The following is a 144,179-nucleotide window of genomic DNA, read 5'->3' on the forward strand; positions in this document are numbered from 1 at the left end:
CTTAAAGCTGCAGAACAGAGTACATAATGTAATGCCAACTTTGGGGAGGAAAAAAGTTTAGTTCTCTGCAGCTAGACTAATGTCTGGGAGGAAAAACACTGGTCAACCTTATGGGATGTCCACAGAGAAGAACTTACATTCTTTATGTTATTCACTTTGATATTATTTCATCTGTTTAAGACTTTACAACATATTTTCTTTAATATCGTTAAGTAGACCTCATCTCTCTAAAAGTCTACCACAGCTATGAAACTGTGGGATTTGTCTGTATCTGACCCTCTGCTCATCTCTGTGGACAAAACAGGGAATATGTAACCACTCCCCTCAAGAAGAGTAGAAGGGGGCGGAGTGCTTCAGGCAGCAGCCAACAGGAGCAGGAAGTGCTCCAAAGCAGAGAAGGGTGTGATGGGTTCAAGAAAGTGTGCGGGGCCCCTGCTTGGAGCACAGGGTGGCTCAGGGTGACCAGGACAAGACGATGTTCCCAAGTAGCATGGACCAGCTTGAATGGACCTTGACTCCCAGGCTGAGAAATTGTATCTTTATTTTTAAGGCAATTTGTGGGTGAGAAAGAGGGCCCCGAGGTTTTTTTGAAAAGGGACAAGAAAACAAAAGCCTTGTCTCTCTGTTCCCTGAGTCCTCGTTCTCATCCTATTTGTTACCAGAAAGGAGCCAATGCCCACAATTTCAGACTGGACTGGTCAGATGGCCAGGCATGAGAGAAGCCCATGGCGACACCCTTCTCTCCTGACAACCAAGTTCACAGTGTTGCGCCTTCGAATGTCCACCCTGAAACATAATGAATGTCTGTGTAGGGAGCATGGCATTGCCAAGGTGAAGACCGTCTACCTACATTTATCACTGCTATGTCAGCTTCATGGCACTCATCCGGCTGAGGAGGAAGTTGTCTCCTAACTTTGTCTCTTGAAGATTCTTTCTGTATTAAAGGACAACTTTCTTTCCCCTTGGAAGATCTTTGCTACTCTCCCCTGCTTGAAATACATGCCTTTGAAAGTTAAAGTCATGGGCCAGAATAAGTTATAAACCAAAGCAAAGCTTTGTAAATGTTAACACTTTGATTTCCTTAAAATGTCTGTCACTTGGAATGATTCCTAATATGGAAAAGATGTTTAATTTAGATTAAAAAAATAAATGCTGGCTAAATATAAAACTATATTATTCACATGCTTATACATAGCAAGTTATCCGGATAACAGGACACTGTCATGAATTGTTGAATCACTAAGCTCAGATAAAGTGCAGTTTACTTAAAAAGTACAGTTTTATGGACCGGCATCATTAGTTCTATGTGACTACCCCCCAGGTCATACAATAGAACATGAAATCATATTGTATGTACTCTTTTGCATCTGTCTTCTTAAACTCAACATTATTCCTGTGAAGTGACTCTATATTGTGGTGTGTAGTATTTTTCATAACTGTGTATTATTCCATTGTTTGACTATACTACAACTTATTAGCCATTTTGTGACCAATAGTTCTTTCAGATGTCATATATACAGGGAATTTCAAAGTAATGTATACACACTTTTAACATCTGATAGCTCAATTTTGAAAATGAAATGTATTTTAATAAACTCTGCCTTTACAATTATTGAAAGTGTGTGTATACATTTTTTGGGACACCCTATATATACATACATATACATATATATCTTATTAATTCTGTTTCTATGGCGATCCCTGACTACTATAATCATCTTATTAAATGTATTTCTATTATTTGATGTTTTTGAGGCTACAAAAGTAGTAGCTTTTACATTTTATTATCTAAATATTGTTAGTATGTAGAAATGCAAATGCATTTTATGTTGACCTTGTATTCAATGAGTTTGCTAAAATCACATACTGATTTCTAAGTATATCTGTAGATTATTTTGGATTTTCTACCTACACAATGATGTTTTTTGTGAAGAATGATTTTTTTCTTTTTTCCCAATTTATAAGACCCTCTATATTTTAATCTGGCCCTATCAAGCTGGCTAGGACATCCTGTATAGTGATGAATAACTTTGGTGGCTAGCAGAAATTTTTTACATTGCTTCTAGTCTCAGTGGGTATAGTTGAATATTTTACCTTTAAGTGTGAAGTTTGCTGTAGGGTTTTTTGTTTTTTTTTTTATCTCACTAAATACCCATAAGCAAATAATATTTGTTCCCTTCTCTTCCTAGATTACTAGGAAATTTTATTATGAATAAATTTTTTCAAAGACTTTGTCTCTGTTTATTGAGAATATCATATGTTTGTTTTCTTTGACATCATCTGTTCATTGATTATTTTTCACATTGTAGACCAAACTGGAATGTCTTACATAGATCTAAGTTGGATGGCATTTATTACCCATTTCATACCTGCCTGATTTGATTTGCCACTCTCTTGCTTAGGAGTGTATCGTCTGTGTTCAGAGATGAGATTGGCCTCTTTTTTTTTTTTTATAATACCCTTATCAGTTTTTGTATAAAGGTTATGCTAGCCTTATAAAATAACTTCCTATTATCTTGAAAAATTTTTTATATGGGAGGTATTGATGCTATTTTTTCCTTAAATATTTGGAAGAATTAACCCTGGAAGTCATCAGGACTTGGAATTCTCTTTGAGAGAAGGATTTTGATTATAGATTTAAGTCTATAATGGATATAAACCTTTCCAGGTTTCCTATTTCTTCTTTGTCTGGTGATAACTAATATTCTTCAAGGAGTTTAAACATTTCATCTAAATTATCATACCAAATTAGTCATAGTATACTGGTTAAATTCTAACATCTGTAAGATCGGTAGTGATATGCCCATTTTTATTCTTTGAAAAACTTTTCCCTCCATTTGACTTCAAAAATTCTACATTCTCTTGATTTTTATTCTCCCTCACCAGTCATTTTTATTGTCTGCTTCGCTGCTTTATTTTTATATCCTATACCTCTAGATGTTAAAGAGGGTCAGAACTCTTTCCCTGCATCTTTGTACTCACTCTCTTGGTTATCTATCCATTTCAGTACCTAAATACCATCTCTCTGCTGAATTGTACTTCCAGTTTATACCCTTTCTCTAAACCCCAGGTGTAGATACCCCAATACCTCAACATCTCCACTTAGGCCTCCAATAGGCATCTCAAACATAACATGTCCGAGCCAAAGCCTTGAAGTCAATATTGATTCTTTAGTTACATTTCACATCAAATTCCACATCAAATCCCACTGACTTACCTTTCAAAACACATCCAAAGTCCTCTGACTTTGAGCTACATCACTGTCATATGACTGACACATTGTCTCGGGTCATATTGCATTACTCTGTCCTGAAAACTGTCCAGTTGCTTCCTATTTCAGATAACCTTCCCTTTCCAAGGTCAGAAAGGATCTTAACCACTCCACTCCTATCATCTACTGTTATTCACCCACTTGCTTATTCCATTCTATGCCCCAAAGGCCTCTTTGCTGTTCTTCAAACCCCTGGGTATGCTCCTATTTTAGGCCTCTGTGTGTTTTTTCCTGTGTCTAGTATTCTCTTTTTCATATCTACATGGCTTCTTATCTCATCTTCTTTGCATCTTTGCTCAAATATTACCTCTACAATAAAGCCTTCCCTTTCTAAAGTTGAAGCCCTATTTAGGTTTCTTCATACCATCTGACCTTATATTTTTATTGCTTTGGTTATTGAAAACAATTACAACAATAACATAGTATCCAAATGATTTATGATATTAAAAAACTGATTGCCTCCTCCACTAGACTCGAAGTTCTGTTAGGGCAAAGACTTCATCTTGTTCAGTCCAATGCTTAGAACAGAATCTTAATAAAAAGAAGGTGCTTGATAAACATTTAAGGAAATGATAAATCCATGATGATGATCACACAGAAATGTTATCTTCTGAAACAAATTTTAAATTGAATTTTTATCGAAGAGGTAAAACCCTGAAAAACATAGATGGATATATATTCTGAATTCACGAAAGAATGTTTGCTATCTGGTTAGACATATAAATGAGTGAATAACCTATGTATATGCAAAGTAAAGAGGTATTCACACAAATTATATAAAAATTGTGAATCTAATGAAGCTTTCATAAATGCAATAAATTTCTGAAAACTCTTTCAACACTTTATATTTTATTAAAAATTAAAGAATTTAAAATCCTGGACAATGATCTATGGTCATAAGAAAACAATGACAATAAAAATATCATACCCAAATGATTTATGATATTATAAAAATGTACTCTTAATTGGAATAGCAATTACATCCTAGTTCAGAATAACAATATGGATATTTCCTCTTATGTTATATTTTAAAAATTGAGCATGTTTTTATATTATTTTTCAATTTACATGTTTTTATATTATTTTTCAATTCCTTCATTCCTTCTTTGGTTTTGGATAAATTAACAGACATTTTATTAATGTAGTCTCTAACCTTTATTTAAAAATTAGAGGCCTGGTGCACAAAAATATGCATGGGTGAGGTCCCTCGGCCTGTCCCAAGATCTAGGCCTATCGGAGGGCCAGTAAAGGGGAGGCTCAGAAGGTAGGCTGGCCAGCCACCAGATCGGGCCTATGTAGGGGACCGCTGGAGGATGGCCAGCTGGCCCCACCCCTGATTAGGGTGGGGGATGCCAATCAAGGGCAGGGCTGGCAGGGGGGAGGGGCCACGGGAGGTTGAGGGGAGCGGATCAGGGCCCAGATCAGGCCTGTTGGCTGCCACAGTACACATCATTGCAACTGGTCGTTCCAATCATTTCGCTGTTCCTGTTGCTGGGCTTTTATATATATATAGATTGACCTCAGGAGTAATTCAGTTTGCCTTTTTCAATTTTTAACAAAAATTTTAAGATGATTCATTTATCAATGATTATTATGAAAACACTGTCCTATCTTTTACCTAACCAGTTCAAGAAGCACCCTCCTTGGTATAAAAATTACTTACTAGCCTCTAAATCTCAATTAACCTGTAAGTAGAACATTATCTTTAATACAGATATGAAAACATGTGCAGAGAGCAGGTTTTTTAAAGTCAGGGACAGAGCCAAGTCTTTTTGTTATGTCTAAACTGGTACTTTATCTTCCAATTGAAAATATTTAGAAGATATGGATCAAGATCATTGTACTTGGCTCCATGTTTTACAGTACTTTTATCAATATATGTAAATAATAGAATTTTTCAATTGTTGCACAACTCCAAAGCCAAATAAAATAAAGCTACTATTAAACCTTTTCAGTGGTTCTCTATGAAAAAATAATTCCTTTTGTATACTCTAATTTTAGTGTAGGATGCATATCAATCCTTTTTAAGAAGTCTGGGCTGATTAGGGAAGGACTTGGATGGTTCTTGGAACCAATATAAAATAGCTTGAATGGCCCAGGTAGGTAGAAATGGCCCAGTTAGCAGTAATTATGGACCAGAGAGCACCTAACTCCAGACCGCTTACATGTCTAGAAATTCCTCACGTATGATAACTGCAGAATTAGGACTGATACTCTATCTTGGAAGTTTTTATAGATAATATTTAGGGATAGTTAGAAAATTCTTCATGTAGGTTACTAAGCATTGAGAATATTACCTAAATTATAGAGCTGTGGCAATCAGAAGAGCCATAGACACAGTGATCATTCTCTGTGATCATGTTGACTCCCTAACATGTTCCATGACTATAGAAATTAAAGTGGAGAATGTAAAGGAGAACGTACCAATTGGAGGCAAAGCTCTGGATAACACTAATCCAAGTGCCAACACTCTTCTTAATTTCCAGACATTTATAAGTGGGCAACGATCTCTCTTCTTAGAGCCAGAAATATGTCTGAAAATAACCCATTATACAATCATAGGAATAGATAGATAGATAGATAGATAGATAGATAGATAGATAGATACATAGATAGATAGGTAGATAGATAGATATAAACTTCATTTTGGATTAATAAAAATTAAACCATTAAAATATAATTCTGATAGAAAAGAAGAATTACACAAGTTGAGGTCTGAAAAGATCAAAACGAGTTTAAAAATTTAAATCATGATAAAGGAAAACAACGGGGCAGAGAGGAAAAGAGAAATGACCGCAGAGCCTTGCCTCCAACTGGTTAAGCCTCGTTTACATTCTCTATTCCACTTTCCACATGAAAGTCAGATAGGGATCTGCTCAGAAGAAAAATAAAGCAGAGCAAGAAGACAGAGAGCAGAGGGAGCTGCTGCTTTAGACAGAGGGATCGGGAAGGCTCCATGCCCCGAGGTGACATCTGAGGAAGCTCAGGTGGTGAGGAGAAGGGGAAGATGCTGCTCGAAGCCTTCTGTCCAAGGGAGGAACACTTCAGTTGTGAACAATAACGATGAAACCACATGCAATATATTTTAATTATGTTTATATTCATAATTAAAATCAATCACTTGATTTTAAAAACCAATAAACTGGGGATACTTCTGAAAAGACCACCTGAACTTGAACATGAAAACTAGTAAAGCAAAATAGGCTTGGGAGACGTCACCACTGACGTTCCTCAAAGAGGTTCAAGACGAAACTGCCTTTTAAAAGGGAATGAGAAAGTCAGCACACTGACCAGCACAGCCCCATCTTACACTGGCACATGGGACCCAAGATGCCTCTGCTATTTTCTGAAGAAGGAAATAATATCTGTTTGTGATTAGGATTTGGATGGAATTAATCATGGAATGAGACACAAAAAACATGTCAAGACACAAAGTTACAAAATGGCATATTACTATATATATTAAGTAGTTTATGAATTCGTACACTAATTATGCATGTGTGTATAGTTGATAAAAGGAAGGATTATAAACTGAGGTTCCTCTGAGCAAAGCCTAAAGGATCCATATTGATGAGCTTGACTTGTATTGTGTTTACAAGGCAAAGTGTTCACAATTAAGTTGTTTATCTGTGTGCGTTTCTCTCCGACAGTCCAATATCACAGACTGCCGGGCCAACAGACACATAAGGTAATACTTGTTCTTCTGTTTTTCCAGTGACAAGTGGTCGTGGAGGCTCTGGGTGGCCCAGCAAAGGCTGCAATTCTGGGGCAGCAACATCAAGATGCCACTTGGAATCTCTTTCTTAAAGTCAAAGCTGTCCTCTGAAAAGACTTGGGTGGATACTGCGAACCTGAAACACCAACCAAAAGTAATTCTCATTGACATGTTAAAATTCCAGCTCTCAAAAGCATTGTTTTGTATAGTCCATGCAGATGATATTTTTTAAAAAGAGAAAAGGCATTTAATGTCACTTTTACACACCAGGAAACAGCCACGTGAAAAGCTGCCATCTGGGGTGGAGAAGAAGGAGAGGAGCTCATCCCCACCGAGCCTCGTGCTGGCCATGTGTCCTTCCAGGCAGGTGGGGTGCAGGGACCGTCTCCCCAGAGGTGGGTCCCAAGGCCCAGGCAGTTGAATAGGGCGCTCTGTCAGCCCCATAGGGGTAGAAGCAAAGTCACCTGACTTCCCACTGTTGGGGACACCCCATCAGCTCCTCCTCTCTTTTTTTTCCAGCCACAAAAACAATATGTTGGTAAGTTATTAGCTCCAGATGCTTTTTGACTTGGAAGCAAAGGTAAAAAAGCGGCCACATGTTTGCTTGTCAGAGAAAAAGAAAATAAATTCTTAGAAATAGAGAAACATCTCTCTGATGCACCCTCATTTCCTTCAACAGAAATGAAAAAGAGAATCGGACCGTCAGTAATAATTGTTGTCACAGGTTTCTGAAAGGAGCCTACACTGACTTAGATTTGGTGAAAAATCAGGAGTGCGCAGTTAAAGCAGATTCAGAGCCCAGTTCCGTCTCCTAAGCTCACTCTTGTGTGCCCAACAAACTAGCTGATATCCCCACTTAGCATGCTGTAGTCAACGTCTCCAAAACACTTCATCAAAATTCCTTGAGTTCCCTCTTTCAGCATCTCCCACAGAACCATACGTATCAGCCTTCACTCCTTTCTCTCTCACATACCACAGGCTGTTCCTCCCAATTCGGTGGCTCATGCCTCCTCCAGGAAGGTTCTCTGCCCCTTTGCCCACCTGCATATCCAGCCAGGTGGTCCTGCTCGCCACTCCCACAGCCCTTTCCATCTCCCCACTAGCCTGAATGTTCCTTCAGGCACAGAACAAAATGTCCTTGGTGTTTGAATCTCTGCCTTTAGCACAGAACTTGGCACAGAGTGAGCAGTTAGTACATTGTAATTTATTACTAAACAAACGTGGGTGTCTCATTCTGCATGACCAACTATGATTCTGTTAAAAGCAATACTTGCTAATGTAGCGTGGCTGTCTCTTAAAGAAAGAACTATTGTCACTGACCATGACAGCGAGCAACGCTAGGGAATGTATAAGAAAAAAAAAAAAAAAAGCATATGAAATGCTGAAGGGTATTCTCTAAGAAGAGGAAGAAGAAGAAAAAGGTAAAGATAAAATTATGAACAACAAAGAGACAACAAATACATATCTATCAACAAGTGAATCTAAAAATCAAATGAATAAAAAACCTGATGAACAGAACAAACTGGTGACTGTAATAGAATCAGGGACATGGAAAGGGAGCAGACAGACAATTCTCCCGGGAAGGAGTGGTGGGGGTTGCGGGAAGAGATTAGACAAAGAGCTTACACCTATGGATGAGGTCAGTGGGGGGCGGGGAGGAAGGCCTGGAGTGGGTTGGGAACCGGGTGGAGGGGAGCTATGAGGGGAAAAAAGAGGAACATCTGTAATAACCTGAACAATAAAGATTTAAAAAAAAAGGCAATGGAAAGGTACAGCAGCCTGGAGGGATTAAGCATTGGAGAAAAATCTCAAAGGGCTAAAGAATCTTTGACATCACTCTGCTACAGAACTACACAAGGGTGATGCAACAAACCTGTGTTGTTCCAATGCTTCAATTTTGCTAAATTTATTTTTAATTATAATATATGAAGTGTTTCCCTGAAAATAGCAATTATCCTTTACATGTCAGATGATCTGTAATACAAATGGTCATAATTTGTATTATGAACATTTACAGCAAACAATGTCTTTCTGGCCTCTAGCTAGGTCCTTTCCATAAATTTTCCAAATAATTATTTTATCAGCCAGCCTGTTATAAAAGAAGAAACTGAGGCCCAGAGAGAGATTGAGACAACCCAAAGATTGCTCGGTTGGTAGGGGGCAGAGCCAGGATGGGAACCAAGCATTTGAGCCCAGCCGGCGTGGCTCAGTGGTTGAGCATAGACCTATGAACCAGGAGGTCACGGTCTGATTACTGGTCAGGACATAGTCCCAGGTTGAGGGCTCGATCCCCAGTGTGGGGCATGATCTATGATTCTCTCTCTCATCATCGATGTTTCTATCTCTATCCTTCTCCCTTACTCTCTGAAATCAATAAAAAGATTTCAAAAAAAGAAAAATAAACCTTGATTCCAGGGTGGCACACCTCATGACAATGCCATGTGGCCTCCCTGAATAAAAATGCTGGTCATAACTGAAGCACGTGTGTGCCACAGGACAAGCACTACTTGGTTCCCTTAGGAGCCAGTGTCCACGTATTTAGACTCCAGTAACATTCTTTTCCAAATGTCATCTTGCCTATGGTGATTTGACCAGGTGCTTTATTTTTCATTACCCTTGACTGTTGTTTGAATGATTTCACAAATTCGATATTATCCTCTCATACATATAAGCAGTAGCAATGGTGTGTTAGTGATCAGAGGCAGTTAAAGATGAAAAAGTATTTTGCAACAATAAAAGTTCATTTTGATCAGTCTTTTGCATTTGAAAAAAAATGTTGGTCATAGTTTGAAAATTAAAACATCATTGGCTTGAATTCAGATGAGAAACTTTATTTTTCGAAGAGCACACTTATCTGTAAAACTCTACATAAATAATTAGAGTGTACTAGCATGTATTAATTTTATTAAGCATCTTTATCATTAGATCTTCAAAGAGAATCTAAGATTAGGGGTTCATTGAGGAGAAAAGCATGAAGCTCCACAGCTGAAGGAGACACTAATTTCCCAGAGGACTCACAAGGCAGCCTTTCCCCGCCCCCCACCCCCCTTTTTATTTATTCATTTTTCTGAGGGTGAGATCTTAAGTTGATTAACAAGCATTTGGGCATTTTCCTCTACACCTACAGCTTGCCTTTGCAGTTTTGCTCTTTATAGAGATTTCTGAGGTCTGGTTGTAGACCACAAACCCTTGGTATTTCCTCTGACGGGGTCCACCACAGTCCTACCCAGGTAGCAATCTTCAACTTCTTTTCCAAAAAGTACCATTTCACACGTTACATCATTTTATTTATACATGCAGAGCACTGACCTGTCAGCAAACCTTGACCTGCCCAGGTGTGACCAGCAAACGCCATCAGAGTCAATGAACCTTTCCGAGGGGTGTCTGACTGTCAGAAGAAAAAGAAAACGAGGGATGAGCTTTATTGTTTCAGATACTTTTTTCCTTGTTTGACATTTAGTCAAAAGTATATATTTTTTACATTCAATATTATTTTGTATAGATTTCAGGTGTACAGCATAGTGGTTAGATAATCGTATACTTTACAAAGTATTTCCCTGGTATTTCCAGGACCCACCTGGCACCATCAACAGATGTTACAATATTATTGACTGTATTCCCTATGCAGTACTTACAACCCCGTGACTATTCTGTAACTACCCATCTGTACTTCCCCATCCCCCCTCCACTCTAGCAACCATCAGTCTGTTCTCTGTAGCTATGGGCCTGTTTCTATTTTGTTTATTTATTTGGTTCTTTAGATTCCACATATAAGTGAAATGATATGGTACTTGTCTATCTCTGACTGCCTTATTTCATGCTGTCACCAATGGTAAAATTTCATTCTTTTTTATGACTAATATTCCATTGAATGTATGTATGTGTATGTGGCACAAATTCTTTATCCACTTGTCTATGGATGGGCACTTGGGCTGGATAGTTTTTTAAATATGTTTTTATTGTTTTTAGAGAGACAGGAAGGGAGAGGGAGACAAACATTGATCAGCTGCCTCTTGCACATCCCTTACTGGGGATTGAGCCCAGTCATGTGCCCTGACTTGGAATTGAACCAGTGACCTTTTGGTACATGGGACAAGACTCAATCATCTGGGTCACACCGGCCAGGCATGGGTTGGATATTTTAAAAAACCAAAGTATAGTTAACACAATGCAGTATACAGATCATGCATATGGAAATGTACACTCGAAACCTGTATGATCCTATTAGCCAATGTCACCCAAACACTCTAATTAAAGCAAAAATAAAAACAAAGTATGGTTAACAGAGAACCTACCCGGAACGTATGGGTTGTGCTGGGCCTTGAAAACTATTCCACAGTCAGAGATCTTTCTCGAAGAGGTGATCGTTCTACACTATCGGGTCCTGCACTTAGAACACGGCTTTGTGCATGCCTTCCTCTGCACTAAATGAGAGATAATGTTATTGTTTAAATAAAATTCAAACCTTAAAAAAAATCTATACATGCTTCACTCCTTTAGTCATTCATTTATTCACTTATTTGAAAACTTATTTATACGTTGTTAAACATAAGATCTATTAAGCATAAATATAAAAATATCTTAATTGTAGAATTGTGTTATTTAGCCTAATAAAATATTAATGTCCTAATTGGCAAATATGGGTAAAAAACCTTTCTACATCAAATTCTTTGTACTAAACTATAATAAAAATGTAGTATTGCAGTTGTGAAGCATCGGAATTTTTTTACGGTGATATTTGCCTTCTTTTGTGATTTCACGCTCAGCCTCAATATTCTAAGATTAAATACTGAAGCGTTGCCACTCCGACCTCCTGGGCATGGGTCCATGGCTCTGCTCAGGGAGGCACAGGGAATGCAGGAGAAAACATTGCCTCGGCGTTTGTTCTCTCTCTAAGCCTTATGTTGCCACAACCAGGGTGCTTCTGTGTTCTGTAAAATAGACACAAGCTACCTGTATCATAGCAAAGCGTGTGCTCATTATGAAATATGGTTATGCCTGTGACCGGCAGCATAGCTTTCCCAGACCTTTTCCAACTGCAGGGCTGAGCTGATCTTGGCTGAAGAAGGGATTGCCTTTACATTGCAGTAAACATAGAAAGTCAGCAGGAAAAATGAGAGCAGATAAAAATGGCAGGGGTATGTGACTGAGCTCCTCATTTATGCCAGTCATTATTTAACATCTTTACATTCACTGAATCCATGTAACAATTTTTTGAGGTAGCAATTATTATTGCCCTTTGATAGATCACAAAATTGAGGCTCAGAGAGATTCATTTATACCAAATCACAGAGAGACTGGGTGGCAGGATTCCAACACAGATCTGCCTGTCTCCTCACCTCACCTTCATGCTATTGTCTGCACACCATCCTGACCATCTGATATTTCCTGGACACCCAAGCTCCCTCATTTAGGTTAAGCCATGTTTTTATTTCACAAAATAGTGAATGAACCCTCCCAGCCCCTGGAAATTCTCACAAACCATTAACTTTCAGGGAGCAGATTATGGGGACATTTTATGTTAATGATTTCACTGCAAAGTTCCAAGATTATAAGCTGTTTGTTGTTGTTTGTTTGTTAAATGGTGCACTTTAATATAATGCAATCTGTCTTACAGAGACAGGGCGAGATCCAGGACCTGCCACCTTCTGCTCGGCGGGCTCGGGGCCGATGGGGGGTAACCTGCTCCGTGCGGTGTGGACGGGTGGGGAGGACATGAGGTCCAGGCCAGTTTGCCTGTGAACACAACAACACGGAACTGAGCATCCGGGAGTCAAGACAGGACAGACCTTACACAGCTCCTGATGTGAGCTCTTCATCATAGTCGGCTTTCCAAGAGAGAGGAGCCGAGTTCAGGAAGACAAATGTGGGAGGAGCCTGGCACCAGCTAGCTCTGTCACCTTCTCCCTGCTCAGCAATCGCGGTCAGCCTGTGTTGACCCAGTGACCAGCTATTCTAGCCACAGGGCAGAACAGAGAGGTAATGGAACATCTAGTTCTGACCCTTATGGAAATTACAAGTTATTGAAAACACATAAACAATTAGAGTACAATGCAATGCAATTTATATGACAACATGTTATGGCACATGGTTCTGAATATAAGCACTGTAGAAATTTAGGGAATAGAGTGATCAATAAAAGAACAAAATTAAACCTCGCTGACAGGGCTCGGTGGTCGAGCATCGACCTATGAACCAGGAGGTTATGGTTCGATTTCCAGTCAGAGCATATGCCCAGGTTGTGGGCTGGATCCCCAGTGTGGGGCATGCAGGAGGCAGCCTATCAATGATTATCTCTGATCACTGATGTTTCTATCTCTCTCTCCCTTTCCCTTCCTCTCTGAAATCAATAAAATATATATATTTTAAAAGAATGAAATTAATTATAAATGTGCAGGGGCTAGATTCAGAAAACAACAAAACTTCATGAATAGTCATAAAAATGGGGAGGCAAAATATGTTTCTTAATGGGCAAACTAAATATCGTAAAAATGTCAGTTATTCCTACATCTTCAACAAATTTAAAGCTCTGAAATCCAATGTGAAGCTTTTAAAAAAATTTTACAAGATGGTATTGGAGAATAAATTTTCATAAAAAGTAAAAGACTAATGATGATAGGAGGCTTTCCATATCAGATATTGACAGTGAAAAATAAATTGCCTGGCTCATGCACAAGACTACAGATGGCTATTCTAGAAACAGATTACAATTCATTGATTCATGAATAATAAAGTTGTGAAAATTAAAATGAGACCCTTTTTGACCTATCAAGTTTTGAAAGACACATACTACCCCAAGTTTTGCAGCTAAAGGAAAAAGATAGTCTCATGTATTGTCAGTGAGCCTATCAATTGGTAGAACCATTCTGGGACGAACTTTGAAAAAACGTTCAAGGGCCTTAAAAATATCCACAACCTTTGACCTGGTGTCTTTAGCTCTAGGACTGTATCACCAGGAAGCAATTTGAAGACATCTTATTTAGATTTACATAAAATTACACAGCACATTACAATAATGAACATATAGACAAAAAACTCAATAATAAAGAAATAATAAATTACACATACCCACATGAATATAGTCATTAAAGTTATGATTTTGAAAATATATAATAATATGGAAAATATGAATAATGTTAAGAAAGTATGTAAAAAGTACTACATTCTACCATAGTAAGATAATGTTAGTATTAGAAAAAAAAGACAAACATTGGTTTTTGATGGGACAAAAATAATCTTACTCTTTTAATGTGTAAATCACAGATATAAAAAAGGTACATGAACTGCACAGTATATTTTTGGAATATTAAAATTCCATAGGTTTGGGACAGTTGGAAATAGAGTATAAAAGGGCCCTTGAGCATGGCAATATTGGAAAACACATGTCTACAGAAAGGGAGGGGCCTGAAATAATAGGGAATGTACAGTTGGAAGTGTCCAAACTCACTTCAATAGGAAATAGGAAAGGTTTTGATATTGGAGCTCAGGCAGACTGGGAGGAAGAGGAGCGAACCAGTCACGTGCTCTTGGCCCGGGCGTGGGTGAGGAATGGGTCCCAGGCAGCCACAGTGAGAACGCAGGAGGGAGAAGGGTCCTGAAAGAATGAACAGGTCAGACCCACCTAAAGCTGGGAATTCCAGCTCCAAACTGTACAAGACACACTGACCTGTGAAAAAGCTGGAAGTGGCACTGTGAACCCATCTTAAAAGAGCCCAATTACTGGCTAAGCACTGGCCAGTGCTTCCACCTTCCACCTTTATTTTTTAAAATATGTTTTTATTGTTCTTAGAGATAGAGGAAGGGAGAGAGAGAGAGAGCTAGAAACATCGATGCATCAACAACGATCTGCTGCCTCCTGCATGCCTCCCCACTGGGGATCGGCCTGAAACAAGAGCATGTGCCCTGACTGGGAATCAAACCTGTGACCTCTTGGTATATGGGTCGATGCTCAACCACTGAGTCACAGTGGCCAGGCGCAGGGGGACCTTTAATAACTCCCTCCCTTGCTGCAGAAAGCCTGTGGCATGAAGGTCCAGGTAGTGTCCCCAAAGCGAGACAACACAATGGGGGTGCCAATAAGTTATAAATACAGCTAAGAACTGCTGTAAATACAGCTGAAACAAAATTCATGCCAAATACTCAAATATTAAATATTCAATTCATGTCAATATTCAAATGCATAAACAACTTTGAAAAGTGTCCACATAAGTTTGACAGAGGATGCCTTCTCTAGAAAAATCCATGAGCCCTAAGTGACAAGGGCCTCTGTCCTCTGTGACTTTGGTTTACCGTGAGAGAAGCAGGACTTACAGTCTTGTTCCCCTAAGCACCTCCTCACTGTCCACATTGGGGGTTTTCATTCTCTGTGAGTCCGAAGTGAGAGAAGGCAGCCTCCTGTGTATCGGTGTTTTCTTTCCAGGAGTCTGTGGTCGGCAGGAGTCTGAGATTCGTCCCAGACGGTGGCGGGTCGCAGAAAGGGCACTAGCCCCCACACTCAGTGATTTGTCCTCTTGTTCATTCTTGGGGAAGGGAAATCAAGTTAATTACTGGGATGCAAACTCTGTGAGAATAGGGAACATTTGCCCATGACCAAACACCATCGAGAACAGTGCCTGGCTCCTAAAAATACTCCTATTTGTTGAAAGGATAAACAAATTATCATTTCCAATTCTGTTCCAATTTCAATGAAGAATCATCAATAGAGAGAAAAGATCTAAGTTTCTCATTGTTTATGATCAAACATTATAGCCCATAAGATTATGAATTCACTGCTGCATTCCCTATTTCATTTTCTTTTTTTAATATATTTTTATTGATTTCAGAGAGGAAGGGAGATGGAGAGAGCGAGAGAGAAACATCAATGATGAGAGAGAATCATTGATCAACTGCCTTATGCACGTTCCCTACTGGGGATCCAGCCCATAACCCAGGCATGTGCCCTGACCGGGAATCGAACCGTCACCTCCTGGTTCATAGGTCGATGCTCAACCACTGAACCATGCTGTCTGGGCCCCTTTTTCTTATCTGCCCCAACCTAACAGTAATCCTTCTGTGGTCAATGTATGAATAGCGTGTTCTTATCCTCACACACTGGCTGTGTCCTGCCCTGAGTGTGATTCCCATTCTCTCATGCCCTCCACAGACCGGGTGTTCACGTGTGCGCAGCACAGGGAGGAGGCTGGTGGTTATTTCTCATATGTACTGTGTCCTGTCGGCAAAATGGGTCGGTCTCTGCTGAAGCGGTTTTGCTTGAATTGTCATCACACCATTCAAATCACTATAAAAATTGTTGGAGAAGCGATGGATCTGAGAAAAGTAAAAACAATAAAAATTTAAAAGCATCCATAGCCATTGCCATCAGGAACGCCTGCTAGGAATCCACAGGAAGCAACGGCACACTCAGACTGGCTAATTGGAGGAAAAGTCAATAAAGGGACTAGAGCAGGGGTCCTCAAACTTTTTAAACAGGGGGCCAGTTCACTGTCCCTCAGACGGTTGGAGGGCCGGACTATAGTTTAAAAAAAAAACTATGAACAAATTCCTATGCACACTGCACATATCTTATTTTGAAGTTAAAAAAAACAAAATGGCAAAAACACCCCCATGTGGCCCGCGGGCCGTAGTTTGAGGACGCCTGGACTAGAGTTTATAAAGAGGTGGGGAGCGCAATTAACAAGGAACAGCTTAATTCCCCAAGGCTTAGCCCAGTGGGGACACATGCCCACACTTGGGCCTGGACAAGGGTTGCTGCCTGGAGAAAGGCCACCAACACACCGTGACCTGGCAGCCGGGAGAAAAGCAACACCACACCTCCTTCTTCTCTAACCTCTGAGCTCCCACCCGGACAGCTGCTGGGCAGGACAGCCAGGGAAGGCAGCCTCCAGGGCAGCCCAGGGGGAGGCAGGTACGGGGAGGACCAGGAGAAGCAGAGCAAACGTGTCCCAGCTCCTGACTGGTCAGCTTGCTCTGGACCTCTCCTCCCGTGCACTTCACAGCTCCCCGCTCTGCTTCCTGGGAGCAGCATGAGACCTGGAAAAATCCCAGCACCAGATCCAAAGGCTTAAATTAAAATCCCAGTTCTAACTGCTTCCTGGTTGGTGATCATGGGAAGATTACTGTGGAGTTTTAATTTCCTGATCTCCAAATTGGGAATAATGACAATTACTTCATAGAATTATTATGGGAGTGAAATTAGACAACATGAAAGCATGAATTAAGGGCTCAGTAATCAATTCTTTATTCCAGTTCTTTAGTATGTCCAACTAGGATTCAAAATAACATTTAGACCTAAAAGAACAGGGTATCTGAGACTAGAATTCTATTCCGGGTCAAGAATAGACATAGCAACCACAATACATTTTCCTCATGTTGGATAAATGTAAAAAGAAATGTTAGAGGAATAAATGGAGACCTGTTGCAATTACCACTAGAATGCTTTGACTATTTCAAAATAAGTTCTATTAGTAATTATTTGTACTTTTACCTGTGTTGTCCATGCATTTTCTTTCAGCATTTATTCAAAAAAGAACCTCAAAATAGATGTGGAAAACATTTTTTAAAACTATTAAAAACCACAAAATACCTGTAAATAACTGCTTAGATATCATCAGGCAAAATAAATAAACTTGAGAAATGGGGACATCTGTGGAATGTTCCTATTTCTCAAAGTTTATTTCTTCTGCCTGATGTTTAAAGGTTCCATGTTATTATCAACTGTTTGTTTCCATGTAATCCTCTCTGCATATTTTACTATGCAAAGTGAGAAATGATGTTGAACCTGTCAGAGCAGTTTCAAGAGACCAAAACTTACAACAACAAAAGCAAATAAGCCTTATTGTAAAGCCTGCACACTGGAGAAGAAAGCAGTCCTGTTAGATATTCCTGTTTTTAACCACTACTCACCGAACTGCACGCCCTGTTCAGGCCTGTGTCCTTTCAATCTCACAAAGGCATTCTGTAGCCTTGCTCCTATGCTTGGTGCATATTTTGCCTCTGCCTTGAGTACCTCCCCTTCCTTTTCAGCTTACCAAGTCTTGCTTATTGTTTAAGACTCAGTTAAGGTCTTACTCTACTTTAAGCATGTCAGACTCAAAAGCTAACACAGGCCAAATAAACAAGGTTTAAGTTTATGTGGGCTGCAAAAAAAACAAAAGCTTCAATTTTCATAGAAACGTAGACTTATTTTGATAAAGACATGCTGAATACAAAGGGCTGAAATAAATGAGTAATTGTTAACATAAAATAATAGAACATTTTAATAAAAATTAATATTTTTTCTTGAACATTAACTTACCATACACTAAATAACTGCACAAATTAATAAGTATAACACAAATAAACCTATTTTTCTTGTTCTCCGAAAGCGAAATATTTCCTGTTGCACACACCAAACAAGTCAGTACAAGACTAAAGACGTGGCAATTGGCTGCTAAAATGTTTGCTGCTAGTATCAGTAGAGAGAAATGGTGTGCCTGCGTGTAAGGAGTGTAAGGGAAATTAATGCAACACAATTATAGTAATCAGTCGTTAGTGAACGTTGTAGTTCATTATTAATAATTATGAATAACAGGATATTGTAAAAATTAAGTTATGAAATTTTTATTAAAACATTTCTTACATATCGTTATATTGGCTGGGCTGCAAAAATATTTGTTGTGGGCAGCATGGGCCCGCAGGCCACTAATTTGACATGCTTGCTCTACTTTGTGAAGGGTATGCTGTTTTTCCTTTGAACCCTACAACATTTATGAGTTAAAGGACATATAACTATTATAATATAATGAAATGTAATATAACATAATATGATATGATATAAGACATATAATTAGCATCTGTTTGCAATAATAAAACTAACACTTATTGAGTGCCTACTCTATCCCATACAATGTCTTGTCTCCTTTAATTCTCATAGGTCACATAGGTAATGAAACCAGTTTTGAAGGAAAGGGGCTGATTCAAGACACAAAGCTAACAAATCAGGATATCAGGCTCCAAACTTGTAGTCTATACCCAAAGCTCAACCTCTCATTCACTCTACTACCTACGCGATTGCCTCATCTTGTGTGTGGGCATGTGTGTGTGGCATGGCTGGACTCCCGCCAACTAATTATATTTAGCTTGAGACCAGGAACCCACTCAAACCCCTTTTCTCTGCTCCCCTCTACACAAGATGGGCTGTGCGAGACACAAAATCCCAACTCCTTAGTACTCCCAAAGGTCTCCCATGAATAAGCTTCACTTTCCACTAGGTCTTTGAGTAAGAACGCAATTCAACAAAAATTTACTAAGATCGTTAGTTGCTAGGTGCTGTGTTAGTGACTGTCATATATTTACATGATATTGCCCTCACCACAATCATGTAACTGTCGTCATTCTACAGATTAGGAACCTAAAGTTTAGAAAAGTTTAATCAACACGTCCAATATAATTCCCCCTATAGGTCTCTTGATTCCAAATGCTCTGGTCTTGCCACAATGCCTCGGTAGGTCCCAGTATCCCATCCTCTAACCCGAAGTCCAATCACTGTTCCCTAAACGTGCCCCATCTTACATTCCTCCGTGCCTTTGATGGGCCTGAAATGACCCATGCAGACTTCCTACTCCTTTATTCTCCTCAGGCACATTGCTTTTGCACATCATCCGCAGAATGTATTGCATCTGACTTGTTTTATGCTTTTTGATTTACTAGGTCAGGGACTATTCTTTCTTCATCTCCATATCTCTTCAAGACACCTATTACAGTTCACTTCACACCCACTCAATAAATGTTGGATGAACCCAGTGTATACTCGCTGACTGATCCTTTTATCACTTTGATGGGAGGAGATGAGAACATTTGTAACCTGCAAACTGGCTAAAAATATTGGGGCAAACATATTTTCTCTTCAAAAATATGGAAACAGTGCTACAGCTCAAAGCTGATGGAAAGTTTCAAATCTGCATGCCCCCACTCTATTAAAGAATATGGTGATTCTATTAAACTCCATGAAATAAGTATTTTAAAAATTAGTTTTATTAACAAACAGACCCGAATATCTTGATAATAAAGTTTAATAGAATACTAATCTTGACAAACTGAAGCCAAAGGTATAAAAACTGAAAAAAAGAGAGAGACTAGGGGGAAAGCAGACTAGGGGGCGGGGGGGGGGGGGGGCGGTGGAGGGTGGATTAAGATGAGAAACCAGGGAGATGCTTTGAGTTTCAAAACTTCTGGACTGGGGAACACTCATTAGATCAGTGTTAATATGGGAAATGAGTCCCTGCGGACATTTAGCCTCAGCGACTTTTAATTTTTCTTTCTGTTTTCTTCTTCCTGTGTCAACAGAAAATACAATATTATTAATAACTAGAGGCCCGGTGCATAAGATTCGTGCATGGAGGGGGGTTGTCCCTCAGCCCAGCCTGTACCCTCTCCAATCTGGGACCCCTCGAGGGATGTCTGACTGCCATGGGATCGGGCCTAAACGGGCAGTCGGACATCCCTCTCACAATTCAGGACTGCTGGCTCCCAACTGCTTGCCTACCTGCCTTCCTGATTGCCCCTAACCGCTTCTGCCTGCCAGCCTGATCACCCCCTAACCACTCCGCTGCCAGCCCCTTTGCCCCCAACTTCTCTCTTCTGCCGGCCTGGTCACCCCTAACTACCCTCTCCTGCAGGGTTGATCACCTCCAACTGCCTTCCCTTGCAGGCCTGGTCCTTCTCAACTGCCCTCCCTTGCAGGATGGGTGCCTCCCAACTGCCCTCTCCTGCTGGCCATCTTGTGGTGGCCATATTGTGTCCACATGGGGGCAGGATCTTTGACCACATGGGAGCAGCTATATTGTGTGTAGCAGTGATGATAAATCTGCATATTACTCTTTTATTAGATAGGATAGAGGCCTGGTGCAGGGGTGGGGCCAGCTGGTTTGCCCTGAAGGGTGTCCCTGATCAGAGTGGGGTTCCCTTGGGGCGTGGGGAGGCCTGAGCGAGGGGCCTGTGGTGGTTTGCAGGCCAGCCACGTCCCCTGGCAACCCAAGTGGAGGCCCTGGTATCTGGAATTTATTTTCCTTCTATAATTGAAACTTTGTAGCCTTAAGCGGGTGGGCCCGGCCAGGGTGTGCAGAAAGCTTTGCTTCCCCTGTTGCCGGGAGCAACCCTGGCCTGCTCTCTCAAGCTCCATTCTGCCGCCATTTCTGTTTGAATTTGTTTACCTTCTATAATTGAAACTTTGTAGCTTGAGTGGAGGCTTAGGCCTGGCAAGGGCAGGCGGAAAGCTTGGCTTCCTCTGTTACCTAGGAAACCTTGCTCTCTGTGGCTATAGCCATCTTGGTTGGGTTAATTTGCATACCTGCTCTGATCGGATGGTGGGCGTGCCTTGTGGGCGTGGCTTTGTGGGTGTGTTGGAGGTAGGGTCAATTTGCATATTTGTCTATTATTAGGTAGGATGTTATCTAATATAGGTACTTAAAATTCACTGCTTAAAGAAAGTATTTGTTCTTGAGTTACCATGAGTTTGCTACAATCTCGGACCTTACCATAGAGAGCAGAGACCCCATGGAGCAATTGGCTGACATGATACTTCTCCACACGTATATAATGAATGCCTATCATTTCAGTATTAGGCAGAAAAGTAGAGATTATATACTGAAGCAAGAAAAACTCTCGGAATTTTATAATACCAGAACTAAACCCTTTGGTTAGAAAAATAATAATATTTAAATTAGCATGATTATTACTCTATTGTACAAATTGATCACATATCACTGTCCACCAGTAACATTTCTATGACTAGAGGCCTGGTGCATGAAATTCTTGCACAGGGTTGGGGCGGGGGAGGAGGGAGAAGGCGGTCCCTCAGCCTGGCCTGCACTCTCTCATAACCCAGGATGCTGTGTATCTGTCCTTCAGTGAAATCTAAATTTGCAAAGTGGTGAAGTCGAGGCTCACACCTGAGACAGACATGAAAAAGTATAACTAAAATGCCATTAAAACTACCTTTTGTGCCCTAACCAGTTTGGCTCAGTGGATAGAGCGTCGGCCTGTGGACTCAAGGGTCCCAGGTTCGATTCCAGTCAATGGTATGTACCTTGGTTGTGGGCACATCCCCAGTAGAGGGTGTGCAGGAGGCAGCTGATCGATGCTTCTAACTCTCTCTCCTTCTCCCTTCCTCTCTGTAAGAAATCAATAAAATATATATATTTTTAAAAAGATTAAATTTCTCCTATTAAAAACAAAACAAAACAAAAAACTACCTTTTGGAAGCAGCTTGTAGGAACTTACTGCCTGATGCTGCTGAGTTGACGGGCATCCAGGGAGCATTTGTGACCTGCAAAGCGAGGCTCACTGCCCTGGAAGTGGCGGACCCCTTCATCGGTCGGCAGGATGACCTGTCTTCCTAATACTCTGCAAGGTTTAAAAAAAGAGAAAACCATTAATATTTTTATGGAAAAGGTAAAATGTTTTGCAACTTTAAAAGTTATATAAAATACTATTCTGAAGGAACGTGTATGAAACAATAAGGAACATACTGGTACATGGGAAGTATCCCGGCATCACTGAAAACCACAGGCTTTAAGGGACAGGCCAGACTGTCCTTGCCACTGGCAGACTTGAGGCCAAGTGCTCAGGCGTCTAGGCCACTGACTCCATTTGTTTGATTGTGTAGGCAGGACAGAATGATAACAGTCACCTAGAGATAAAGTCTATCAGATCCTTACATCTAGGGCACTGGTTTTCAACTGTTTTCCTCTCATAGCACACGTAAACTAATTACTAAAATTCTGTGGCACATCAAAAAATATATATATATTTTGCCACATGAATTTTTTAAAACATGTCATACCTGCCTGTTTAGCCAGGGACACTGACTTCTTTTCCCTTAGATTGTCAAATAAAAAAATGACAATAGCCAGTACAACAATAGCCATCACTTGTGAATGGTTCAAAATTACACTTATTTTTATTGTCATATCAGCAAAAAATATATGTTTGGTGTGCCACAGAATTTTAGTAATTAGTTTACGTGTGCCATGAGAGGGAAAAGTTTGAAAACACTGATGGCGGGTAATGCAAGCACACAGTTCTCTATAAATGTTAACTAAATCTACGTAATGAATAGAAATCTATAAATATGTAGACTTGGCTTATGTTCCTGGCAATTGTTTCTTCTTCTATCCTCCCCTCCTTCATTTTTTTATCTTAACTATGTGAGTTAACGGAGACAGGAGCAGCTCTGAGTTCCTGACACATTGGTAGGCTCCCCAGGCCTAGAAAAGTCAGCACCCACAAGTAATAGCTAAGGGACCTATTGCATTCTCTGAGGCGGGAGGCTTACAGAGGCCTAAAAAGAAAAAAGAAAAAACTACCTAGTCAAGAATTTTTTAAAGGTACCTGGTGGATGTCACCAGAAGATCTGCTGATATCTGCATGAATATTGTCACTGACCTCCCCAGGCACAATACAGAGGACCTACGGAGAACCTATATGGATTGCTCCCTACAAGGAACAGAGGACCTTTGGAGAACCTATATGGATTGCCCCCTACAAGGAACAGAGGACCTTCGGAGAACCTATATGGATTTCCCCCTACAGAGGACCTTCGGAGAACCTATATGGATTGCCCCCTCCAAGGAACACAGGACCTTCGGAGAACCTATATGGATTGCCCCCTACAAGGAACAGAGGACCTTCGGAGAACCTATATGGATTGCCCCCGAAGTAGTTTGGCTGAGTTATTGAAAGAAGAAAACACTTCCCTTTATATCCAATCTAGAGTCTCCATCTTGGATATAAAAACAACAAGTGATCCTTCCTACATAAGGAATCTTGGTGCAATGGTAAGGTTCATCTATCTAATCATTCAGCAAATAATTACTTTGTCCCTCCTCCACCCCCGAGCTGTGCCCTACTTTCAGTACTGAGGACACACACATGTTGCTCACATCCTAGTGAGCATGGAGGTAAAGGGTGGCCTACCATCTTGCATCTGTTCTGAGGATGAGCTAACTGTGCTTCTCGGACATTAAAGTGAACTTGAGTATAGGGATGTCTCAGTAGTTGCCCAGCCGCCATCCCAAAAGATGCCATATCTCAGTAAAGGGCACGTGTTCTGGATACACATTTTGACCAGGCAAGTGTTTCAGTCAAAATGTACTCATCGTGTTAAACAAGTCCGGAGTGGGCGGTTCCCAAACCCACTGTGGTGAATTACTATGAATGACCCCCTACCTCAGATGGATGGATCGTCTCGCCCACTCGCTGCACTCAGCCATGAGGTTCTGGGTCTGTGGGCTCACTTTCCCTTCGAATAACATCTCCTCGACCTCCCAGAATAGCTGCTGTACTTTCTGTGCACTGGCTTTGTCAAACTCCTAAAACAGAAATGCACATTTGGTTACAAGACTGAAAGTTGTAGACATAACGGCTTCATAATCCATGATGCTAACATGTTTAAAGCACCCATTATGACAAGATTGAAATAAGTGGATTTTGTGATCAGACACACCAGTGCTGCAATTTTCAGTCTTCTGATAAACTGCATCCCACTCTGACCCACAGTTTTGGTAACTATTAAGTAGAGATCATCTACTAAATGAGTTTTGAGACATATTTGAGATTTCACATAGATAAAGTGATAGGTATAGGTATACATAATGACATAGATCTTAATATAGATACTTACACACCACACACACACACACACACTAGTGGCCCGGTGCACAAAATCGTGCACATTAAAAGGGAATTAGAGGAAATATTTTAATATTGCTACTTGCCCTTTCTCTATAATAGAAGTGTCAGAGAAGAAAGAAAATTAGTAAAATGTATAAGAAAATCTCCCTCTTGTCAGAGTCTGGGGCACGCCACAGGACCCAGAGTCAAGTCCCTGCCCATCTGCACGCGCCTCAAAATTGCACGAGACCCAGACCTGGCTGGCTCCCCTGCCTCCAAGCCCCACAGGGTGAGGTGTTCAGCCTCAGGTTCCCTGTCAAGCCCCACCAGGCAGGGGGCACAGGCTCAGGTTCCCTGGCAGTTGGACATTCCTCTCACAATCCAGGACTGCTGGCTCCCAACTGCTCGCCAGCCTGCCTGCCTGATTGCCCCTAACCGCTTCTGCCTGCCAGCCTGATCACTCCTTAACCACTCCCCTGCCAGCCTGATTGATGCCTAACTGCTCCCCTGCGGGCCCGCTTTCCTCTAATTGCCCTCCCCTGCTGGCCTGGTCACCCCCAACTGCCCTCCCCTGCAGGCCTGGTTGCCCCTAACTGTCCTCCCCTGCAGGCCTGGTCCCCCCCAACTGCCCTCCCCTGCAGGCCTGCTCACCCCTAACTGCCCTCCGCTGCTGGCCTGGTCGCCCCCAACTGCCCTCCACTGCAGGCCTGGTCTCCCCCAACTGTCCTCCCCTGCAGGCCTGGTCCCTCCCAACTGCCCTCCCCTGCTGGCCAACTTGTGATGGCCATCTTCTGTCCACATGGGGGCGGCCATCTTGTGTGTTGGAGTGATGGTCAATTTGCATATTATCTCTTTAATATATATATATATATATATATATATATATATATATATATATATACACATACTAGAGGCCCAGTGCACAGATTCATGCACCAGTGGGGTCCCTCAGCCTGGCCTGCACCCTTCCCCAATCCAGGACCCCTCTGGAGATGTTGGACTGCTGGTTTTGGCCCGATCCTCACAGGGATCCCTGAGGGATGTAGTAGTGCATGAAGTGGCAGGCAGCCAGGGAGGAGCCCAAGCCTGGGGCGGGCACCACACCACTCCCACTCACCCTGGCTCCACTGCATCTGCCACCGCCTCTGCTCAGTAGCACTGACGCTGAGGCAGGAGAGGCTCGAGCCTCTGCAGCTCCGCTCACCAGCCTTGAGCCCAGCATCTGGCACCAGTCAGCTGAGCGTTGCTCCCACTGTGGGAGTGCACTGACCACCAGGGGGCAGCTCCTGCATTGAGCATCTGCCTTCTGGTGGTTAGTGCACATCATAGCAACCAGTTAAATGATCAACTGGTCAAACTGTCAACCGGTCACTTAGGGTTTTATATATATAGATGTATACACACACACACGTGTATAAATATGCAGACATATGTTTCTCATATGTTTGGGTGAGACTGCATCTAAGCACATCTGAAAAGTTCAAACTATTTCTTTCTCTGATGATACCACTGAAAAGAAAAATGGCTTTTATAGAAAGGGCCATTCAGATTCTTTCAATCAATGGAAAAAAAATCCTGAAGCATGATTATTAGGGTGAGGCCAGAGTATTAATTTTTCCTGCCGGACCTAAAGAGGTTCTTGGACTGTGGCTACAGTGAAATGTGGATAAGAAAACCTTTCAGCCTTTCTACGTGTTCTCGACGGTTGGGAGGCAACAGTCCTACAGCCCTCAGGTCAAGGAGAAGAATGTGAACATTACCAGAATTAGGAGAACCAACACTGAGCAGGCAGCCTCCAGAGCAAACGCCTGGTTATCTTTTCTTCCAGGGATGTGTGAACCTGAAATCTAATCCACAACTCAGGGCAACAAAATGCATATTCAGTCTGACATACCTGATCCAAATGGTATACTCAGGTTGATTTTCATAGAACGCTAGTCAATATTTTCTGTGTTACTTCTTCCCTCCAATTGATAATAAACTAGATTCCCAGGTTGCAAGGGAGTTGAATTCTCTTTTAAAATGCAAATAAGGAGAAACTCAATAATAACATATGCCTCTTAGGGGGGAATTGCCTGAGCAGGGCATGGAAGAGGGCTTACTTTCCATTTTGTCTCGATAGCATTTGGCTGCTTTTGCAAATATTCTCTATCAAAAAGTAAATAAAAGTGTTTAAAAGTAACTGTAGGTTCTGGAGTATTGTACATTCTATAAATGAAAGTCATAAGAGTCTCTCTGACGCTCAGAAGATAGAGCATCGGCCTGCAGACTGAAGGGTCCCAGGTTCAATTCTGGTCAAGGGCATGTATCTTGGTTACGGGCACATCTCCAGTAGGGGGCGTGCAGGAGGCAGCTGATCGATATTTCTCTCTCATCGATGTTTCTCTCTCTCTATCCCTCTCCCTTCTTCCCTGTAAAATCAATAATATATATATATATATATATATATATATATATATATATATATATATATAATTTTTTTTAAAGAGTCTCTCTGGATAATTACATGAAAATCCAGAATTTGGTCAGAGTGAAGCCATGACTCTCAGCCTTCTTCCCACCTGTACACTCATGAGCAGAGTGCGAGTGGGGGTGGCAGGGAGTGGGCGTGAGGTGGGGGCTGCTTATCAGAAGTGAGAGTCACACCTTTGAAGAGGTCCTGAGTGACTCAGAGCTGACTCCCGCCCAGCGTCCCCTCCTACACTTTGAAAATCGCAGCTGTCAGATGGTAGGAGGAAGAAGGGCAAGTGGAGAACTGCTCTTAAAGAGAGCAGAGAAAAACACAACGCAAGAAAGTGCAAGAGTTAGAACACCCAAGGGCGACAGTGGAGGCTCCCAGTCACAAGGGCTTCACCAAAGGCCGTGCCCGGGATGCTTAGGGGCACCTGAGGGGCGAAGGGGGCAGGAGGCTGTGCGATCGGCAGAGCACCCCACAGAGCTGCAGACTAAAAGCTTGCCTGGCTCCAAACCCCACTCCCCAAAATGACAAACATAAGGTCAAAGTTAACGGTTTCCACAAGAGTTAGAAGGTGAAAGGAAAACATCTGCTTAGAAATCCTCTAACCATGGCGATTTTTTAGTTTTTACTTCACCCAAATTTTCCTCTTGAGTTCCTACTGTCAGCGTCTGTCCTGAGCTTCCCGCCATAGATCTCATGTAAGAAATTAAATGTAACACCCCCAGAGGGAGGGGAAGGAAGTAGAAAAAAACGAAACTATTAATAGCTGAGGCTTTGAGTTATGGGAATATAAGTGATTTTTTGTTTTTCCTTATATGTTCTGTATTTTTAAGATTTTATGCGTGACACAGAAATGATTTTATATGTATGGCTATGTATGTGTATAATAGGTAATGCTTTTAAAATTGGTAAAAAGATATTTTTAAAAATAAGAAAGCAGCCCTAGCCGGTTTGGCTCATTGGATAGAGCATTGGCCTGCAGCCTTCACCCTGGGTTTGATTCCGGTCATGGGTACATGCCTGGGTTGCGAGTTTGATCCCCGGTGGGAGTGGGGGGGTGTGCAGGAGGCAGCCGATCAGTGATTCTCTCTCATCACTGATATTTCTATCTCTGTCTCCCTCTCCCTTCCTCTCTGAAATCAATAAAAATATATTTTTAAAAATAAGAAGAACGCAGCCCTGTCTGGTGTGGCTCAGTTGGTTGAGTGTCATCCTATGCACTGGTTCAATTCCCTATCAGGACACGTGCCCTAGTTGCAGGCTCCATCCCCGGTAGGGGGCGTGCAGGAGGTAGACAATCAATGATTCTCTCTTGTGGATGTTTCTCTCTCTCTCCCTCTCTTTTCCTCTTTCTCTCAAGTCAATAAAAACATGAAAGAGAGAGAGAGAGAGAAAGAGAGAGAGCCCTAGCCAGTTTTGCTCAGTGGATAGAGCATCGGCCTTTGGACTGAAGGGTCCCTGGGTTTGATTCCTGTCAAGGGCACATACCCGGGTTGCACCCCAGTAGGGGGTGTGCAGGAGGCAGCTAATCAAAGATTCTCTCTCATCATTGATATTTCTACCTCCCTCTCCCTTACTCTCTGAAATCAATAAAAATGTATATAAAAAATAATTTAAAAAATAAGAAAGCACCTCTTATTTATACACTAGAGGCCTGGTGCATGAAATTCGTGCACGGGGGGAGGGGTGTGTCCCTCAGCCCAGCCTGCACCCTCTCCAATCTGGGACCCCTTGAGGGATGTCCGACCGCCCATTTAGGCCCGATTCTACTGGGATCAGGCCTAAACAGGTGGTTGGACATCCCTCTCACAACCTGCAGGCCTGATCCCCCCCAACTGCCCTCCCCTGCAGGACTGGGTCCCCCCAACTGTCTTCCCCTGCAGGCCTTGTCCCCTGCTAACTGCCCTCCCCTGCAGGCCTGGCCCCCCAAAACTGCTCTCCCCTGTAGGCCTGCCCCCCCCCAACTGCCCTCCCCTGCAGGCCTGGTCCCCCCCCAAATGCCCTCCCCTGCAGGCCTGGTCCCCCCCCAACTGTCCTCCACTGCAGGCCTGGTCCCCCCTCCCCAACTAACCTCCACTGCAGTCCTGGTCCCCCCCAACTGCCCTCCCCTGCAGTCCTGGTCCCCCCCAACTGACCTCTCCTGCTGACCTGGTCTCCCCCAACTGCCCTCTGCAGGCCCAGTCACCCCTAACTGCCCTCCCTGATCGCCCACCACTGCCCTCCCCTGCAGGCCTGGTCTCCCCCAACTGCCCTCCCCTGCAGGCCTGGGTCCCCCCCAACTGCCCTTCTCTGCTGGCCTGGTCACCCCTAACTTCCCACAACTGCCCTCCCCTGCAGGCCAGCTTGTGGCAGCCATCTTGTGTCCACATGGGGGCAGCCATCTTTGACCACATGGGGGCGGCCATCTTATGTCCTGGTGTGATGGTCAATTTGCATATTACTCTTTTATTAGATAGGATTGTAATCATGCAATTATCCAAAGTATTCTGAGGCATACTTCATTTCTCCATGAGCAAATGGAGCTCCTTTTGGTAGATAAACCCGTGGTCGAGGTCGAACTCTGCGTCCCAGACCTGGGCCAAGAGCTGTGGGCTTCTGTGGGTGTGGGGCTTCCACTGGATGAAAACGGTGACACAGACTCACTGCAGGAACAAACGGAGGCAACATAAATATTTCCTGGGAAGAGGTTATGCTGGAAACTGGCTTTGCTTCTCTGAGCCACTTCCTCTTTCTTTCTTTAAATACATTGGCCAATTTCACAGCACACAGAATTTTAAAATACTGATGCAATGTAACATTTCACTAATTTTAGTTTTATCTGAAAATAAAACTGCTTGTTTTCTTTTAGAAATTCATGGCCAATCTTCGATTTTGTGTCCCATATTCATTATGGGCACATTTTAGTTTTGCAATCAGAAGTGTTTCATAGGTTAATTCTTACCAGGTATATTTATCAATGGCTTTCTGCACATTTCTTTGTAAAATGTGCTTTTTACAGGAAAATTGTGTTTCCCAGATCCTTCTGACAGTCCTCTCCTGAAAAATAAAATATTAAAAGTATTTCTAATGTAATAATATAATTTTATTCATTAAGACTTTTAAAATTTCCCTTTGTATAAAGTTGTTCGCTCCCTCCTGCCAGGTCCCCCTATATCCACACGTGCGCACACACATGCCACATAGCCATCCAATGTGAAAGAATCAACATTATATTTATTTTGTCAGATCAACAAAAAACTATTTTTGGTTGTGCAGCAGAATTTCAGTAACTAGTTTATGTATGCCATGAGATGAAAAAGGTTGAAAATTGATGCGCTTTATAGATAGATCAGGTTGATCTTGCTCACTGCTATTATTATTAGCAAATGCTACCCTATGAAAATGTTCTTGTTAACTTGCACCTCCCACAACATTTCTTAGTATGCATGTCTCTTTTTGTTTGTTTTTATTTCTTTAAACTTTTTAAATTACAGTTGACTTTCAGTATTATATTAGTTTCAGGTGTACAGCATAGTGGTTAGACATTTATATACCTTACGAAGTGATCCCCTGACATTTCAAGTACCCACCTGGCACCGTACATATTATTACAATACTAGAGGCCCGGTGCACAAAATTCGTGCATGGGGGGGGGGGAGAGATGTCCCTCAGCCCAGCCTGCACCCTCTCCAATCTGGGACCCCTCGAGGGATGTCCAACTGCCCATTTAGGCCTTATCCTACTGGGATCAGGCCTAAATGGGCAGTTGGACATCCCTCTCACAATCCAGGACTGCTGACTCCCAACTGCTCACCTGCCTGCCTTCCTGATTGCCCCTAACCACTTCTGCCTACCAGCCTGATCACCTCCTAACCACTCCCCTGCCAGCCTGATTGATGCCTAACTGCTCCCCTGCCAGCCTGATTACCCCTAACTGCCCTCCCCTGCAGGCCTGGTCACCCCTAATGCCTGCCCCTGCAGGCCTGGGTCCCCCACAACTGCCCTTCCCTGCCGGCTCGGTTGCCCCCAACTTCCCTTCTCTGCTGGCCTGGTCACCCCAAACTGCCCTCCCCTGCAGGCTTGATCGCCCCCAACTGCTCTCCCTTGCAGGCCTGGTCCCTCCCAACTGCCCTCCCTGCTGGCCTGATTGCCCACCACTGCCCTACCTTGCAGACCTGGTCCCTCCCAACTGCCCTCCCCTGCTGGCCATCTTGTGGTGGCAATCTTGTGTCCACATGGGGGCAGTCATCTTGTGTGTTGGAGTGATGGTCAATTTGCATATTATTCTTTTTTTAAAACAAAATTACTTTATTGATTAATGTATCACATATTTGTCATCAACCCCCCCCCATTCCCATCCCAAACCCCCCCACACGCATGCCCCCATCCCCCTGTTGTCCGTGATCACTGGTTAGGCTCATATACAAGCACACAAGTCCTTTGGTTGATCTATCTCCCTTGTCCCCACCCTCCCCTACCTTCCCTCTGAGGTCTGACAGTCTGATCAATGCTGTTCTTGTTCTTCAGTCTATGTTGTTCATCTTTTCCCCTAGATGAGTGAGCTCATGTGATACTAGGAATACACTTATAGGAACCGAAAATGAGACAAGCAATAATGGTTATGCTGAGAGGCAAATGAATCAGTCTATAGTGAGTTTCTTTCTGGGCCAACAGTTTTTTTTGAGTCCCGATTTCTATGTCCAACAGTTGTTTATGTGTACATAACAGCAATGATATTTCAGTTCTGGATGGTGGACAAATGGTGGTAATGCAGGTCCGACCCTCTCTGGTTTGTGCATATTATTCTTTTATTAGATAGGATTAGATAGGATAGAGGCCTGGTGCATGGGTGGGGGCCAGCTGGTTTGCCCTGAAGGGTGTCCCGGATCAGGGTGGGGGTTTCTTTGGGGCATGGGGCGGCCTGGGTGAGGGGCCTGTGGTGGTTTGCAGGCTGGCCATTACCCCCGGCGACCCAAGCGGAGGCCCTGGTATCTGGGATTTATTTATCTTCTATAATTGAAACTTTGTAGCCTTGAATGGAGCCAAGCCTCCTGCTCTGTGGCCACAGCCATTTTTGTTGGGATTTATTTATCTTCTATAATTGAAACTTTGTAGCCCTGAGAGGAGGCCAAGGCAGGTCAGGGCTGCAGGAACTTGGCTTCCTCCATCGCCAGGGGCAACTCAAGCCTCCTGCTCTCTCCAGTTCTGTGGCTGCCACCATTTTTGTTGGTATTTATTTATCTTCTACTAGAAGCCCGGTGCACGAAATTCGTGCACAGCGGGGGGTTGTCCCTCAGCCCAGCCTGTACCCTCTCCAATCTGAGACTCCTGGAGGGATGTCCGACTGCCCGTTTAGGCCCGATCCTCGTGGGATCGGGCCTAAACGGGCAGTCGGACATCCCTCTCACAATCCAGGACTGCTGGCTCCCAACTGCTTGCCTGCCTGCCTTTCTGATTGCCCCTAACCACTTCTGCCTGCCAGCCTGATCACCCCCTAACCACTCTGCTGCCAGCCTGGTTGATGCTTAACTGCTCCTCTGCCAGCCTGTTTGCCCCCAACTTTCCTCCTCTGCCAGCCTGGTCACTCCTAACTGCCCTCTCCTGCAGGGTTGATCACCTCCAACTGCCCTCCCTTGCAAGCCTGGTCCCTCTCAACTGCCCTCCCTTGCAGGCCTGGTCCCTCACAACTGCCCTTCCTTGCAGGCCGGGTGCCTCCCAACTGCCCTCTCCTGCTGGCCATCTTGTGGTGGCCATCTTGTGTCCACATGAGGGCAGGATTTTTGACCACATGGGGGCAGCTATATTGTGTGTTGCAGTGATGATCAATCTGTATATTACTCTTTTATTAGATAGGATAGAGGCCTGGTGCACGGGTGGGGGCCAACTGGTTTGCCCTGAAGGGTGTCCTGGATCAGGGTGGGGGTTCCCTTAGGGTGTGGGGCGGCCTAAGCGAGGGGCCTGTGGTGGTTTGCAGGCCGGCCACGCCCCCTGGCAACCCAAGGGGAGGCCCTGGTATCTGGAATTTATTTTCCTTCTACAATTGAAACTTTGTAGCCTGGAGCAGAGCCAAGCCTGGGGCTCCGGCAGCCATTTCTGTGGCAGTTAATTCACCTTCTACAATTGAAACTTTGTAGCCTTAAGCGGGTGAGCCGGGCCAGGGTGTGCGGAAAGCTTTGCTTCCCCTGTTGCCGCCAGCAACCCTGGCCTGCTCTCTCAAGCTTCATTCTGCTGCCATTTGTTTGAATTTGTTTACCTTCTACTATTGAAACTTTGTAGCTTGAGTGGAGGCTTAGGCCTGCAACGGCTATGGAATGCTTGGCTTCCTCTGTTACCTGGGAAACCTTGCTCTCTGTGGCTGTAGCCATCTTGGATTGGGGTTAATTTGTATACTCGCCCTGATTGGCTGGTGGGCGTGGCTTGGCTGGCGGGCGTGGCTTATGTATCGGAGTGATGGTTAATTTGCATATTACCATTTTATTAGAGAGGATAATTAAAACTTTGTAGCCTTGAGCGGAGGCCTGGGCCGGCCAGGGCAAACAGAAAGCTTGGCTTCCTCCATTGCCAGGGAAACCCAAGCCTGCTGCTCTCTCTGTGGCTGCAGCCATCTTGGTTGGGTTAATTTGCATAGTTGCTCCTGAATGGCTGGTGGGTGTGGCTTGTGGGTGTAGTGGAGGTATGGTCAATTTGCATATTACTCTTTTATTAGATAGGATTATTGACTATATTCCCTGTGCTGTACCTAACACCCATGAATTTGTACTTCTTAATCCCTTTACCTTCCTCACCCACCCCTCCAACCCACCTCCCATCTGGCAACCATCAGTTTGTTTCCTGCATCTGTGAGTCTGTTTCTCTTTTGTATGGTTACTTTGCTCTTTAGATTAAACATATAAGTGAAGTCATATGGTATTTGTCTTTTTCTCTCTGACTTATTTCACTTAGTATAATACCCTCTAGGGCCATCCATGTTTTTGTAAATGGTAAGATTTCTCCTTTTTATGGCCAAGTAATCTATATATATAAAAACCCAGCAACCGGAATGGCAGAATGACCAGAACGACTGGAACGAACAGTGGTTATGACACGCACTGCAGCAGCCAGCCAGCCTGATTTGAGCCCCAATCGGCACCTGCCCCATCCGCCCACACTGACCCAGCCCCCAATCAGCATCCAACACCCCAATTGGGGGCGAGGCCCCCCGGCCAACCGCCCATGGCCCCTCCTCACTGCCGGCCCAATGGGGCAGGCTGGCTGGACCCCACCCATGCACGAATTTGTGCATTGAGCCTCTAGTATTTTATATATATATATATATATATATATATATATATATATATACACACACACACACACACACACACACACTTAGTGGCCAGATTATTATGATCTCTGAACGCATAATAATCTGGCCAGTCAGTATATATATATATACACACACACACACACACACATTAGAGGCCCAGTGCATGAATTCGTGCATGGGTGGGGTCCGGCCAGCCTGGCCAGCAGGAGGGGACATGGGTGGTTGGCCGGCCTGCCTGCTGGTCGAACTCCTGGTTGAGGGGACAATTTGCATATTAGCCTTTTATTATATAGGATATATACTGAGTGGCCAGATTATTATGCATTCAGAGATCATAATAATCTGGCCACTCAGTGTATATTCCACACCATCTTTATCCACTCCTCTGTGGGTGGGCACTTATGTTGCTTAAGCTCTCTTTCAATACCTGTCTTTTTATTATGATGATCTTGACACTTTATTAGCTTTCTTTACCTGTAGCACCTAAACCAATGCCTGTCAGGTAAAGATGCCCTGTTTCTTGAAAAACAAATCAATAGGCAGAGATTCATTCAGTGCCTCTAAAGAGTATGTTTTTGCTCTCAGATTACTCTGAATGCTTAAATCAAAAGATTACACTGTGACCAGACTCAAAAATATTCTCCAAATTAAAGACATTTCTGGAACTATTTTAACTTTTATAAAGAAAGAAAATTCACAGTAGTTGATATCTCCAAAAAAATGGAGATTACAACAGAATGGAGTCCCTGCTGCACTCATTTAGCTTCTCCTGCTCCTACTTAGCATCTCCTCTCCTTTTGTGCAACTTGAAAACGCATACCCATTTGTTTTTGTTTCCAACTAACTAATTTCTTCTTCCAGAATATTCACCCTTTTTCTGAGGTCATGGGGTGAGGTGGGAGGAGTGGGAAGGAGGAAGTTCAAACTAAGAAAATTATTTACAAAATGGGAGAACTAGTTTCTCTCCTCACATTGCACCATGTCCTTGCCAAGAGGCACACTCCTGCTCACTTCAAAGTGAAGTGAGACCACGAGATCTCCAAGACAGGGGTGCTGGCCAGCTATGGGGGTGGGGGTGGGGATTACTAGAAAATGGATGCCTTAAAACGACTTTCAGACCATTTCTCCAGCTTTTTCTCCTCTGCTCTTCCCCACATCTTCAAAGTCTCTGGACTTCTGTGGGACTCCTTGAACTTCCAAGTTCAGTGTAATGGCTCAGACATTTGACCACAGAATTCAGGAGAATTCTGAAGAGGAAATTGAGCCCATCCACTCAATGACTGCCCAAGGTCACAAGGACGACAGGGGTGAAGCTGGTCTCTCCACGAACCACACGTTACTGACATTGTAAACTAAAAACAGAATCTGCAAACATTTACCTTTTGTTTTTCTTTTTATGTCTTGTTTTGCGTTATTGGTTTCTCTGTCTTCCAGTCATGCAGTATTGTACTGTTGTTTCATGCAATATACTGAACATCTTTAATTCCCTGTAAACTATCAACTCCTACATCAGCCCTACAGTCTAGGAAAATGTGCACAACTTACAGGATGCGTCCTACAAATACCTTAAAACTTGAACGTGGTGGAACATTTAAGCTTTTATTACATACCACGTAGACCTGTAACAGCTCTACCCTAGTTCCTTATATTTTAGAGATGAAAAACGTCAGCTTCGTGGGTACATTTAGGGCTGCTCATTTGCAGACAGGACCTACTTTGGGGTGTAAACCGAAGTGCAACAACGGAACCACAGTGTATTAGTTTGTCGATGTATCAAAGTTAAGGCTGAGTCCCAGTCTCCATGAGCCACTCCATTCTAGTTGTCAAGGAAATGACTGGATCATCTGCTTTTACTTTGAAGAAGCTGCCTCCCGATAGCCCACAAACCAGTGCCTGTAGACATTCAAGTATTCAACAGTCAGCGCAGCTTCAATGTTGTATTCCTGTTCAAAGGGGTTGTCTGAAATGAGCCCTGTATCTGCACGGGCTGAAATGCAGGGTGACTTTCTGGAAGGAACTGGCCTTCGCGAACCTGCCCCTCCCTGTAAAACACCCAGGCCGTCCTGACTTAACCCAGGAACCTGCTGGAAGTAACCTGGGCGGGGGATGGCAGGAGAAGTCAAATCAGGTCTCCTGGACGCTTCTGAGAGCCAGCGAGCGCCTTCCCCTGGGCGGCACGAGAATTTCAGGAAGGGATGCAAGGAAGCAGGAGAGATGGAGTCCAGCTTGGCAGGCAGAAGGGAAAATCACGCACATTGCACAAACACAGCACCCGGCAGAGTTCACCCCTGCCCGCCCCAGACCAGGACTCACCCAATCACGATCAGCCCCAGGCCTGCGCTCGCGTCTCCCGGCCCCGGCCCCGGCCCCGCGCCTCCAGGCCTGGGCGCCCCGGCGCGCCCACACCCCGCGCGGACCCCCTGCAGGCGGCGGGCCCCGCGCCCCCGCGCCCCCGGGACCTCGGCTCCCCGCCCGCCCAGCGCTGCGCCCCCCGCCCGGCTGACCCCGCACAGGCGGCCGAGTCGCGTCCGGGAACCGCGAGCCTCCAGCGGCGCGGCCACGGGTGCTCCGGGCCGGGGCGGCGCGGCCCACGGGCGAGGCGGCTCGCCGGGCGCGCAGGAGGCTCCCCCCGCCAGACCCGGAGGCCCCGCCGGGGCCGGATTCCCGTGCGGCGGGGCGACACCTCCGGCCCCTGCGCGCACCCTTTCCCTCCTCCTCCCCGGCCGCCGCGCCGGAGGTCGGGTTGGACCCGGCGGCGGGTCCCCAGCTCCCCCTCTTCCCAAACCTGGGCGGGCTCCCCGCCCCCATCCGCCGGCTCCCCGCCCTCCCCGCCTCCCCCTTTCCCAGGACCCTGACCTCCGGGAGAGCACGCGGTTCCCCTTCCCGCCGCCAGAGGCCAGATTCCACCTTCCGGGACCTGGGCTGTGGCTGAAGGTCGCTCAGCCTCTTGGCACCAGCTCCAGGGGCCACTCCTGGCCTCCAGGGAGCAGGGGGCTGGCCTTCCGCTCCCCTTGATGGGTGGGAAGGTCGGTCCAGACAAGTGTTTGCCATCCATCTATAAGTATATATCCCTCTCTACAAATCTGTAAGTAAGGATAAAGATGTGCTGTAGACCTGGGTATAGATGCATCTTACTGGTTCCAGTTCTCTGGAGAACCCTGACTAATACGTTGGAGAAACTGGAATGAAATATAGAGTTCAGTTAATAATAATGCATCACTGTTGGTTCATTAATTGTACCATAATAATACGAAATGTTGATAATAGGAAGCAACTTTTCTGTACATTTAAAACTATTCTAAAATTAAAAACTTCTATTTTAAAATGCTTTGAACTCCTCCATACATTTAAGTAGTTACGAGTAACTACTTTACAATAAGACCAATAAAACAATGTTGTGTTTATTCATTTTAATGTGAATAATATAATAAGCTTAGAAAATGCTAGTAAACTATGAAGTTCACAGCTTATGTGATATAGAGAAATATAGAATTAACTAGAAGCCCAGTGCACGAAATTCGTGCATGGCGGGGGGTAGTCCCTCAGCCCAGCCTGTACCCTCTCCAATCTGGGATTCCTGGAGGGATGTCCGACTGCCCGTTTAAACGGGCAGTCGGACATCCCTCTCACAATCTAGGACTGCTGGCTCCCAACTGCTTGCCTGCCTGCCTTCCTGTTTGCCCCTAACTGCTTCTGCCTGCCAGCCTGATCACCCCCTAACCACTCCGCTGCCAGCCTGGTTGATGCTTAACTGCTCCCCTGACAGCCTGTTTGCCCCCAACTTCCCTCCTCTGCCAGCCTGGTCACCCCTAACTGCCCTTTCCTGCAGGGTTGATCACCTCCAACTGCCCTCCCTTGCAAGCCTGGTCCCTCTCAACTGCCCTCCCTTGTAGGCCAGGTGCCTCCTAACTGCCCTCCCTTGCAGGCCGGGTGCCTCCCAACTGCCCTCTCCTGCTGGCCATCTTGTGTTGGCCATCTTGTGTCCACATGGGGGCAGGATCTTTGACCACATGGGGGCAGCTATATTGTGTGTTGCAGTGATGATCAATCTGCAGATTACTCTTTTATTAGATAGGTTAGAGGCCTGGTGCACGGGTGGGGGCCAGCTGGTTTGCCCTGAAGGGTGTCACAGATAAGGGTGGGGTTTCCCTTGGGGTGTGGGGCGGCCTGAGCGAGGGGCCTGTGGTGGTTTACAGGCCGGCCACTCCCCTGGCAACCCAAGGGGAGGCCCTGATATCTGGAATTTATTTTCCTTCTACAATTGAAACTTTGTAGCCTGGGGCGGAGCCAAGCCTGCTGCTCCCTCCGGGGTGGCAGCCATTTATGTGGCAGTTAATTCACCTTCTACAATTGAAACTTTGTAGCCTTAAGCGGGTGAGCCCGGCCAGGGTGTGCAGAAAGCTTTGCTTCCCCTGTTGCCGCTGGCAACCCTGGCCTGCTCTCTCAAGCTCCATTCTGCCGCCATTTGTTTGAATTTGTTTACCTTCTATAATTGAAACTTTGTAGCTTGAGTGGAGGCTTAGGCCTGCAACGGCTATGGAAAGCTTGGCTTGCTCTGTTACCTGGGAAACCTTACTCTCTGTGGCTGTAGCCATCTTGGATTGGGGTTAATTTGCATACTCGCCCTGATTGGCTGGTGGGCATGGCTTGGCAGGTGGGCATGGCTTATGTAGTGGAGTGATGGTTAATTTACATATTACCATTTTATTAGAGAGGATATGTGATTTAAAATAAAAAAATGAAAAAATATTACCTAGGTGGCAAAACTTATAAGGGCATTATTTTTAAATGATAACAAGAAATGTCAATAGTTATATCTTCTAAATAATAACATAAACTTGCTTTATATGAATTTTTTTTTTTTTAGGACAGCCTATGTAAAGCAACATACAACTACAGGGTGTTCCCAAAAATGTATACGCACACTTTGAATAATTATAAAAAGGAGTGTTTGTTAAAATACATTTCTTTTTCAAAATGTAATAGAACCAGCTGCTAAAGTGTGTGTACATTTTGGGGGACACCCTGTTTGTATTGGACTGGATTAACATTTTCTGCGATACTGCTACATCTCCACTAGATGTCAGACTTTCCCATCTTTTGTCACTAAAAGCCATGTCAGATGGATTTTAATGTGTTTTTGTTCCTATTTGCAAAATGTAGGATGTAGCGAAAATTCATTTCAGTGCAGATGTAGAATCCTGGTTAGATAGGAAATCACTTTTGCAGCGAGCAATATCTAGTGTGCTCAGCCAACAGAAAGTGCCCAGATGCTGACACGCATGAATGCTCTCACTCCTGCAGGCATACAGGGTCCCGGAACCACATACCTGACTTCTCAACTCACAACCGCCTGAAAGGTGGCTCCTTTTTTGTACAGGAAAGCAACATTAAGTAAGCTACCAAGGGCAAACACTTTTATTTAGAGCTGTCCAGTCTGACTTCAAAAGCGTACCCTTTTTAAGATTCATCTCAGATCTTATTTGCAGATTTCTGCTCTCAAATTCCTTTTTTCATAAGATGTTCTATGACCATCTATAGTCGATTTATCAAATATGTTTTGTAACAATATTCGATTTTTCTTTGGCTTGTTTTGACACCATGTGTGTTTTTCATGGGTGTCTTGCCTGTTAGCATTACAAATGAAAGTTAATTTTCTAAAGTAAAAATTTTCTGGATGTAATTTAATTACAGGATATTTTTCCTTACATGATATTCTTCTATTATCCCCCCTTTTTTATTTAAATATTAGGAGGCTTTTGAAAATTTTATAATGTAGTCTTGATAGCTTTTAAATTTTAATTTTTTGGACTAAAATATGACTGCTTTAGGTTCATTACATGTTACACAATTTTACCATGAGATGAACTACCAATAAAAATTTTAGTTAACACTTTAGGAACAGATTTTTGTCCAGTACCATTAATTTTTTCTAGAATATTCGCTTATTTCAATTAGCCAATTTAAATTAGCCTGAGAACTTGACTACTATTCTACTGTCAAATTTAATACTCTAACAACAATCTTATTTTACCCTGTGTATATTAGTGGAAAGGATTATTTGCCTTCTTGAGTAGGCCCTGAGCATTCCTGGTGCTAGGCTGGATTTAGATATCAAAAACCCACTTCCCCACACCATGGGTACAAGACAACTCAAACAATTCTTGTTGCAGTGAGAGGGCAGCTGCTGTCGGCCAAGTCTCTGTCTGTTACCTGGGTCCTGATTTGAGGGAAGTGAAGCAGCCATGGGGGCAGGAGACCTCCCTCAGAAGGGGTGAGGGTTCAGGCCCCTGCAAAGTTGGGGGGGTGAGGGTCTGTGCCCCACCTCTGTTGACCATGAGTACAAATTTTTAGAGTAGGTCTGTTACAGGAAATATACCACCAACTACCTTACAAGTAGATTTTACTTTTCATTACCATCTTAAACAATTTGTTAAAAAAACAAACTACTTGCCCTAACAGGTTTGGATCAGTGGATAAGAGTGTTGGCCTGTGGACTCAGGGCTCCAGGTTCGATTCTGGTCAAGGACATGTACCTTGGTTGTGGGCACATCCCCATTAGGGGGTGTGCAGGAGGCAGCTGATTGATGTTTCTCTCTCATCGATGTTTCTAACTCTCTCTCCCTCTCCCTTCCTCTCTGTAAAAAATCAATAAAAATATTTTTTTTAAAAACTACTTGGTTATACATATTGTGGATAATATACTGCCTGCATTTGATTCTTACATTTCCCACAGATTAACCATGTGAAATTAAACCAATTTTTTTCCTTTCTGATGCTCAACTTTTTCATATGTAGAATGAAATAACATTCCTACCTTGTATGTTTGGGGGATTCATGATAATGTCTACAGATGCATGCAGCATCTGGTACCTAGTAGATATGGAAAAGCCAGCTCTTATTTTAAACTAGAAGCCCGGTGCATGAAAATTAATGTACTGGAGTGGGGGGTCCCTCAGCCCAGCCTGCCCCCTCTCACAGTCCAGGAGCCCTCAGGGGCGGGAGGCAACCCAGTGATCAGGGGAAAGCGACGCTCCATCACACCTCTGCTGCTGCCACTGCTGGCAGCGCAAGCCTTGGCCAGCCCGGGTTACATGAGCCTCAGGAGGCCCTGGGCAGCTGGGCAGCTGACATCCGAGGCTTGCCTGAGCCTCAGGCCAGCCCTGGGCGGCTGGGGGGCTGATGGGACTGGAGGACTCTGGAGGCAGGCTTGCGGAGCGGCCGGACCCGCCTGGGGGCAGGCCTAGTTGTGCCATGCGCCTGCCGCCTCAGTAGGGCTGAGGGGACTGGGCACTGCCCTCCTGTGGCTGTGGGCACTGCCATATTTGAGAGCGTGGAAGCCAATTAGCATATTCCCTTCTTATTGGCTGTGGGCTCTGCCATCTTTGTGAGGGTGTGATGGTCAATTAGCATATTCCCTCTTTATTGTATAGTATGCTAAGGAGCTTAGATTTGGACAATAATACTATTTCAGCAATGCTCATGTCAGTCAGTGAAACATGATTACAAACATGTCAAATTTAGTAAGTAAAGTGAAAGTATGACTGAGATAGGCCTTTTCTTGAAACTATCACATTCTTTATAATATATTTCATATACTAAAGTTAAAGTTCCCTAGGAATTATCTTTATGCATTCATTTGTTAATGAACTTACTGTTTTTTAAGAGGAAAGGGCTAATTTTATTCAATGTAGACTCTTATTTCAATTGGATTATAAAGAATCTTGAATATATATGAATGGTTTTTAATATTTTACAGTTTGATATTAGGAATTTGCATTAAATGTTATATTTTAAAATAAATCTAGATTTTAATCTTCTATGCATCTATGACATTCTCTGAAATATAATTATTGATATTAAAAGCCAGATGTAAATTGTGAGCTTCCTACATGGTATTCTTCCTCATTACTGGCACTATAATAAATTTAAAATGACAATGACCCTAAGAAGATATATATGTATATATGTGTAGGAGGGAGACATTTTGTTTAGTTCAGCATTTAATAATATTCTAGTTATTAAACAACAGATAATGTTTAATAATATTCTAGTTATTAAACAACAATAATGTTTAATAATATTCTAGTTATTAAACAACAGCAGGGAAAGTCTTACTTGACTGGTTTCTTGTCATTTCCAAACACCATCAGCTTCTTTCCCAAGTTCACAACTGGATATTTAATAATTTCAAAGACTTTATTTCATTTCTGTGCTTTCTTAAATATGGTGTTTTCATTGGCCATTTCTACCTCTCAAGAATAAAGAGGCAACTTTTGAATTTTTTTCAAAACATATCTAATGAATAGTATGTATTCATGTATTTATTGACTAACAAATAGTATTTAATAAATCATTTCCTATCTAATATGTCTGTATTTCACCTAGTATTCATAGGACCATAAAATGCTCAGATAATTTTTTCTTACAAAGCAAAATTGTTGCCTATGGATTGTAAAATTATTCATATCCAAAGAGATTTGGCTGTTGTTAAGTGAAAAAAATATCTACGCAGCACTGGTGTGTGTATATGTGGTAGGGGGGAGTATTATCTGTATGTGGGGGATTCGTGTGGACTATTTTTAAATGTTAACTGGTATATTTTCTCCAGTGTTTTCATTAACCTTTGAACCTAACCACATTGAGTAATTCAAGCCTTTTTCTTTTCTTATTGTTTTAGAAAACAGAGAATGCAATAGTTTTTCCCCCCTTGATTTTTTAAAATATATTTATTGATTTCAGAGAGTAAGGGAGAAGGAGAGAGAGATAGAAACATCAATGATGAGAGAGAATCATTGATCGGCTACCTCCTGCACCACCCCCAATCTGATTTCGAAACTATGCTCTAAAAACTGGACTAATGTAAGTCAGCTATTACAATTTTAGAACGATCAAGGATTCAAATCCCATATCATAACACTGTAGCTATGAACCTGGCACATATCAAACAGTATGCATGTTAGCTATTACATGAGAGAAAATTCAAAATGTGTTCTTTAAATACCCAGCAGAACATACAACGATCACCTCAAATATAAATTTTGCAATCTTTATTTAAAATATATTTTATTGATTTTTTACAGAGAAGAAGGGAGAGGGATAGAGAGCTAAAAACATTGATGAGAGAGAAACATCGACCAGCTGCCTCCTGCACACCCCCCATTGGGGATTGCCCGCAACCAAGGTACATGCCCTTGACCGGAATCGACCCTGGGACCTTTCAGTCTGCAGGCTGACGCTCTACCCACTGAGCCAAACCAGTTTTGGCTAATTTTTGCAATCTGAGAGATAATAACAAAGTAAAGAAGATACTTTAAAGTTTAAAAAACTATTGCAAAAACGGGAAGAACAAATTTATTTTCCTGGGTTTGAGCAAATGCTAGACATGGTCAGCCAAGTCAAGTTTATCACTATTTTTAATGAAAGTGATGGTCACCTGACTGTCAGAGAAGGCATGATCATATGACAATTGTCTGCTGAGCTCACCACTCATCCCTATGGACCTACCACGGCCCAGCAGAAAGCATTACTGACTTGGGGAAAACTCCAAGGTGATGAAAACTATCATACGGGAATATTTTAAATGAAAAGAAAAAACTTATTTAACTGCTTCTTTTAGAACTGAGGTGAATGTCATGCAGTTTTGTAAAAATGTAATCATTTAAATTGTGAGTGGGTTAGAATCAGTCTTAATGCAAAAGTTCTCCAGGTAATTTATTTTTGGTGGAGGTGGGTGTGGATGTGTGTGGGAGGAGTCTGGGATGGTGGGGTTGTGGTAGGGGAGGGGTTCTTTGCTAGCTGATCTGACTCACTTCCTTCACCAGATCATAAGGCAGAAATCTCCATTCAGGAATGGGCCCTGGTGGTCTGCCTTTAGCCATTTCACTATTCTCTTGTAGGATTCAGATAGCTGAATACTTTTGCACCCATTTAACTGCTCATTAAAAAAATAAAATTCACCTGAATTCTAAAATGCACACTTGATAAGACGAGTGTTTTCATTCCTGCTCATGGTGATGAAAGAATGTGTGTGCCTGTGAGTGTGTGTGTGTGTGTGTGTGCGTGTGTGTGTGTGTGTGTGTGTGTGTGCGTGTGTTGAGGGAAATGTCCTCCAGTTCCCAGCTAAATGGTTGTCAGCTTTTGTGTGTGTGTGTGTGTGTGTGTGTGTGCGCGTGTGTTGAGGGAAATGTCCTCCAGTTCCCAGCAAAATGGTTGTCAGCTTTTGTGTGTGTGTGTGTGTGTGTGTGTGTGCGTGTGTGTGTGCGTGTGTTGAGGGAAATGTCCTCCAGTTCCCAGCTAAATGGTTGTCAGCTTTTGTGTGTGTGTGTGTGTGTGTGTGTGTGTGTGTGTGTGTGTTGAGGGAAATGTCCTCCAGTTTCCAGCTAAACGGTTGTCAGCTTTTCCCGGGAACCTGGGGGCACTTTGCAAAGCCCCAGGAGCTCTAAGGTAGACATCAGAGGTGTCCTGGGCATGGCAAGTGCCCTGGGTGCCCGATGATGTTATACATATGCAAATTAACCGGATGTTGCATGGGGAAAACCCATCCCACTTGGGATAAGAATTGGGGCTGACCCTTGAAAAGTAGGGAGGCATCATTTCTTCAAATGGTAGCTGCCCTGCACGCCTGCCATGTTCCGCATTAGAGGCAGGGACCTGAGCTCCTCTCAGAGTCTGGAGAAAACCAGGCTGTCAGACAACCCCCAAGGCTGAGTCAGAAGTGACACCAACTCCTCCCCTCCCCCTCCAAGCCCCCTTCATCTCCATCCGCCCTCTGGTGAGCAGCAGAGGGCTGTTTGGGGAGAGCTGAGCAAAAGCCTGACCAGCGGGTTTAAAAAGAACAGAAAGGCACGGAATTAGGACCCGGGAAACGGGCAGGGAGGCGGCCCAGGGGAGTTGGTGGAAGTCCTGGCCAACAGCACAGGGTTCTAAGCTCGCCCCGCAGCGGCTGCTGCAGGCAGAGGGGAGGGGTCTCCTGGAGGGACGCCCGGACCCTGCTGCCACTCACGCGTGTCCGGCCTCCTCCGAGTCGCTGTCCGAGGCCCACTCCTCGCCGATGCCCGGCAGGGTGGAGAAGAGGGTCCTGGGGCCCGGCCCGGGGGGCCTCCAAGCGCTGGGCTCTGGGTCTCCGGGGCCACGCTGGCGGGGGTTCCGTGGGCTCCAGGCTGAACTGCTGCCACCCACTGCGCCCCGGATGGATGGCAGCGCCGCCCAGACCCCGCCGGGGACGGGGGTCGACCGCGCCCCCGCCCCCAGGTGCTCCGGGGAGCTCTGGGCTCTGAGGTCACCGCCAGACGGGGCCCGGGGCAGGTCCTGGGGCAGGTCCCGGGGAAGGTCCCGGGGCAGGTCCCGGGGCGGGTCCCGGGGCAGGTCCTGGGGCGGGTCCCGGGGCGGGTCCTGGGGCGGGTCCCGGGGCGGGTCCCGGGGCGGGTCCCGGGGCGGGTCCCGGGGCGGGTCCCGGGGCAGGTCCCGGGGCGGGTCCCGGGGCAGGTCCCGGGGCGGGTCCCGGGGCGGGTCCTGGGGCAGGTCCCAGGGCTGGTCCTGCGGCGGGGACTGGACTTTGCTTGCTCTGGGGCTACTGGGCAGGGACAAGGGGGTCCCTACTGCTTCTGCCGCGCCGAGGCGGTGAGCAGAGGGTGGGGCGCGGCGGGCGCCCCCCGCGGGGTGCAGGGGGAGTCGGGCGCCAAGGCGGGGAGGAGGCGCAGGGTGGGGGCCGTGCTCAGCGCTGTGCCCGCCGGCCCCGCGCTGGCAGCGCCTTCCGATTTGCTGGAGTTCACAGCCGGGGAGGGCACCGCCGGGGACGCAGTCGAGGTCTTGAAGATTTTGGAAAAGAGAGACCCGAGGTCTAACACTGCGACCTTCATGGCCCAGACTTGGAAATGCTGTCCTCGCTGCTGCTGGAGCCTCAAGACCACGGGGAGCCGGGTTTCGGGGCGCCATCCACCCCTGCTCACAAGGATCCAGAGGAGGCGGCCCGGGCGGGGCGGGGATCCTGGGGTTCTGGTTTGTGGGGGTCCCCCCGGGGGCCTCTAGTGCGCTCCCCACTCAGAGGAGCGTCTCTGGGCGCTCAGCCCCGAAGCCCTGGAGACCCCCTTTCCGACGCCCAGATGGCTCGCGGGGCTGAGGCTGCGGGGGCAGCGGCACCCTCTGTCCCTCTCTGGCCCGGTGCCCTGAGACCCCCAGCGCCCAGGTGCGCTGCTGCCAGAACCCCCGGGGGCTGAGGGTGCGGATGGGGCCTCTGGTGGCAGAGTTATCCCATGGGCCTCCAGGACGCGCAGGCGGTTGCTAAGCTAAACAAAAACCCTCCTATCTCCCTGCTAATTGGGCCTGGAGTGCAGCTCCCACATCTCAGAGCTGTGTCCACAACAGGCACCCAGGCTCCCCTCCCCATCCCTGCCTTAAAGGAACACTGTCTAATTTCCCCATCACCCTTTGAGCTTCCCCCACTGGCCAGGCTCTGGGCTGAGGGCGAGGAACTTGAACAGAGGGAGATAACCCTGCTTCCAAAGGAGCTGGAACCATCTAGTCTGACAAGACCAACTGTGCCAGAGCAGGGTGGCCAGCTCTCAGGCAGCAGGGAAGGCTGGTAAACAAACAAACAAACAAACAAACAAACACCTGTTCTCAGGTGAGGGGACTTGAAACAGCAGTGCCCACTCCTCCCCCTTCAGGGCCAGGTTCAAAGTGTGCCACTAAAAATGTCACAGAGGTGCCTCCCCCAAGAACTTGGAAATAAGATGGGGCCTGACAGCTGAACTAGTAACATCCACATACAGTGTATGTGGTTAACACCCAACCGAGTGGACCAAGAGATTTAACAACTAAAATGTTTCAGAACTCGAACGATAATCAGATCAATCGATGCAAACTCCAAGGCAGATATGAGAGGTAAGAGTTTCTTATTAAGGGGAATACATTTCGTTTTGCTAAATCTGGGGAATTCTACGTGAAAGATAGAGTGTATGAGTGTGATGATCCACAGAAGTGTGGGGTCAGTTCAGAGCAAGATTACAAAATAAGATACTGACAGGGTTTATCCATTAATGTTCAGAAGATGTATTTTCTGATTTGGGGCAGGGAAAGGAAATGAATACAGTAACTGACACTCATGAGTATATACTTTAGTCTTGTGGCTAGTTACCAAACAGGACTCTGAGACATAGTTAATTTCCATCGGTAATGTCAAGTTTTGTATTTCCTTGTAGAGACCTAACCAGTCTTCACCTGTGATATCTACATGCTGTCAGGATCCCTTTTCTGAACCCAACCCCCACAAACAAGCATGTCCTGGGCACTTTTCTACTTCCAGGGTGCGCTCAGCACTGAGATGTGAGAGAAGGGATGCTCTCTTCCCACAGGAGGAATAGCAGCTTCCTAGCACACGAGGTGTCAGGTGAGGGCCCCAGCACACAAGCCCAGCAGATAGGGGCCGCCCAGTCAGCACTAATGGGGGAGAGAGCAGCATGTGCTGAAGAGAGGTGAGAGGCCAGGCTGGGCAGGCTGTCCAGGGCCTTGGATGTCGGAAGAGGGAAGAGCATACAGTTGTCAGCGTGCAACACACCAGCACACAGTGAAGAGTGAAAACGAAGGAAACATCTGAGAGCAGCGAGGGAAACGAGGCAGAAGTCTCAGGGTCAGAGCAGGGAAGCTGGGCTAACTTTGTCATGATGCAAGGACACCAGAACCATCCATGTTTCTCATATGTTCATTGTCCCTCTTCCGCAGCAAGTAACCAGGTAGCCATAGAGGGGTGTGAGGTCAGAACATTGGACTCTTTTCATAGAGTGCTCATTCAGGATTGCAAAAGCCGTGTCCTCAAGATTGTTTCTTTCATAAGGATCTTGCTTTTAGTTCATAGAGTAATTAAATCCTCAATACATTAGGTTACTCTCAATGCAAGTAGAATCGTTTCTAGAATATGCACTCTCAGTGTTTAAACTGCTAATTATCTGATCGGTTCTGGGCTCTTACAGCTGACCAGCCTCTCAGGAGGGAGCCCCATTAACCTGACTCATAAAACCCTAGGGGCTCTCTGTCTCACCCACAAATTGCCTTCAAAATAAAGATACAATTTCTCAGCCTGGGAGTCAAGGTGCATTCAAGCTGGTCCATGCTACTTGGGAACATCGTCTTGTCCTGGTCACCCTGAGCCACCCTGTGCTCCAAGCAGGCGCCCCGCACACTTTCTTGAACCCATCACACCCTTCTCTGCTTTGGAGCACTTCCTGCTCCTGTTGGCTGCTGCCTGAAGCACTCCGCCCTCCCCCTTCCCCACTTCTTGAGGGCAGTGGTTACATATTCCCTGTTTTGTCCACAGAGATGAGCAGAGGGTCAGATACAGACAAATCCCATAGTTTCATAGCTGTGGTAGACTTTTGGAGAGATGAGATCTACTTAACGATATTAAAGAAAATATATTGTAAAGTCTTAAACAGATGAAATAATATCAAAGTGAATAACATAAAGAATGTAAGTTCTTCTCCGTGGACATCCCATAAGGTTGACCAGTGTTTTTCCTCCCAAACATTAATCTAGCTGCAGAGAACTAAACTTTTTTCCTCCCCAAACATGGCATTACATTATGTACTCTGTTCTGCAGCTTTAAGGTTTATCTTTCATTTACTATTTCCTGAACCTTTTTCCATGTCAGTGCAGATAGATGACTTAAAAAAAAAAATCAGTTGGAGAAAAGCCTGAAGCATGCTTTTCTCTGCCCTGAAGAGGCCCTGCCGCCTGTACAGGAGCTGCAAGGAAAACGGAGGGGATTGAGCAAAGTAGGGATCCAGGGCGTTTCTCAACTTCTGTCATCTGCCTGGGCGCCTTCCCTGTCACTATGGACCTGCTCCTAGGAGAGGGCACTCCTAGCCCAGCGCCTTTGTAGGAAGGATCGCCTGCAGAAAAGAGAACCAGAGTCAGGATTGGGGTCCCGCTACCTGAAGAAGGAAATTCGTAGTCAGTGAACACAGCCATCGGGCAGGATTGGGGCACCCTTCTCACCATCATTCCCTTTTCCTTCCTCCCTTCCATAGGCTCAGTGGTTTGTCTTTGAGAGTTACTTCATAATGATTGTTCCTTTATCCAACCCCCGCTCTGCCAGCATCTCTTATCTTCCCTTCATCCTCTCCTAGCCGCCCTGATGTTCTCTTGGTCCAGAGGATAATTTGGAAACCATTGGGATCACAACAACATTATTCCGCCCTCCCGTGAACTGATGACGAATTTCACCTACTCCCTCAGGTTGGAATCCCAGGTCAAAGTAGGGAGCTGTCCTGGGTGAGGCTGATGCGCAGCCAGGATGCAACCCACCTCCGCTCCCAGCCAGTCCCTGGAAAGCACAAGACACTCCTGGTTGTGCAAGGAAGCATCAGGAGGCTAGGCGCCCAGCCAGGGAAAAACTAACCCCCAAACCGAACTTCAAACCCGGTGCCCCTTTACTTCCATTCTAAAACATACCGCCCCCTCCTTAAGGGAGATCAGCCCACCCCAGCCCCAGTGCGCCTCTCCATCCTGAAGTTGCCCTCAATTGCACCCCATTCTCCTGCCCACGCCACCCAAGTGCCTTCATTTCTGCTCAGCACACTCTGCCTTCAGCATCTGTGTTCCCGTGCGCACTACGTAGGCGTTTGTCTGCACAATGACAACCCGGGGGCGCTGTCCTCCCAGCCCGGGAGGCTCCAACCCGGTCCCCAGGGGGCAGGGCGGTCCCTGCGCGGGAAGTGCAGCTTTCTGGCTCCTGGGCTGGTGCCTACAGGTTGCCAGAGGAGGGAGAGGCGATTGGGCCTGGCGCCACCCCCTTCCCCGCCCTCCCCGCCCGCCGCGCCCGCCCCCGGGAATTGCGGGACTCCTCCCAGGGCCCCGCACTTGAACTGCAGGGGCTGGGCCACCCCCTGGCCCCAAGCTCCCTGCTCCAAGGTTCTGGGCCTCAGTCTCCGAGATGATGACCGTCTGGCTGGTGCCTGTCGGGCAGAAGCTGCTGCTCTGGGGCGCGCTCAGCGCCCTCACCCTGGCGGGCGCCACCCTCATCCTGAGCTTCCTGCAGATGATGGCGAGCTATGCGCATAACTGGCTGCAAATGAGGCCCATCCCCAGCATTTCGGGCGCCTACCCCTTGGTGGGACACTCACTGATCTTGGAGCAAGGAGGGACAGGTAAGGAACTGGGCGTCCAGGCCGCCGCATCCCCACAGGGGCTGTTGGGCCCCTTGCAGGGAACCCAGGCTGGGGAGCACCTCCTGAGCACCACCCGCTCACCCTCCTGGAGCACCGGACTGGAGATGCAGGCTGCTGGGTGAGGGGCGCCTCTGTCACCCCCTGGATAATGGGTTCCCAGCTCTCTCCAGTTTTCATTACATATGAGTGCAGTGTTTCTAAACGCCTGTCCTTCTGCCTTTTCTCTTCTCATTTCCCACTCCCTGGCTGCTGCTATCTTAAACCACTGCCTGTAGCCCTAGCCGGCTTGGCTCAGTGGATAGAGCTTTGGCCTGCAGACTGAAGGGTCTGGGGTTTGATTTTGGTCAAGGGCATGGGTTTCTGATTCCATCCCCAATGCGGGGCGTGCAGGAGGCAGCTGATCAATGGTTCTCTCTAATTATTGATGTTTCTGACTCTCTCCCTTCCTCTCTGAAATCAATAAAAATATATTTAATAAGAAAAACAACAACAAACAAAAAACGCTGCCTGTTTTCTTCTGTCTTTACTGTTAAAGTCCTAAAGGCAGACACAACTTATAACTTCTCTCTCTCTCTCTCTCTCTCTCTCTCTCTCTCTCTCTCTCTCTCTCTCTCTGCAAAATAAGGTACGAGAAATGCACTTGAGACCAGAGACTCTCCCTCCAGAAATCACAAGACTTCACCACAACTTTCATTCCTCCTTGGCCCTTCTGTGGAGGTTACATAACAACAATGAATTATGATACTTTTCATCAAGGCCTGCCCCAAAAGTCATACAGCAAGTTTCAGAAATCTTATTTGTAAAAGAGTGAATTGTTTTTGTTTTTTTTTATTGAAATCATCTTTTGAAGAGATAGCTTTACGTTATGTTATAAGGGTAGAGGGATCACTTTAAGTTAGAAAGCTCTTAAAAGTCCCTGATGTTTGCATCCCCCATGAGGGAGGGTGAGTTAGATCTTAGCACTTCATCTTCATGGCTGTATAAATTGAGATACCCAGAACTGAAAAGATTTGCCCCAAATGACATATTTTAAAATGAGCCCAGAACTAGAATCCAATCAGCCGTCAACTTAATTGAAGAAGTTTTATAGACTGAACATCAATTCCAAAGCTTAAAGGATTATTTCTTTTCCACTTTCCTTTCTCCAAATAAAAATAATGCTGTCATTTCAACTTCACAAGAATACATGAGGCCTCATGGGAGAGTGTTGCCAAAATGTAGAAAATGTTTCTGGCCAAAGAAATCCAAGTAAACCTTTAACCAACCAAACATCAATGTGACTGATGTTGCAAGTGATGCAGCAAATTTTGATATATGAAAACTACCTTTGTAAAAATCATCATGGCGAACACTAAAGGCAGAGCTAATCTTCCCTTCTACCCAAAGGCTTTATAATATTAAAAAATAATGGTTTAGAGATATAGGTCCCTCCTCCCCAACTGGAAACAATATACTTAAGAAATCTCATCATAGTCTTTTGGAGAATTTTTCTAAGAATTGAAATCTCTGGTGAATAAGATCCATTTCAAAACAAACTGTGAGTTACTGGATTATTTAAAGTAATTCTCCTTATAGTTACTTCCGGAGAGGAGAGAGTGATAACACATTATCTTTCTCACGGGGACTTTTTAATGCTTCAACAACTACAGGATCTGGGCAGGAGACCAACCGTTGGTCCCTTTCTGCTTCTAACCAAATTGCTTGACTTTTCAAGTTGTTTAAAACTCTTTAAGTTAGCGTGTGTTACCCTTTACCTGTAATCGTCACTATATTACAGTTACTTTGAGGATTAAATTTAATACATGCATTTTCTAGACCAGTGGTCGGCAAACCGCGGCTCGCAAGCCCCATGCGGCTCTTTGGCCCCTTGAGTGTTCCAACGCCACTTCTTCAAAATAGACTCGCCCAGGCCGAAAACCAACTTCTACGCATGGGCCACGAAGTTTCAATCTCACTGTACGTGCGCGCCCACACGTGGTATTTTGTGGAAGAGCCACACTCAAGGGGCCAAAGAGCCGCATGTGGCTTGCGAGCCATGGTTTGCCGACCACTGTTCCAGACCATTGTCCAGAACTTGGTTTGAGTCAATTTTTTCATTGTCAGTCATGCACTTATTTGAGGCCCTCCTTTGTGCCCAGCATCGAGCTCAGCAAATTTGGGCAGAGCACAACATTTAAAGGTGTATTCCCCATCCTCAATACCCTTGTGTCTTATACAAGAGGCTGTGCCTTTCATTGTGTGGCTACCCTCCGCATTCTGGCCTCAGAAGTCTCACCTGGAGAATTGCAACTGACTCCCAACTGGGCTGTTGAACTCTATCTTTTGCTTTTCCAGTCCTTTTTGTCAACACCTGTCTTCCCCAGCTGCTCCCTGCTATGGGGCCCACCGGAGGCCTTCAAACCATGGATTTTGATTTCCCTGTCTCCTCTGTCAGACCAGACCAAGGCAGTGGTTCTGGCCATGCTACATATGTTTTGACACTGTTGATGTGACCTAGCTCCTTTCACAGCAGTTTAAGCCAATGGTTAGACCGGAAGGCATTTTGAGTCGGCGTGATGTAATGGGGAAGATGGCACATTGTGTGTGTGGGTGCCTGGGGTACAAAGCCAGGCCTGCATTTACCAGCGCTGTGATATTGTGCAACTACTCAGCTGTGCACAACTTTCTCAGTTGTTCACTAACTTCTGTAATAGTGTTTCTCGTCTGACTGTGGTGAGGCATAAAAGACATAAGGCATCGGAAACCCTTAGCTCTGGTCTAATGTTTAATTACCTTCCACAGCAAATAAATATGACTGAATGAATGTTAGTCATTTTAGAAGATTCATTATTGGGTTTTGAGGTGCCCAAATGTGTAAACGCTTTAAACAATTATTACTGTTTATTCAGTGTCACGTGCAATGCACATCCCTGCACTTTAGTCTCTTTCCCACTGTACTTTGAGCAGCTTGCCCTGAAGCCCAGGGGTGGGGGGAGCTGAGGGATGGGAGAAGGAGCAGGGGTAGTTGAGTATGTGAACATGTATTGGCACAAAAAAGAGCTGGAAAGTCTAATAATTGCTTTTTTATTCCATGCCAATCTGCCCGTGGGGCCCAAATTCCCATTTAAAACAACCCGTCAGAACCTCAGGTGCCATCTGTATTAGTGGCCTCACAGTGCTGTGGGCATTAGTCCTGCTGCTGTCAAGGGGCATTCCCTTTGCCTAGAAAAGCCTGGGTACCACATGCCTCCCAGCCAGTCTGCTCTCCTTATCCCTCCCTCCCTGGATTTTGCCAGCAATCTCAGGAGAGGCCTCATTTCCCAACCTAATTAGAAAGCCAGTCCTCCCGTGACCTCATGTTGTTTGACTTGGACTCTGTCTAACCTTTGTCAGGTCTTTTCTCTGAGGGCTGGACCCTGTATCCCAAATCTTTTAGTCACTGTATTCGCCCACTCAACTCCCACTCCCGAGCCGCACTCGCCAATTTAATGTTTCCTGAGCTGACCCAGAGTTTTGTCATTGTTTGAGCTTTCTGAATGCTGGGCTGCATTCCCCAGATGGGACCTCAGGGATTTCAATACAGAAAGGGTTAACTCCCAAACTTTCCTCACTACTTCAGTGTTGTTGGGATTACTGGTCACCATTTCCCCACACCCAATATAAGGACCAGCCATAAAGCATGACCAGGGCCCCTAATACTGGCTGCATCCAACCCCAGTCTTTTTCCCACCCCAGAATCTTCCTGTAGCCTCGGAATACCAAGTTATCTAACCTGTGGTTTTAATACTCACCAGGAACTTTCAGATATTGCCTAGAAACTATAAAAGAAAATCCAATTTCTTTAGCCTTGCAACACTCCAAGCTCATCTATCAATGTTATCATCCTCATCCTGTGTTTTGGCTAAATCTATAGGCAATTTTCAGATCTCCCTGCCTCTGCTCTGCTATTTCTGCAGCTTGGTTTACCCTAACTTCCTTTTTCTTCCTATAAAAAGCCAACTCATTCTTTTATGCTCAAATGCCATCTCTTTCTTGGAATTTCTCCGGTCCTTTCAATGAAAATCGATAACTCCTTAGACTTTAACTTGTAATTTAGCACCCATTTCATTTGACCTGATACTGTGATTAGTACCACAGTGACCATCTCCTATGATTATAAATTCCTTGAGAGTAAGGATCTGGTCCTTTGGTGGTACATGTTCCTTGCCTGTGGAATGCATGTGTGAGCATGTTGTGTTTTCAAGAAGTAAGATACTTCCGTCATATTCATTCTTATATCTAGACATGTCATAGGAAACTGATTTGATTGATTACCAAATTTCCCTATCTAATCCCTACTTTTTCCTCAGTGCCTGTCAGTAATTCTTTTTAGCTTAATGATTCTTTCTTATATTCACTATGACATCTCTTCCACATTTTTGTCACATTCTCAAACCAAATTTTTTCCTATATCCAAGGAAATGTAGACATAGCCAATTATTTATATACTAGATGCCCAGTGTATGAAATCCTGCATGGGTAGGGTCTCTAGAGGCTGCTGACTGCCAGCCAGGGCCTTCTTTTGTTCTGCACCGCCCCCTGGTGGTCAGCACATGTCATAGCAAGCAATGGAAATAGCTGGTTGAACTCCCTAGGGGACACTTTGCATTGAGTGTATGTTTCTCTTCTACTAAGAAAATATTTTTTAATCTTCCTCCAGCTTACTTTTTATTCTTCAGCTTCAAAATAATAAAACTCCCCTTCTTTATAAGCTTTTATTTATTCAAATAATATTATAACTACAGGAAAGTTGTAAAAATAATATAGAGTTTGCATATGCCATATACCCAGCAAGCCTTCTCTGATGTGTTATTTTACACAATTAGTATCATTATCAAAACTAGAAAATTATTATTTGTCCAATGTACTTAATAATACTACAGCCCTTACTTGAATTTTGCAACACTTCCTATGTTCTTTTTCTGTTCCATGACTCAATTCAAAATCTCACCTGGCATATAGTAGTCGTGCTTCCTTGTGTTATGCTCTTCAATATTAATCTTTTCTAGTCTGTGATCATTTAGTCTTTCCATACACATCGAGACCTTGAGACATTTTCTGAGACAGGTATTGTGTAGAATCACTCTCAGTTTGGATTTGCCTGTTGCTTTTTCAGAGTTTCATTGAGGTTATGCATTTTTGGCAAGAACACCATATGTGATGTTGAAAGCTTTCCCTCTGAGATCAGGAAGACATGTTCACTCTCACCATTTTATTCAACATAGTATTATAGGTCACAGTCAGAACATTTAGGCAAGAAAAAGAATGCAGATGGCATGATTGTTCATATAGTTAACCCTAGATATTCCACCCCCCAAAAAAGTTACAATCCTATCTAATAAAAGAATAATATGCAGATTGACCATCACTCCAACACACAAGATGGCTGCCCCCATGTGGTCAAAGATCCTGCCCCCATGTGGACACAAGATGGCCACCATAAGATGGCCAGCAGGGGAGGGCAGTTGGTAGGGACCAGGCCTGCAAGGGAGGGCAGTTGTGGGCAATCAGGTCAGCAGGGGAGGGCAGTTGGGAGGGACCAGGCCTGTAAGGGATGGCAGTTGTGGGCGATTAGGACAGCAGGGGAGGGAAGTTGGGAGGGACCAGGCCTGCAAGGGAGGGAAGTTGGGGGAAATGGGGCCTGCAGGGAAGGGCAGTTGGGGGGGACCAGGCCTGCAAGGGAGGGCAGTTAGGGGTGACCAGGCCTGCAAGGGAGGGCAGTTAGGGGCAATCAGGCTGGCAGGGGAGCAGTTAGGCATCAATCAGGCTGGCAGGGAAGTGGTTAGGGGGTGATCAGGCTGGCAGGCAGAAGCGGTTAGGGGCAATCAGGAAGGCAGGCAGGTGAGCAGTTGGAAGCCAGCAGTCCTGGATTGTGAGAGGGATGTTCAACTGCCTGTTTAGGCCCGATCCTACTGGGTAGTCAGACATCCCTTGAGGGGTCCCAGATTGGAGAGGGTGCAGTATGGGCTGAGGGACAACCTCCCCCCCCCATTCACGAATTTCGTGCACCAGGCCTTTAGTTAATAAATAAATTTAGTAAAGTTGCAGGATAGAGGATCAATATATAAAACTCACTTGTATTTCTTTATGCAAACAATGGACTATCAGGAAGAGAAATTAGGAAACAGTTTTATTTACATTTGAATTAAAAGGAATAAAACACCTAGGAATAAATTTAACCAAGGAGGTGAAAGTTCTGTACACTGACAACTATAAGATATTGACTAGAGAAGTGATACAAACTAATTCTATCATTACTTATTCTGTTGCACTAATTGTTCTAGTTTGGAGTATTAGGAGCTTTTCAGGTTGGCTGCTTGGTGTTTCAACATGGCCCCATCATTTTTTGAGCACTTCCTTATTTTCTGGCACCATAATATATTCCACTCTTCTGGTATTTTTCTCTGCCTCAGCCCTAAAATCAATGACTTCTCCAAGGAGAATTGCTTCTTTCTTTTCTTTTCTTTTCTTTTCTTTTCTTTTCTTTTCTTTTCTTTTCTTTTCTTTTCTTTTCTTTTATTGTAGACAGTATTTAGAAATACTGAGAGCTGGTGCCTGTACTAGAAATGGGAGCCAACCTGGGAAGTTATATTACCAGAAATCTTATTTGAAATATCAGAGAAAACTTCACAGCAAAATCAAGATGACACTTGAAGAATAAGTATGTGTTATTAGACAAAAAGCAGTAGGAATAAGAGTTTCCTACAAAGGGAAGAAGTTCTGTAGAGGCCCTGAGACATTTGTGAAGTTGAAGGATTAGTAAAACAGAAGAGTTTTTTTAAATTATTTTTTTCTTGAGGTAACATTGGTTAATAACATTATCTAAATTTCAGGTGTGCAATAGTATAATTTGATGTTTGTATATTCTTCTGGGTGCTCACAACCAAAAGTTTAGTTTCCATCTATTACCATTTGTTTAACCCATTTACCTCCTTTGCCCTCTCTCCACTCTCCTTCTCCTCTGTAATCACTATTCTGTTGTCTGTATCCTTGAATTTGTTTTTATTTTGTTATATTTGTTCACTTGTTACTTTTTTGTTTTATATTTTATATATGAGTTAAATCAGACTGTTTTTGTCCTTGTCTGTCTGACTTATTTCACTTAGCATAATACCCTTAAGATCCATTCATGTTATCAAAATGACAATATTTTATCTTTATATATATATATAATATATATATATAAAGATAAAATATTGTCATTTTATATATATTGTCAATATATATAGTCATTTTATAAATATTGTCTAGATATGTATATATATATATATATATATATATATATATATATATATATATATTCTTTATTGATTTCAGAGTGGAAGAGAGGGGGAGAGAAAGAGAAACATCAGTGATAAGAGAGAATCATCAATTGGCTGCCTTCTGCATGCCCCTCTCTGGTAGTCGGGCATATGGCCAGACGGGGTCAACGCTCAACCACAGAGCCATACCAGCTGGCCATTATTATCACATCTTCTTTATCCATTCATCCATTGATGGATACCTAAGGTTGCTTCCATATGCTGGCTATTGTAAATAAAGCTGCAATTAACATTGTGATGCACATATCTTTTTGAATTAGTGTTTTCATGTTCTTCAGATAAATATCCAGAAGAAGAATTGCTGGATCATATAGTAGCTCTCATCTCAATTTGTTGAGGAACTTCAATACTGTTTTAGAGAGGGTGAAAGGGAAGCATCTATCTACCAGGGCTGGAGAGTTGGGACAGGTTTCCCTTTCTATAGAAGCATAGCCGAAGCAGGTCAGGAGAAACTGAACAACCTCAGTGTTCTTGGGGAAGGCATGTCATAAGGTCACCACAAACATCCACAGTGCTTGGCATTTCTCAGTTAACCAGGTTGTTGCACATATATCATTCATAATTAAATTAGCATCATAATTCATGCATTAATAATTTAGTAAGGACACCTGTGTGGTTTAGCTTCAAGATGTGAAAGATCTTGGAGCTATTGAGTGAGGTGCACAAAGTAAAAAGAGTAAAAAACACAAAAAAGACACAATAAGGAACTTATTTAAAATTAAATATTTTCTCCTAGAGTTTTTTCAGCAGGTGATTCATTACACTGAAGAAAACAGACATGTGCCAATGATAATAATCTGGCTTGGTACAGTACCAGTAATCATCATGTATAAAGCCGAAACTATAGAGGTGAGTCGATGGTGACTATGATCAATGTTCCACTGTATATTTGATAGTGTGAGAATCTTATCAGTATAAACAGCAAATATATGTCCTTATATTTAATTGAATTCAATGCAATGAGGATTCTATTACATATCTAAGGCTGTGAAGGTGCCATTTAATGCTTTCCAGATATAGTCTGAGTTCTCGGAAGAGTAGCAGCTTCTACATGTCTATACACATTTGGTATCAAGTAATATATTTGTCCTCCTTTTTTGGGAAGTCTTCAGTTGAACAGATTATTCTACAAGGGGGAGCTCATTTCATCTTCCAGGTACTGTTTTAAGATTGAAAAAATATAAGACTAATAAAATATATGTGTTTCCCTTAAGGTACTCAGAGTATCCATTATACTTTTATTACTTCAAATTAATTTTTAAAAAGAGAACACTAATCTGATATTGATGGGGAATATGTTGTTAATTCACGCTATTGAAATTACTCCTAAAAATTGTTGACCATTCTTTTCCTTATTATCATGACATTGGGGGTATTATCTGATGGTTTGATGACAGAGGATTTGGGTCAGGAAATAAAAATGGGATAAACAGACCTTAAAAAATAACAGCAGAATTTCCTAGGGTTGTTGGGCTTGGATACATCGTTCTTACTCATTGTGTAAAACTCTTAGAGTGTCTCTGGTACCACACTGCAGAATCTACTGGCCCAGAGGAGACAGCGAGAGGGCCACATGTGGGGTTTCAGCCATTGCTGGCCTAGTATAGTGGGCTTAGTACATGTGGATAGAGATCTTCCAAAGCAGGGAACTGCAGCAAGAAGCCTGAGAAGCATTTTGTGCATATGCTCATCTCTTCTGCTTTACTTTGGCTCCAGGCAACCTAACTATACCCATGGTTCCCAATGCTACTTATACCCTGGAGACATTCAAATGTGTACCTAGTGTAAGCCTTAATCCTGAGCTGCATACCTGCTTTCAGACTATGGCAACTCGAATGTCTCCAAATCAACATACCTGATCATGAACTTGTGATTTCCATCTCCCTAAATGTGGTCATCCTTTGATTCACCCACCTTCTCTTCCCTCACTCCTACCCTCAATAAACAACTCCACTTGGCTCCTAATTCAGGGCAGGGGTCAGGGAATTCTCTTGGACATTTTCCTTTCAGTCAACTCCAGCTAGTCTCCAAGACTGAGTGACAGTTGTATGCTGCAAACTCTAATTAAATTTCTTTGAGTCATAGTAATGAAAACGAACCACAAAGAAGTGATTGTTATGAAATGTTACTTTAGAAAGTAGTTGTGTTCTAGCCCAGTTTTCTTATGATTAAGCTGGCTTTCATATCTCTGTCTCTCATTTTCCTTTGCTCTCTTTCTAAGGTAATTTTAACTAGCTCAAAGCAAATTGACAAGTCTTATCTGTACACCTTCCTACAACCATGGCTTGGCCTAGGACTTCTTACAAGGTAAGTCAGTGTAAATCGGTAAAGTTGTCTTGTGTGTAACTAATGTCAGGCACTGACAGGAGGTAGTTTTCCTATAGCAAGAATGTGCTGTCGGGTAGTAGGGAGAAGCTGAAAAGGTTGGGTGATAATGGGCCTCTGAGAGACAGGAACCCAGGGTGTAGAGTAATCTCCAGCCATGGCATTGAATAATGATGATCACCAGTGTTCCAAGGAGGGTAAGAAAGTGCCAATGTATAAATGGAGTACAGCACAGGGGAGTTTTGAGCAGGGAAATCTTGAAAATCCAATGAAAAAGGCAGTCATCCTCAGAGAAGTAAGCGGAGCACAGTAACTTTAATCCAGCTGTCATCCAGCAACAGGACTTCGGTGGGGACTTTGAAGACTTCAAAGATGTTAGAAATCAAAGTAGACTCATGGAACTCCTTGATCTTCAGAGGGATAAGGTTGGAAAAAGGGAGGAAATTTCCAATTTTTGGAAACTCAGAACTTAGAAATCTAGAAAACTTCTTAAAATTTTCAATTTTGATGAGTGCTCTTTTAAATATTAGTAATATAGAAGGATATCTAAAATATGCCCATTCTGTAACTGTATATGAATCTCCCCTTGACATTCTGACCAAAGCATTTAGGAATCTGTAGATTAGGAAGAATTTGTTGTCTTGACTATGCTTTATTTCTTTTGGATGTTGCTTTTCTCTCCTTTGTAACCATGTCTTGTACTTCTAGTACTGGAAACAAATGGCGCTCCAGAAGAAAAATGTTAACACCCACTTTCCATTTTACCATTCTGGAAGAGTTCTTAGATGTCATGAATGAACAAGCCAACATATTGGTTAATAAGCTTGAAAAACATGTTGACGGAGAAAAATTTAACTGCTTTTTTTACATCACTCTTTGTGCCTTAGATATCATCTGTGGTAAGTCTCATTGATTTGTTTCTAGAGCTATGGTGTAACCATAAATGGCTCAAATAGAAAATAACACTTCACTGGGAAGCAAATGAAGGGGTTAGAAAGGACATTGGCTTCCATGGGGTGATTCTTCCGCTAAATTAGGCTCCTGAGAAGCAGTGCCCACTACTAGGGCTTTGAGCAGAGACAACCTGCCAGGAAGGTCAGAGGGAAGGAGGAGCAGGAACAGGGAGTAGGAGAAACAAAAGGTGCAAGACTGAAAGGGGAAAGGAACAATTCTAAAATATATAAGAATTTATGTCTTTTTTCAAGTGTTTGCCACTGGAAAATAAACACAAGGCATGTGCATGAATTGAATGGTTGCTTCTCACCCATATTTTGCAGAAACAGCTATGGGCAAGAATATTGATGCTCAGACTAATGATGATTCTGAGTATGTCCGTGCAGTTTATAGGTAAATGGAGCCCTTCTAATTATTTTTAAAATGGTTATTGATTCAAGCTTTAAAAATATTGCTAATAATTTTTGTCTGTGTTGTATCTTTTTCATTGTTTCACAATGAAATATTGCACTAAAAAGGAACCTAATCATTGAAGCATGTATTTTAACAGTAGATGATTTATTGTATAAATTATGGCACACCCAGACTATGGTATAATTTTACATGATTATTTTATGATATATTGAGAAATTACATTATGATGCTTAGTGATAAAATGGAGATAAAAACAATATTTTTAGCACCATAATCACTAGGTATAAAAATTATTCATTAAAAAAACTTGTAGCTATTATTCCAGAATGTTAGCTTTGATTATTGTTTTGTGTTATGCGCTCCTCTCTCTTGTTTTTTGAGTTGTTATTAATTCTCTCTTCCCATATTTTCTGCACTGAGTGTGTATCATTTTTTAATTGAAATAGTCATATTTACTTTGAAAAATTGCTGATATTATTCAACTATTAAAATGCAGGGCCAGGGTTTGATTTGAGGAATTCTGTCTTTATGTCCACTGCCCATTTCATTTTAACACATATTAGCATATATAATCTGCCATTCATTACACAAGATACTGACTAGTTTTATAGTGGTCCACAGAACAGAATAACAGGGAGACAAGCATCAAAACAAATAAGTACAAACTTATAAACTATAATAATTGCTTAAAAAGAAAAAATAAAGTTGATATTCGAGAAGAAAACAGCAATAGGGCCCACAGATTGAGTGACCAGGAAAGACCACTCTGCAGAATTGGCCTGGAAGCTGCTCTCAAAGGAGGAGATCATGTCTAGGTCTTTCTGCTCCATCACTGGAAATGTTGAGGGAGGGACTCGGGACAGGGATGTGACAGAGGGGCACTTTACTGCAGAAGAGGACAGCCAGAGGAGTGATCAAGCAAATGTGTGGACATTAAACAGGCAGATTTCATCCCACCCTGTGGTATAAGAGCTACAGGCAGCTCAGGGAGGTCCGGAACTCTTCCCGGAGAAATAGAAGGAGAGATCAGATGGCCATCTAGTGAGGATGTTTTGTAATGGATTCTTTATTCCTCTAAAGGACCCATTTAATTCTTAAGCTTCCTTGAATGTGTAATAGCCCATGCCTTCATTGTTGAGCATTGAGCATAGAGCTCTTAGTAGCCACTAAGACGAATTATCTTCGTTGCCACATATTACCCTCACTGAGACCAGGCACCATATATGTACTCAAGCAATGCCCATTTTGATATATCAGCTGATACATTTGCATCCTGTTTATAGGATGAGTGATTTGATACATCGAAGAATGAAGACGATTTGGTTCTGGCATGACGTTTTGTACCTTTTGTTTAAAGATGGATGGGACCACAAAAGGAACCTAAAGATCTTACATAATTTTACCACCAATGTAAGTCCTCATTTTATTTTATTGTGGTCAAACATACATAACATAAAATTTAACATAATAGCCATTTTAAGTGTACCATTCAGTGGCATTAGGCGCATTAACAATGTTGTGCAACCCCTACCACTATCACTTTCTAGAACTTTTATAAGTGCATGATTCCTATGTTTGTTAACATATCCAGTCATTAATGTTCCCTCCTTGAGGAGGTTAGTCTACTGGGGAGGTTGTCTATAAATAAATAATTACAAAATGTGATATGAGCTATGGTAGTTTATTAACAAACTGGCTGCTATCCTAAGAGAATAAAGAAACAGGAATCTGTGTTATAAGAATCTTCTGAAAATTGTTTGGATTAAGCAATGGTTTTCCAAGACAAAGGGCATTTATGGCAGTATCTTAAACTGGAAAAGATAAAAATTAACTAGATATTACTATTTAATTTGTAATGACAAGAAAATAGTAATGTTCTGGATATAGTCTGTCTTTGTGTTAAACGTAGGTTTATGAAAAGGAAAACTTTGATTGAAAACATGCATTATAAGTTATATGTACTGATAAAAGTAGCGAAGTAATTATATTTATCCTTTGCTGTAAATTTAGTTTTAAATATGATGACATTGCTTCCTGACAATGAGGTACTGCCTCCAACAAAGTATCAAGTGGCTAGAGTCCCTAGATGTTAGATGAATGAGATTTTGAAGTGAGCTGCCCTCAGTGGAGTATAGCATAATTGCCTGGCAAGAGGTGAATGGTGAACAGTTTGTATTTTATAGGTACAATTACACTTGTCTTCAAATTTCATGCATTAGTATCAGTATCTATAATGAATGAATTCCAAATTGGATGGATAATATCAAAAATTGCATACTGAGTGCCAGGCACCAGGGGTTCCACCAAGAGTCAAAGAGAGGACATGGTGCTTGTCTTAACGGAACTTGGGAACTGTTCATTCAAAGCAGAAGCAGGTTTGGACGATTGCCTGAAAGGAGGAGAAAGTTGAAATGTGTAACCAAATTAAGCTCAGGGGCTTTCATTCTTTTACTCATTCAACACATACCTGATGGACATTTCTAAAAGGCCAAGCAGTGTTCTAAAGGTTGGAAATATATGAATGAATAAAGACAAATTTGCTGCTACATTAAAGTTGGAGGAGAAAGTCACTAAATAACAAATACAATGCCAGGTGGGAAGTGAAATGGAAAAAAGGTAAAGCAGGCTGAGGAAGAGAGTGAGTGCCAGGGACTAGGGTAGCAGTGACCCTGACAGTGTGACTATGGACAGCGGAGATCTAAAACTAGGGAGGAAGCTAGTCATGCTGGCTTCTGAGGCAAGAGCATTCTAGGCAGAAGGAGCAGCAAGCATACAGGGTGATTCTTTTCTCCAATACAACACGTCATTAGAGTGATCTATAATTAGTCTGTTATATAATGATTGTGTTCTCTCCACCACCCCAACTTTTTCTCATGAGCTCTTTCAATTCACTGGGGCCCAATTCAGGAGACTACTATTCTATTCCCATGTTGGAAAGGCTGCAAAAATAGTCCTTGGAAGTGATGTATTACGCCCTAAAAATATTCACAGAAAGCTTTACTATATTTTCACAAAAACCTAAGTTCCTGTTGAGTGAGACAGAACAGGAAAGGCTTAGCCAAATATCAGTTAAAGAAGCTGGTATATTTTCACAGGAAAATGGATTATTAGGCCATATCAAATTCCACACAAAAGCATGTGATCGTTTAAATCATACAGGTCATCAATGAACGAGCCAATGAAATAAAGAGAGAAGAAGAACATAAAAGTGATGACAAGGGCACGACCCCCTCCAACAGAAAACGCAAGGCTTTTCTCGACCTGCTTTTAAATGTGGTGGATGATGAAGGGAACAAGCTAAGCCATGAGGCTATTCGAGAAGAAGTGGACACTTTCATGTTTGAGGTATTTTGCGTTGTCATGTTAGTCTCAGGTATCCTCATTAAACAAATTACAGTTCTTGTTACATAACAAGAAAATGTTTTGTTTTTAATCTTGGGAGTTAAAAATGCTAAGGATGAAGAAATAGCCAGCACTAATACTTTGAGTTGTGTATAAGCATTTAATAGTAAAATTAGAAATAGCAAGAATTATTTGTAGCCACCTTTTAAAATAGATTGGGATCCTTGGCATAAGAGATAATCTGTTCTCAATTTATTTTTAATTTAAAGAAATAATCAATTTATAGGATTTTTAAAAATTGTTTAAAGTATTACAAACAGTAGTACATGTGTCTCCTTCCCCCCCCCAATTGACCTTCCCCCAGCCTCCCCTACCCACCAGCACATGCCCTCACCCCTCTCCCAGTATCTTGTGTCCATTGGTTATGCTTATATGCATGCATACAAGTCCTTCGGTTGATCTCTTACCTCCCCTCCCCCAACCCTCCCTACCCTTTCCAATGTAGTAGTTTGACAGTCTGTTCGATGCTGCTCTACCTCTGTATCTATTTTTGTTCATCAGTTTATAATGTTCTTTATTATCCATAAATGAGTGAGATCATGTGGTATTTTTCTTTCACTGACTGGCTTATTTCACTTAGCATAATGCTCTCCAGTTCCATCTATGCTGTTGCAAATGGTAAGAATTCCTTATTTTGTACAGCAGCGTAGTATTCCATTGTGTAGATGTACCACAGTTTTTTAATCCACTCATCTGCTGATGGGCATTTAGGCTGTTTCCAAATCTTAGCTATGGTGAATTGTGCTGCTATGAACATAGGGGTGCATATATCCTTTCTGATTTGGTGTTCCTAGTTTCTTGAGATATATTCCTGGAAGTGGGATTACTGGGTCAAATAGGAGTTCCATTTTTAATATTTTGAGGAAATGCCATATTGTCTTCCATAGTGGCTGCACCAGTCTGCATTCCCACCAGCAGTGAATGAGGGTTCCTTTTTCTCTGCATCCTCTCCAGTACTTGTTGTTTGTTGATTTGTTGATGATAGCCATTCTGACAGGTGTGAGATGGTACTGCATTGTTGTTTTGATTTGCATCTCTCAGATGATTAGTGACTTTGAACATATTTTCATATGCCTCTTGGCTTTCTGAATGTCCTCTTTTGAAAAGTGTCTATTTAGGTCATTTGCCCATTTTTTGATTGGGTTGTTTATCTTCCTTTTGTTAAGTTGTATGAGTTCCCTGCAAATGTTGGAGATTAAACCCTTATTGGAGATAACACTGGCAAATATGTCCTCCCATGCAGTGGGCTTTCTTGTTGTTTTGGTGATTGTTTCCTTTGCTGTGCAGAAGCTTTTTATTTTGATGTAGTCCTATTTGTTTATTTTCTCCTTAGTTTTCATTGCCCCAGGAGTTGTATTGTTAAATATATTGCTACAACAAATGTCTTCTATTTTGCTGCCCATGACTTCTTCTAAGATTTTGATGGTTTCCCATCTTATGTTTAAATCCTTTATCCATTTTGAGTTTATTTTTGTGTATGGTATAAGTTGGTGGTCTAGTTTCATCTTTTTGCAAATATCTGTCCAGTTTTCCCAACACCATTTATTGAAGAGACTGTCTTGACTTCATTGTATGATCTTGCCTCCTTTGTCAAATATTTATTGAGCATAATGGCTTGTGTCGATTTCTGGATTCTCTGTTCTGTTCCACTGGTCTATATGTCTGTTCTTGTGTCAGTACCAGGCATTTTTGGGAACAATGGCTTTGTAGTATAGCTTGATATCTGGTATTGTGATCCCTCCAGCTTTGTTCTTCTTTCTCAAGATTCTGCAGCTATTCGGGGTCTTTTTTTTATTCCAGATGAATTTTTAGAGAATTAGTTCTAGATCTTTGAAGTATGCCATTGGTATTTTAATGGGAATTGCATTGAATTTATAGATTGCTTTGGGTAGTATGGACATTTTAATGATGTTGATTCTACCAATCCATGAACATGGTATATTCTTCCGTTTGTTCATGTCTTCCTCTATCTCTTTTTTCAGAGTTCTGAAATTTTCTGAGTACAGGTCCTTTATCTCCTTGGTTAAGTTTATTCCTAGGTGTTTTAATTTTTTTTGTTGCAATGGTAAATGGGATTGCTTTTTTAATTTCTCTTTCTGTGAGTTCATTATTGGTGTATAGAGAAGCCATAGACTTCTGGGTGTTAATTTTGTATTCTGCTACATTGACAAATTCATTTATTAAGTCTAGTAGTTTTTTGATGGAGTCTTTGGGGTTTTCTATGTACAATATCATGTCATCTGCAAATAAGGACAGTTTTACTTCTTTTCCAATTTGGGGGCCTTTTATTTCTTTTTCTTGTCTGATTGCAATGGCTAGTACTTCCAGTACTATGTCGAACAGTAGTGGTGAGAGTGGGCATCCCTGTCTTGATCTTGTTCTTAGTGGAAATGTTTCTTTTTTATTATTTTTATTTTTTATTTTTTTAAAATTACTTTATTGATTAAGGTATCACATATTTGTCCTAATCCCCCCCATTCCCATCCCAAACCCCTCCCCACGGATGCCCCCACCCCCCTGTTGTCTGTGATCACTGGTTAAGCTCATATGCAAGCACACAAGTCCTTTGGTTGATCTAGCTCCCTTATCCCCACCCTCCCCTACCTTCCCTCTGAGGTCTGACAGTCTGATCGATGCTGTTCTTGTTCATCAGTCTATGTTGTTCATCATTTCCCCTAGATGAGTGAGCTTATTGATACTAGAAATACACTTATAAGAATCGAAAATGAGACAAGAAATAATGGTTATGCTGAGAGGCAAATGAATCAGTCTATAGTGAGTTTCGTTCTGGGCCAACAGTTCTTTTGAGTCCCAATTTCTATGTCAAACAGTTCCTTATGTGTACATAACAGCAATGATATTTCAGTTCTGGATGGTGGACAAATGGTGGTAATGCAGGTCCGACCCTCTCTGGTTTGGTCCTGGGCAACCTGCAGTGACGCACAGCTGTTGACTGCTAGTATGGCAAGGCATCGTCAGCGTCTTCCATCTCTGGACTGTTTCTCTTCTGTCTTCATGGCTGGAGCACTCCTGTCAATTCCTCTCTGTTGCAGGAGTCCACATGGTCTCAGAGTTGTTTTCTGAAAATATACAAACATATTCTCGACCAAAAGTTAATAAAGGAATCTTTTCTATAAATTTGACTTGTGATCCTTTTTCATTTTTTGCCCAAACGATTTTTCTTTGGCTTGTTTTGACACCATGTGTGTTTTACATGGGTGTCTTGCTGTTAGCATTACAAATGAAAGTTAATTTTCTAAAGTAAAAATTTTCTAGATGTAATTTACTTACAGGATATTTTTCCTTACATGATATTCTTCTACTATCCCCCCTTTTTGGTTTAAATATTAGGAGGCTTTTAGAAATTTTATGCTGTAATTTTGATAGCTTTTAAATTTTAATTTTTTGCACTAAAATGTGACTGCTTTAGGTTCATTAGTTTTTGCCCATTGAGTATGATGTTGGCTGTGGGTTTCTCATATATAGCTTTTATTATGTTGAGGTATGATCCTTCTATTCCCACCTTGTTGAGGATTTTTAATCAAGAAAAGGTGTTGGATTTTGTCAAATGCTTTTTTTGCATCAATGGATATGATTATATGGTTTTTATCTCTCAATTTGTTTATATGGTATATTATATTTATTGATTTGTGGATATTGTACCATCCTTGCATTCCTGGAATAAATCCCTCGTGGTCATGGTGTATGATCTTTCTAATGTAATGCTGGATTCAATTTGCTAGAATTTTGTCGAGGATTTTAGCGTCTATGTTCATGAGGGATATTGGCCTGTAATTCTCTTTCTTTGTATTGTCTTTATCTGGTTTTGGGATTAGGGTAATGCTGGCTTCATAGAAAGAACTTGGAAGTGCTACTTCCTCTCGAATTTTTTGGAGTAGTCTGAGGAAGATAGGTTTTATTTCTTCTTTGAATGTTTTATAAAACTCCACTGTAAAGCCGTGTGGTCCAGCGCTTTTGTTTGTTGGAAGATTTTTTATTACTGCTTCAATTTCTTCCATAGTTATCAGCCTATTCAGATTTTTTGATTCTTCCTGGTTGAGTTTTGGAAGGTCATATTTTTTAAGGAATATGTGCATTTCTTCTAGGTTAACCAGTTTGTTGGAGTAGAGTTGCTCATAGTATTTTTTTTTTTTTTTAAGATTCTTCGTATTTCGGTGGGGTCTGTTGTTATTTCACCTCTTTTGTTTCGATTTTGTTTGGTTTGGTCCTCTCGCTTTGCTTCTTGGTGAGCCTGGCTAGAGGTTCATCAATCTTGTTTATCCTTTCAAAGAACCAGCTCTGGGTTTCATTGACTTTTGTATTTTTTTTTATTTTTGGTCTCTATGTCATTTATTTCTGCTCTGATCTTTATTTTTTCCTTCCTTCTGCTCACTCTGGACTTCTCTTGTTGCGCTCTTTCTAATTATTCAAATTGCAGAGTTAGATAGTTTATTATCAGGTTTTCTTGTTTGTTTGTTTGTTTTTTTAGGTAGGCCTGTAATGCTATGAACTTCCCTTTCAGTATTGCTTTCATTGTGTCCCAAATATTTTGGATTGTTGTGCTTTCATTGTCGTTTGTTTCCAGGATGTGTTTTATTTCTTCCTTGATCTCTTTGGTAACCCACTCATTGTTTAATTGTATGCTATTCAGCCTCCAAGTGTTTGACTTTTTGTGATTGTTTTACTGTAGTTGATTTCTAATTGTATGCCATTGTGATCTGAGAAGATGCTTGATATGCTTTCAATCCTCTTGAATTTGGAGAGACTCTGCCTGTGTCTCAACATGTGGTCTATCTTTGAAAATGTCCCGTGTGCTTGAGAAGAATGTATATTCTGTAGTTTTGGGGTGGAATGTTCTAAAGATGTCGATTAAGTCCATCTGATCTAGTGAGTCATTTAGGATTGATGTTTCTTTGCCAATTTTTTGCTTAGAGTATTTATCCAGTGATATTAATGGGGTATTATAGTCTCCTACTATGATTGTTTTGCTGTCAATCTCACCCCTGATATCTTCCAGAAGTTTTTTTTTTTAATGTATTTGGGTGCTCCTGCATTGGGTGCATAAATGTTTGTCAGAGTTAAATCCTCTTGTTGTATCAATACCTTTAGAGTTATAAAGTGGCCTTTCTTGTCCCTTGTTATGGTCTTCATTTTTAGGTCTATTTTGTCAGCTATAAGTATTGCTACCTCAGCTTTTTTTTCATTTCCATTTGCCTGATAGAAATTTTTCCATCCCTTCACTTTCAGTCTGTGTGAGTCCCTTGTTTTGAGGTGGGTCTCCTGTAGACAGTATATATATGGGTCATGTTTTCTTATCCATTCATTCACTCAATGTCTTGACTGGGGCATTTAATCCATTTATGTTTAATGTCATTATTGATAGGTACTTGTTTATAGCCATTTCTGTATTTTATGCCTGTGTTCCTTCCTCCCTTTCTATTTCTTCTTTTTACAGCATTCCTTTTAGCATTTCTTGCTTTGCTGGCTTGGTAGTGATAAACTCCCTTAGCCTTTTTTTGTCAGCAAAGCTCCTGATTTCCCCTTCAATTTTGATTGATAGTCTTGCTGGATAGAGTAGTCTTGGATTCAGTCCTTTGTTTTGCATCACTTTGTATACGTCTTTCCATTCCCTTCTAGCTTGATGTGTTTATGTTTAGAAATCATTTGATAATCTGATGGGGGAATCCTTTGTAGGTAACCTCTGTCTCTCTCTTTCAGCCTTTAAGATTCTCTCTTTTTCGTTAACATTTGCCATTGTAATTATGATGTGTCTTGGTGTGGGTCTTTTGGGATTCATCTTGCTTGGGACTCTCTGTACTTGTGTAACTTTTTTCTTCCCCATATCAGGGAAGTTTTCTCTCATTATTTCTTCAAATAGATTTTATAATCCTTGCTGTTCTTCTTGTCCTTCTCGCAGCCCTATTATACTTATGTTACTTTGTTTTGCATTGTTCCAAAGCTCCCCTAGGCTCTCCTCCTGCTTTTTAATTTTTTTTCTCCAGTTGCTGTTCAGATTGGGCTTGTTTCTGTACTGTATCTTCTAACTCACTAATTCGGTCCTCTGCTTCTTCTAATCTACTGTTGAAACCTTCCATGGTGTTTTTGATTGTAGCTATATCACTTTTGATTTCTTCCTGATTTTTGCATAGGTTGTTGATTTTCTCCTCCATCTGGTATATGAACTGTACAACCATTACTCTGAATTACTTTTCTGTCATGTTGCATGCTTCTGTTTCACATATTTCCTTTCTTTGCGATTCCTCTTTTTCTTTCCTCTGGGGATTGTTTCATTGTCTCCCCATTTAAGTTCTCTTTATGTAGTTGGGTCTTGAATGTTAGTTTCTTATTCATGGATGAAGTTTCGTCACAGATTGGCAATGTGACTCGCCCCCAGCTTCATTGTGCAAGCTGTTGTGGTTGTGATCCTGGTTCCAGCTCTTGTGGAAAGGGTTGCCTGAGCTCTCACTGGTATGTGCCCACTGTGAGTTACCAGAGTCCAATGGCTTGGGAGAAAGGGGTCTCGGGCCCTGAGGCTCAAGTACTGTGACTTTGGCTGGTGTTGTGTGACTCTTGCTGAGGTAGTGTCACTCCGTAACTCACTACAAGGGTCAGAGCCTGGGACAGTGGGGGGAGGCTGTCTTGTAGTCCGCATTTGAGACAGTGGGACTCTGGCCAAAGTGATTTCCCTCTCTGAATCATGAGGGGTTCAGGAGCCAGCAGCTGAGGTTGTGAGAATTTCAGAGTCTGTGGCTGAAACAATGTGACCTTGTCTGGGAAGGCGGGTCCTCAAAAACTCACCATGGTGTCCAGAGGTAGGCAGCTGAAAGGGGGAATGTCATGGAGCCTGCTGAGCGAGCCGTGCCCCTTGGTTGGAGAGGCACACACCCAGTGGCAGCTCACAGAGGGTCCCAGGAGCTATCTGCCTGGGCTGTGTGCTCATGGGGCCCACACACTGGAGCTGCACTAACGTGGTGTGCTGCTGACCTGGGGAGGGAGAAGTCCCAGTTTCTCCTTTGGGAGATGTGCGCCCTTGGTTAGATACACACACCCAAAGGTGGCTTACAGAGGCACCCAGGAGCTGTCTGCTGGGGCGGTGGGCTCAGGGGGCCCATGTACTGGAGCATCACTACCATGAGGACTGGATGCTGGCAGCCAGGGTCGTGCCTTGCGGTGGCTCAGAGAGGCACCTGAGAGCCACCTGCTGGGGCCGCAGACTCAGGGGACCTATGTGCTGAAACTATGTGATATAGATGTCTTTGGGCAGGCTGCCTGGAAGGGGGAAGTCCGGGTTTCTACTGCGGGGGCTGTGTGTCCTTGTTTGGATACCTGTGCACCCAGTGACATATGCCAGCTTTTGTCTGGAGTTCAGAGTCATTTCTGTAAAGAAATTGCAAGTGTGAGAAAATACAATCATGCCAACATCAGAGACTTCTCAACATATTTTTTTAAATTTCAGAAAAGTCCTCAACAATTCAACTGAGGACCTAAAATATGTGCTTCAGAGACTTCTGCCCAGGAGATGACATATTACAATGGTCACTTGTGTTGTTTAGGGTAAATGGACCAGTAAGAGTTATAATATTATTTTTTATTTTTCAAATACTTTTTTTTTTTTCTGGAGAACTTACCATTTTGCATGTGGAGTGTCCTGGTGAGGTAAGGACAGGAAGTGGAGGGCTGATGCCTAAAGACACTGAACGGACAGAGAATAAGGTCGTCCAGGTGTCACCCTCAGTATTAGAGCTGGAGTCTCCTCACCCCGCATCCTCCACGTTCCCTGAGGTGAAGAGTGTGGACTCTGCTTTGTCATCAGAAACGCCAAGGGCCCTATTCTTACCTCCACCTCCTATGAAGCTGTTGGGCTTGGGAAAGTCATTTAGCATCTTTTGGGGCTCAGTTTGTCATCTCTAAAACGTGAAATGCAGTATCAAGCATCCCATGGAGATTTTAAAAATATATATATTTTTATTGATTTTAGAGAAATATTTTTATTGAAGGGAGAGGGAGAGACAGAATCATCAATGATGAGATAGAATCACTGATTGGCTGCCTCCTGCATGCCCCCTACTGCGGATCGAGCCCACAACCCGAGCAATCATTGTGACCAGGAATGGAACCATGACCTCCTGTTTCATAGGTTGATGCTCAAGCACTGAGCCATTCCAGCCGGGCTCCCATGGGTTTTTTGTGAAGAATAATTGAGTTCATTTCTGCAAAATATTTGATATTTTCCCTTAAACTCAGCCAGGTTTAAATGGGGCTATTTATCAACTTCTTGATGTGGAAACTGCTACTCAGAATCATCCATGTGCTCCCTGGTGTCCCAGTAAAGCCGACCGTACAAATGGGGGACAGTGGAGAAGAGCAGATCTGGCCACTTGGCTCAGGAAAGTCATACTTTTTTTTCCTCAAAAACAGTTCAGCGCACGGAGTTCCCTTGAAATGCCTCCTGTTAGCCCAGCCCAGCCACTCTCACCAATGTCCCTGTACCAGAGGCGTCCCCTTTGAAGGGATTGTTTCATTGGTTTGTTCCCCACGGAGCTAAAATACTGTATAAAATTAACTTGTTCTGTCTGGGGTCACGTCACAGCTGTCAAATCCAGAGACAATTCAAAATAGAGCTAGCATCCCTAACCTTCTCAATAGAACTCTGCTTTCTAAGCTATTTTTTCCCTCTTACATTGTAGGGCCATGACACAACTGCAGCTGGAATAAACTGGGTGGTGTACCTATTGGGTTGCTATCCAGAAGTCCAGAAAAAAGTGGACAATGAACTGGACGAAGTGTTTGGTACGTATGGCCCCTTCACTGCTTACACGGAAGGTCCCAAGTCACTGAAGCAAATGGCATTCTTGCTCATTAAGAAAGTGCAGTCGGGCCTTTTCTAAAGACACTGTAATAAGCAGGAAGGCTGCCATATGGGACCCCTTCCAGGCCTAATGTCCTTTCCAAACCTCACCCATTTGTTTATGGGCGTTTGCTGATTGCTTGGCGTGTGACTGCACCGGGCAAGATGCTGGGGCTACACAGACAAATGTCACTGTCCTCAGGACCTCACTGCTTCATAGGTGAAGCAGTCACTGTGTACAAAGTGTCAAGTCATGGTTGTGTGCTTGGGCGATATGAGGAAGGAAGGGGCTAGTGGAGAGCAGAGAGGTGAGGTGAAGCTGGTTAGCGGGGTCCAGGAGAGCTGTTCCATATAGGACTGCTGTGGATTAAGCTGATGGGACATCAATTTCTTTTGCACAACCCGTAACCTGTAGGTAAGGAGTCCTAGGCTGATGCCAATAGGGATGTTGTGAGAATCCTGGGTTTGCTATTTTCTCTCTCTGTCATTTTCATGTTTGTGGGTTTTATTTTCTTGATCATTGTTCTGGGTCTCATGTTTATCTTTAAGGCAAGAAGAAAGGGGAGGAGGGATGAAGGATTATATTAGTCTCCTTTGACTGCTGTCACCGATTCTGCAAACTGGGTGGCTTAGCACAATAGAAATTTATTCTCTTACAGTTCTGGACACCAGAAGGCCCAGATCAGTATCTCTGAGCTAAATCAATGTGTTGGCAGGGCTGCACTTTTTGGAAGCCTGAGGGGAGAATCCATTCCTTCTGGTGACTGCCAACATACCTTGGCTTTTGGCCACATCATTCAAATCTCTGTCTCCATCTTCCCATCACTTTCTCTTCTGTGGGTGTGTGTCAAATCTCCCTCTGCTCTCTCTTATCATGACATTTGTCATGGCATTCATGGCCCACCTGGATAATCCACGATCATCTCTCCATTTTAAGATCCTTCATAAAATGTTCAAAAGCACCTTTTCCCAAATAAAGCAATATTTAAAGGTTCTAGGGATTAGGACTTGATATATTTGTGGGTCATGATCAGCCTACCACAAAGGAACTGTGCATTGTGCCATCAACTTAATTCTTTGTTTAATCAGATGTCATATGGCTTCCAATGGTTGGGTAAAGAAAGGTAAATGTTGGTTGGCCAATCTACAAAGTGGTATCTGATGGATTTTCCTAGTGCAAAGTGGGGAAGGAATAATAAAGGAAAAGAGGAGGAGGTGGAAGGCATTCTGGAAAGTGAGGCTCCTGTTGCACAATGGCAGAGTGGAAACTGTTGGAAGATAATAGTAAGCAATAAAGGACAGGTGGAATTCAGAACATTTGTTAGAACCCATTGAGAGGTGAAGTTGGAAAAGGAATTTCATGTCCAGATGGTGTGAGGACTGGATTTTCATATCAAGAGGGAAGACTGTATTTTGTGGAATGGAGACGATCTACACTCCTGGGCTCTGTTTCTGTCATCATTTCATTTTTCCCATTTCAAGTTGAATTTCTCTCAGATTGCCTCTGGTGTGGTGGGTAAATGGGGTGTTCTAGAAACCCGGGTTCTTTTGGAATGTGTTCCCACGTTTGTGATTTTTACAATTTCTAGCCCATTGCAGGTGTCACAAGTGCTTTGTGATCTCACGTAATTGACACCATTTTTATTAGAATTTTTATTCTGCTGCTTCTCATGCTTTTTGCTAATTGTGCCTCACTTCTCTTCTATCCCCAGTATTAGTTCTAAAACTTTTTTGATCAACTGGTCTTTGGATATTGAGATGTAAGTATTCATTCCTCTTTTTTTTTTTTTTTACTGAGGTTAAGTTCACATTTAGTTTCATTATAAGAAAGCAACTGGTACACTTTTATTGTTTAAAATTGAGCATTATCTTTTCTTTCCAGTGAAACAAACAAAAAAATTTAAATAATCAGGAACAAGATTACAATACAGAATGACAATTCCAAATAAGATTCTGCAGGTCTGCTCTTCTCTCATTGAGTTGCAGGGCCCAGGCCATTATTAGGAGAGAATTTTATTTTAAAAGTATCATCTTAAACTGCAAAGAAGTCCATTCAACATCACAACTAAACATACCAAAGGGGAAGCCTTGTTGTCAAAATTTCCACTTAACTAACCCAAGCATCTCATATCTACCCTTTGACCTTCTATAAACCCATTTTCTTTTTTTAGTTTAAAAAATGTTCCATACAAGAGAAAGTAGACAGGTGTATGTTGGTAAATGCTAACTGTCCACATTCACAGAGACAGTGTAATCTGTGTGCTCAATGTACAGAGAAAGGAGGGAAAAAGCTAGAATTCTGTGCAACGCTGGGCGGGCTGAGCCTCCAGCCTCCAGCCTCCAGCGGAGCAATGTAAGCAGGTTTTTCTTTCCCAGGGAGCACAGGGGCATTGATTCCATACAGTGTATGTTGAGTCAGGAAGGGATAAAAGTGAATTTGGACTTGTATGCATGCATATACGCCTAACCAATGGACACAGACACCAGAGGGGTAAGGGCATGCGTGGGGGTGTAGAGAGGCAATGGGGGGATTGGGACGCATATGTAATACCTTAATCAATAAAGAAAAAAAATCAATGGAAAAAAGAAAAATACTTTTAAAAGTAAAAAAAAAAAAGGTGAATTTGGAACAGAAAGCTTTAGAGATTCTTTCCCCATTGTATTCTGCTCAAGGTATTTCCCCCAAATAATTTGAGAACAAGGATGTAAGGGAGAGAAAAGACTTCAAGAGAAGAATTATTGAGCCTAAGAGTAAAACGAAACAAAAAACCCCCCAGACTTTAACTTGCTCCCCGTGACTGGAGGAATCTTTTAAAAAGAAGGTTGGAGTCCATCAGTGTTCCTTAGTCATCTTCTCCTTCATCCTCATCAGCTTCTTCATTGGTAACTTTCAATCTCCTCTGTCTCCCCCTCCATCATCACCTTCTTCTCTTCTCCTTTCCCTCTTCATCTTCCATATCAGAAAGCAAGTAGCAATGAATTGGATTTTTGCAAACACCACCTTGGATGATCTCTCCCACCTTATCTGCACCTGCATCAGAATGGCCATAAACCAGATTTTTGGTTCTCAGCCTCTTCCTGCTGGCTTTATCCTGCAGTGGATTTGAACATTTCATCAAATCCTTTCCAGATATTTCAGTGGACTTTGAAAACGCATCACGGCTTGCACTCAGATGAAATTCTTCGGGTGCAATTATTTTCCAAGGAAGGGGTTTCATCGAAATGAAAAGCCGTTCTGTGACCTGATTTATTACTTCAATTCTGTGCTTCAACTCTTGTTAAATAACACAGTGCTTTCCCATCCGTCTCCCCAAGCAGTGATGGTTGCAAATATTGTTACTTGGAAATTTGGGATTTGGGCCATCAAGTCCTACCTCTTCTGAAAAACAATGGTTGGCAGAATTGGTTATAGGTCGACCATCAGAATCTTCTCTCTGGCTTGTTCACTGAGTTGGTCTGTCTCATTTTTATCTTTCTCAATATGTTCGGTTGCTTCCTGCTGTGTTTTTTTGTTTTGTTTTGTTTTGTTTTTTCCTGTTGGCAGGTCCAAGAAGCCATTTGGATTTCTTCTTGAGGTGGGAATGGAGGGCATTTGGGGGCCAGACTATGGCAGACTCCAAGAATCTGACCCAGGAGAAGATACACTTCTGGAAGAGGCTCTGAGAATTCAAAATTAAATGTTTCATGCATTCACAATGTCACCTCTATCTAATTCCAACCCACTTCAGCAGCCAAAAGGAAACCCTGCAGCATTAATCAGCCATCCCCATGTTCTCTTCCTCCAGCCCCTGCAACGCCTCATTTACACTCTGTCTCTATGGATTTATCTACTCTGAGTACTTCCTCCAAATTTAATGATACATGTGACCTTTTGTATCTGTTTTTTTTTTTTAATTTATTTAGCATTATTGTCTCATGTTATTTTGATTATCTATACTAGTAAGAATTTTACTTTAGCTGTTGGTATTTAACATTCAGTGTATTGATGTTATAATATACTAGAGGCCCAGTGCACAAAATCGTTTGGGTAGGGTCCCTAGGCCTAGTCTCCTGTGGTCAGGGCCATCTTCTGTCCTTTTGCCAGTCCCCAGGCTGAACACTGCCTTTGCCACCAGGCTCTCAGGCCTTTGGGATCACCGCTGCCTCAGCTGCTGCCTCTGCTGGGGCTTTAGGCACTGATGAAAGCTGCGGGGTATGCCCACAACCTAACCGCTCCAGCATGAGTGGCCTCAAGTGGGCAGCATGTTCTATCAGCAGCTGGCCCAGCTCAGGTGAATGGAGGTAAAGTAGCCGGCACCTGCTTTCCCACAGGCCTGAGCCCCCGAGCAACCAGGAATGAGCTGGTGATCCCAACAGCCTGACAGCCAGCCCGGTCCTCCCACCACCCACCCCAATTCCCCCGTTCACCATCGCTGATCCATCGGAACGTGCAGACCAGGGGCTGGGACCTAGAGGTCAGCTATTCAGCCTCCTCACCAGTCCCCAGTCCCGCTCCGCCACTGCTCATGGGCTGGGAATGGGGAGGGACCAAAAGGTAGTTCATGCCACCTCATGGTGACCAGTCATTTGGTCATCCTGGTCATCATGGACACTGGTTTTTTTATATATATAGATTCTTTTTTGATGTCTTATTTGCTAAGCCCAAATAGTTCTTTCATTTATTTTATTTCATGTATTTCCTTTGATCAGGGAATTTTGATCACCCTGTTACCTTAGAAGACCTGAAGAAACTTAAATATCTGGAGTGTGTTATTAAGGAGACCCTTCGTATTTTTCCTTCTGTGCCTTTAATTGCCCGTGGTCTTAATGAAGATTGTGATGTTGGTGAGAATTCTTTCCTGAAAGTAGTGGGGAGAGTGGACTTTTCTGTGTGTGTCTTGCTCTGTTCTCATGACATATCAACTGCCTCATGACAGGGGGGTACAAAGTCGTGAAAGGCTCTCAAATAGTCATCATTCCCTACGCACTGCATAGAGACCCGAAGGTCTTCCCAGACCCTGAGGAGTTCAAGCCAGAGCGGTTCTTTCCCGAGAATTCGACCGGACGCCATCCATACGCCTATGTGCCCTTCTCTGCTGGACCCAGAAACTGTATAGGTTTGTATCCATCAGAATTGGTTTGACCTTTCAGGTGCACATGGCAGGGGGTTTCTCACAATAATGTCTTTGAGATGTAGTGTCTCAGATACAAGTCTGTTAAAAAACTAGTTGTTTTATTTTTTTCTCCACTTTACTATGACTGTCGTAAAGTATATCAGTTTTCTAGGGCTGCTGTAACAAAGCGCCACAGACTGGGTGGCTTAAATGACAGAATTTATTTTCTCACAATGCTGGAGGCCAGAAGTCCAAGATCAAGGTGTCTGGTTTCTTGTGAGGCTCTCTCCTTGGCTTATAGATAGATGTCTTCTCCTTGTGTCTTCATATAGTTTATTCCTGTGTGTGTGTGTGTGTGTGTGTGTGTTTCTAATTAATCCCCGCTCAAGGAAATGTTTTTATTGATTTTTAGAGAGAGAGGGAAACATTCATATGAGAGAAACATTGATTGGTTGCCTCCCATATGTGCCCCAACCAGGAATCTAACCCACAACCTAGGTATATGCCTGATGGAATTGAACTCACAACCTTATGGAGAATGTGATTACCTATCAACCAACTGAGCCACCCAGCCAGGGCTTGATCTCTTCTTTGTATAAATACACCAGTCAGGTTGGATTAAGGCCCATCCATAAGACCTCATTTTATTTTACTCACTTCTTTAAGGGCCCTATCCCCAAATGCAGTCACATTCTGAGGTACTGAGGGTTAAGAATTCAGCAGATGAATTTTGGGGAAATACCATTCAGCCCATAACATAAAGCATAACCAGTCTCATGGTAGAGTTTTAAAATGTAGATCTTTGGATTGAAGTAGAATATAGGTTATATGGTAGAAAGCTTATTTATAACAATTAGTTTATTTAACCTGTTTTTATTGCTTTCAAGAATTGCTTTTTTCAAATTCAAAACAGATAATGCTCAACATAGAACCAGCAGAAGTACGTAAACAAAATGAAAGCACACCACCATGCATTATAAACCCTTTTGGCTTTAGCAACTCTGGCATTTTATTGTTTACGTAAATGCTGGCCTTGTAACTCTATAGTAAACTACATGAAAGGCCCCGCAGGAGAGCATTCTAGAACAGTGGTTCTCATGGTCAATGAGTCAGGATTCATCTGGGTGCTGTGTGTGCTGGATTCCTTGTCCCCAGAGCTATTCAGATGCACTGGGTGGGAGCAGGGAAGGGCACTCAAGAATCTTTATTATTAGGAAGCATCCTCAGTGATACTGGTTCTCCCAGGGCCTACTGTGAAAATCTAGCATCACTTGCTTCTTCTAATAGAACCTGTTCTTTCTCCCATTTGAGATATATCTGTAATTAAAGTCATGTTATTTACATTAATTTGAAGGTCAAAGGTTTGCCATGATGGAAGAAAAGGTCGTTCTTTCATGCATCCTGAGGCACTTTTGGGTAGAATCCACCCAGAAAAGGGAAGAACTTGGTCTGGCAGGAGAGCTGATTCTTCGTCCTTCTAATGGCATCTGGATCAAGTTGAAGAGAAGAAACACAGATGCATCCTAACTATATTATTGGGCTGTGACTTAGTAGCGATAAGGTCTTTCTTTAAGAGAAATTTCGCATTTACAATGCGCAGATCATGAATTTAATAGTCTTAATCCCTACACCTAATTTTTTCTTATCCAAACTTACCTTGGGGTCAAGTCTTCCAAAGAGAGAGTTTTTATATTTTCATCATCACAATTATCTTACCTTTGCTCTTGATCCCAAAAGGCGAGTTAACTGATGTCTGTACCCAAATAAACATATACATTTCTCAACAGAGGGACCCATAGGCCAATTCAATTTCAAATGACAGACCCAAAGGATATAAGTTAATTGATGTTCCATAATTTTTATGGTATTCTTGTTGAACACAAATATACATGTATACATATACATTTAATTTGAAAGGGTAATTAAATACTCAGGCTTGAGCTTAGGTCTTAATTATATCTGTGGTATTAGTTATGAGAATAATTATGATGATGAAACTTTTCAGATTTTATCAAGGAGAGCAGATCATTTATAAGTTGACTCATAGGTTCTGTTCCTATTTCCCTTTTAACTGTGTTCTTATGGCCTTCATTTCATTTCATTCTACATAACATCACAATTACCTTTACACATCATATATTATCAGGAGAGATTCCTCTTGGTGATCTCCAGTCCTTTGTAATGCCTTTTGGAGCTAGAAGCACCTTAGACCTTATCAGGTTATACTCCTTTTCATTTGAAGGTGATAAGATCAATCAGGGGTAAATTTCTATCCAAAGTCATACCACCAGTGGGTGACAGAGCTGGAAATAGATAGAGGTCTAAACTCTAAATCTTTACTACAATATGCTATTGCTTTATGAAACTCTGGTCTGTAACTGTGTGTATCATTAGAACACAGATCTTCTAAAATTCTCCCATCATTAAGGAGAAGAGAAGTCGCACATGTATAGTAACCAGCACTTAGTTTAGGGTTAAACTTCTGAGAAATTCAATCCTTCATTACATACCTGTCAAGCTGGTAACTGACACAAATTCCCTGAATTTTAATTCCATGGACATTAGCTCTACTCCCTCACTCAGTGACTTTAAAAAACTCTTTTTAATAAATAATTTTAATGAGATTGTTTCTGTTTCTAAGTTGATTTTAGAGTGGGAGGAATTGGGAGAGAGAGAGAAACATCAATGTGATGTGAGAGAGGTACCTTGATCCATTGCTACCCATCATGTCCCGACTGGGGATCAAACTCACACCTAGGTATGTGCCCTGACTGGGAATCAAACTTGGGACCTTCTGGTGCATGGACAGAGATTGTTTCTTTAGTTTTCTCAAGGCAATAGCAGGTAGAAGTGACAAACTAAGAGAATGGAATATATATTCTTTAATGGATATCAAAGGAAGAGGTGACCCAACCAAAGTCATTGGGCAAGTATTATGGGCTCAGGTATTCAGGGCAGGGTCAATAGCTCTATGTATTTTACCATCCCAAAGACCCTCAGTGTAGATAAGTCAGTCCGTATGTTGCTGGGAAAAAGTCAAGGAAGTATATGATGCAGCTGAAAATGATACCCAAGATATGGTAAAGTTTGTTATCTAGAAAATAGATATATGTAGAAAATTCATCCCCAGATGATTTTGGATAATTGAAGTTTTATTCTTGGAAATTGATATTATTTCTCAATTTCATGCACTTACATTTAAACTTTGCCTTTAAAAAATGTAGTGACCCTACCCTAGACATGAAATTAAATTTAAATCAAAGCATTGTTTTGTGTTACCTTTTGCCTTAAAATCTTCATTTGGCCCCAGAATAATTTAGTACTCATATTTTAATTGGAAACTCACTTAAACTGTGTCAGTTAAACTGAGTTGGAATGGAGAAAGTATGTCATGGTCTGCAGTATCAACAGGAAGATGCTGACTTTTTTTTTAATAAGGTGATCAAATATCTGTGTCACTAATACCTATCATGCTCTGGCTTGAATGAGGTATCTTAAGAATAATCAACTACATTTTAGACATGGGTGCTATATTTTATTCTAAGAATTGATGTCAATTTGAAATATAAATAACTTTAGAAGATAAATTAGTGGGTGACTGCTTTATAATCTTATATAATAAAGAGGTAACATGCAAATTGACAATCACACCCTTGCATAAGATGGCCACCGCCATGTGGTCACAAGATGGCCTCCACAAGATGGCCAGCAGGGAAGGGCTGTTGTGGGCATTCAGGCCTGTAGGGGAGGGCAGGTAGGGGTGACCAGGCATGCAGGGGAAGACAGTTGGGGGACCAGGCCTGCAGGGGAGGGCAGTTGGGGGCTACTAGGCCTGAAGGGGAGTGTAGTTGAGGGGGACCAGGCCTGCTGCGGAGGGCAGTTGGGGGTGATTGGCTGGCAGAGGAGGGCAGTTGAGGGCAATTGGGCCAGCATGGGAGCAGTGAGGTGTCAATCAGGCTGGCAGGCTGACAAGCAGTTGGGAGCCAGCAGTCCTGGATTTTGAGAGGTACGTCTGACTGCCAGTTGGGATTGGGCCTAAACCGGCAGTCGGACATCCACCGAGGGGTCCCAGATTGGAGAGGGTGCAGGCTGGGCTGAGGGACACCCGCCCCTCCCAGTACATGGATTTTGTGCACGGGACCTCTAGTAAGTAATAAAAGAAATGCACCTTTGAGTTAATGTCCTCAGTGTCACTCAGCCTCCCTAACAAAATGATCCCTGTGCAGTTATCATAGACTGATCTTGAGTTTCCCTTGCCAGAGGCTAAAACCAATAGTAGCTAGCATATTAATGCAAAAAGACCCAGTGGAAGGCCAATGGACTTTGATATTCAACAGGGCTGAAAATCAGCATTATATTGCCCTGCTGTGGGCTCAATGGCTCAAGGCAATTCCCTAACCTGATCATTCTTTTACTGTTTACCAAATGTTACCTTTGAAATGCCTGTATGAATTGCTAAAGGGCAAATGTGTATTCAAGTAAAGAAAAAGCCTACAGGCCAGAAGTTAGTGTGCCTCTCCAAGAGAGAGGTTTCCACCTGACCCCCCCCCCCCCCCCCCCCCCCCCCCCCCCCCCCCGCTGCTGCCTTCTAAATTTATATTTCTTGTCTAGTATTTTCATTTGGGCTTCGGCCTTTCCTTCAGATCCTGAACCCCTCTGCAAAGGTTGCGGCATTCCCTGACTCTGAAAAATAAGTGGAAAGACCAACATATTTTGCTTAATAGAATGGAGAAAGTGAAATCTCTTAGGACTACCTGGGAATCAGCAAAACCCCAAGCATCCACTGGGTACCCAGGGATTTATCATCTAGAAATCTCTCCAGGTGATGGACTACTAAATTGATGGTCTGTTCCTTGCCACAGAAAACTGTGGAACATTAGTTTCTGGACCAACTACTGACCTGTTTCACAAATAAAGAGATTCTTGGACTATATCTAGAAAATTAAAATATATTTGTAGCATGATATGCGTGTGTGTGTGTGTGTGTGTGTGTTACAAGCCATTAGCAACCCTATGAAAGAGTGATGTTCACGATATCATGTTCTCAACTGCCCTGCTCTGCTCTTATAGACTCCTACCTACGGCTTCTTTTATGGACTCAATTCATCTCATATTTGATCTTCCTCTTTCCTGCTGCCTTTGATTTCCCCCAGCATTATTGTCTCTTCAAAATAACTCTGTCTGCTCATGATGTGCCTGGAGTAAGACAGCTTCAGTTTTGTCTTTTTTTTTTTACCTCCAGTGATGTTCAGGCTTAACTTGCTCTTGGATCCACTTGTTTGTCTTCCTGGTGGTCCAGGGTATCTGTAGAGCCTTCCTCCAACACCATACTTGAAAGAAGACAATCATGTCTAAACCCTATGACAATTTTTCTTTTGAAGAAAAGAAAATATTAGTATCAGGTTTCTATACAGAAATGTAATTTTTAGCACAGCTTTTATTCTTATGAAACATAAGCTGACTAGAGTACTATTGTACTCTACAGTAAATGTAGAGTACAATAAAACGAAATGGCTCTTTCTTGATTGATACCCGCAATCTAAAAGGCATCACAGGTTGCATATTTGAAATATGCTACTGCATTACAACCAGAAATTATTTTATTGGCCTTGTTATCCTCCATTTTTAATAAACAGAGTTCTGCAGTGCAGCAATATGCATTAAATATTTACTTAAGCATCAACTCCCTGAAAATCTAATTTTCTAACCAAACTGATGTAATGCAATTTTGAAAAATAGTTAGAAAACAAGGAGATTTAGTGGGAAAGTGGTTATATCTTTAAATATTTTAAAAAGTACAAAAAAGAATAAACTATTTTGTGTGGATGGAGTAGATAAATTTAGGATAGAAGGATAGAAGTTGCAAGGAGGTATATTTCAGTGTATATGGAGACTTTTTCTTAAAAATTAAAATAAGAAAGAATGTCCTGAGCAGAAATGGGCTCCTCAGAAACCAGTATGTTTTTTTGCAGTCACAGTATCCTGACAGAGAAGTCCAAACTCTATGCCACGAGTGCTAAACTGGATTTCCAACCTACTTTTTTAAAAAAATTCTCACCCAAGGATATTATTGATTTTAGAGATTGAGGGAAAGGGAGAAAGAGAGAGAGAGAAACATAGAAGTGAGAGAGAAACATCAATCATTTGCCACCTATATGTGCCCTGACCAGAGATTGAAATCACAACCCAGGTATGTTCCTGACTGGGATTTGAACCCACAACCTTTTGGTGTACAGGAGGGTGTTCCAGCCAACTGAGCCACCTAAGGAGGGTCAGATCACAAATCTTTTCAGCTTTGTAGGCCTTACTGTCTCTGTCACAACTATTTCACTGTAGTTGTAGGGTGAAAGCAAGCCTCCATAATCTATGACTGAATGGGCGTGGCTGTATGCCAATAAAACTATTTGCAAAAAGAAGCACTGGGCCAGATTTGGTCTGGGAATTATAGCTTGTCAGCCGTATTACATCTTATTTTCTGAATTAGGTTTGAGCAGGACCTAGACATCAGCCAGCTCCCTTCTGCACTTAAATTTCAGTGTTAGTAGATTCTTTGCTCCTGGCATAGGTACCATTTGCCAGAAGATCCTTTCAGGTTCAGCTATCCACACCCACCTGTTATTCAGTTGTGCAGCTAGGCAATTATAATGGAAAAGTCCCCTTAGATGAGGCTTAACCTCATCATTTGATCCCAAAGAATGGGGAATGTAACGAACATTTTTCAAAAAGGAAACCTAAGTACGAATTGTATGCCCCCAACAAACAGTTAATATACTCAATGGCTGGACACAGGAATGGCATGTTCATGGACCATGTTGACAGGACAAAACGCTGAAACTGTTGGCAGAAAGCTAAAGTCAATAGCAAAGGCAAGTGAACACGGCCTGCAGAGCTCGGCAGGGAGGCTGCAGACGGGTGGCCCTTTGTCACAGGCGGGAGACCCTCAGCCCAGAAGCTCGGAAGCAGCTGTGCCTTCAGGTAGAGAATTCTGTTATTCCCATTGCTTCCAAGTAAAGCAGGTTTTAAAAAATTAAATCTTGTTTTTATGTTATGAGGAAGCCACTAGTTTTTTTTTTTTTAATTGCCTGCCTATTTAGAAGGTGTTGGATAAACTGGTGTTCTCATATGTGGAAATATTTAAGTGTTAGCTATTTTAAACTCAAAAGAACATTGACTGATTTAAAAATTAATAAATGTGCTTGAATATTTTGAGAGCTTTACGTGGGGAGTCTGGAACGATATTATTGCCGTTATTTACAATAATTTTCTTTGTGCTCAGCTCAAGAGGATTCACAACTGTTTAGTTCCCTTCTTACCAATTCCCTTTCCATAATTATGAACAGCACAGGTGACCAATGAGCAGTGAACACAATTATTCCTCTGGATGTCTCAATTTGCATCTTGTGTCCAGTCCCAGGGCACAGAATGTGAAGAAAACCCGTGTTCTCTATATGGTAATTGTGTGCTTCCATTCACCGTCCACACGTTGAAAAGAAACTGTCCTTCACCTTAGATTCAGGCTCATGTTAACTAGACCTCACCCAGCAGAGTCACAGATGTGTCGCTTTCTCTTTTAGGATGGTTCCCTTCAGCCAAGCAGCTTATTTCATTTGCCTGTTTGCTACAGTCTCCTGTGGTGAGTGGATTACCTACAAGACGTCCAGTTTAGGGTGTGGGAGGGAAGTTAGGAAGGACCGGGCACCACTGGAAAAAGCTACTGAACATAGAGCTTTGGGGAAGGAGCCAGGCCCTAGTAAGTCAGGACAAGTCCTTTTAAGGCTCAGCATTTCCCAGGCACCTCAGGGCGAGGAGCCCAGGAGTGAGAGTGCCTCTGGGTATGTGTTGGCAGAAGCTTCTGTTTGGAAAGGACTCCCTGCAAAGCAGCTCTAAAATCATCAGCTGTCTATCAACATTAGTTAAAAATCAACTCTGTCTGAATATTCAAGAGGGCCAGGCATTTTAAAGTGCCTGCGTCAAATCTGAGTATCCTAACAGGTTCACAGTATATACTTTGATTCTTTTAGGCAACCTGGGAACCATTTCAAAATTGAAAGTTCCTGGTTTAAATTCAATTCAGTAAGCCATCCATTTCATTAGCTCTAGTTTCAACAAACCAGTGGTTTTGACCTTATTTCTTTCTTTCTCTCTCTCTCTCTCTCTCTCTCTCTCTCTCTCTCTCTCTCCATTCCATGATATTTTCAAGGGAATCAGGAGGATTCTGTTTCCCATGAATCCTGGTAGAGCGGTGTTTTGTCTGTGCCGCCCTTAGGGGTGGATTTGGAGTCTATGTTGACATAGGATGACGGCACCCCAGTGCTATTGTCTTATTTCTCAGATGTCTGGCTATGGCTAAGATAAATGCCTCTTGGGTGAAGGTTGTGTTTCTAAAGAGAAATAATTTCTTCAGGAAGAAGCTTATATTTTCTAAACCACAACTCCCCTCCATCTGTCCCCTCACTCTACATTGTTCTTAAGCGCCATAATCATCACCACGTACAAATCCACTGAGGATTAGAAGCCAGAGATGCCCTGGACCATGGCCACCACCATTTTCTCTTTTTGGAAAAAAAAAAAAAACATATTCATGCTAGGAAAATTGAAGGTGCAAGTAAGCAGAAAATTAGAAACTACATATTGCCTATAATCTCATCATTCAGAAATGGCTACTTTTAAAGGTCTTTTGTTTAATCTTTCATTTATTTTTCTACACGAGTCTACTTACACATTTAACACAGATGTTATTAATATAGATATTTTTGTTACCCACATTTCCTATTTATAGCTATCTTCTCATGTGAATTTGTATGTCATACTATTTGAAGCTTAGTATTCCCCCCTATTCATGTTACTTTTGTATGCAGATTTCTGCACACATATTCAATTATTTCGGTAGAATAACCTGTTAGAAATAAGATACCAGGTAGAAAGGTGTGGGGATTTGGAAGGTTTCATGCTCTACACTGTGACACTGACTTCCAGAAAGGCTCCTCCTACACGGACTTTCTCCCCGCCCATGGGAGGGATCATTTCCCCACTTAGGCTGACTCGGATATTCCTCAGTTGTTCCTCTCCTGGCACCTCTCACCTCTCTGGAGCAGTGGCCTAACTCATCGCCGGGAAACCGCTGCCTCCCAGTTTGAGCCCATGCGCTGGTGGCTGTGACCCAGGCAGGCCTGACCCAGTAGGTGCACACAGCCTGCTGCCTAGGTGACCTGCTCAGAGCCACCGCCTGGCAGCAACACTATTGTTTGCACTTCTAGAGAGAATACTGATTTTTTTTTCCCTTCAAACTGGACTTGAGCTATGGGAGCACACAGAGGCCTGAGCTCTGACACGGTCTTGCCATTACGTGGAGCAAAGGCGACACCAAAACAGAGTAATGGTCTTCAGACAAATGGTGTCCTAATAGGGTCAGCTGAGCCCCATGCCCAGGTCTGCCTGAGTCCAGATTCCCCGTGGACTCTGGGGTCTGAGCCGGTGCATTTCATTTGTACTCGGTTACTTTGAACGTTGAACTAGGCTTTTTGTTTGTTTGCTTTTTTATCATTTGCAACTAGAGTCAGTACCTCAACACAGGGAACTTAGATAATTTAAAATGTTTGCTACTCTGGTGAGTAAAATGGCATCTAGTTGGTTTAACTTGCCTGTAGTTATGATTTTTAACAATTTTTCATATACTTAATCAGTCGCTTGTTTTACTTTTGAAAATTACCTTCTCATATCCTTCACCCAATTTTTAAAAATCAGAGTGCTTTGATTTTGTAATCTCCTTATTGATTATGTAATTTTTTTAAAAAACAAAACCAAATAGCCCAAAGTCTACGGCACAGAGCCCAGTGTGATGTAACGTAACTTTATGTTATGAGACAATTTGTGTCACATTGTTTTACAGACACTCTAACATACAATACGGAAAGCATCTCATCAAGTTGTCATCATCATCATCATTGTCTTCACCAGCTTATGAGGATAGACAAGAACACTCACTAGCACTTTCTTTCTGGTTCTCTCCAAAGTTAGTGTATTGCTAGCTGCCTTACCCTGGGCCGAGTCACCTGGCAGTTGACAAGGGCTCAGGCCCAGAATGGGGGCTCTCAGGCTAACACCACTCATTGTTTGCACCCTTTCTGAGCATTGAGATGGGGAAGGTGGCAGCTTAGTAATTATGAACCAGCCAAAAACACCAGTCACCTAAGAAGCAGGCCACTCCTGTATTCTTGGCACTTGTATTCCCAGAAGCTCCCACCTAAAGAGTTCTCTGCTCTTCCTAAATATAAACCTTACCCAAAGGCAAGTCATTTTAGCCACACCTCTGAGAGGGAGAGAAGCAATTTTGTTAGGTTGGGTTGTCAGAATAGAGCCCAGGGCTAGAATGCTCAGAGGGGTTGGACAGTGCAGAGGAAATTTAAGCCTGAGTGTTAATGAAATGCATGTGTCTAAGCTGAAAGACAATACAAAAATAGACATGATTAACATTGAAGCGTGATTGTTGCCCTAAGCCATGGACAAGGTTGTTCAGGAATACCCTGTGGTTAACGGACAGTTGACCAACCAGAGGGAATGCACTACTGGAGTTGGAAAAGCTTATTAAGCAGACTTTGAAGTGGGTCTTTCAAGGTAAACCCAAGAATATAAGAATAAAGATAACAATAATAATATGTGGGATGCAGGTTTCTTTAGAACTAGGGACAATTCCAAACAGCAAATACCTCCAATTGTATTTTCAGCTTGGCATATACAGGCATTTGCTTTAATTATCTAAAAACAGAGCTTGGAGAAACTGAGCCAACACTGCCTTGCACTCATTCCTAAAGTAATAAATGCCCAATAGCGGATAATTTGCTTGATTAAACTGAGACGAGGAAGAACATTTAATGTTGGACAATAAAAGGGAACAAGATGGGAAGTCGGAAGGGCCGGATTTATGTCCCGGGACACACATTGGCCCTGTGGATCATGGATAACTCGGTACTGCCCTGGAACCCAGTTACTTAACTGCTTTCTTTCTTTTTTTTTTTTAATTAAGTTTTTTTTAATTAATAAATCTTTATTGTTCAGATTATTACAATTGTTCCTCTTTTTTCCCTCCATAGTTCCCCTCCACCAGGTTCCTACCCCACCCTCTGCCCTTAACCCCCCTCCCCCCCCGCTGTCCTCCTCCATAGTGTACACTTTTTGTTCAATCTTTTCCCGCACCCCCCACTCCCCTTTTCCCCGGAGAATTGTCAGTCCACTCCCTTTTTATGCCCCTGATTCTATTATATTCACCAGTTAATACTGTTCATCAGATTTTTTATTCCCTTAGTTTTTAGATTCATTTGTTGATAGTTACGTATTAGTTGCTCATAATTTTTATCTTTTTCTTCTTCTTCCTCTTCTTAAAGAATACCTTTCAGCATTTCATATAATACTGGTCTGGTGGTGATGAACTCCTTTAGCTTTTTCTTATCTGTGAAGCTCTTTATCTGACCTACAATTCTGAATGATAGATTTGCTGGGTAGAGTACTCTTGGTTGTAGGTTCTTGCTATTCATCACTTTGAATATTTCTTGCCATTTCCATCTGGCCTGCATGGTTTCTGTTGAGAAATCAGCTGACAATCGTATGGGTGCTCCCTTATAGGTAACTAACTGTTTTTCTCTTGCTGCTTTTAATACTCTCTCTTTGTCTTTTGCTCTTGGAATTTTAATTATGATGTGTCTTGGTGTGGTCCTCTTTGGGTTCCTTTTGTTTGAGGTTCTGTGTGCTTCCTGGACTTGCAAGTCTATTTCTTTCACCAGGTGGGGGAAGTTTTCTGTCACTATTTCTTCAAATAGGTTTTCAGTATCTTGCTCTCTCTCTTCTGGGACCCCCATAATTCTGATGTTGGTACGCTTGAAGTTGTCCCAGAGGCTTCTTACATTATCTTCAACTTTTTGGATTCTTTTTGCTTTTTGCTTTTCCAGAGGAGTGATTTTTGCTTCTTGGTATTCCAAATCTTTGACTTGTTTCTTGTAATCCTCTAGTCTGCTTTTAGGTCTCTGTATAATATTTTTTATTTCAGTCAGTGTCTGCTTAATTTCTGGTTGATCCCTTTTTATATCCTCGAGGTTCTTGTTTAATTTATCGGCCTTTTCTAGGAAATTCTTGAAAAACCTTATAACCGTGGTTTTGAACTCTATGTCCAGTCTTTTGGTTTTCTCCATTTCTTTCAATTGTGGCCTGCCTCTTTGTCTCCACATTTTAGATGCTTTCCTGAGTTGATGGAGTTGCTTTTGTGTTAGGTGTCCTAGCAGAGCCCAGTAGCTCAGCATCCCCAGTTCTCTGTGGTGGATCCTCTTGTTGCACCCTTTTGTGGGCTGTATGTGCAGTCTTATTGTAGTTAAGCCGTGCTTGTTGTTGGTATCACTGGGGGGAGTTGATCTCCAAGCCAGTTGGCTGTGAGGATCAGCAGTGTCTCCACTGTGAGAACTTCTGTGCTCAGCTTGGATGGGGCGGAGTCTCAGGGGGGCGCAGACAAACTTTGGTTTCCGTCCGCACCACCCTAAGAGGGCCGGTTTCTCCGTGCCCGAAACAATGGCTGCGCGCCTCTGAGAAAGGGCATCTTTCAAGCCTTGCCCGCTGCCAAACAGACCAGTTTCTCCCCGACCGAAGCTGGATTTCAATGCAGTCGGGAGGTTTTGTTTTTCTCCCAAATGAGAGCCACGCATCTGCTGCCCTCCCTCTCAGCGCGCTGCGAGCAAGCCTGCCGCGTATTCAGCCGCCCGCCCTTTCCGCGCTCACGGATCTCCGCACCTCCACAGCTCCTGAGGCTCAGCGTCCCCCTCTCTTTTTTCTCTAGTTGTAGGTTTTCCACTCTGCCAGCTTTCCGGTGGTTCTGGACGGTGTGCGCTCTGTTTTCCAGTTGTAGTTTCAAAATTGTTGTGGTAGGCAACAGTTAGGTGTTTACCTTATGCCGCCATCTTGGTTTCTCCTTAACTGCTTTCTTAAAAAAGAAAAAGTCAGATGCAACTGAGCAAGCCTGTCTCTAGCTACCCTTACAGAACTATTGTGAGAATCTAGGGGGATGTTTGTTAAGAAAGTGTTTTGAAAAGACCATACATCATTATTTTTAAGACATGATATTTTCATAGCATATCAGGCAACAGGGAGAGGCCAATCTAGGATTGAGTTTTCTTGGCAATAATCTATGTGCAAATTATTATTAGATTTAACAAAAATCCACCCCAGTGCTTTTTCATATAGAAGTACCCATAAAATGCCTTTGCATCATACCTTGTTCATCGAGGAATTAAGAAGGATCAGAACACAGATACATTTCTATTAAAAGCATTATTTGCATTTCTTCCAAATTAACGTGTGTTTTTTCAATGATAATATCACAGGATGCCTAACTCAACTACATACGAATGTCTTCTTCAGAGGCGGGGATGTGACCGCCATGTACACCCCGAGCGCCCATCACTGCCAGGTGATGTGTACCTTTCACCCCAGGTGTCTGCTATTCAGCTTTCTCCCTGCAAGCTTACCTAACAGCACCGACAAAAGGTAAAAGGTGATGTTTCCTGATTGGGGAAGCCAGTCATTTTTCAAAATGGAAGCAGGTGTGTGCAAAGTGGTGCAGCATCTCACAGGGGTATGCTCCTCAAATGGGGTTCAAGGAATCACCTAGAATGGATCTTCCATAAGTAATTTCTTAGGCTGATGCCCAGACCTACTGAACCAAAGGCGCTTTGGCCTGGAAATCTGCATTTTAAACAAGTGCTGTATTCACTTATAGTAGTAGAAGCTAGTCATTTTCTATCAAAGGTTTACAAGGAAAATGCTTGTGAATCGCAGGGTGAAGTGATTGTTTCAATAAAGGATTTAATAACAGGTGTATATTTCACCAGCACAAGGACTCATGGTCACAACTATCGATAGCACAGTCCTAAGAAAATAGAATGGAAAGCAAGAATTTTGTTGAGACTATAATTGAATAAGATCTAGAACTTGTGACCTTGGGAGGGGCCAGGTCTGAATGGTGCTTACAGTAGGACAGTTGGGTCATCTAGGGTACATATGGGGGGTGAATACATATTTTTAACTGGTAATTTGGAAAACTAAGAGCACTAAAAATATAGTTGGTAATTAAAAATGTTATTAGGTCATTAAGTTGCCTAAATATAGCCATAGTTTCGTTGCATTTTTCTTTAATTTTGATCAATGTCCAGAATGAATGTTTCTTCATCATTCCCATTTCCACATTTATAATTCTTTTTTAATCTTCACTTTATTTGAATTTAAAAATATAAGAATTAGACAATCATACTTTGATTCTACATGTTAAACTTGTACAGAAAACCCAGATTGAATGTGAGAGGCTATAACTTTTGAAATAAAAAGTTGAGCTAGGTTGTAGAATACTTCTGAATAATGAAATTACCATTAAGATTGACATTAAAGATGAAAAAAAGTCTTTCATCAGGTATAGACTAGAAGGAGTTAATAAGCAAGATAAACACCATATGTAGATTCAACTCTCATGACTGACATAATTTCTTTTTGTTGTTGTTGTTAATTCTTACACAAGGATATTTTTCCTTTGATTTTTTTAGAGAGACTGGAAGAGATAGAGAAAGACAGAGAGAAACATCGATGTGAGAGAAACACATCGATTGGTTGCCTCCTGTACATGCCCCGACCAGGGCCCGGGCCTGCAACCAAGGTATGTGCCCTTCACTGAATCAAACCCAGGACCCTTTGGTCCACAGGCCGACACTCTATCCACTGAGCCAAACTGGCTAGGGCTATAATTTCTTTTTTGTTTAATTGATTTCAGAGAGAGCAAGGGAGAGGGATAGAAACATTAATGATGAGAATCATTGATCAGCTCCTCCTGTCTGCTCCCTACTGGGGATCAAGCCTGTAAATGGGTTATGTGTCCTGACCTGAAATCCAACTGTGACCTCCTGAGCCACAGGCGAGGCGGAAATAATTTCTCAAGTAAATGAAAGCATATATAAAAATAATCACCAGATAGGATCATAATTCCCCCAAAGTTTAAGGAATTCCTTAGGAAATGTCATTAACTCTTTAATATGATTGACTTTCTTTACTTAAAAATGTGCATGTAAAGGAAAACAAGGCTGAAGTTAGGTATTACAAATACCATTAAATATTATTGTGTTGCCTCTAAGAACGTTCTTTCCAGCAAATGTCGGGGAAGCTGCCCTGTTTTTCCTATTGCTGGCTCTGTTTATTAGTGTACAAAAAATGCTAGAGATTTCCTCAATGTGTATTTATTCCTCTACTTCCTAAGTGACACTGCTTTTAAAAACAGGTTTGGTTGCTTCTTGAAAGACAGTGTTACAGGAGCTCTGCCAAGAGTGCCACAGCCAAGTGCAATTTCTGGACATTCCTTAAAGCAATGTGGTCATCGAATAAGTGGTAAGGTGTGGATTTCTCAGCTCAATTTGAATGAATAATGAGTCTCCCCTAAGAGTAGCTTCTGCTCCAAGTCTGTATTCCTGCAGGTATTTGGAAGGGAGCGCTGAGAAAGATGACAGAGCGGGGTAGTGCTCTGGTGTATCTTCTTGTCTTTAGTCTACACATGCTTAGTGAGCCTCTATTATTTACTAGAGGCCTGGTGCATGAAAATTCATGCACTTGGGGAGATCCTTCAGCCCCGCCTACACCCTCTCACAATCCGAGACCCCTCGGGTAGGGTCCGTAGGTCTGGCCTGAGCTCAGGGCCTATTGGAGCTTTCCTTGCCTGGGCTTGAGGCAGCTGGCCCCACCCCCACCGCTGCCACTGCTTGCCATCTGTGTAGCGCTGCCCCCCCCCTCCTCTGCCACCGGTGGCCTCCCTCTGCAGGCGACAGGCTGGGGGTGCAATGGCTTGGCTGGCCTGGACCTCCTTCTTTCTTTGCTGGGGGGCGGGGCCAGCCCTGCAAGGGGCCGTCTGCCTACCTGATTGCCCCTAACCTCTGGACTGCCTATCTGATCTCCCTTAACCACTGGCCTGTCTATCTGATCACCCCTAACCACTGGTCTGCCTACCTGGTCACCCCTAACCACTGGTATGCCTACCTGATCACCCCTAACCACTCTGCCTTCCTGCCTGATTGCCCCTAACCACTTGCTTGGGGGTAGGGCCAGCCCGGTGAGGGGCTGTCTGCCTACCTGATCTCCCCTAACCACTTGCCTGCTTACCTGATCATCCCTAACCGCTGGTCTACCTACCTGATCACCCCTAATCACTCTGCCTGTCTGCCTGCCTGCTTGCCTGATTGCCCCTAACTGCTTGCTTGGGGGTGGGACCAGCCCAGCAAGGGGCTGTCTGCCTACCTGATCTCCCCTAATCACTTGCTGACCTACCTGATCACCCCTAACCACTCTGCCTGCCTGCCTGATTGCCCCTAACTGCTTGCGTGGGGGCGGGACCAGCACTGACTTCCGGTTGGTCAGCCTCCGGTCGTTACTGGTCATTATGAGCCAGCATTTTTATATATTATGATGACCTTAGCACTACAGGGTAAGAGTTGCAGAAAGGAAGCGCACATCCAGACAGTGGTCTTCCCTTGACTCCAGAGAAGAATCTTAAAGAGAACACAGAGGGGGTCATCCCAGTGGTTCTTCCTGATTCTCACCCAGGGTGATTTTGTCATCTTTCCAGGGGGCATTTGACAATGTTTGGAGACTTTTTTCAGTTGTTACAACTTGGGGATGATGCTATGAGCATCCAGTGAGTAGGTATCAGAGATACTGCTAAACATTGCACAGGGCACAAGGAAGACCTCCAGCAAAGATACTCTACCACAAACATCAACAGTGCTGAGGTTAAGAAACCCCGCTAACCCCCCACCCTGAAGGGCTGGGTTCTGTAATTCTTGCTAAAAATAACACTGCTTAGAAGCAACGTGAGGACTAGGAGGCCAGGGAACTTTAATTCTGATGCTTATTGCTACTAATGTGTTGGGAAACAATCCCAACCCTATCCTCATAAATTTAAGGCAAATGACCTATAACTCTCACATGACTGATCAGAAAACAAAAAAGTACTGAAAAGATTCTCTTAATGGATAGGTTGGCAGAAACTAAAAATAATCATGTTGTGACTCTTCACCTTTGCTATTCTATGTTTCCTTTCTACAGTGAACCTCATAGTTCAAAATTTCAGATGTTTACAAACTTTCTTTTCTTTCCTCCCCCTTTAACACCACTCCCTCAGCACACAACATTTTGTGCCTGCAGTTTGTCAAGTAAGCAGCCCTTAGTTATAAACATGGTGGCCTGCCTCAGCCGATAGGAGGAGTACATTTTCTACTTTATAAGATCACATTTACATCTTAACATAATTTAGTGTAAATTATCCAAGTAAGCATTATTTTTAATTATGGTATCATAGTGACCTACCTCATAAATTTGGTTCTCTGTGAAAAGAATTATCTACCTTTTTTTAAAATATAAGATACATTTTAACTGGAAGGATGGGTAAGTGGAATTTAAGAAAACTTAAAAGGAAGAAGGGGAATGGTTTCACCATGCTTATAAAGAACTCTCCACATTGTACGATAATGATGTGACACATAGATGTCAATCACAGGGCTTACAGATGCAATTTGCAACCAGACAGGAGTAGTTGAAAACCAAGGGATAGGCAAAGAGATAAGAAGCTCCTTCACTCAATGCAAGAGGTCAAGGCTTTACTGAGGCAACCGCCTAGCACACAGTAGCAGGGCCTCACTGCTACTGCCTCATCTCCCACTGCTCATTGACCATTTCAGCAAAGTGTTACCTGTATTGCTGCACACACCTTGCAGATTTAGAAGCAAAGTAACCCCTTTCTATGCCAGTACTCTAACACATATTGGAATGTGTTTATTTCAAGCAGTTTGATCACTTAATGATGTAATAAAAATTCTAAATCCCCTAATGATTTAGGCAATTGCCAAAACCAGAATATCACCCTTCAAAACTACACCGCCCAAATTGATGTTCGGCTTCTAGAAGGGAAACTGAATTTGCTCTATGCATCTTATTTGTACAGCTTGCCACAGAGACATTTATGAAGGAATTGATATGAGAGGAGTCAACTTTAATATATCTAAGGTTGAAAGTGTTGAAGAATGCCAAAAAAGGTGCACCAATAACATTCATTGCAATTTTTTCACCTATGCCAGTCAAAAATTTCACAATGCGGAGTACCGGTGAGCAAAATTCAATGTTTGTTCTTTACCAGAGTGATTTTATGATTGAACTAGAGGCCCGGTGCATGAAATTCATCCACCTGGGGGGGCGGGGGGAGTGTCCCTCTGCCCAGCCTGTGCCCTGTTGTAGTCCAGGAGCCCTTGGGGGATGTCCAGCTTACGGCTTAGGCCTGCTTCTTGCCAGCCGTGAGCCCAGCTTCTAGCTGAGCGGTGCTCCCCTGTGGGAGCACACTGACCAGCAGGGGGCAGCTCCTGCATTGAGCGTCTGCCCCCTCCTGGTCAGTGCATGTCATAGTGACTGGTCGTTCCACCGTTCAGTCGATTTGTATATTAGCCTTTTATTATGTAGGATTGCATTCTTCTTAATCTTTTTTATTTTCCAACTGAAAACTAAACAGGGCTTTTAGATCTAAGCACTCTCCTTATATACTTACTTTTGGTATCATTTTCCCTGAAGAGAGTAATTTTCATTTGGTACAGATAGCTGTGCTTGTGGAATGAAGGTTCAGTAGAAAAATGTCTTATAGAATAAGGTTTCCCACCCCATTCTCACCTTAACTTTTCCTCTGCAGAGGAGGAGGATGTCTATTTCATTATCAGTCATTGTTTAGATTGTTTTATTTATTTTTCATGGACCATGGATCATTTCAACATGAAATGGATGGCTGTGTGGACCTTGCAGTGTAGGAAACAAAGTAACCTCCTTTCTTCACCTTCAGGAACAACTGCCTATTAAAGCACAGTCCAACTGGAACACCGACCAGTATAAAGGTGCTGGAAAACGTGGCATCTGGATTCTCTCTGAAGTCCTGTGCACTCTCAGAAATAGGTAATCCCATGGCTATTCTTTCACTACGTAATTGCAGTAGGCAGAATAAGAGCTCTCCAAGTGAGTTCACAACCTATGATTATGTGACCTGATAGGGCAAAAGGGGCTTTGTAGATGTGACTAATGTCAGGACTTTGACAGTGGAGATGATTCTGGATTATGTGGATGGGCCCAATGAAGTGACAAGGTCCCTTATAAAAGAGGGAGGCAGAATGATCAGTCAGACAGAGAGAGAGAGAGAGAGAGAGAGAGAGAGAGAGAGAGAGATTTGAAGATGGAGGGAGGGTCCATGAGCCAAGGAATGCAGGTGGCCCCTAGTAAGAAAAGGCTAGGGAAGCCCTGACAACATCCTGATTGTAGCTCAGTAAGACCCATTTCAGACTTCTCTCCGGAACTGTGAGAAAATAGATGTGTTGTTCTAAACCACTAAGCTGATGGTCATCTGTTACAGCAGCAATGGGAGGCTAGTGCAGTGATACGGCAAAGAAAGCTAGAGGGTCATTTCTTGGTGGTGTCCATTGTCTAGTCAAGTGACTCTGGCATAAGGAATCCCTGACATCCTGTCGTTTCAGACCTACAAGTGATTTCAGTTTGAATTATCCAGAAAATTGCCATGACATTTTACCTTATTTAGCTGATCAGGGCTAGAAAGATAAGTTGTTATTGAAATCAAATCACAGATAGACAATTCTACAAAGTATCAAGTGACAACTCTGTGCTAAGCCCTGTAATGGGTGCTGGGCTAGGACCCTTCCATGGGAGATGGGGAAGTCAGCAACAATGCATCTCTTTTCTTATTTGTTTCTTCTCTTCTCCCGAACCACCTTTCCCCCCTCCCCCAATGTGTACCAGATTTATTGGTTCAAATTGTACTGATTTTTAATTTTTAATAGGCAAATCTTTTCTGTTTCTTCAAGTGTGATATTTTAATATAGTATATATTTTTCATAGTTTTTAGAATTTGTTATATAATTTACATAATATAAATTTAACCCTGTTAAGATCTACGATTCAGTGATTTTCACTGTATTCACAAAATTGTTCGACAGTGACCACTATGCAGTCCCAGAACATTTTCATCATTCTCAAAGAAACACTGAATCCAATAGCAGTCATTCTCCATTCAGGGTGTGACTGGAAAATTGTATTCCCACTTCAAAAGAGGATAACCAGGAGGGTAAGATATCTAGAAGAGATGGGAAATTTAAAAAATGGCTAAAAGAGTAAGCTAAAGATATTTCACCTGAAAAAGAGCCAGGATGACTGTCTTAATTTTTTGTGTGTTTTGAAGATCTGCCATTGGGAAAGGGATTAGTTTAATTTGTGTGGTTTCCTAAGAGCAATCTAGGTAAATATTATCATGAAGAAAATAAGAAAAGTTTCTAATACTAAGAGTGGTTCAGAAAGAAATGGGCCTTTGTCATTAGGTAGTGAGCTCCTTATCAATGTAAATGTCTAAGTAAAACTTGGACAACTTGCTGGGGATATCATTGAAAGGATGTAGTTATAGGTTGGCATGGATGACCCATAAGTTCTCTCCCAGCTTCAAGAGTCTATTAAAGATTTCAATAGTTGAGGTCTAATTTCCCAGCCTGCCCCTTTGAAGATAATTATGTTATGGAATGTGCTCTCTCCTCATCTAACTTAGTGCATTTAAATTAATTTTTTTGTCTCTCCATAATTGCTATCATTGTTATTTAAATTCTGTAATTTTAATAGAATTTATGTGCTATCAAACTGAGTACAGTAATATAAACACAAAATGTAATTCAGAATAAGATTAAATAAGAATAATGAAAGTGGATTTTCTTCTGTTCTAATTTCATTGGGAACATGGCATTTTTGTTAGCTAACTGATATTTTTCTTTCTTTTTTTAAATATGTTTTTATTGATTTCGGAGAAGAAAGAAGACTGAGAGAGAGATAGAAACATTAATGATGAGAGACCATCGTTGACTGGCTGCCTCCTGCATGCCGCCTACTGGGGATTGAACCCACAACCTGGGCATGTGCCCTCATTGAGAATTGAACCTTGACCTCCTGTTTCATGAGTTGACACTCAACCACTAGGCCACACTGGCTGGGGCTTATACTTTTATTAATCTGTTTTTATTAAAATCTTTTGCACAATACTCAAGAAAATATAACACAAAACTTCATGTTCCTAAGGCCTGGAATTCAGAGTCAAGGTAATATAAAGAAAATATGAACCAATGCTGAGTAATCTATTGCCATATCTTTTGCATTGGTTAGAATAGAGCCAGGAGCATAGGTTGAGCTATTTTATTTCTCTGACATAGGAATCTGTCTTGTATGAGAGTTAGACCAATTTTCCCGTCTTCCAAATGGCAAACAAGGTTGGGGATATGTTGACATTTTTTTACTTAAGATGTTTAGTGCTGTGAATAGTCATAATTTCCTTAGTTGTGATGACCAAGTACATGTACATTTAGTGTTCCATCATTTCCTGAGTAGCACCTTCCCTCTGTGAGTTCACAGGCTGCCACATGAACATGTTCCAACATACAGCATTTTCGGATGTGGACGTTGCCAGAGTCATCACTCCAGATGCTTTTGTCTGTCGAACCATTTGCACCTATCACCCCAACTGCCTCTTCTTTACTTTCTATACCAATGCCTGGAATATAGAATCGCAAAGGTGAGTTGGAATGTGTAGTGTTTGCTGCTGTCTTGTCATCGCTTTTATTTTATACTTTGAGTTTTCTAAAAGTTTGGTTCATTTCTCTCAGCATGCTGTACACCCACCACTGAAGTAGGTACTTTTCTGCCATGTGCAAATTAGTTAGGAGATTAGCAGACTTCTGTACCCTCCTCCTCTTACTCTTCATACCATGGAGTCCAGGGACCAGCCAGGGAAAAGGAAGGATCCGATCTCTTTCTTACTGATCTTAATGTTTTGTATCAGCTAAATGTTTTGTATCACTCACCAGAAGCATATTCTTCAAGCACCTCATTCTAACTCCTCTGTTTCAGAAACCAGAGCCCTGCTTATCCTGGCCAAGGTTCTGGTTTGACCTGTTTATCCTCAGACAACCCACCCTTTTCTTTATATACAACTAGAGGCCCAGTGCATGAAATTCATGCATGGGGTGGGGAGGGTGGTCCCCTCAGCCAAGCCTGCACCCTCTCCAATCTGGGACCCCTCAGGGGATGTCCAACTGCCGGTTTAGGCCTGATCCTAAACCGGCAGTTGGACATCCCTCTCACAATCCAGGACCACTGGCTCCTAACTGCTCTCCTGCCTGCCTGCCTGATCGCCCCTAACTGCCCCCCCCTGCTGGCCTAGTCGCCCCACGCAGCCTATTTGGTCGTCCGTTTGGTTGCGATGGTCACTTAGACTTTTATAGAGAGAGAGATAGGCAGCTAAGAGAAGAATATCTAGGCCTGGCCGGTGTGGCTAAATTGGTTGCGCATTGTCCAGGGCACTGAATGATTGTGGATTCAATTCCCAGTCAGGGCACATGTCGAATTGTGGGCTCAATCCCCAGTTGGGGGCATGCAGGAGGCAGCTAATCGATGTTCTGCTCTCACATCAATGTTTCTCTTTTTTAAAAAATGAAAAAGTATCTAGTTTTATAATAGTGTCAGCAGCATAAATCCCCAGAATGTGTTCTTTGTTCTCTCTTTTTTTCAACCAGTCCTGTAGTCTGAATTAGTTTGAAGAGAATCTCTCAGAAGAATAAAATTGGCAGGGTGCTGTTTTTTTAATTGGGTCCGATTTATTTGCCTTTAATGCTGTTTCTTTCTTTCCCTTGCTTTTTTTTTTTTTTAAATAGAAATGTGTGTTTACTTAAGACTTCCAAAAGTGGGACACCAAGTTCCCCCACTCCTCAGGAAAACACCGTGTCTGGATATAGTCTTCTAACCTGCAAACGAACTTTGCCTGGTAATGTTTCAATCATCTTACATATAATGTGACTGATTTTATTATCTTCAAGTAACAGTGATGAAACAATCCTCAGTGTACCAGAAACTTGTATAAATGTGGCTTATTGCTTTTTGCATTTTATATCTTCTTATGTTTCTAATCACCACAGAGCCCTGCCATTCAAAAGTTTATGCAGGAGTTGATTTTGGAGGGGAAGAACTGAGCGTGTCCCTCGTTAAAGGAGCGAATGGTTGCCAGGAGACCTGTACGAAGATGGTGCGCTGTCAATTTTTCACGTACTCTTTCCTCCCAGAAGACTGTCAAGGAGACAAGTTAGTGAGAGTTCATTTTTTAATGATAGTCAGCAAGACAATTCCATGAAATGTCCCCGCCTGTGAGGGTTTACCCTTTGTTCTGACCATGTCATGTAGGTGTAAGTGTTCCTTGCGATTATCTTTGGATGGTTCTCCGACTAGAATCACATATGGGATGCAAGCAAGCTCTGGCTATTCTTTGAGGTTGTGTCGAAGTGGGGACAGCTCCGGTGAGTGCACCCCATTTTTCCATAGAGCTGTGAAGGGCCGTCTGCATTGTCTTCATAGCTTGCGGAGTCTTAATGGGATGGAATTCTGTATCTTTCTTTCTTGACTGAGGAGGACTCCCACTCACCTCTGATTCCAGCCATTAACTTCAACACTCTCTTTCCAGTTTGCACGACAAAACCCAGTGGACGCATCGTGGGAGGATCCAATTCCTCTTGGGGAGAGTGGCCCTGGCAGGTCAGCCTTCACGTGAAGTTGGCAGCCCAGAGCCACGTGTGTGGAGGGTCCATCATTGGAGACCGGTGGGTCCTCACTGCTGCCCATTGCTTTGATGGGTAAGTTTTGGCTTCTTGTATCCAGGGTCCTATCTTGCTTTTTTGTTTTGAGCAGTCTATACTTGCTTTCTCAATCATCATGTCAGTTTCGGAATGGAAGATTATTATTATTTAATAAAAGTATTTTAAAGCAGAGAAGATATTAGAAATGTTGAACAGCTAGTAGGATCTGAGCACTGACCAGTCTGAACCATGAGACCAAACTGAGGTGTTTGCAGTCTTATTCAAAGACGGTTTTTTCAGGCCTATGGATTCACAGGTATAATAAATAATATTAATAGTAAGTAGAAAAACAAAAATGCAATAGTTTGTTACCCTGTTTTAAGAAATATAATCCTAATATATAAAAACCCTGGGTCCTAATGACCAACTGGAAGTCAGTCCTGCAGGCATGGTGCTGTGCTGCAGGCATGGTGCCCCAGCACTGACTGCTGAGGGGGCTGCAAACCAGGGCCAGAGAGAGGCCTGAAGAGAGAAGCATGGACTGATCTGTTGCAGCTTTTGATCAGCACTTGCCTCTCTCGTTCTCTCCCAGTTTGGTCAGCAGCCATGCCTCCATTTCTCTCCAGGCCTCCACCGGGGCTGCTGATCAACCCCGCCTTTCTGATCAGGCCCCATTGATAGGCCCAGAGATGCTGATGGGCATAGACACTGACCAATCAGAACCAAATGTGGGTGCTGTGAAGAACCAATGGCTGCCTAGGAGGTGGAGCTTCTGACACTGACTGTCATAGACACCGACCAATCAGAACCAAATCAGGGTGCTATGGGGAGCCAATGGCTGCCTAGCAGGCAGAGCTTTTGATGCTGACTGGCATAGAAAATGACCAATCAGAACCAAATCTGGGTGCTTTGGGGAGTCAATGGCTGCCTAGGAAGTGGAGCTTTTGATGCTGACTGGCATAGAAACTGACCAATCAGAACCAAATTGGCCAGCGGAGGAGGGCAGTTGGGGGCGAGATCAGGCCAGCAAAGGAGGGCAGTTGGAGGCAACCAGGCCGGCAGGGGAGGGCATTTAGGGGCAATTAGGCAGGCAGGCAGAGGCAGTTAGGAGTGATCAGGCAGGCAGGCAGGTGAGCATTAGGAGCCAGCCGTCCCAGATTACGAGAGGGATGTCCAACTGCTGGTTTAGGTCCGATCCCAAAAACTGGCAGTCAGACATCCCTCAAGGGGTCCCCAATTGGAGAGGGTTCAGGCTGGGCTGAGGGAACCCCCCTCTGTGCACGAATTTTGTGCACCAGGCCTCTAGTCTGATATAATATTTTTATGTTACCAGGCAAATAGTAGACTTGACAGGATTTTAAAGTTTTAAAACACTTAGACTTTGTCATTAGAACAAGGCTTGACTCCCAGCTCTGCCACTTGGAAGAAGTCTGACTGACCTTGGGGATTTGTAATTCTTACCTTTTTTTTCTACCTATAAAATATGAATGACAATAGTATCTAATTCATAAGGTTACTGGAAGGGTTAAGTGACACACTTGAAATGCTTAGTACTATACCTAGAACGTAAAGTTACTCAAAACAAATATAAGCTCTGATTAAATAAGTGTACAAATGGACAAAGTATGTGAATGAGCAAAAGAGATAAGGGCCCATCAGCAGATGAGTGGATTAAAAAACTGTGGTACATCTACACAATGGAATATTACACTGCAGTAAAAAAGAATGAATTCTTACCATTTGCAACAGCATGGATGGAACTGGAGAGCATTATGCTAAGCGAACTAAGCCAGTCAGAGAAAGATAAATATCACATAATCTCACTCATTTGTGGAATATAATAAACAACATAAACTGATGAACAAAAACAGATCCAGAGACAGAGAAGCATCGATCAGAATGTCAAACCTCAGAGGGAAGGTAGGGGAGGGAGGGGGTAAGGGGGAGAGATCAACCAAAGGACTTGTATGCATGAATATAAGCCTAACCAATGGACACAGACACCAGGGGGGTGAGGGCATGAGTAGGCGGGGGGGGGGGGGCAATGGGGAGATAAGGACACATATGTAATACATTAATCAATAAAGAAATTAATAAAAGAGATACTAATAACCCTAAAATAAAAGGCTCTTGATATCTTTCAAAAAGTATTATTGTTTCCATACAATTCCACACCCCACCTCCCTTCCCCATCTAAAAATTACTGTGAGCCATGCTGGTGCTCAGTTAGTTGAACATTGTCCCATGCACCAATCCGTCATCAAATGATTCCTGGTCAGGGCACATGTGGGTTCGACCCGCAGTAGGGGGCATGCCGGAGGTAGCCAATCTTTCTTTTCTTTTCTTTCTTTCTTTCATATATTTTTATTGATTTCAGAGAGGAAGGGAGAGGTCAAGAGACAGAAACATCAATGATGAGACAGAATCATTGATCAGCTACCTCCTGCACGCCCCCTACTGGGGGTCAAGCCCACAGCCCTGGGCATGTGCCCTTGACTGGAATTGAACCTGGGACCCTTTGGTCCACAGGCCAACGCTCTATCCACTGAGCAAAACCAGCTAGGGCCGATTGATGTTTCTTATGGAAGTTTCTATCTCTTTCCCTCTTACTCTCTCTCTCTCTAAAATCAATAAAAACATATTTTAAAAATAAAAAATAAATAAAAGTTTCTGTGAACCAGGGTTCAGGATACTGCTGCTGAAATATAACAGGCAGAGGCAACGTTGAACAGAGCCAGGTTCCTCCAGTCCCACAGCAGCATGAATATCAGGTAGGGGTCTGCTCCCAGGGCGTTGCTAGGGGAAGGCTGCTGGTCTGGATGCAAAGACCCTGTACAGGAAAGTAGTTGTTCCCCTTTTTACTAAATAAACCCAATTTGGGACCAAGAATTTTCATCCTTTTTCCCCCCACTTTTATTGAGATATAATTGACAAGTAACACTGTGTAAATTTAAGGTGTACAATAGCATGATTTATATCTATAACTAACACATTATCACCTCACATAGTTATAATTTTTTGTGAGTGATGAGACCTTTTAAGATTTACTCTTAGCAACTTTCAAGTATATAATACAGTGCTGTTAACCAATACAGTATAGTCACCATGCTGTACATTACATTCCCAGACTTTATTCGTCCTATACCTGAAAGTTTGTACCCTTTGACCTACCCCCCTTCAACCCTCAGGCAACCCCAATCTGCTCTCTGTCTCTCTGAGTAAAGGATATTTAGATTCCACATATAAGTGAGATCACACCGTATTTGTCTTTCTCTGTATGATTTATTTCACTTAGAGTGATGCCCTCCAGTTTCATCCATGTTGTTGCAAATGGCAGGATGCCCTTCCTTTTTCAGGCTGAATAATTCCTTGTATACACCACATGTCCTTTATCCACTCACCTGTGGATGGACTCTTAGGTTGTTGCCATGTCTTGGCTGTTGAAAATAATGCTGCCATGAACACAGGTGCAGATGTCTCTGAGAGATGGTGATTTTGTTTCCTTCTGACATATACCCAGAAGAGGGATTGCTGGATTATACGGTTCCATTTTTATTTTCTAGTGGAACCTCAGAGTGTTTTTCCTAGTGGCTGCACCAGTTTACGTTAAGAATTTTCATTCTTGAAGGCTCAGTATTGTGTCTGTTTATAACAGCTAGAGTTTTGTGCATGTCTCAAAACTGTAATAAAAATTTTCCATATCTTTACACAAAATAAGACTGCTTTAAATAATAATTTTAGGTTTACTTTGTCTATGTTCAGATTTAAAGAGTTGATTTAAATGGCCATACTTCCCAAAATAAAAGAGGTAGATTTTGAGTGGCACTGAAGTCCCGCCTCACTTGCCCTCTCAGAGGGGCTGGTGAAACTCAGCCTGACGCCCCGCAGCTCTGAGTGTTGCCAAGCAGTTGCTTTCAGGACCATGAGCTGAGCAGGACTTTCCATGATAAACTCCGGGCGTGTCTCCCGACCAGCGTCTCCCAGAATGGGACGACAACACTGTTGTACTTGCACTTACGCCAACATGAAATCGTTACATAAATGTGGGTTTTCAGTGTTATTAACTAAATCTTCAGAGATCCAGGACTGCTGCGTGGGCTATGATAAATCGCCAGGAGGAGAGATTGGGTAAGTAAAACACATCACACATAGCATTCTCTTCTGAGTTTTTTGTTCTGTTTTGTTTTTGTTAAAGGGTAAAGGGAAAGAAAAAAGGCCAATATCCAATACCAGCCGTTCTAGTTTCAAACAGGTGTTTATTTTTTCTCCCCTAGGCTTATCTTTTCGGATATTTGGCGCATTTATGGAGGCATTTTAGATTTGAAAGAGATTACATACGAAACACCGTTCTCACAGATAAAGGAGATTATTGTTCACCAAAATTATAGCATCTCAGAAAATACTAATGATATTGCCTTGATAAAGCTCAAGGCTCCTTTGAATTATACTGGTACGTAGCGCACCCAAGCGGAAGTTGCCCAGCTGAATGGCACTGGTTCACGTTTTCACATCGATTTGAGTGAGAGGGAGGAATCTGCAGAGACTGTCTTCATTTTCTGGTTGGTGGAGTTGGGGAAAAGGTGAAGCTTGCCAGGGCAGATAGGACCTGTGGCCTGACATAAAAGTCTCCTCTATGTAGGAGCAAGAAATGTTCATTAGTTCCCACAGGTAGGGGTACCACTGCTCAGACATTATAGAAGTAATAGACATAGAAGTGTCTGCCTATGGCTTCCTTTGACGAGGGGAGAAGGATTAGCATTGCTGGGGCTGAGGCATATTGAGGCTATGGGGGCAAGTGGGAAATTAATAAATTTCCAGGTGTAATTTGAGCAGGGGAGAAACTGATGGAGGAGGCAGCTCTGGGAAGACAGTGCACGGTGGTGGGGGGTGCTGCCTTTCAGGTAGAAACAATGACCCCCCCCCCCCCCCCAGTTGCTGAAGGTGCACTGTGTCCATGAACAATTCTGTGACCTTGGGCAAGTTGCTTTTACTTCTTAACACCTCAGTTTTTCTCATTTACAAAATGGGCATGATGATTACCCCATGGTGTTGTTAGAATAATTAGTTCATAAGTTAAACCATTTAACTTGGTGCCTGAAACAGTGTTAGACACTCTATTACCATTAAACGTATCATATAGGGAATAAGAGACAGAAGTTCTAAATACTTTTGACTGTAAATTTGGGTTCTGAGGTTCCTACTTTAATACAGAAAATGTAATAAGGAAAATGCCATGTGAAAATGACCCTGATGGTGAGATATTGTCTTGAATCATTGACCTTAGAAATGGAGCAGGAGGAAAAAGCGTTATTCTTCTTAGTGCTACTCCATAGTAAGAGAATATGGGGAAAAGAGTGTACTTTTAAAGTATCTATAACGTTAACTAAACTCTAATTTAAAAATTACTTTTCAGAATTCCAAAAGCCAATATGCCTCCCTTCCAAAGATGATACAAATACAATTTATACCAACTGCTGGATAACGGGATGGGGGTACACAAAGGAAAGAGGTACAGTGTGACATTTTAAATGTTGTTCCTGAAGCAAGTCTCCTATGTTAAAGCACATGGCATGGATCAGTTCAATCGGCCTCTAAAATTATATCCAAACTCATGGTCTTTCCAATCTGTTGATTCTCAAGTATCTGTTCAGTGGCTCTTGAGAAGATGGATTTTTGCCTGGACCTAGAAGAATTAATAAGATAAACTTTTGAGCACCTTACTCTATAGTGAAGATCATTTGACTTCAAATCAAGGATTGGTCCCCCAAAGGGCTAACAATCGCACTGAGGCCCATTCTGTTAGTAGTGTTAATAACGTTCCTATCTCCCAATGACACTGTTTCCCCTTGATATTCATGACCAGGAATATAGGCAGGCACACCATCTCTCTGAATGGCAGGCTTTTAATCTATTTTTTTATGCATCTTTCCTGCAATCTTGATAAAGCCTATGGACCACTTCCAGAACAATGTTTTTAAATGCTTAAATAAAAACATAGGATTACAAAAGCAACCAATGAAATTGCAAGACAGTTCTCAAAAATACTTTTTAAAAGATATAACATAGTCATACATGTGTTTCTTTATTAATATACTAGAGGTCAGGTGCACCAAATTCGTGCACGGGGGGTGGGGAGGTCCCCTAGCCCAGCCTGCACCCTCTCCAATCCAGGACCCCTCAGGGGATGCCAGTGGGATTGGGCCTAAACTGGCAGTAGGACATCCTTCTCACAATCCGGGACCACTGACTCCTAACCCCTCACCTGCCTGCCTGCCTGGTCGCCCCTAACTGCTTTCCCCTGCCGGCCTGATTGCCCCTAACTGCTCTCCCCTGTTGGCCTGGTTGCCCCTAACCACCTATCCTTCGGCTCCACCACCGTGGCTTTGTCCAGAGGGACGTCCAATCTAATTAGCATATTACCCTTTTATTAATATAGATTAAATAGCAAGTTGTTCTAATAACTACCACAATTTGAAATTGTGATGAACACAAATGATCATTTCAGTTATCTGTCGCAAGTGCAAATCAATAGGAACATACTTGCGATTTGGAGTTATGGGAAAGTCATGGGTACCGCTAACACTCCTGAGATTGTTGCCTACTCTCATAATTGAAGGGAGTGTTAGACTTCAGTTGGAGGTTGGTGAAAAGAAGGATGTATTTTTCCTCTATCCAAGTTTATGGACAGTGTGAATTCTTTCTATGGGCCCTAGGTTAAGAACACCTGCTTATGAATACCTGGGGCATTTCAATTGCCCTTGAAAATTTCAGGAAACCAGTCATTCTTTCCTTCCAAAATGATGTTCCTGATAGACATAATAAGGAATAATATATACATCACTTTTTGCAAAAAGAGATAGCTTACCAAGCTCTCTCCATCTTTCCTGTTTCAGTTCTTTATCCAACTAATTCAAATTTTTCAAATTTTTGACTACTCCAGATAGGAAGATTTAAAAGTAACTTTAACTGGACACTGGTGGAAATTATTTGTAAATAAATTGTTCTTCATGGAAAATGCTGACTTGCTTTTACTTGAAGAGCAAAATGCTCCTCTATTGCCAGAAATTTAGTTTATATTTTTAGTTATATATTTTAAAATTATTTTTAATATATAAAACAAAAACTACAAGGTAAGAGCTTCAGTCTTTTGAATTATAGGCAAGAGGAGGGAATTTCTGAGAAACTTCTATTGAGAAGAAAGAATGGCAGAGAATATAGAAGCAAAGTCTCTGGTCAGTCTGGGGTCTGGGATTGTTCTAACACAGCATCAGAGGCCAATAAAAGGCACAGGCCCCCTTCTCTTTCTGTGTGAGTTTGTGTGTGTGTGTGTGTGTGTGTGTGTGTGTGTGTGTGTGTGGTGTAACTCTCCCTTCTCACCTTTAGCATGTATATCTAAAGGAATGGCCTTAATGCAAAGTTCATCATTCTGATTGATTTGCTTTAAGACTTCAGTCTTATTTTCACATTTATTGTATTTCCTCCTTCTGAAGTTATATATTGGTTACTTCATAGGTGAGATCCAAAATATCCTACAAAAGGCAAATATTCCTTTGGTACCAAATAACGAATGCCAGAAAAGATATAGAGATTACAAAATAACTGAACAGATGATCTGTGCTGGCTATAAAGAAGGGGGAAAAGATGCTTGTAAGGTAATACCTTCAGTTATAATAATCATGCAAACTTGAGCAAATCCATTTCAAAATATATTTTCTAATAGAACATTTCATTATAGTTTTTTAAAATCAGAGTTAAATGATCTTATAATTTCATACATAACCTCTAAAATTGAATATATATATATATATATATATATATATATATATATATATATATAGTCAATATATATAATTTATGTAACATATGTCACAATCTGTGCAGGGATATGCTATGTTTAAAGGAGGACAATTGTACATATAGTAATTCTACTAAAATGTAAGAATATTAAGCTTATTTTAAAAAATGTTTTTATTGCTTTCGGAAAGAGGGAGGGAGAGGGAGAGAGGGATAGAAACATCAATGATGAGAGAGAATCATTGGCTGAATATTAGGCTTATTTGACAGTGGAATGAAGATGTCAACACTTCTTCGTTGGACAATACATTATTGAATTACATAACTTTTACCACATTCAACAGCTAATGAGCCCTATGAGATGCCTGAAGATCTATAAGAAATCGGACGTGTGTGGTGTGTGTGGTGTGACTACAGAATGTTAAAGGCACATCTGTCATAACCTTCTCTCACTTTCTTTTTCTGCCCATGTGACACAGGGAGATTCAGGTGGCCCTTTAGTTTGTAAACACAACGGAATGTGGCATTTGGTGGGCATCACCAGTTGGGGTGAAGGCTGTGGCCGCAGGGAACAACCAGGTGTCTACACCAAAGTTGCTGAGTACGTGGACTGGATTTTAGAAAAAACACAGGAACGTGATGGACAGTCTCTGATGAAGTCACCGGCGTGAGGAAGCTCCTCAGAGGTGGGGAGGAGGCCAGTCTGAAGTGTAAGTTTTGCAACGTGGGTTTCATTCAAACACTGATCCTTGGGGCTCTGATCTGCAGAACCGTGAGAGTGGTATCTACCTCGCGTCCCTGCCATGGGGATAAAAAGAGACACGGCATACCACGGGGCTAAGGGTGATGTCTCACAGAGGCTGGCTTCCAGTATTTGCTAATCACACTAATACTAATCGCACAACGGAGATAACACTGAATGTCTCCACAAATGTTTGGTGTGAAATAAAATGGCGAAAGAGTGTGATTAAAGAGTGTTTTTCCTCGGATGTGAAACAGAACCAAAGAAAACAGTCAGATTCTAGCACAGTGCCTGGTGCCATTCTAATCTCCCTGCTTGTGTGTGTCTCAGCGATAACAATTCTCTGTGCATCACCCACGGGGTCGTTAACCCTACCACTGCCCGCCTTCCTGGGAGTGAAGAGTCAGTAAGCTTGGGGTTTCTGGGACAATGCAAGTAAGAAACCTGTGTAACATCCGTTTTTCTAAGAAAGAGGTGAGACATTTGAACTTGAGAGAATGTCGGTGCATTTCATTTTGACCTCTTGCTTTGGTGACCTTGGAGTGGCCACAGGCACCAGGTTGGCCGTGTTCGGGCCACCTGTGGGACTACAGGTGTCTGGTTGCAGCTCCTGCCCTGGGCTCATTGCACAGCCTTTGTGGAGGGCAAAGAATCTGCTTGGCTGCGGGTTCAGTGGACATCGAGACCCATGATGGCAATTTGGAAGTATTATCTATACATATAAAAAAGTAATATGCAAATTAGGTCAGGACACCGTAATAGTCACGACCAGCTCAGGAGGAGGGGCTGGGTGTGGCCCTGAGCCTGAGAGAACAACACACAGTGTGGCTGGAGCCTGAGCGAACAACACACAGCGGTGCCTATTCCGAGACTCCACGGTGCGGCTGGGAGCAGGTCCTCAGCAGGCACACACAGGGGGACATGCTCCAAGCCTCCATGGCCAGACTGCAGGGGGAGCAGGGGGAGCAGGCCTAAGCTATAAGTAAGACATCCCAGAGGGCTCCCAGACTGTGAGAAGGGTCATGCTGGGCTAAGGAACCCCCCCCCCCCTCACAGTGCACGGATTTTGTGCACCGGGCCTCTAGGTATAAAAACTCTCATAGAGCTCATGGTGGTAGCAAGTAGCCCTGGATTGAATTATGTAAATCTATGTAACATGCCCACCCATCGTGGCTCAGTGGTTGAGTGTCCACCTATGAACCAAGAGGTCACGGTTTGATTCCTGGTCAGGGCACATGCATGGGTTGGAAACTCAATCCCCAGTATGGGGGCATGCAAGAGGCAGCCAATCAATCATTCTCTCTCATCATTGATGTTTCTATCTCTCTCTCCCTCTCTCTTCATCTCTGAAATATATATAAATCTATGTAACACAAATTTCCAAGTTGCTTGTGATAACCATACTGATACCAGGTGTGCTACATTACACTGACGTACCTTCACACAGAAGTGACCATTGATAAAATATTGTGTTGTTTAAGTAGAAAATTAGAAAAGTTGCTAAGAGAGATGGAGTTTTTCCTTTGACACTCAGACTCTCAGTGATAGGAAGGGCTAAAGATGGAGGGGCGGAAAAACAACCACGAGGTCTGGGTTCTTCACAAACCACACAACACGACACTGAAGAGTTAAACTTCCTCCAGAGGAAAAAATCTCCAGATTCCATCAAACCTGGCTGGGTTCCAGGAAACGAGTACAAATAAACACAGCCTCATCTTTTACTTGGGCATGTAATAAAGATATTGCTCTTTGTTCTGTGTGGATGCTGTTTTATGTTGAAACAGAAGAAAATGGTTGGCAATAAAAGCCTTATCTGTGGCCCTTTGGTATTGATAACCCTATAGGGCCTTTGAACAGTGTGGCAGGGTAACCGCTGGGCTTTGTAGGGCAGGGCAGGGCCTTGTTTGGGCAGAATTGAGAGGAGAGTTTTGAAATGTGACCTCCCCTGGGGTATGAAGTATGGGATTAAAGTTGTCAGTGGAAGCCAGGGTACTGGACCCGTCTCTTTGTTACTCACAACGTGTTCCTGTACAGGGGTGAACAGAGGAGCCCTTCCCACAGTCAGAGCCTTTGGGACTGAGAAGTGGGTAAGAGGCTAAGAAGGCGAGAGACTGCCATGGCTTCAACTCTCCCGAGGGAGACCGCGAGTACGGAGAAGGAATAGGCCACGGGCAGTGCCACCCAGTACCGAGGTGGCAACAGAGCATGGACTTGGGCAATGGACTTCACAGGTACACATCTGATAGGACAGCCAAGGAATCCGAGGTCTGTCTCCTTTTGGACCAGGTGTGGGAAGCCTCTAGTTGGAACTTGAAGCTCCTACTTTAATTATTGTTGATCTCTAGCTCCTCACTAAACTGTGAACAACTTTGAAGGAGGCCCCTTTCATATTGCATGTCCATGAGCACTGAGTACATGTCTGATGAATGAATACATCTCTATTATAAAACGGAGGCTCAAAGAAATACAAGTATTAACTCAAGGGCACGGCAAGTCCAGAAGCCGGACCAAGGTTGGCATTCGTATCCCAGACGATGGCCCATGCCATGTATCCTCAGACTTTGAGAAGGACAAAAGATGGCAGGGGCATTTGTCACCACCATTAGTCATTTTCCTTATCGACTAAGACAGTGGTTCTCAACCAGGAACAGTGTTGGCCCTCAATCCCATCCAGGGGACATTTGACAATGACTAGAGGCATTTTTGGTTGGCTCACCTGGGTAAGGGGGTGCTACCAGCATCTAGTGTGTAAAGGCCTGTTGTTGCTAAGCATCCCAGCAGGCACAAATAGGGCCTCACAATGAAGAACTATCTGGCCCAAATACCAGCAATGCCATGGTTGAGAAACCCTGCTCTAAGGTCAGTATTGAAACCTTATAAGGAAACGGGGGTAGTTCAGGGACAGCAAGAAAGAGATTGTTGAACATGGGAGGCTGTGCCCTTGTTCACAGTAAGACTTGATAGAAGGAGCTCTCTCTGTGCTGGGACAGAGAGGGGTCTCTGGCAGCAGAATCCCTGTGTGGTGTCCCCTGTCCCAGACAGAGGACTTTGGGTCACCAATGACCTTAACTTGTGACTTGCCCTTGGGTCTCTGTAGACTAAATTCTGGATTCTTCCTGAGATTTTGTCTAGCCATTTGCCATTTTCACTGGGCTTAAGCAACATTTTATTTCACTGCTGGGGGTTGGGGTTGAACCTTTATCCTATATAATAAGAGGCTAATGTACTGAACGGTGGAACACCCGAACACCCGGTCACTATGACGTGCGCTCTGCACCAGGGGACACATGTGGAACATGGCGGATGTCAGCAGCAGGTGGCAGACCGCCAGAACATGGCTGGCGTTGGCTGCAGTGGGATGGTGGATCAGGTGAGCAGGGGCACCAGACCAAGTCACGGCTCCGGTCGCTGTCATTGGAGCGAGCCTCTGGTGGTTACTGAAAATTCTTTGCTCTTGCATGCACTGCGGTCCTGCCCGGTGCTTGCACCTGCTGCTGGCGCCAGCCCCACTCACACCCACTGCTGGTGCTGACCCCAATCACTCAGCACATGGGAAACAGCAGGAATGGGGAAGCCTGCAGGTAGGGGACTGGGGGCTGTGGCAGGAGGGGCCGGGCGGGAGTGTGGAGGTTGGGTTGAGACCCGCCCCTGTGCCCACTGCAGCCTCGCCGCACACAGTTCCTTTCAAGGTGAATGAATTCATGCACGGGGCCCCTAGTCTTTACATAACAGTAGTCAACATGAGGATTCTAAACTGCAATGGTATTCCTTGAAAAAAGATTTAGTGTAGTTACTGTCAGGTTGAAAGGAAGATCTATTTAATCTCAGAGAATTTCTATGCAATTAAGACTCTTATCCACTTTTATGTGAACAGAGAAAAATAATTTGGAAATCTTTATGTTATTTCAATGGGTTTAGAGATTTTACTAACTAGCGAATCCAAATTTAGGAAAATGTTACTCAGTTTCCCAAGGAAGTATTTCTCCCATTCAAGTCTTTCTGCTTCTCTCAATAGGGTTGGAGAGTTATCATTATAGCCTTTTTATTGGGGCTTTAGGATAGAGATGGGGTTTCATGGTTAAATAATACAAGAATATAAGGAACTTATATAATTTCACATATCAGTTTTCCATGAAAACCTTTCTTGGCATAAATTTGCCATTCCACATCGAGTTTCATAAAATGCAGAGCATCATAAATATGTGCTTTTTGTGTAGCTGGAATGTACTTAATTTTAAATTGGAAACTCAAGAAAGCAACTAAGGACTCTTGATACCCAGATAGGCCATAAAACCTTAGCAACAGATCAAATAAAAATAACTGAATAACTGCCTGCCAGATAGAATGTCACAATAGTTCCCTAGCATTTTACATAACGACTTCTTCCAAGTTCAAACGCCCCTTACTTTCTGTTCTATAGGATAACAACAACAAAAAGTGCTGGCTTCTTTCTCCTCCAAAAGTCTCAGATGAGTTTATATGGGGCTAAGCTTCAAATTTACCTTTACCAACTATTCTCTCACTGTCACCTTCAGTGAGTTCTCTCTCACCCCACATGTTTCTCTTTGTGTAAGAGTTCCAAAAGAGCCGTCTGTAGTTCTAATCTTGGGTCATCTTTCATTCTTTTTTCCTTCATTAAACTTTGTTTCAAATGGGTTTGAAAATTCTGTGACAGATTTTTGGTGAAGTTATTACCATGAAAAAGTACTGATTTTAAAAGCTAATAACTTAAACACTGCCACACACACAACACCAAATGGTCCACAAAACATTCTCCTTTCCTCCTGAAGGTTAAACCTAAATGGCCAATAGATAAAAACAGTTCTGAGCCCGTTCTCCCACCCCTGATTAAGACCGGGTGGCAGGTATTGGGGATAATATTCATTTAACCTTCTGGGCTTTCTGAGCAGATGTGGTGACTGACAGCTCCAGCTGCCTTCTTCTTCTTCTTTTTTTAAAATAAATCTTTATTGTTCAGATTATTACAGGTGTTCCTCTTCTCTCCCCCCCCCATAGCTCCCCTCCACCTGATTCTCCACCCTACCCCATGCCCTTATCCCCTGCCACTGTCTTCATCCATAGGTGTAAGATTTTTGTCCAATCTCTTCCTGCACCCCTCAGGCCCCCTTCCCCCTGATAATTGTCCGTCCCCTCCCTTTCTATGTCCCTGATTCTATTATATTCACCAGTCCATTCTGTTCTTCAGATTTTTTATTCACTTGATTTTTAGATTCACTTATTGGTAGGTATGTATTTGATGTCTTTGTTGTTCATAATTTTTACCTTTACCTTTCTTTTCTTCTTCCTCTTCTTAAAGAATACCCTTCAGCGTTTCATGTAATCCTGGTTTGGTGGTGATGAACTCCTTTAGCTTTTTCTTGTCTGTGAAGCTCTTACTCTGACCTTCAATTCTGAATGATAGCTTTGCTGGGTAGAGTAATCTTGGTTGTAGGTTCTTGCTGTTCATCACTTTGAATATTTCTTGCCACTCTCGTCTGGCCTGCATAGTTTCTGTTGAGAAATCAGCTGACAGTCATATGGGTACTCCCTTGTAGGTAACTAACTGTTTTTCTCTTGCTGCTTGTAAGATTCTCTCTTTGTCTTTTGCCCTTGGCATTTTAATTATGATGTGTCTTGGTGTGGTCCTCTTTGGATTCCTCTTGTTTGGGGTTCTGTGCGCTTCCTGAACTTGTAAGTCTATTTCTTTCACCAGGTGGGGGAAGTTTTCAGTCATTATTTCTTCAAATAGGTTTTCAATATCTTGCTCTCTCTCTTCTTCTGGCACCCCAAAAATTCGGATGTTGGTACGCTTAAAGCCGTCCCAGAAGCTCCTTATGCTATCCTCACACTTTTGGATTCTTCTTTCTTTCCACCTCTCTGGTTGGGTGTTTTTTGCTTCCTCATATTTCAGATCTTTGGTTTGAGTCTTCGGGTACGGTGATCCACAGTTGAGTTTCTGTATATTCTTTATTTCAGACAGTGTATGCATAATTTCTGACTGGTCCTTTTCCATTTTTTTTTTTTGTATTCTCATTAAGGTCCTTGAAGGTCTCTTCAAGTTTCTCAGCAGTTTTTAGAAGATTCTTGAGTAACCTTATAAATGTGGTTCTGAACACTGTGTCGGCCATTAGTTTACTTTCCTTTATCTCTTCTATTCGTGACATACTTTGGTGTCTCCGCATTTTGGCTGCCTCCCTGTGTTGATGGAGTGGCTTTGTGTGGTCAGTGACCTATAGGGGCCGGTAGCGCAGCTTCCCCAATCACCCTAGGTGGTCGCTCTTGGTACACCCTTTTGTGGGCTGAGTGGAAAGTCTTGGTGTAGTTAAAAGCCTTGATTGCTGTTGGTACACTGGGAGGAATTGACCTCCAGGCCAATTGGCTGTGAGGACCTGCTGTGTCTATAATGGAAGCACTGCTGTGCTGGAGACATGCTTGTGGTACAGGGCTTGTTTGAGTGAGGCTTTGGTGCTCATTGAGTCTGCCTCCCGAATGTGTCACTTATGGATGTGAGGAGTTGAAATCTGGTGCCTCACACTGACCATTAGGTGCATTGGTTTCTGAATCTCCAATGGGGTGCAGTTCAGCTGCTGTCTGAGGCTACCCTGCAGGAGCTACAGCGAGAACTGCCGTCCTCTCCTCCCTGCTTGGAGCTTGGAGTCCTTGGAGCTGTCTGTACCGGGTTGCAAGTTTACTAGTTTAAACTGCAATAGAGAAGGCCATTCATATGCAAAAGCCACTGCTAGGAGCTTGGGTGTGTTTGTAGATTGTGCGGGGTGGAGTCTCAGGGTGTCACTAGGCTAGGGAGTGGCAAACAGCAATGACTGGCAGTGAGCCGCCTCCAACCGCTTCCCCGCGCCTCCGACCGCGTCCTTGCCATCTCGCGCCCAGCGCAGCCAACAATTCTACCTCCACGCAGCTCTGCTAGTAAGCCACCCTCACTCCGACCCAATGGCAGACAGCCCAGTCTCTCCCTAGAAACTGGATTTCAGAGAGATTGGGGGCCTATCTCTCTTCGGATTGAAGAAAGCAATGTCCGCCTCCAGCTGGGCTCCTCCGCCAGCTCATATCACCCGTGCACTCCCCTGTACCTCAGTTTTTCAGCATTTGTGCCCTGATTGCGCCCGTCTCTTTCAGTCTAGTTGTAGAGGTTCCGCTCAGGCAGCTTTCCCGTGGTTCTGGGTGATAGACGTTCTGTCTTTTAGTTGTAGTTTTGGAAATTGTTGTGGATGGCATCAGCCCAGCTGTTTATCTACGCCACCATCTTGGATCTCTGCCCCAGCTGCCTTCTTGTCCACTGCTTTGATGATACCCACAATAACTGTCTGTCTCATGTCACAAACAGCAAAATAGCCCAGAGGATAATAAGAGAAACTGAACACACAGGGGCTTTCCAGGAATTATATCCACAGGGGCAGCATCATCAGATTTCTAAAACTTTGGGACATTTTCCAGCTTTTTCCAAGAATGATGATCAAGCTTCTCCTTCGGTTCAGCAGATTTGCAAGTGATGTGAGCTGTGTGACAATCCAGCACAGGTGAATAGCCAGCACTGATTTGGCCTGGGTGGGTCAGGATCACCTGAGCTGTGAAGCCAGCTGCTTCCGCTGGTGGGCCATTTTTGCTGCCACCAGCCACATTGCCACAGCTAACATCTTTGACAGACACGTTTTTCACATTGAAGCCTACCTTGTCCCCAGGAAGAGCTTCACTCAAACCTTCATGGTGCATTTCAACAGACTTTACTTCAGTTGTAACATTGACTGGAGCAAAGGTGACCACCATGCGGAGTTTCAGAACACCAGTCTCCTCTCGGCCCACAGGGACAGCACTATTTTGTACATGTCCTGGAGAGGCAGCCACAGGGGCTTGTCAGTTGGATGAATTGGTGGCAGGGTGCAATCCAGAGCTTCAAGCAGTGCGGTTCCACTGGCATTGCCATCTTCACCAGTGACTTTTCCCCCCTTGAACCAAGACATGTTAGCACCTGGCTCCAGGATATTGTCGCCATCCCAACCAGAAACCAGAACAAATGCTACTGTAGACAATTAATGTAGGTGCTGACTTTCAAGTAACTTCCTCATATCTCTTCTGGCTGCAGGACGACTCAGTGGAATACATTTTGTTAGACCAACAATCCTTTGTTTCCTACCCACCTAGTGTGTAAGCCAGAAGGGCATGCTCGTGGACCTGCCCATTCCTGGAGATACCCGCTTTGAATTCACCAACACCAGCAGCAACAATTGGGACAGCACAGTCAGCAGAGATGCGGCTGTAATCCTGTTTTTGGTGAAGTCTCTGTGTCCTGGGGAATCAAGGGTGGTCACATAATGTTATCACTGATAAGAGTTTAATCTCCAACATTTACAGGGAACTCATACAACTCAACAAAAGGAAGATAAACAATCCAATCAAGAAATGGGCAATGGACCTAAATGGAAACTTTTCGAAAGAAGACAGAAGGAAGGCCAAGAGACATATGAAAACATGCTAAAAGTCACTAATTATCCGAGAGATGCAAATCAAAACGACAATGAGGTTCCATCTCACACCTGTCAGAATGGCTATCATCAACAAATCAACAAACGACAAATGTTGGCGAGGATGCGGAGAAAAAGGAACCCTCGTGCACTGCTGGTGGGAATGCAGACTGGTGCAGCCACTGTGGAGAACAGTATAAAGTTTCCTCAAAAAACTAAAAATGGAACTCCCATTTGACCCAGTAATACCACTTCTAGGAATATATCCCAAGAAGCTAGAAACATCAATCAGAAAGGATATACGCACCCCTATGTTCATAGCAGCACAATTTACCATAGCTAAGATTTGGAAACAGCCTAAGTGCCCATCAGCAGATGAGTGGATTAAAAAGCTGTGTTACATCTACACAATGGAATACTACGCTGTGCTAAAAAAGAAGGAATTCTTACCATTTGCAACAACATGGATGGAACTAGAGAGCATTATGTTAAGTGAAATAAGCCAGTCAGAGAAAGATAAATATCACATGAGCTCACTCATTTATGGAATATAATGAACAACATAAAATGATGAACAAAAACAGATCCAGAGACAGAGAAATATTGATGAGACCATCAAACCTCAGAGGGAAGGTAGGGGAGTGTCGGGCTAAGGGGGAGAAATCAACCAAAGGACTTGTATGCATGCATATAAGCCTAACCAATGGACACAGACAACAGGGGGGTAAGGGCATGAGTGGGGCAGGTGGGGATTAATGGGGGAATAAGGACACATATGTAACACCTTAATCAATAAAGAAATTAAAAAATAATAATAAATAAATAAAAAGATAAAAAAAGTCTCTACACTAATATAAGAAAAATATGCAAATTGACCATATCTCCACAACACCCATAAGCCAGTCAGGAGTGAGTATGCAAATTAACCCAACAAAAGGTGGCAGGTTAATTTGCATAAGCAGGTGCAGAGCGGCTGGGTGGGGCAGGTCACCTGCTATGAGGGGGAGGGCGAGGGATGGGGGTAGAGGGAGCTACTGGAGTGGCACTCCTGTCAGGAGCTAAGACTTGCAAAGGCTCCTGGGTGGCCAGGAGCAAAGCCAGGGAAAAGAAGGCCTATTCTTACATGAATCTTTGTGCAACGGGCCTCTAGTATTTATAGAAAACTAGAGGCCCGGTGCATGAAATTTGTGCATGGGAGGATGTGTCCCTCAGCCCAGCCTACACCCTCGCCAATCTGGGACTCCTCGAGGGATGTCCGACTGCCCGTTTAGGCCCGATCCCGGTAGTCGGACGGGCAGTCGGACATCCCTCTCACAATCCAGGACTGTTGGTTCCCAACTGCTCGCCTGCCTGCCTTCCTGATTGCCCCTAACCGCTTTTGCCTGCCAGCCTGATCACCCCCTAACCACTCCCCTGCCAGCATGTTTGCCCCTAATTACCCTCCCCTGCAGGCCTGGTCACCCCTAACTGCCCTCCCCTGCAGTCCTGGTCCCTCCCCAACTGCTCTCCCCTGCAGGCCTGGGTCCCCACCCCCCTACAACTGCCATTCCCTGCAGGCCTGGTCACCCCAACTGCCCTCCCTTGCAGGCCTGGTCCCTCCCAACTGCCTTCCCCTGCTTGCCATCTTGTGGTGGCCATCTTGTGCTCATCTTTGACCACATGGGGGCAGCCATCTTGTGTGTTGGAGTGATGGTCAATTTGCATATTATTCTTTTATTAGATAGGATTAGATAGGATAGAGGCCTAGTGCATGGGTGGGGGCTGGCTGGTTTGCCCTGAAAGGTGTCCTGAGTCAGGGTGGGGGTTCCCTTGGAGCATGGGGCAGCCTGGGCGAGGGACCTGTGGTGGTTTGCAGGCCAGCCATGCCCCCAGTGACCCAAGAGGAGGCCCTGGTGTCTGGGATTTATTTATCTTCTATAATTGAAACTTTGTAGCCTTAAGCAGAGGCCAAGGCAGGCCAGGGCAGGCGAAAAGCTCGGCTTCCTCCATTGCCAGGGAAACCCAAGCCTCTTGATCTCTCCTTGGCTGCAGCCATCTTGGTTGGGTTAATTTGCATACTCGCCCCTGATTGGCTGGTGGGCGTGGCTTCAGGGTGTAGCAGAGGTACGGTCAATTTGCATATTACTCTTTTATTAGATAGGATAATACAAAACAAAAACCCTTCTGGAGTTTTTTGTGGCAGTTGAACTATTCCCACATGTGGTCATCATAAAAGAAGCCCTTCCTCACACCAAGGAGGGATTAACTCCTTGCCTGTGTGTGTTAAGCCCTCGCCAGCTGTATTGTCTCGTGGCAGTGAAAGGCCTCTTGGTCACGTGCTGGGGTGTCTCTCACTGAGCGTGAGTTTTGAATCATGTTCCCGTGGCTTGGCCCTGCCACTTGGGCCCAGTAAGCATTTTGAGCATAACTACTAAATCTTTTTCAGATCAGTATCATAAAGGAGGGATGTTCAATAAGAAAAGAAAACAACAGCATGGAATAAGACAAGGAATACAAGTGAGAGAGTGACCATGTCTAGCTCCGATGGCAGGCCTGCTGCGTGCTGCACACGGTGCCATGTGCTTTGGTCCTTGTTACACCGCACACCCCTTGTCACACCGTGTGAGACAAGGTATGATTACTCCCATCGTAATGCAACACAATGTCAATGTTTTTACAGGAGGAAGAAGGAAAAATTAGCTTGTCGACATTTTCAACTCCATTCTCCACCTTCCCACTAGATGGCACTTTTAACCTCTTTTTGCTACATTTCAAACCTCAGCATCTGGACAGCATGCACTTAATTTATAATGTGATTAAGCACAATCCGAGAGCAGGTAATATCTGGAACTATGAAATCACCTCGACTGCTTCAACTTGATTTTGCTTGACTTTTCAAATATGATTGTTGTAAAGATCTATCTAGTCCCCCAGATTTGGGATGTCACTCCCCTGTAGTGACCAGCTATTGAGAGCCCCCAACAGTGGGTGCGCAGTCGGGGGGTGTGTGTGTACCAAGGTGACCGCCCCAGACCCCCGGAGGACTGCGGAGGACTGCAGTGGACTGCTTACCTGCATGCCTCTAACCCATCCTTGTTGTCACTTGCCATCTTGCTGAGTCACGTGGCTCGGGACTCCTGCTTGCCATGTCTTTGTGGTTCCCTCTAAGTGTTGCAGCCCTCCCCACCTTTTCACCACCCCAACTCCCAACCCCCAACCTTCCGATCACTCCACGCCCCCACACCTGCTTCGCTGGACGTGTGAACTGAACCTTCTCTCTTGATTACTCAGAATATTGCTAAGATCACGTTGCAGTATTTAAAACAAACCAACAAGCAAATGCCTTTGACTATGGAAAGCTTGGTGATAACAAAACAAAAACAAAAAAGAAAAAAGGAAAACACACACACACACACACACATCACTCCGAGTCGCCAGGGGCAGGTGCCTCCGCAGGTTTCCCTAGGAGCTGTGACCCCGTGTCCCTCGCTTGCCGGGACAGCTTCAACGCTCTCCAGCCACAGACCTACAGGAGCCACACCAGACTCGGTGGGGCCCAAACTTGTACTATTTTGTGACTATGACATAGAAGGCCTTTTCAAAAGTAAAACTTTGGTTTGTCCCTTCCTGTGGACAGAGAAAAGGTCCAAATTAGGAATTTCCCCTGACTGTGGACAGCGTCTAGTAAGTTGGCCAGTGGGCTAGGGACTTGCGGGGAGAAATGAAATAAAACGGGTGGAAGACAAGTCTGGGGAGGAGGGATGTAGGTGCAGGACACGGAAGGAAGGACAATGCACAATCGTCATAACTTCCAGGTATGGCCACGAGAGGGCGCAGCGTGCTGTGAATTGAATATCAACCCCAGACTGCTCAGAGTTTAGAGAAATTACTTGAAGTCTTAATATGTCATCCTGGGCACCCCCCTCCCCCCAATCCTTATGTTTTCTTCCATTTTTAGCCCTCATGTTGTCACAATTTACTGGAGCCCAGTCTCAGCTTGAGCACCCTATAACCAAGTTGTGATTCAACTCTACTAACCAGGCCTACTTAGGTATCTGGGGATATCTGAAAGGAGCAGATGCCATGCACCCTCACCTGCCCCCAGGAAGCTCACTTAGAGACTCTGCCGCGCCTGCCTGGACATTGCAGGAACGGGGCCGGCATCGCCTCCCCAGTTCCACCCCTACACCAAGAAGCTAAAATCACCTTCTATGGAATAAAAAATTAAAAACCAAGGAAAAACAACAACAACAAGCAAACAAAACCTTCAGAAAGTGAGCTTGGAAGATGACTGGTAGCAGTGTCTGATGGGCATTTTTTTTTTTTTTTGAGTGCCACATATTTTGCGGGGTTGGAGGCATGGGAGGGTGGGGAATGAAGCCTTAGGAAATCATATTTTATTCACATTAAGCCATTGAGCTGTTTATCTAAGAAGACAGCACGGTCTCTTAGAATCTAGAGCAAACTTGTACACACAAGTATTTTGGCGGATGAATTTCAGTTCAAGAGTTCCTTTTAAACTTACTCCAAATCGAGACTGCAGAGGACTCGAGATGCAAATTATCAAAAATATTCAAAACTCCCAGAGACAAACTAATGAGATTAACTATATTAACCATTATCCAGCTCATCCAAGAATAAGTATTACAACTGATTCTGAGGCCTATAACTGCGGTGTTTTATTACTGAAGGTACGAGATAGGAAAGAAACTTAATATATCATTGATAATTATATAAATGAGAATTGTTAAATGGAGGAGAACTTATTGAAAATGTTGTATTTCAGATATTTCTTCACAAAGCAATGGATGAATCAGTCATATACCTTTCCAACACACACATTGCGTTGGTGAAATAAAGAACTAGTTTCATCCCCCCCAAAAAAAGGGGGGGGGAGTTAATCTAGATATACCTGATTTATAAATTTTAAAATAAATGTCAATTTTCAAAAAGATTTCTTTGTTGATGTTGTAGGTCTAAAAAAGCAGTTATCTTTCTTTCAATGAATCAAGCCATAAACATTTTTGTTAAATATTTTATTATGTGCTTAGATGCTGAAAAGCTTTCTCTTTTTAACTAACGGAATTTTTTCGCTTGGTTCATGTTCAAATGACCAAATGGCATTAGTTAAGTCTTTTAAATGTTTAAGAATGTTTAATGGTATCTTATGAACATGAATATGATAAATATCTTGAAGAAAATACATCAAAATATAGAGATTAGAATAAAAATCACACATGATCCCAAAGCACTGCTCATACCCTGACTCGATTCTCTCCGGTCACTTTTATATTTCTAGAACCTAATACAGACAGTCAAATTGGAAACTTCCGAGCAATGTCATATTTAAATATAGACAGAAATATTATAACATGGGACATAAGCACATAGAATCCAAATTTGACTTAAAAATGAGATAAATCATATGAATAGATGTGACTGGATCTGAGCCGATTTGACCTCTCAGTAAAGGTCAGGTTATTTTGGCAAATAGTCTTCCATGGTGAGAGGAAGGTTGGCCACTGTACAACCCCTGTCCCCACTAACTGCCTGTAAGACGGCAGTGACAGAGAAAGCAAGTCTTAGACCCAATTCTGCCCAACACGCCAATATTGATTAGCAAGCATGTGAACATAGTCATACAAGCTATTCTCATAGCTCCTGGATGCCCTGCCCTCAGCCCTCAGGCATCCTGCCTTACATATATATGGCATGAACGGTTTACTGAGTGACACAAAATTCTGATGGAAGGACTAGTCAGCCCTGGGCTGGTGTTTGGTAGAAAAAGCCAGGATCAGCCCTAGCCCATTTGGCTCAGTGGATAGAGCGTCGGTCTGCAGACAGAAGGGTCCTGGATTCGATTCTGGTCAAGGGCATGTACCTCGGTTGCAGGCCCCTCCCCAGCTCGGGCCATGCCGGGGCATGTGCAGGAGGCAACCCATCGATGTGTTTCTCTCACATTGATGTTTCTCTCTGCCTCTCTCTCTTCCTCTCTCCCTAAAAAATCAATGGAAAAATATCCTCAGGTGTGGGTTAAAAGAAAAAAAAAAGAAAAATTCAGGATCAGTGGGGCTTGAACTCTAGATCTTAAACTCAACACAGCAGACCCAAGGGTGGGACTTACAGTTGTTTCATACTATATCCCTGCACAGATGGTGAGGCCTGTGCAAATGTTCCCAGCTAGCCCCCAGCCATCCTGGACATCACTGTAGGTTTTGACAGCATCCTTTGAAATACTGAGTAGCAACGTCTGGATCGCTGATTCTGGAATAGGGCACATCGAATGCCAACCAGCCACTCTTCTGTTACTGTTTAGGGTAGCCTGACACACATGCATGACACTGTTTATACTAGGGCCCTGGCTTGCACCCTTCCCTCCCTTCCTCTAGTGTCAACCCGGGAGTCCAAGTGATCCTGTTGAAATATAAGTCTAATTATATCGCTCTTTTGTTTCGGTGGCTCGATGTCACACTCAAGAGCAAAGGGCAACATCCACACAATGGCCCATCAGGCACAATATATGCCGGGCAGACATAGAGGAGAGACTCCACACATATTTTTACATGAATAACTGAATAAAAGAACCAAGGAACACAAAAATGTTTTAAAAATAAATTGTCATATGGGCAACATAATAAATTGTGTGTTGTAGTTCCAATGAGGTTTTTAAACACCCTCACTTTAATATTCTTAATTCTCCAGCTATTATACACTTGCAGAATAAAAAAGGTGCTCTACTGTCTGGAGGAGCTCCCGAATTAATCAAAAGATCATTTAAATACCAGAAGAAATGTTTGTTTATTGCGAATTTTATTTTTAGCACCAACATACTTCACAGTGAAACGTCAAAGCCCCAGGCTGTCAACTAGATGTCTATTTTCATTAGCGTTCACATCTGATACTCTATGTATGAGGGCATCATAGATAATCATTACTGCTACCTTCTCAATCATTTTTTTTCTTTTCTGAGTTCTAAGTAATATTGCCCCCATGGGTATTTTTAAGAGGTAAGAAGACCACACTAAAACATACAGCACCCAAGGCTGCCAAAATTACATTGATGACAGGAATGAGATTGCACAAATTGATCGCATCTTTTTAATTTTCTTATTTATTAATTTTTAACTGCTCTTATAAGTTATTTTTTAAGTCTGCAGGGGTAGTCTGCTGCCCTCGGGGTGTTCCGCATCTTGCAGACACTAGGATGCGAAGTGGGTTTGGTAGGCTGATCAGTGCCACCCCAAAGATGTCCCTGTCCGCCTCCTCAGAACCTGTGACTAGGTGACCCTACATAGCAAAGGGACTGTGCGGGTGATTAAGTTACGCATTTTGTGATGGGGAGACTACCCTGCGTGGTCCCACTGGGCCCCATGTTATCACTAGGGCCATTAGAAGAGGGAGACAGGAAGGTCAGAGTCGGCAATAGATGTGACCACAGATGCAAGAGGTTGGTGTGATGCAGGGAGGGGCCCCCAGCCAAGGAATGCCTGTGGCCTCTGGAAGCCCTACCAGACAAGGAAAGGGGTTTCCCCTCTGAGCCTCCAGAAGGATCACAGCTCCGCCAACACCTTGATCTTATTTCAATGAGACGGAATTTACACTTCTCACGCCCAGATCTGCAAGATGATAAATCTGTGTTGTTTCCAGCCACACAGTGTGTGCTAACCTGTTAGCGGAGCGATGTGGAGGCAATTGAAATGGCTTTCAGACCTCCCTCTAGGTGGAGATCACTTCTTTATTACGTAAGAGGATTAAAAGCACAAAGGCATATGTTAAATCATTTGTCTTGTTGCTAAAAGTCTGCCCTGAATGCAAACTGGGATTATTCAAGATGAGCATCTGAGTCGGTAAATTCACCCCGCAGCGCCCCAAGACTACCCATCTCGTCATGACTGTGAACCACGACAGAGTGTGAAGCTCCACTCTGTGTGGGATTGGACGGGGACAGGCTGAGCCCCCAGCAGTTGCCACTACGACAGAGTGAAAGTCAACCACCCAGTCGGCCATTGCTCCCACCACACACACACTGATCCACACTGTTAATGCGCCCAGGGGAGTGGAGAGCTGATTTTGCTCATCTCGGGGAAAACAGGACTAGGAACGCCAGACAGATTTGGCTTTGATGTCTCCCCATTTACCATATTCTTAAGTGTACAGCATCGGAGAAAAATTCACCCCTCAAACAAAGCATCTTCCTTCTTTCCCTTCATGTAAGAAAAATATGGTGGACATTTAGTACAATGAAACAGAACTGCAGATTTACCTCCTCGGGGGCTCAGACATCTGGGCTGTGAGATCCTACATCACCTGCCGTCTGTGCGGCCACCCCACTTCTGATATTTTCTGTACTTTTGGCTAAATAAACTGTAATCTGACAAGGGGCCTGGACTCAGGAACCCTGGAATTCTTGTCACATCAACTTGATCAGTAAAGGCCTTGCTTCCAACTTCAATCACCCTCCAACTGTCCACCCATCTTCTCTGCAGCCAATCACCGCCAGCCGGCACTCAGTCAGTCTCCTCACAGGTCTCTTTGCCTTCTCTTTTTGCTTTGTTTCAGTTCCTTTCAAATAAGTAACAGTTTTCAACATAGAAAGTAGATTAGGGACTTCTAGATTAAATCCTTCGAAGTTTGTGATTTTTATTGAAAATCAGACTGCTTACTCTAAGACGTTCACTGCCTCAGCTACCTGGTGCCTGCGTGCCTCTGACCTCACCTCCCTTATCTGCAGCTCCTACCAGCTTGCTTTTCTTAGGCATTTTGCTTTTTTTTTCTCTTCCTGGAAGTGCCATTCTCGTCCCTTCAGTGGAGTGGATCTCTCTCTCTCTCTCTCTCTCTCTCTCTCTCTCTCTCTCTCTCAGCTCAAATGCCACATCTGTAGAGAAGGTTTTCTCATCCACGGTAACTTAGACTCTGTCATCAGCTCTTACTAACACTTGACCCTTTTTAATGACCTCATCACAATAAAACATATCCTATGTGTTTTTTGTCTATTTTCTCTCTATCATCTTACCAGAATAGAAGTCCTGCTTGCTTCTAAAATAGGGCTGGTTTCCAACAACCATGTCTTGATGGAATGAATGAGTATAATACAGCATTGTTAACTGCAATTGTGATGCTGTGTATTAGATCTCCAGAACTTATTCATCTTCTAACTGCAAGCTTATGCCTTTGACCAACATTTCTCCATCCCCACAACCCCCCTGCCCCTGTAACCCCTCACTTTACTTCTAAGCTCCTTGTGGGCAGGGATTGCACCCTGCTATAGCTAGTCCCACTTCCACAGTGTTTGGCTCCCCGTAAGGTTTGCTGAGTATCACATACAAACACGCATACAAAAGTCTGCAGGCTCAGGTATTAGTGCGATCAAACCAGAACAGTGAGCGCTTGGCTGCTTTGCCGAGTCCAGTGATAGGTGTGTAATAATATAAATATTTTCAGTTAGCCTTATTTTAGCTTCTGTGTTCCACAGCCCTGAGAGCCAGAGGAAAGAACATCCCTTGAATTTTATTGACTCCACTTGTTTTATACATGGAGGCAGGTATGTACATATCCCAAGGAATAATGGGCGTTTATGGTCAGAAGTTCCCTCAGGCAGCCCCCAGGAAGGTAAAGAGCAGGACAGCAGCCCTGTAAGATGAAATCTCCTTTGTGGCACATTTAGATGGCCTTTGGTTTCATGGCTCCCAGCAATATATTTGGCACTCCATAAACCAGACATCGGCACCTGCTGTGGGCCCTTCATGTGATCTCGGACAATATTGTTTTATTCCCTCTGGGGCGAGAATGTCCAGTAGAACTCTCGGCAGTGATGGAAATGGCAGTGATGGAAATAGCTCTGCACGGTGTGTAGCTAAAATGTCCGGTGGAGTAGCCATCGGCCTCCTGCGGCTCCTTGAGCACTTGAAATGTGACTGGTGCACCTCAGGAGCTGAGTTTTAATTATGTGAACCTGAACTTTAATTTGAAGGAGCCCCATGTGTGACGGGGCTGCCATATTGAACAGCACGGCCCTAGAGGCTTATGCACATTATGCCATCTTATCCATGTGTTATCTATGCGCACTAGACTTTGCTGACTGAAGGTATTTACAATGTAATGAACTGGGTTCTGCAAATTGAAACTATTTTTGACCTGGAAGTAGCATGTGATTAAGTGCATTTATTATAGCCAGGTCTATAATATGCACCATATGTATATAATTGTATATAATACAAGAGGCCTGGTGCACGAAATTCATGCACAGGAGGGGTGTTTCTCAGCCCGGCCTGCACCCTCTCCAATCTGGGACCCCTTGGGGGATGTCCAATTGCCTGTGGGATCAGGCCTAAACCAGTAGTTGGACATCCCTCTCTCACAACTCAGGACTGCTGGCTCCTAACTGCTTGCCTACCTGCCTGCCTGATTGCCCCTAATCACTTCTGCCTGCCAGCTTGATTGCCCCCTAACTGCTCCCCTGTCAGCCCAATCTCCTCCAATTTCCCTCCCCTGCCAGCCCGATCGCCCCCAACTGCCCTCCCCTGTCAGCCCCGTCACCCCCAACTGTCCCCCTGCCAGCCTGGTCGCCCCTAACTCCCCCCCTGCTGGCCTGGTCGCCCCACGCAGCCTGCTGTTTGGTCGTTACTGTTACTGTGATGGTGTCCCAGACAATTTGCATATTCCTCTATTATTAGTATAGATTAGCTCAGATAACCATAACAAAATACTTTTGACTGGGTGACTTAAACAACAGAATGCAAATTAAAAAATGTAATATGTATATAAGGTATGAAGTTTACCTAATCATACTTTGAAGAAAACCTATTTCTTTTAAAGAGATGCCTGATTGTTTTGTTGAGAAACTATTTTTATTTTAGGAACTGTATACTGGACTTCTAGTTTTCAGTCCAGTGTGTAAGGAGCTTGAAGTGTTGGGACAACTGGACATTCACATGCAAGAAAATAAAATTTGACCTTTATCTTACACCACTCGTAAAAGTTAACTTGAAATGGATTAAAGGCTTAAATGTCAGATTTTTGAAACTGTTGAACTCCTAGAAGAAAACATAGGGAAATTGCTCCTTGATATTGGTCTTTGCAATGATTTTTTTGGATATGACACTACAGCATAAGCAACAAATGCAAAAATAAACAAATGGGACCACATCGAATTTAAAAGCTTGTGTAGAGCAAATGAAATGATCAACAAATGAAAAGGCAACATATAGAATGGGAGAAAATACTTGCAAACCATAGATCTGATAATGGGTTAATATTGAAAATATACAAGGAAACCATACAGCTCGATAGCAAAAAAACCAAGTAGTTTTATTTAAAAATGGGCAAGAAACCTGAACAGATAAATTTTTCCAAAGAAGAAATGCAGATGGCTATCAGGTACAAGAAAAGGTGCTCAACATCACTCGTCAGCAGGGAAATGCAAATCAAAATCACAACGAGATATCACCTCACACTTTTTAGAATGGCCTTTATCAAAAAGATCAGCGATTAACTGTTGGCGAGAATGTGGAAAAAGGGAACCCTTGTGCACTGTTGGGAATGTAACTTGGTACAGCTACTATCTTGAAGATATATCTTCACACCCATGTTCATTGCAGCGTTATTTACAATAGTCAAGACATGGAAACCACCTAAGTGTCCAACAATGGATGATTAGATAAAGGAAATGTGATATCCTATATAATAAAAAGCTAATATGCAAATCGACCGAACAGCAGAATGATTGGTCGCTATGATGCACACTGACCACCAGGGGTCAGACACTCAAGGCAGGAGCTTCCCCCTGGTGGTCAGTGTGCTCCCACATGGGGAGCACCTCTCAGCCAGAAGCATCAGCGGCAGTGGTGGCAGTTGGACATCCCCTGAGGGCTCCCGGACTGCGAGAGGGCACAGGCTGGGCTGAGGGACTCCCTCCCACCAGTGTAGGATTTTCGTGCACCGGGCCTCTAGTTTATTTATAAATATTATGTAGCCATAAAAGCAGGAAATCCTATCATTTTGACAACATCCATGAAATGAATCAGAAGGAAAGACAATTACTGAATGGTCTCACTTGTATGTAGAGTCTGAAAAGGCCAAACTGGTAGAAATGGAGCGTATGGTGGTTGCCAGGGGGTGGAGGGTATGGGGAGATGTTGGCCAAAGAGCATGAGTAAGTGTGCACTGGTTTGGAAATAAGTCCTACCAGGTAGAGCTTGTTTAGTGTAAAGCTGAGCTCTGGATCCAGACGCCAGAGGGACCTGGAGCAGGTGCAGTGTGGACGTTGGCAGTGATGCTGCCTACGCGTTAGGCTGGTTTGAGGATCAGATGAAATCATTTGCAGGGAGCATTCCGCTGAGTGCCTCTGGCTGGTTGTTCACATCATTATTAGACATAATTCTTCTGAGGAAATTTCTACTAATCATAAACTCTCAAAATGGAATTGGGTTCCCTTGTAAAATAGTTTCAGGTCATTTGAATATTCAAGTATAGACTGTTTGTGCCTTTAGTACTGATTTTGAAAACAACAACAACACATCTTCGAAAGGTTGGCCAGATAGCATGCTGGCTAGTATTCCTATAAAGCATGAAATTTTAAGAACTTATGAAAGCGGACGATGCATGTAAAACCACGTAGGAAACTGTGAGAGCCAAACATAAAAGACGTTGCTGGCAAAACCTTCAGTTTTTACTGCATAGTTCAGCTCATTGTCAACAAAATTTCTCCATAGCCTTGGGACTGTGCAGTGTCAGAGGTGGAGAAAACGTCAGTGCTCATAAATTCAACTACATTTTATATGAGGCTCAAGAGATTGAGGGATTTCCCCATGATCACAAAGCTAATTAGTGATAGAGCTGAGTTTAAACTATGGGTCTAAAATGCAGTTCAGGGTGTTTATTATACACGCTGCCATCTTTATTTCCAATTGGGGTAACATTTCAGAAACCCTAAAGACTCCACACTTATATTAGAACAAAGGCGCCTTTGTTCTTTCTTTTTGAAGTGCCTTCTTGAAGCTCCATAACCTTCACCGTCCCTGGGAGAGCATTTGCAGCGGCCACGCTGTGCAGAAGTCACTCCATGTGCTGTTCCTTCGATCAATACAATACTGCAGCCCCAAATGTGTCCCTAACATGGGGCAATGCTGTTCGCTTACCAACATCATAATAGCACCTACACACTAAGCAATTTTCAATCACCGTTATATTACCTCTTTTCATTTTTATTTATTTATTTTTAAGTTGAACCTGTATGATTTTGACTGGATTTGGATAAAATCTAGATTAACTTGGAGAGTGAATGCTGTTGAGTATACTGCTTGGAGCTTCATGACACTGAGTTTTTCTATCCGTGAACACAGACTCTCTTCATTTCTTTATTATTATTATTATTATTATTATTGTCTTTCAATACAGTTTTTCTGCTTATTTGGTTTCTCCACACTATTTTAAAGCATATCGCCATACTATTTTTAAACAAATGCTCACATTTCTGAGCATTTGGCTTTTGCAGAACATTTTACTTGTAAAACCATCTGAGCCCACTGATTTCTCTGTGCAAAGAATTATGACAATAAATTGAATGGCAAAAATATATATATATTGCTTTCATTTAATGTTTGAAGAGCCTGAGTGGTTAAAATGTTTTTGTCTAGAGAGGAAATGCATTTTTCTTCTGCTGGGAGCCAGGGAGCATTCTGACCTGGAAACACGTGTGCTCCTTCTGGAGGGAGTGTGGTCGTGGGGTCCCACTCACCTTTCCAGAGGCTTTGGGGCTCTGTAATGTTGTACTGGCCCCAGAACTGAGGAGAAACTTTGCTTTTATGTAATCAATACTTAGTACGTACGGCTCTGAAAGATGTTTTATGCAATTTTCCAGTGAAAGCTTCCCTTACAATAGCTAGTCTGAAATTCTGCCAAAAATTAATGTCTCAAGGTTGACTTTCAGGCAAGTCACTTAGCATCATTAATAACCTCAAGTTTCTACAAAAAAAAAATAGTTTAGGGGTGCTGAACTCATGGAAGGTGTCTTCTCAGCATTCTTTTTACTTAGAGAGTGTGCTTAGGTGAGGTAGGCAGTGATTGAGCCTTTTCTTGATACTATGACCACCATCTCTGGTTTTCCACACACCTACCGTCAGAGAGTGATGCAACAAGAATATTTCAACCCAACAACAATGCCTTTGGGGAAGACGTACCACATGTAGGCACCATGCAAAGTCATGTAATTCCTAATGTTTATTTATTCACTTTGGCTGAAAGAACAACTTTGTAACTGGTTATTGAGTTCTAGTGGTGTCTGCATGTGACAGGCATGACCCTGGAACGACCAGCTATGTTATCATTTGTGACCATGCTCCAACTTTGCAAGTCATCTGCTCTCCTCTGCATATGTGGACCTGAGCCCTTGATGTGGCTCTCCAACTTTGTTTCTAAGAGCTCCCGTCACCCACCACCCCTGAAATTAAGAACTGTGCCTTCTCCATCACTATGCCAACCACCTAGACTGGCAAAGGTTTGAGGTCCTGAATTCATCAAAGGGGGTGGGAATAAAGAGTACAACTTGTCCCCTTTATGCATAATTTTGGTTAATACGTGTATTAACCAATATCCTCACAAGGCTGTTGTACATTTCACTGAGATATAATGCAGATATAACATGACCCTGTCTACTCATTTGTAACTTGGTTTATGTTTATAAAACCTTATATTGACTACAACAAATAAATGGAAGCATCCGATGAATATTTTTAAGAGCATCACCCAAAGGAATACATGGACTTGACAAGCAGATGTTTGATTGCATCTCATTCTAAATGCCAAAAACATGGCTGAAAATTACTGAACAGCCTCGTTCAAGAGGGAGCTCCACTGGACAATGCAGCTTAATTAGCACTCAAGCTCGCATTCTCCCTGATTTTATACTTCATGCCCCTACCGTCTGGATTCTACCCTGTCTAACTGTGAGAGTTTTCACCATTTATTCTTTCAAGTAACAAACACTTATTGTGATTTTACTAAGGGTACATGAGGCTGGATATTGGGAACACAATAAAAGGAAAGAGACCAGGTACCTGCCCCATAGGATCTCAGTCTCCGGGGAGAGACCCAGAGGCAGTTGCAGGTGTGTGAAAAGTACGTTGAAAGAGGGAGATACAAAATATCTAGGAAAATAACTGTAAGTCATCAGTTCTGCCTGACAGTCAAGAAAGACTCAACAGATGGGATTATATTGAGTCAGGTGGCAAATGAATGTGCAGAGTTTTCCAGGAGGAGGTCAGGCAGAGGGAACGCCGTGATGTGCCGCCATGAGGACAGGAATCGCAGTGAGAGAAGCAAGGGTTCCCTTTCTGACCCATGACTTCTTGGCTTTTAGTTGACAATCCATTTACTCTGAAAGAATCATTTCTTCTTTGCAAACTGAGCATAATTACATTACCTACCCTCACAAGGCTGTTGTAGGTTTCATTGAGATAAATTAAAAAGTATTTATCATAGCAAATTGGCTCATAAAAATTAGTCAAAAAGTAGCATCTTGAACTTGCAGAGGCAAATAAGTCATGATAAATCATGATCAAGCAATGACGAGTAGGTCAATAATTGTTTTTCATATTTTCCAATGAAGTCCAAAGAGACCCATCTCTCATTGTTTACTTCCCATCGCTACTCAGTCTGATTCTGGATGATCTTTAAGTGAATACAAGAGTTTGAAGATGGTAAACAGAAAAAAATGTTCAGCCCAACTTTACTTTTTGTTTGTTTGTTCCTTTTAATCAACGTTTTATTTTGACATAATGGTAGATTAACATGCAGGGGGTTTTTTTGTTTGTGTGTTTGTAAAAAATACATTTTTTTGACTTCAGAGAGGAAGGGAGAGAGAGAGAGAGAGAGAGAGAGAGAGAGAGAGAGAGAGAGAGAGAGAGAGAGAAAGAGAGAGAGAGAGAGAAACATCAATGATGAGAGAGATTCATTGGTCAGCTGCCTCTTTCATGCCCCACACTGGGGATGGAGCTCACAACCCAGGCATATGCCCTGACTGGGATTGAACCATGACCTTCTGATTCATAAATTGATGTTCAACCACTGAGCCATGCCAGCCAGACTTAACATGCAGTTTTAAGAAATAATCCAGAGATCCTATGTACTCTTTACAACTTTCTTCCAATGGTAATACCTTTCAAAACTATAATACAATATTATAACCAGGATATCAATAATGATACAGTTAAGATTCAGACCAGCCCTGGCCTGTGTTTCTCAGTGGTTAGAGCATTGGCCCAGGTACTGAAGGGTCTCGGGTTTGATTCCCAGTTCAGAACACATACCTGGGTTGCAGTTTTGATCCCTGGCCCTGGTCCCAGTGCATGTGGGAGGCAACCAATTGATGTGTCTCTCACACTGATGTCTCTCTCTCCCTCTCTCCCTTCCACTCTTTCTAAAAAGCAATGGGGAAAAATATCCTCAGGTGAGGATTAACTAACTAACTAACTAAATAGTGTCCATTCTGTCACTGAGTCTTTAAATGAAGGCAGCCTTTCTGATCAGTGAGCCTGAAAGCCTTTGAGAGCCACAGTGGCAGCTCACCTGGCTGTCTTCCATGGGTTCCTGGGAGCTTTGTGTCTCCGCCCTTTTATTCCTGGGCTTTCAATGCCCACCAGTTTTGGAGATGCATGTGAACACAGTGAGCTCACTAACCTCAGCTTCTACTTAAACTCTTAACTCTATTGTCGGTTAGTTTAGTGGTCTCAAAAACAGTGAGGTCACAAAGTTTGCCAAAAGCTCACATTTATTGCAATCAAATGCATAGATATTGATCATGCATATAGATCTGTCAAGAGTGTTGTAGGCAGCCCAGGCTGGCGTGGCTCAGTGGTTGAGCATTGACCTATGAACAAGGAGGTCACGGTTCAATTCCCAGTCAGGGCATAAGCCCAGGTTGCAGGCTCGATCCCCAGTATGGGGCATGCTGGAGGTAGCCTATTGATTATTCTCTCATCATTGATGTTTTTATGTATCTCTCCCTCTCCTTTCCTCTATGAAATCAATATATATATATATACTAGAGGCCCGGTGCATGAAATTCGTGCACGGGGGTGGAAGGGTGTGTCCCTCAGCCCAGCCTGCACCCTCTCCAATCTGGGATCCCTCTCACAATCCAGGACTGCTGGCTTCTGACCACTCACCTGCCTGCCTGTCTGATTGCCCCTAACCGCTTCTGCCTGCCAGCCTGATTATCCCCTAACCACTCCCCTGCCAGCCTGATCGACGCCTAATTGCTCCCCTGCCAGCTTGGTCCCCCCCCCAACTGCCCTCCCCCGAAGGCCTTTTTGCCCCCAACTGCCCTCACCTGCAGGCCTGGGTCCCCCACAACTGCCCTCCTCTGCAGGCCTGTTTACCCCCAACTTCCCTCCCCTGCAGGCCTTGGTCCCCCGCAACTGCCCTCCCCTGTAGGCTTGGGTCCCTCTCCAACTGTCCTTCCCTGCAGGCCTGATTTCCCCCAACTGCCCTCCCTTGCAGGCCTGGTCCCTCCCAACTGCCCTCCCTGCTGGCCTGATCACCCACAACTGCCCTCCCCTGCTGGCCTGGTAGCCCACAACTGCCCTCCCCTGCTGGCCATCTTGTGTCCACATGGGGGTGGCCATCTTTGGCCACATGGGGGCGGCCATCTATGTGCTGGAGTGATGGTCAATTTGCATGTTACTCTTTTATTAGATAGGAGATATATATATATATATATATATATATATATATATATATATATATATATAAAATCAAAAACAGTGAGGTCACAAAGTTTGCCAAAAGCTCACATTTATTGTAAACAATCTGAAGGGTCATTGTAGCAAGAGGGATCTTCCCATTTTTAGTTCATTATAGCCACTACTTTTAATTCTTGCTACTAATAACTCTCATAAGTATTTTCTAAAAAGTTGAAGTCATACACATGCAAGTCATAATTGTATGACTCATCTATGTAGGTATTTAGCCATTCAAATTGGTTCCTCCTTAAAAATTAATCTTCAGATATTTCCTAGTTAGCATTTCATTATACCCCCTTGGTTGTGATAACCCCAAACTTTAAGAAATATGTGTGTGCATTTTCCAGCAGCCCATCATCTAATGAAAATTTCATTGTCTTCCCAGCACATTCTCCTGAACAGTGAGAAAGATTTAAACAAGTGAGCTAGCAGGGCACCCAGATTGGAAATTCCTGAAACCCTTTCCAGACTTTTCTTTTTCATACTTTCTCTTCGCAGAGGAGGGAGGCTACCTGGCACTTCAGAAACACATGCCATTGCTCTTGCTCTTTCTTCTACATATAATGCTATTCCCTACCCTTCCATTTATGCTTGGTGAAACTGCTAATCATCATTCTTAACCCAGCACAAATCTTACCACTTCCATTAAAATTTCCTCTGGGCACAATGGTGCATTCGCTTCTCTGTCTTCTACATTTACACATAATATAGTGTAGGATTGATTCCATGGCTTATACTTACCTTCTTAGATACCTAACTCCCCAGAAGACATGGGTCGCATGTAGAAGGGACTTGATGATCATTTTTGTTATGCCCAGTAACAAACACATCAAAAGTCTTTTAAAATATTGAAAGAATAAACATAGGACATATAGTTCTTTCTTTGTATTTTCCCAGCATCCCATCCAAAAACAGGTTCAGAAGCACTCACATATTCCCCTGATTTTCTAATAGAATGTACGAACAGGGTAGAGTAAATTTAGCAATGTGTCCATTGTAAGGATGTGGCTGAGTATTTGCAATACTCATTACCCCCCCCCCCTCCCTCCGCGCCTTGCACTGGCTTGGCTGTCAGTTTTTCCCCTCTTCCAGGAGAGAAAACTGGAGAAGTCAAAAGGTCCATGTTTGTCCTGTCTCTGATGCATAGACAACTTGGGCCAAAGCACAGTAAAAATAAGCAAAATACAAATATAGAAAGCCATACCCATTTTTCTTACTCCCGATAGGTGTTTTTATGACTATAAAATGGAACACTGTTTTGGTTATGAGATTTTTATATATCATAACCAATATTTGTAAGTTTATGTCATTTTTAAGATCACAACAGTATTTAATAATAGTATTACATTTTACCCAATGGATCAGTAAAATAATAGAAAATTGCTATAAAATGAGCACATTATATGAGAACTGTGGTTAATCAGCTGTCCTTCCTGCTACTCACATCTAAAGTATGCTCTCTGTAGGTAAACATTCCAGTATGACAAATATTCACAGCCGGCTATACTTTATAGAAATTGTTTTTCTCTGAAGGAATAGAGTTGAGTTAAAAGATAATTACACTGGAAAATGTAACCTTTTCTCTTAAATAACTATCATGAAGACTTTTTAAAAATTCACCTTGTTTTTGATTCGTTGTGATATCAAGCAATGGTGATTTTAATACTCTGCTGTGTTCAGTTAAGACAGCAGGAACTTGAGTGGTTGACCCTTGAGAGCCCTTGATGTTCTGATAACAGCTGGCTGCCTGTTCTGATAACAGCTGGTTGCCAGTTTACACTCTGTCTGACTTCCCTTCGTTCTTAGCAAGGAAAGGGTTAGAACAGGTGTGCAAACCATTTCTCCCTCCTATGCACACCAAAAGCCAACTTGGCCCTGAGCAGAACCCCTAGCAAACGTGAACTGTGACATCGAGGTCACTCAGGAGTTGCCATGTAGCGATGACTCATCCAGAAATGCTTTTAGGGAGACATTCCTGGTCTGCCTAGAACAGATCGCTGACTGTCAATAAGCCTGCCACTTGTGGGCTGCAGCGGCATCCTATCTAATAAAAGAGTAATATGCAGATTGACCATCACTCCCACACACAAGATGGCTGCCCCATGTGGTCAAAGATCCTGCCCCCATGTAGACACAAGATGGCCACCACAAGATGGCCAGCAGGGAAGGGCAGTTGGATATCCCTCAAGAGGTCCAGATTGGAGAGGGTGCAGGCTGGGCTGAGGGACACACACCCCCTCCCCGTGCACGAATTTTGTGCACCGGGCCTCTAGTTGAAGAATGAATGTTGGGAACCAGAAAGAACTACATGATATGGAAGGTAAACAAGCTGAGAGACCTGAACTCAGTGGCAGCTTTGTGCTAACCTGGCCCCACACAGTCCTCTCTCAGAAACCAACATCCTGGCGGAGGTGGGGACGCAGGAAGCTGGATCTCAGGGGTCCACACCTCCTAGAGAACAGCACTGTGCATGCTCTTACCATTATCATACACACTTTTCCTAACCATCATTAACAGTCTGTGCTGGGTAGGACATGTGCTTCCTGTGAGTCTGATTGACAATTAGAATTTGTGTTCATTTTGATTTAAAAATCAAACAGAAATTCAACCTTCAGTTGTCTTTGCACAAAGAAATGATGTGTTTGACTGAAAAAGTGTAACATTAGGCTAATGTACTATTACTGCTGTTTGGACCCAGAAGTCCTCTGCTCTCTCTCTCTCTCTTTCTCAAATTTATTTTCATTGTTGAAGATATTACAGATGTCCCCCATTTCCTCCTCCCTTTGCCCCCCACCTCCCAGCTTCCACCCCACTGCAGGCCTTCACTGCACTACTGTCTGTGTCCATTCTGTTTAATGTTTCTAAAGCACGTCAAACATTCTCCTGGAACAAGTACTTTACGTTTACTGGTAAAGATATCTGCTCAGACTTGGACTTTTCTGACAACAGTAACGATCTCATTCATTATTTTAATAGTTTAAAAGTGCCTTGGAGAGTAGAAAGATCTGCCATTAAGGGAAGAGAAAGCACGTTAATGAATTAATGATTAGCTCATTAGCTAATCTTTCTCAAAATCTCTAATGATGTGCTGGTTAATGGCCACTAGAAATACAGAAGTATTTCAACAGAGGGTTCTCAATCTAAGACCTTTGTAGCTGTAACATCAATTATTTTATACATAATAGTAACACACATAAGGGCAGCCAACTTTTATTGAGCGCTTACTACATGCCAGGCACACATGGGAAGAGAACACTAAAAAGACACACTTAATTAATTCATTTGGGTAGCCACTGTGTGTCTAACTCAAGTTATACATATATTTATTAAATTGGGTCAACTGACATAATGGGCCAACTGTTCAAAATTGTACAGATGGCCAGACAGGCAGATCGTGAAGGTTCATGATTTATGAGAAGATATATGTGGCATCTTGCCTCTGCGAAGAAGAACATTTTTCCCCCCAAGCAGCTAGACCTCCATCCTGGGTTAGCAGAGGAGAAGGTTCCGTTGTTGCTGTTCTATCCCGAGTCTCTCTAACTTAGATGTAAAAGCAACCCACAAGTGAACAATGGCCATTCACCAACTGGATGGAAGTCCCTGTAGTTAGGTGGGTGGGTGAAAGAGAATGTCCCTTAAAGTCTCCGACTCCTCCAGCAGTTGATTCACGCAGTCTAGTTCCTCATCGGGTCCTAAGTAGGACAGAGTTTGTCTGAGACCTTGACCCCTATGGTGCCTGGTAGCAGCCAAGCTCCTTGGGTGTGAGGAGTTAGAAAGCCTGCACTCTAATTCCACCTCTGCTTGTTACTAACTGTGTGACTTTGCCCCATTGATAAGTCTTCCCATATTTCACTTTTCTCATCTCTAAAAATGGAGACACTGCTAACAATATCATTGGGCTGCTGTAAGCATTACATTCAAATGAGATGACGTATAATGTACTAGCACCCACAAAGTATCCAATAGATGGCAGCTGTTATTCCTTTATGTTTATTGATAACTAGAGGCCCGGTGCATGAAATTTGTGCACGGGGGGTTGTGTCCCTCAGCCCAGCCTGCACCCTCTCCAATCTGGGACCCCTTGAGGAATGTATGACTGCCCATTTAGGTCCAATCCCGGTAGGATTGGGCCTAAATGGGCAGTCGGACATCCCTCTCACGATCCAGGACTGCTGGCTCCCAACTGCTCGCCTGTCTGCCTTCCTGATTGGCCCTAACCTCTTCTGCCTGCCAGACTGATCACCCCCTAACCACTCCCCTGCCAGCCTGATTGATGCCTAACTGCTCCCCTGCCAGCCCGATTGCCCCTAACTGCCCTCTCCTGCTGGCCTGGACCCCCCCAACTTCCATCCCCTGCAGGCCTGGTCCCCCCCAACTGCTCTCCCCTACAGGCTTGATCACCCCCAACTGCCCTCCCGTGCAGGCCTGGTCCCTCCCAACTGCCCTCCCCTGTTGGCCATCTTGTAGTGGCCATCTTGTGTCCACATGGGGGCATCCATCTTTGACCACATGGGGGCAGCCATCTTGTGTTGGAGTGATAGTCAATTTGCATATTACTCTTTTATTAGATAGGATAATGGAAGTTCACTTGGGCCAGTTCATCTCAGTGATATTATGCCTCAGTTTCCCCTGCCTAAGATTTCCAGACCTCTCCTGCTAACCTTAACTTGAACCCTGCCCCAAATCTCTGGTTATCTGTCTGAAGCTTCCCTCCCAGAGGCCAGACCCTGCTTCCTTCCTACCCTTCCCACCCATACATTACCTCCTCCCTCCTCCCCAACCCCTAGTCCATTGGCTGTGTTTTTGCCATGAATTAAATAGTCAAAATGATGCCTGATGCCCACTTGTTTTTGACTCTTGAGCTAACACAATGCCTTTTTTTGAATCCCTGCCCTACTTAACAGCTGGACACCCTTAGATATAAAAAATAGCTTCAACCAGGGCTAGGCTTGTCTTTTGCACAATGAATCTCTGGGATGTTATAGTTGGGGGCAGGCATTGTATTAGGTTGTGTTTCCCAGGCTCCTGCTTTCACTCCTGTCTCCTCCCTGTCTCCTCCTGGCCTGCCTTACATGCATTTTATAACATGCAAAGAAGTATAAACAGCAACTTCAGTAAAGGAGCTTACAATTTACTTTTCAACATAATCTTATCTTCCACTCCCAAATTATCTGGACAAATGGCATAAAACATTATTATTTTCTTACCTATTTCTGTATGAGTAAAATTTGATTAATAAATACCAGTATGGCACCCAACTCAGTAATACATAGCAGTGTTTAATCTTACCTTATATTTGGCATGCTGGTGTGAGTACAGGAGTGCATCTAAATGGGAAACAGAAATGTGTCTCAATATCCTTATCCATTTTTGTCACTTTGTACGAAAAATACAGCAACTGTGTTTTAGTATTTCTATAACATTAAATGTCATTAATAACATTTACCATTATTTTAGTTAAAGGAGTTCTAGATATTTAACTGAGATTAAAAAGTGCTTCTAAGCAGAAAAAATAATCTTTCTGCAATAACTAACTCACCCTCCAGATTATTCATGCTTCTCAATAGGTCCTGTTTTGATCCTAGTCACATAAGCTTATGGCCTTAGAGTCAATTAAGTAGCATTTTAGCAGGAGTTACAAATACATAATTGGCATTATCTTCTAGATAGCCTTGTATTGAAACTAGCTAAACATGATTTCTCATATAAACATCTTCTTAGTGAGTTATTTCTTACAAAAACATTTTTTAAATTAAGACTTTACTTTTAGATTAATTTTAGGCTCACAGAAAAAATGAGGGGAAGGTACAGAGATTTCCCCTATACTCTCTGCCCCACACATACATAGCCCTACCCCATTAGCAACATCTCCCACCAGAGTGGTACATTTGTTACAACTGATAAACCTAAATTAACACATCATTATCTTCCAAAGTCCATAATTTTCATTAGGGTTCACTCTTGGTGCTGTACATCTTATGGATTTGGACAAATGTATAACGACATATATTCATCTTTATAGTATCATACAGAATAGTTTCATTGCCCTGAAAATCCTCTGTGCTCTGCCCACTCATCCCTGCTTTCCCCCTATCTCCTGGCAACCACTGATATTTTGACTGTCTCCACAGTTTTGCTTTTTCCAGTATGTCATACAGTTGAAAACATATAGTAGGTAGCCTTTTAGGTTAGCTTCTGTCTCTCAGTAATATGCCTTGAAGTTTCTTCCATGCCTTTTCATGGCTTCATAGCTCATTTATTTTCAGTGCTGTATAATATTCCACTGTTTGGATGTACCCCAGAAGGACATTTTGGTTGTAGAAAAGCTTTTTATCCTGGGTATTTGTAATTCATAATCAAAGCAGTACCCCCACACGGCCATAGACTGTAACAAATTGTTTTCCTTTTCATGGGGTTTAGATTTGATCTAACAATGTTAGTATCTTGTACTGGGACAGGCTATCCTCTGTGGTACCTCTAAAATCTCAGTGCAACAGAGCTTCATCTCTCACTCACACAAAGTGCAATGTGGCCAACCCTGGATGGCAGCCCTCGTGTGCGCCTCTCCTCCACGCAGTGACTCAGGGATCCGGCCTTTTCCATTTTGCACGACCCTCTCTACATCACCTCCATGTTTGCTGTGTGAAGGGAAAGGGGGAGCATGAAATCTTCCACAGGGGTGTTCATGTCCAAGCTTTGAATTATAATACACTAGAGGCCCAATGCACGAAATTCGTGCAAGAGTAGGCCTTTGCAGTCATGGTGGCTGCCTGGATCCCTTGCAGCCGCAGCAGCTTCCTGGATCCCGCGGCTGCAGCCCCAGCTTC

The 144,179-nt window shown here is 43.1% G+C and overlaps 3 protein-coding genes across 3 annotated transcripts; 2 read left to right on the plus strand and 1 right to left on the minus strand.

The window, feature by feature from the left end:
* Window positions 1-4,411: 4,411 nt before the first annotated feature.
* LOC307104466 (protein FAM149A-like) lies at window positions 4,412-46,236 on the minus strand (the record flags this gene model as incomplete). The annotated part of the gene is given in 16 exon segments (XM_079779362.1): window positions 4,412-7,122; window positions 10,296-10,374; window positions 11,282-11,314; window positions 11,318-11,410; window positions 12,602-12,722; window positions 15,297-15,505; window positions 16,182-16,339; window positions 20,269-20,297; window positions 22,245-22,367; window positions 24,192-24,334; window positions 29,591-29,735; window positions 30,035-30,129; window positions 37,232-37,450; window positions 39,723-39,774; window positions 45,381-45,990; window positions 45,993-46,236. Coding segments are annotated over 16 exon segments (2,427 nt in total). The 3' UTR covers window positions 4,412-7,048.
* Window positions 46,237-50,306: 4,070 nt separating this feature from the next.
* Window positions 50,307-80,531, plus strand: LOC307104100 (cytochrome P450 4V2-like; the record flags this gene model as incomplete). Its single annotated transcript, XM_079778738.1, has 11 exons — window positions 50,307-50,520; window positions 58,618-58,730; window positions 60,103-60,188; window positions 60,915-61,105; window positions 61,484-61,553; window positions 62,858-62,984; window positions 64,734-64,919; window positions 73,664-73,766; window positions 78,514-78,648; window positions 78,741-78,920; window positions 80,272-80,531. 11 exons carry the CDS (start codon window positions 50,307-50,309, stop codon window positions 80,442-80,444), a joined length of 1,578 nt encoding a protein of 525 aa, XP_079634864.1. The 3' UTR covers window positions 80,445-80,531.
* A 5,961-nt stretch (window positions 80,532-86,492) lies between these two features.
* Window positions 86,493-111,087, plus strand: LOC307104635 (plasma kallikrein-like; the record flags this gene model as incomplete). The annotated part of the gene is made up of 14 exons (XM_079779634.1): window positions 86,493-86,550; window positions 92,279-92,441; window positions 94,216-94,322; window positions 96,925-97,084; window positions 97,804-97,913; window positions 100,413-100,572; window positions 101,711-101,820; window positions 101,972-102,134; window positions 102,234-102,346; window positions 102,511-102,679; window positions 106,897-107,072; window positions 108,036-108,131; window positions 110,135-110,274; window positions 110,896-111,087. 14 exons carry the CDS (start codon window positions 86,493-86,495, stop codon window positions 111,085-111,087), a joined length of 1,917 nt encoding a protein of 638 aa, XP_079635760.1.
* Between the last annotated feature and the right edge of the window lie 33,092 nt (window positions 111,088-144,179).

This window comes from Cnephaeus nilssonii (genome assembly GCF_951640355.1).
Source record: "Cnephaeus nilssonii genome assembly, chromosome: 8".
Classification (NCBI taxonomy): Eukaryota; Metazoa; Chordata; class Mammalia; order Chiroptera; family Vespertilionidae; genus Cnephaeus; species Cnephaeus nilssonii.